Source organism: Quercus robur, chromosome 2, assembly GCF_932294415.1.
Source record: "Quercus robur chromosome 2, dhQueRobu3.1, whole genome shotgun sequence".
Classification (NCBI taxonomy): domain Eukaryota; kingdom Viridiplantae; phylum Streptophyta; class Magnoliopsida; order Fagales; family Fagaceae; genus Quercus; species Quercus robur.
This window is the reverse complement of record NC_065535.1, coordinates 36,887,566-37,031,744: the sequence shown is the minus strand read 5'-3', so window position 1 is coordinate 37,031,744 and position 144,179 is coordinate 36,887,566. Positions and strand designations below refer to the sequence as shown.

General features: G+C 35.2%; 6 protein-coding genes and 1 pseudogene across 9 annotated transcripts; 5 read left to right on the top strand and 2 right to left on the bottom strand.

The window, feature by feature from the left end:
• Positions 1-8,899: 8,899 nt before the first annotated feature.
• On the top strand, positions 8,900-12,892 carry LOC126713558 (NAC domain-containing protein 17-like). The gene is made up of 5 exons (XM_050413315.1): positions 8,900-9,345; positions 10,188-10,465; positions 10,558-10,851; positions 11,408-11,984; positions 12,300-12,892. Exons 1-5 carry the CDS (start codon positions 9,165-9,167, stop codon positions 12,725-12,727), a joined length of 1,758 nt encoding a protein of 585 aa, XP_050269272.1. The 5' UTR covers positions 8,900-9,164; the 3' UTR covers positions 12,728-12,892.
• A 13,077-nt stretch (positions 12,893-25,969) lies between these two features.
• LOC126698479 (uncharacterized mitochondrial protein AtMg00810-like) lies at positions 25,970-26,872 on the top strand. The gene is made up of 2 exons (XM_050395740.1): positions 25,970-26,123; positions 26,280-26,872. Exons 1-2 carry the CDS (start codon positions 25,970-25,972, stop codon positions 26,870-26,872), a joined length of 747 nt encoding a protein of 248 aa, XP_050251697.1.
• Positions 26,873-32,526: 5,654 nt separating this feature from the next.
• On the top strand, positions 32,527-36,639 carry LOC126713557 (cucurbitadienol 11-hydroxylase-like; annotated as a pseudogene).
• Positions 36,640-43,703: 7,064 nt separating this feature from the next.
• Positions 43,704-55,447, top strand: LOC126713556 (cleavage stimulating factor 64). The gene is made up of 10 exons (XM_050413314.1): positions 43,704-44,152; positions 44,331-44,409; positions 45,953-46,127; positions 46,394-46,427; positions 46,515-46,759; positions 46,858-46,935; positions 48,188-48,223; positions 48,317-48,838; positions 49,343-49,657; positions 55,007-55,447. The coding sequence occupies exons 1-10, from the start codon at positions 44,122-44,124 to the stop codon at positions 55,154-55,156; spliced, it is 1,665 nt and encodes a 554-aa protein (XP_050269271.1). The 5' UTR covers positions 43,704-44,121; the 3' UTR covers positions 55,157-55,447.
• Positions 55,448-65,486: 10,039 nt separating this feature from the next.
• On the top strand, positions 65,487-71,477 carry LOC126713554 (shikimate kinase 3, chloroplastic-like). Of its 2 annotated transcripts, none has more exons than XM_050413312.1 (11): positions 65,487-65,591; positions 65,913-66,189; positions 66,949-67,007; positions 67,133-67,187; positions 67,290-67,362; positions 67,685-67,769; positions 68,567-68,649; positions 68,767-68,896; positions 69,001-69,079; positions 71,004-71,068; positions 71,154-71,477. In XM_050413312.1, the coding sequence occupies exons 2-11, from the start codon at positions 65,988-65,990 to the stop codon at positions 71,220-71,222; spliced, it is 900 nt and encodes a 299-aa protein (XP_050269269.1). In that variant the 5' UTR covers positions 65,487-65,591; positions 65,913-65,987; the 3' UTR covers positions 71,223-71,477. The 2 variants fall into 2 exon arrangements, with proteins under 2 accessions (XP_050269269.1, XP_050269270.1); XM_050413313.1 differs by having other exon boundaries at positions 65,902-66,189.
• Positions 71,478-88,009: 16,532 nt separating this feature from the next.
• LOC126713553 (uncharacterized aarF domain-containing protein kinase At1g71810, chloroplastic) lies at positions 88,010-117,523 on the bottom strand. 3 transcript variants are annotated; one of them, XM_050413309.1, is made up of 21 exons: positions 116,995-117,522; positions 116,847-116,891; positions 112,820-112,858; positions 104,637-104,807; positions 104,355-104,507; positions 104,024-104,059; positions 103,364-103,407; positions 101,278-101,368; positions 98,858-98,899; positions 98,633-98,741; positions 95,643-95,757; positions 95,508-95,557; positions 95,299-95,377; positions 93,160-93,210; positions 92,830-92,971; positions 92,621-92,665; positions 91,836-91,940; positions 91,677-91,718; positions 90,092-90,250; positions 88,568-88,687; positions 88,010-88,383 (listed from the first exon to the last, which is right to left on the bottom strand). In XM_050413309.1, the coding sequence occupies exons 1-21, from the start codon at positions 117,319-117,321 to the stop codon at positions 88,279-88,281; spliced, it is 2,070 nt and encodes a 689-aa protein (XP_050269266.1). In that variant the 5' UTR covers positions 117,322-117,522; the 3' UTR covers positions 88,010-88,278. The 3 variants fall into 3 exon arrangements, with proteins under 3 accessions (XP_050269266.1, XP_050269268.1, XP_050269267.1); XM_050413311.1 differs by lacking the exon at positions 112,820-112,858 and having other exon boundaries at positions 116,995-117,523; XM_050413310.1 differs by lacking the exon at positions 103,364-103,407 and having other exon boundaries at positions 101,278-101,394.
• Positions 117,524-119,369: 1,846 nt separating this feature from the next.
• Positions 119,370-126,633, bottom strand: LOC126713552 (2-oxoglutarate-dependent dioxygenase DAO-like). Its single transcript, XM_050413308.1, has 3 exons — positions 126,183-126,633; positions 120,710-121,025; positions 119,370-119,812 (listed from the first exon to the last, which is right to left on the bottom strand). The coding sequence occupies exons 1-3, from the start codon at positions 126,554-126,556 to the stop codon at positions 119,564-119,566; spliced, it is 939 nt and encodes a 312-aa protein (XP_050269265.1). The 5' UTR covers positions 126,557-126,633; the 3' UTR covers positions 119,370-119,563.
• Between the last annotated feature and the right edge of the window lie 17,546 nt (positions 126,634-144,179).

Below are 144,179 nucleotides of genomic sequence, written 5' to 3'. Positions count from 1 at the left end.
CATACTCCCCCTACACGGCCATTGTTGCCAGACCCTGGCTTCACACTTTGGGTGTCGTTTCTTCAACTCTACATCAGAAGGTTAAGTATCTGTCCGGAGGCCAAGTTGAGGAACTAGTAGGGAACCAAGCTATGGCTAGGCAGTGCCTCGTGTCTGCAATTTTGCATCAGCCAGCAGTTGAGTCCTCGGCCATAGTCAAAGAAGGTTTATAGCAGTTAATGTTTCCGGAATTACCAATGAGGGGGCCTGTTGAGGATGCCAAATGTGAGGATTTGGATAAATTCCCCATTGGTGACGATCCAGACAAGTTTTTTCAGGTTGGGGCTCAGCTTCCATCTCGGGAGAAGGAAGAGTTGGTAGTTTTTCTTAAGAACAACATTGATGTATTTGCTTGGGATGCTTATGAGGCTCCGAGAGTGGATCCAAGCTTCATCTGCCATCATCTAAATGTCAATCCATTTATTATCCCCAGGAAACAACCACCTCGGCGTTCATCCAAGGAGCATTCAGATGCTGTAAAGGACAAAGTGATGAAACTTAAGTGAGTTGGGACTATTAAGAGGTTTTTTACCCCAAATGGCTGGCTAACACTGTAGTGGTTAAGAAGAAGACGGGAAAGTGGCATGTATGCGTAGATTTTACAGACTTGAACAAAACCTACCCAAAGGACCCTTTCCCTATGCCTTGGATTGATCAGTTAGTGGACGCCACTGTGGGCCATCCTCGAATGAGCTTTTTGGATGCCTTTCAAGGGTATCATCAAATACCTCTAGCCCTGGACGACTAAGAGAGGACAGCTTTTGTTACTCCTGTGGGAAACTATCATTACAAAGTGATGCCCTTTGGTTTGAAGAATACAGGGGCTACCTACTAAAGGATGATGACCAGGATGTTTGAACTACAGTTGGGAAAAACCATTGAGATTTATATCGATGATATGGTAGTAAAAAGTAAGGCAGAGTCTGAGCATGTTAGTGATCTCGGGAATATTTTTGATATCTTGAGGAAGCACAAACTACGACTTAACGCTTCCAAGTGTTCTTTTGGTGTCGGGTCTGGCAAGTTTTTGGGCTACATGCTCACACACCACGGAATTGAAGTCAATCCCGACCAGATTAAGACGATCAACAACCTGCAACCACCTCGGAATCCGAAAGAGGTTCAGAAGCTTACGGGAATGACCGCTGCCCTGAACTGGTTCATTCTCGATCAGCTAACAGGTGTAGACCTTTCTTTAAATTGTTAAATAAGTGGAAAATGTTTGAATGGACCGATGGATGTGCCCAAGCTTTCTAGCAGTTAAAAGAATACCTTTCTTGGCCACCAATTATGTTAAGGCCTGAGATGGATGAGGTTCTGTTCACTTACCTTGCCGTGGCCACTCATGCGGTAAGTCTAGTTTTGATTCGTGTCAACTGTGGCGTGCAGAAACCAGTCTATTACATAAGCAAGTCATTACATGAAGCTGAAGTCCGGTACTTATCACTTGAAAATGCTATTTTGGCGGTAATGCATGGCACACATAAGCTCCCCCTCTATTTCCAATCACACATGGTTGTTGTTTTGACTCAACTCCCGCTCAAATCCCTACTTCGAAGTGCCGATTACACAAGGAGAATTGCGAAGTAGGGCACGATCCTAGGGGCTTTTGATATCAAGTATATGCCTCGCACTTCGGTCAAAGGTCAAGTCCTCACTGATTTGGTAGTTGAGTTTGCTGAGACCCTATCAGAAGATAAATTAGAGGAGCAAAACATGGATGAAAAATCAGTTGGCATAATCTCCTTGCAAGAACCTTTGTTGTGGAAGGTTTACGTTGATGGTGTAGCTAACTATAGAGGATCTGGAGTGGGGCTAGTCCTAGTATCCCCAGAAAGGATCACAATCGAGAAGTCCTTGAGATTGGGATTCTTGGCTACAAACAATGAGGCCGAGTACGAAACTCTCTTAGTAGGGATGACCATGGTTCAGAAAATGGGTGGAAAGGCAGTGGAGATGATCTCTGATTCAAGATTGGTGGTAGGCCAAGTCTAAGGGGAGTTGGAGGCAAGGGATCCCAAAATGTAGTAGTATTTGAGCCAGGTTAGACACTTGCAATCTAGATTTGAGTCTTTTACTTTATTACAAGTTCTTAGGAGTAGGAATTCACATGCGGATTCTCTTGCCACACTGGCAACCTCCTCGACACAGGACTTACCTCGGGTAATTCTTGTGGAAGACTTACACAAACCTTTCGAAGAGGTAAGGAATATGATTCAAGTTCATCAGGTCAGGGTGGGGCCTAGCTGGATGGACCCTATTGCGCTATTCCTTAAAGAAAATGTTTTGCCCGAGAATAAATCTGAGGCTGACATGGTGCGAAGAAAAGCACCTCAGTTTTGGTTGTCCGAAGACCAAAAATTGTATAAAATATCTTTTTCTGGCCCGTATCTGTTGTGCGTGCACCTTGAAGCAGTGGAGCTGCTCTTAAAAGAATTACACGAAGGAATTTGTGGAAGCCACATGGGAGGTAGATCTCTGTCTCATAGGGCCCTCATACAAGGCTACTGGTGGCCAAACATGCAAAGGGAAGCTCAAGACTATGTAAAGAAGTGTGATTAATGCCAAAGATTTGCACCAAACATCCACTAACCTGAAGGAGTCCTTAATCCCTTGACCAGCCCTTGGCCTTTCGCTTAGTGAGGCTTAGAGATTGTGGGGCATTTCCCTAAGGCAGTAGGGAATAAGTGATATTTGTTAATCGACACAGATTATTTCACTAAATGGGTCAAAGCTGAACCCCTATTAAACATCAGGGACGTGGACGCCAAAAAATTTGTTTGGAAGAATATTGTCACACAGTTTGGGATTCCACACACTCTCATCTCGGATAACGGGCTTTAATTTGATAGTAAAACCTTTAGGAGGTACTGCTGCGATCTTGGAATAAAGAATAGGTATTCCACTCTGGCCTATCCACAAGGAAATGGGTAGGCCAAGGCTGTCAACAAAGTTATAGTGAGTGGACTCAAAAAAAGACTAGACGACGCAAAAGGGAAATGGGTAGAAGAATTGTCACACGTTCTTTGGACTTACCGGATTACACCTCGTAGATCTACTGGAGAGACACATTTCTCAATGACCTATGGTGCCGAAGCTGTCATCCCTTTGGAGACTGGTTTCCCCACACTTAGAATAAGTTCTTTCACTCCAGGCGGCAACAATGGGTTGTTGGAAAAAAGCCTAGATTTAATTGAAGAACGGAGAGAAAATGCCAGGGTCCAATTAGCTTATTATCAACACAAGCTCAAACAAAAATACGATGCTAATGTGAAGCTAAGGCCACTGGCACCTAGAGATTTGGTTCTAAGAAAAGTTATGGGGACTGCCAAGAACCCAACATGGGGGAAGTTGGGACCTAACTGGGAAGGGCTCTATCGTATTACATCAATGGCCGGGATCGGTGCTTATTATCTAGAAGATCTAGAAGAAAGGGTTGTACCACGCCCTTAGAATGTATATAATCTAAAGAGATATTATTAGTAATGGAGATTCTCTTCACTTTAGTTTGGGTTTGTTATATTGCTTGTCATGTGTTCTAGACGTATATCTAAGTATCAAACTAAACATTGGCCATGCCTGGCTCCTCGGACCACATGCCTTGGGAAAATTGATAACTTTATTCATTATTCTAAGTATTAAACAGAACTTTAGCTATGCCTGGTTTCTCGGACCATCTACTTTGGGAAAATTAATACTCATTGGCATCTATCTAAATAACAAACTGAACCTTGGCCATGCTTGGCCCCTCGGACCACATGCCTTGGGAAAATTGATAACTTTATTCATTATTCTAAGTATTAAATAGAACCTTAGCTAAGCATGGTTACTCGGACCTCTGCCTTAAGAAAGTAAACACAACTTGACCATTACCTAAGTGACTAAGCATGACATACTCTGGGTATAGTTACAATGGTCTCAAATAGATGTTCATGAGCATCACTTAAAGTATTTGCAGGCATACCCATGTTTGTATGAAAGTGGTCTACCACTCAGCTCCTATAAAGTTATTTTTAAGTAAGGCAAGTTGCAACTTTAAAACCTATGCTCACGTCAAAATGTTGAGTAAGTTTTTCAAAAAAAAAAAAAATTAGGCAGAGCTGAGGTGTATAACTTAGCAGATTCAAGTTGTTTTAATATTGATCATATTTTTGCATAAGGTATGTGTTGTTACTTAGACGGATTGGTCACTCAAGATATATTCCATCAGAATAAGCAAAATCATAAAAAGAAAATCTGCAACTTCCATTAAAGTTTAGGCCTCTAACAAAGGCAGTTAAATAACAAGGAAAAGATACAATTATTTTTTCATCTTTATTACAAGTTTTTTCTTCACATCTTTGGGAGGTTGTGTATCTGCTGCTGTGGGGGGTACTTGAGCCTTATCCTTAGGGTCCACTTTTGGAGGTATGGCAAGGGTTGCCAATACCAGCTCCATGCCTTGGGTAGTTTCTTTTTCTTTGAGGAAATCCCCTTGAACAGTTGGAGCTAAGTCAGCGCCTTGGATTGCACCTTGGTTGGCATCCCCAGCTTTTGTAGTGTCCTCGGCCTGCTCCCCACCCTCAGAAGAAATGTTAGCTGTAGGAGGGGCTCTAGGTGGACTTCCTTGGGCTTCAGCTGCTTCCGAGGGCATCGAGTCGGCTTTAGAATTTGAAAAGCTCACAAGGCGTATGGCCGGCGGGTAGTAGACACTATCTGCCCTCCTGAGCATGGAAGAGGCCTCAACCCTAGCTTGGTTGAGGGCTTCTTCCCATGTCTGGGTGCAGTAAGTTCTGCAAACGGCAGGGACCTTGGCCCTAAGGGTGTCTTCAGTCTCAGCCACGCCTACGTCATAGCCATGCTGCTTTGCTTCATCTTTGGCTTTCTCTGCCTCCTCTCGAGCTTTCTCGGCGATACCTCTAGCCTTCTCGACCTCTTCCAGTTTCTTTTTTAATGCAGCAATCTGAGTTTTGGAAGAGGCCAGGTTGTCCTCAGCAGTACGCAGTAGCAACCTCTAACTTTCAGCACTTTCCAGGGATGCCACCGCGTACTTCCTCTCCTTTTCCTCCTCCTGCAGCTTCTTCTTAAGCTCCTGGATACTCTTCTCGGCCACATGAAAGGCATCCATAGCAGTGTTACGCTTCCCTTCTTCCTCCTTCATCTGTCGATGGTAGGAGTTGGCTATTTCTTTAGCCTGGAAAGATGCTTGAACAACCTGCCAAAGAAAGAAAAAAGAATCAGAAGAGGAAAGTGAAGAGAATAAGTTAGAAAGAAAGGAAAGGAACGTACCATAGCTAGATATCTTTTGAGATTGAGAAAAACCTCATGTCTCCTCATGTCTCGTAACTGGCCGTCCGAATTTACAAATACCTCGGCCTTAAGGATTTTGTCTAGGCTATCCTTGTTGATCAGGTTGAAATTTGGTTCAGCAGCGCATTTGTTTGCAAATCCATTAGTGAAATAGAATTTTGTCAGATATAAAAATACAGTAAATCAAAGAAAGGACTTGTAAATGAGTACCCTAGGCTAAGTACCCCACTTGGTTCTCCTTCTCTCGTCGGGCAAGGGAGACCATCACTCCACTCCCCTGACAAGATTAAGAAGTTTTTATTCAGCCCCTTGTTGGATTCGGGGAGGCATTGAATGAGCCTAACCTCGGGATACCTTGATTTCAAGTAGTATCCCTGTCCCTTTAGGCGGTGAAGGTTATAGACCTAATTGACATCATGGTGGGTTAGACCTAAACCCATCTTTTTGTTGAGGGCATCCATGGAGCCTAGGATCCTAAACATATTAGGGGCACACTGAGTGGGAGCCAACCTATGAGCTCTAAGGTAGTCTTTAGTGACTCCACCCATGGGGATTTTCATCCCTCCTTCTATGAATGCAATAATCGGGATCACTACCTCCTCGACTTGCCTATCCTCATGCCATTGACTCTCATCACAGTATCTAATTCCTACTCCTTAAGGGATATTATAACGAGCCCTAAAGCTTTCTATCCCCTCCTCAGAATCTACTAAATTCTTAAATCTACCCATTTCTAGAAGAGGCTGGGAAAACTAAAGAGATTGAAAAAGAAATAACGTGAAGAAAATAGGAGGATGTAGAAAATTAAAAAGCAAAAGTTTAAGCAGACTTACGGGGAGAGTAAAGGTGTCCTTGGGCGGGTCCTTGGTATTTGTAAGGGCTCAGGAAGGTTGAAAAGGTGTGCAGGTTCAAGGTATGAGTGCTAGAACGAAATGAATGCTAAAGTGAGGGAAAAAGTTAATTTAATAGGTATTTATACCAAGGAGAGAGCAAAGAGCGGGAAAATTCCCGCTTAATTCCCAATGACACTCTCAACCTTACGATTCACATCACGCTGTAGAACGTAGGGGACAAAGAGCCGCCAGAATTTAATAAGGACATGCCTCGAATGCTGCAGCGCTAGGAGCGCGTTTTGGGCTGACAAAAAGGCGTCTTCATAAGCAGAGGAAGAGCGAAATAGGCACGGAGCTAATTTAGAGATATAGAAATCCTCCTTTCTTCCCGAGGAGCCAGAAAGGGGAATCTCGAGGGGCTATTGTAGGGTCCTTAGGCCTAGAAGTGCATTATTTATTCATATATTGGGCCTGTGGCCTAAGCCGAAAACAAAGATCCGCTCGAGGATGAGATGTCTTCGTCAGAGGAGATTGCGTTGATGAATAAAAGGTGGGGTTTGGTCCTAAAGGCTCCAAAAAGTGTGCCGAGGATGAAAACTTCCTCGGCCAAACTTGACCGAGGTCCTGGAAAATGGATTGACAGCAAAGATGACAATCCCTAAAATTCATTTGGAGCGGACAAGCACTGTAGAGATATAAGATAAGGATGAGCCCTAAAATATTTGGGGAGAAAACTGCTGCCTCCGCATTAAATGCACTATAGCTAATCCCTTGGCCGCATTAATGTAGAAGTGATACATGAACAATGTATTTCAGCCTTACATCTACTACTTGAGAACTTATGAGAAGGGCTAATGAGACAAGTATCAGCCCTAACCATCTAGCATACAGGTGGACGGTGGAGGTGAAAAGGGAAGGGAGTATAAAAGAAGACAAAAAAGAACAAGAAGGGGGGATCAAAAATTTAAGAGAAGAAATACTGTAACGATCAACAATCAAATTTGTAACACTTTCTAAGAACATTATATTAGAACTATTGTCCTCGGATTTCGCCGAGGATGTGCTTTCTTCATTTCATAATAGTCTATTTTTATCCTTTTGTCATCAAGTCTATCTATATCGTTGTTTGATCAACTAAAACCCAGTTTTCCAACCCATTCCTCTACAAATTCATTGTTTTGGGCCTTTTGGGCCAAAGTCCGTCCACGTGCTGGGTTAGGAACTCAAGTCGGGTCCTTACAGAAAGTATGTTAATTTTTTGGGCAAAAAACTTATATATGATATATTAAAAGGATGTTATATTAAGAGGAAATATGACTTTCATTATTTCAACGTGGACTCTTGCTTAACATTTTTTAGTATGGGCCATATGCTAATAAGGTTCGTTTAAATTTTAGACCCGTTAAAATTTAAAACTTATTATTTTATGAGTTCATGTACTTTTTTCTTTTTATTATATTTCTCTTTTGAATAGTCATATTTTTTGAATTGTTTCAATAATTTATTCTTTAATTATATATATTTTTTGGTATTTTGGAAGTTTTAACATCTGAATTTGTATATATATTGTAGGGGTGAAATTCCCAAAACCAACAGTGGGCCTGGGGACCCACACGAAGCCTAACCATGACCCAACGGGGAATAGGGACCCAAATGACCTCTGGCCCAACCCTGTTAAGCCTGGTTCGTTCTAGAAGACGTCCGAGGAGGAATGCCTCCTCGGACACGCAAATACGGGCCCAATGTGCGTCCCCTCCACAGTGAAGAACCCATCTAAGCGAACGTGGGTAGGAGGGTAAGCCTCACGCAGCAGGAAAGAGGAAAATGTAAGACATCAGGGAGAAGCCACAACTGCCGCATTAAATGCAAGAAAGCTACCTTTTCAGCCGCATTAATGTGGAGAAGACAGGCGAACAGTATTACATTGGCCAGTGCAACTCACAGAAGGATAAGGGAGATGTCCGATGGGACAGACACTCAAGTGAAGGTCCAGATGGCTAACAAGTGTAAGGTCCTTATCAATTCAAGGAGACTATATAAGAGAAGGAGATCCCCATGTAGAAGGGATCAGAGAATTAAGAAAAAGAGAGAGAGAGAGAAAGGTGAAAGAACTCTGTAGTCTGTAAAACAGAGCAAGAGGTGTACTTATACGTCTCTTCGGACCGATATCCCATTAAACGTAAATGGAATATTCTCACGTTCAACATGTTGCATGGCGTACATCTAACTGACGTTCACTTCGTCTAGTCCTTGCTCTGTAATCCATTCTTTATAAATTCATTGTCTGGGGACTTTTGGCCCAGAACCACTTACTTGCTGGGCCTGGGCCCTAAAAACCGCCCCTACATATATATATATATATATATATAATTTGTAGGCTCTGAATCTTTTGATTCCTTTCAATAGTTATAGTCATGAATATATTTTTGATTCTTTGTATATATTGTTTTGTTTTGTTTAGTCGTCTAATTCTTTAATATTTTTTGGTCTTTCAGAAGTTTTAAAATTTGATTTTTTGAGCTATTTTTTTGCAGTTAAATTTTTTTGTAAACTATTACACATTCAAGTAATAACTTATTCATGCAATAGTGTAATTTTTTAATCAATTTAAAATTTTGTAAAATTATTTTAGTTTAGCTCACAAATAAGTAGGTTTTTGTGCCTACCATGAGTTAACAAGTAATATATAATATTAAAAAAATACAATTTTCCAATTCCTTCTCGTTCAAGGAAACTTCCCAGAGTCACATAAAAATACGCCTCTCCCAGTCGTTTGTTTGACTACGCCACCACTCCGCAAGCCCAATCACTCTTCTTCTGTCTGTGTCTCTCACTCTCAACCCTTGCTAGGGTTTGAACTTTCAATCTTCACCAAACCACACAACCCTCTCAATCCTATCATGTAGATTTACTTTTCTTTCTCTCTTTCTCTCTCTTTCCTGAGATCCCAAATTTTCAACCCCCTTTTGATTTTTGATCAGAAAACAGAGAATAGAGAAATCGATGACTGTGCAATCAGAGTCTTGTATGGGTGACGATGGATGGCCACCTGGGTTTCGGTTCCACCCGACAGACGAGGAGCTTGTTCTGTACTATCTGAAGAGGAGGATTTGTCGGAGGAAGCTCAAGCTTGATATCATCGCTGAGGTCGATGTGTACAAATGGGACCCTGAAGAATTGCCTGGTAATAAAAGCCTTTTCTTTTCTCCTTTTTGGGTTTTTGGGGAACGTTGACTTGGTTTGTTTGGTTGTTTGATTGTTGGGTTTGAAGTCAAGCCTTTGTTTGGTTGTTGATTATGGTTGGAACTAATCTGGGTTTGATTAAAAAAATTGGATCTTTGTTAATAATTCTTGTAAATTTTGTTTGATTGCTTAGGATTTTATATGGGTTTCGGTTGAAGTATGGATTTTTGTTGAATTTGATTCGAACTGTATTTATATAAATATAATAATTTTAATAATTAGAATAACCAAGGTACTGAAAATTAGTTTTTAGTTTATGGGTTTTCTTTTAACATGAGGTATGATATTTGGTTGTCTGGAATTGTTAGAAGATCTTTTTATTTGTTTTTGTTATGTGTAGAATTGCTTTAAATGCAAGGCTTATCGTTTCATTGATGGGATTATTTTAGCGGAAAATTAGTTAGGGTTTATAGACATTAGTATTGTTGTATCGTTTTCTAGTTAAATGTCAAAAATCTAATTTGGTTGTTCGGATTAGCAGTAAAGGGATTTATTTATATGATATTGTTTAGGGTAAATGGGTAATGCTATAGTTTAGTTTAACATCACAGACATATCTGTTCTTTGGCATACCAAACTATTTTTCGGTTCTGGTTTTGATGGGTGGGATCAGTTGCCCAGTTGCTTGTGGTTTTACTGGCTAGAGGCGAGTCTAAAGGGCTCTTCTTTAGAAAGGATCCCTAAGTTAATTAAAAAAAAGAGCTTTGTTGGTTTTAAGTTTTAACCACTCTCTATGCTTGTTTCGAATTTTGGTTTTCCTAACAAAGTGAACATGAAATGCAGGGCAATCTATTCTAAAATCTGGAGATAGGCAATGGTTCTATTTCACTCCTAGAGATAGGAAGTATCCTAATGGAGGAAGGTCAAACAGGGCTACCAGACATGGGTATTGGAAAGCAACAGGAAAGGACCGTAACATTATGTGCAATTCTAGGACAGTTGGAGTGAAAAAGACCCTGGTTTTTTATAGAGGGCGTGCACCTCATGGGGAACGCACTGACTGGGTCATGCATGAGTATACATTGGACGAGGAGGAGCTTAAGAGATGCCAGAATGTTCAGGTATTGCCTTGAGTAACATAGTGTTGATCACTTGATTGCTTTCTACTGTTTTAGCTGTTGTGTGCTGAAATTTGCTGCTTTTTATGTCTCAGGATTATTATGCACTCTACAAGCTTTACAAAAAAAGTGGACCTGGTCCTAAAAATGGTGAGCAATATGGGGCACCATTTAAAGAAGAAGAGTGGGATGATGTTGAATGCCCAGATTTTAACAACTCTGTTGATAGGGATATTTCGGTGAAGCAACTCAATGAGGTTACGTCTGTCACTAATGTGAGAGCCAATGGTCAAGTATTTGATGGATTTGAGGAGTTCATGAGGCAAATTGCTGATGATCCTGTGCTGGAACACCCACAACTCGGCGATTGTGCTCTCACTCTATCTCAGGTTGGTGATCTATCCTAATTTTCTCTTTCTACAATCTCTCTGCTGTAGTATTTTTTTCTCCCCTATACTTTCCCCCCTCCCCTCCAAAAATAAAAAACCACAAGATGGCATAACTACTTGATAGTGATATCAATGCTTGATTTCATATGCTGACATGGAAACTTTTCACACAGTGAGTTGCAGCTGATTTTTATGAAATAAGGTCCAAGTGGTAAATGTATCTATTTGGCCTACATAGTAAAAATGCTAGAATTTGTTCTATAATGCAGAATGTGTCAGAGCTCAACTTTTTCCACTGGTATTATTTATTGTCTCATATATGAAGAAACTTGTCTAGAATATTTTTTGAACGAGAAGCAATTTCATATTTCCTTGTTGTATGTTTGTATTCTGTGGCCAATGGTCTCTGGACCAATGGCATCTTGTTGCACTATGAACAAGGGGGTGGAGGGTTATGTCATGGGTTCAATGCTTTGAGTTATAATACTAATTCTGTATTGTGTCAGATTAAATATTAGGGAACACAGATATTGATTATTATAATTTTATCATATAGGTTGTTGGTGAGGAAGAAACACAGAGTACCATGGTGGATCCAGCCTCTACTGAAGTTATGAATGCCGTACCTGTTGGAGTGCTGCACCCAAGTGGTCAGCTGTATGATGTGCAGCCCAGCTTTGGCCTTACACAGTCAGCTACTTCGCAATTGCAATTGTATGAGTCACCTGAGGTCTTGTCTGCTCCCAATCTTCATGGACATGAACCTTTCATAATACATGAGGAGGACTTCCTGGAAATCGATGATCTCATTGGTCCTGAGCCTAGTTTTTCAAATGACAGAGCTGTGGAGAACTTGCAGTTCGAGAACAGGAATGGTGATGGATTAAGTGAGTTTGAAGTGTTCCATGATGCTGCCTTCTTTCTTCATGACATGGGGCCAATTGATCAGGCAACAGTGGCAGATCCATATATAAATACCCTTGAGAATAATACGGTAACCCAGTTTGATTATCAGTTGCAACCCAATCTTGATGGTGCAGGTCAGAATAACGATCAGCTTTGGGCACTTGATGAAAGAAGAAACTTATATACTTCAGCAGAATCAGATCTGGGTTATTTTCCTACACCCTCAGGTAAATAAATTTTCACAGATTCAGTGTTCATTTGGCCATCCAGGCTGAGCTTCTGTTCAAATGGATGGTTTTGGTTGACATGCCATAGTCGTCATGAATCGATGTGAAAATTGGAAAGCTAGCTTCAAGGGCTCTTAACTTTATTGAATTAGTGTTTGCAATGTATAATCTTCTGATTAATTTTTCCTGTTCACTTTTGCAACAAAAAAAGGCAAAAAAAAGAAAGAAAAAAGAAAAAGAAAAAAAAACTCAAGTTTGAGCGTCAATGTTCTGTGGTAGACATTTGTTAAATTGGTGGTTTTTGTTCATGCGTAGGTGTCGGGTATGAATCTACAAATTATCATACCCAAGCAAATCAGAATGAAAATGGCAATGAGGATGTTGGTGCATACACAAATTATCCCATCCACGCAAATCAGAATGAAAATGGCAATGAGGATGTTGGTGCTGCAAGTCGGTTCTCTTCTGCATTATGGTCATTTGTGGAATCAATACCCACTACCCCTGCATCTGCTTCAGAGAATGCATTGGTGAATCGGGCTTTTGAGCGAATGTCTAGCTTTAGTAGGGTAAGAATGAATGTCAAAAATACAAATGTTTCTGTTGGAAATGGTGCTGAATCTAATAAGAGGGCAGGCAGAAGCAAGGGATTATTTTTTATTTCAGTTATTGGAGTGCTCTGTGCTATGTTGTGGGTGCTGATTGGAAATGTGAGACTATGGGGAAGATGCATGTCTTCATGAATATGTAAATGGGAGATTTTTCTGCCTATTTTCCTCGTCACTGCTAGAAGTAGTAATATATTGCTCTACACATTGTGAAAACAAGGATTTCAATCTTCTCTTAATTTTGATGTAAAGGGTGACCTGTTTCTTAAAATGGAAAATATCTAGAATTTTTGTTGATAATGACAAAGTAAATATATCTAGAAATGAGCTGAGCCTACTCTGCAAAATAATAGAAATTAATTTATAACTCACCCACCCACTCACTCACATTCTAATCTTTGGTACAAGCATAGTCTTGTTTGTTTTTGTTTTTGTTTTTTGGCTTTAAAAGATATTTAGGATAAATTACAATTTTTTCTTATTATATACACTATATTTTGATTTGATTTTTAACTTTTTAATTGGATCAATTCAGTCCTTAATCTTTCAGTATTATCTTAATTTAGTCATTGCCGTTATCTTTTGGATGAAAATTGATGACGTGTTTAATGGCCAAAATAAAAAATTAGCTTCTATTGATGTAAAAATAAACTAAAATTTCATTTTGGTCGTTTATCATGTTAGCAATTTTTATTCAAGAAATAATGGTAGGGATTAAATTGACATAATACTGAAAGGTTAGAGACTAAATTGATATAATTAAAAGGTTAAGGACTAAATTGAAATATGATGAAAAAGATAAGGAATTAATATGTAGTTTATCCAAATATTTAAAAGGTAACAAGAGTCGGTCTAAATAGCAGATTGAAGTCCAGGGTTAAAGAGGGCAGAGCAAACATAACTAAAATACAAAGGCCTTAATGCCCCCGTTGAGCCAGCTCATGGGCTGCACGATTAGCACACCTATTCACTCTAACAAAAAGACAAGAACTAATCTTATGCAATGTTTGTTTGTTTCAATGGAACATCTTATGCGAAAATAGATTTTTGCATTTTCATATGTTTTGTAGAATAAAAAAAAAAAATGGATCAAATGAAGACTACATCCATGGTAAAAAAAAAAACCCTATGAAAAGTATGGCTTATTTTTTAGAGGTATATAGAGTGTTTTGTAGGGGTATTTAAATAATAATTTTCAGTGTTTAAACACCACAATATCTATTTCTACAATACTTTTTAACTTACATGTATTTTTGCAATACTTAAATAACGATATTAGAAATCTCTAACCAAACGGGTCATATTTTTCTTTATAGCCGAGCTATGGGTAGTGAGGGATGGCTTATCTTTGTGCTTGCAGAGAAATTATCATACTGTAGATTTGGAATTGGATGCTAAAGCCATCCTTGATGTGCTCACTAACCCGAGCCAATCTAACATTGTCATTTCTGCCATTCCTGATGATTGCAGGCTACTGACTACCCAGCTTTCCTAGGTTCGATTTAGCCATTACTACAAGGAAACAAATATATGCGTGGATGGATTTAGTGAGGATGGGAAGACAACAAGCTTTAGAATTTCTTTTGTATGAAACTCCTCCCGAAGATTAGATATTTTCTTCATTTTGATATTTTTTGGTTTGTCTGTTAACAGGCTTTGTCCTGAACCTCTTGTTTTTTCTTAGTTTGAAATGAATTCTCCTTTTTACCCCCCAAAAAAAAAAAAAAAAAAAAACTAGCATCCCCTTCTAATACCAGATTTCTCCAAGGTAAAAGTATCTTGAAAAAAAAAGGGAGGATTTTAAAAAGCTATGCATAACTAAAATGAAAAGGCTAATCTTTTTTATTTGTTTGGCAATGCTTTTTTGTCAACTTATTTTGTTTATAAATTATTATTTGGTCTCCAAATATTTAAGCTCACTTTTCAAATGTGTTAGTCTCTATTTTCCAACCTTTTTGATATGGAACCGACTAATAAAAAATACTGACGTGACTAATGCACTAAAATAAAAATGGATGACACGGAAAAAAAAAAAAAAATACAGAATACAATGCAAGGATTTGTTTGATAATTCATGGAGCCAGTGGCAAGAAAACATTTTCCCTTCGAGAGTGTTCAAATACAGACGGTCTGTTGTTGCTGTGCTCGCATTGGGATTACCAATTTGGGAGAGATATGCTGAAGCCGATCCCAAGAGGAACCACAAGATGAAGCAGAGATTGGTTCGAGTCTCAGAGGAGACCACCACTAGAAAAAGAGGCTCTCTCTGGTTCCCTACTATCAAATATCAATGTATTGTTAATGACTTCGTTCCAACTTCTCTTTTTGACTGTCTCTATGCTTGTGGATCTCTGTTATTTTCGTTCAGATTTGGGTGTCTTTCTCCTATTTTGTTTCGAATCTGTTGGCTCTTTATTATAAATTAATCATTTTGATTTCTGTTAATCTAATGAATCTTTTGGGTTTTGCGTTGGATTTGTTGGCTTTCTTTCACTTTGTTAAGTTTAAGCTATTACTGGCATATTATGGCAATTTGTATAACTGAGCTCCATGCATACAACTTCTGAGCTCATGAACGTGAAAACAAGAGAAATTGAAAATGATAATGGCTTCTCGGGTCTTGATTTGAATTAAAAAATAAATAAAATTAAGTCAATGTAGAACTAGAAACCTAATGGTATAAAAAAAAAAGGGTAAATTACATATTTAGTCCTTATCCTTTACACTATATTTCAATTTGATCCTTAACTTTTCAATTGTGTCAATTTGGTCCCTAACCTTTCAATAATGTGTCAAATTAGTCCCTACTGTTATATCTTGAATGAATATTATTGACATGACAAACGGTCAAATAAAATTTTAGTTTATTGTCACATCAATGGAAGCTAATTTTTTATTTTGGCTATTAGACATATCATCAATTTTCATCCAAAAGATAACGGTAGGGACTAAATTGACAGAGTACTAGAAGGTTAGAGACCAAATTGATAAAATTGAAAGGTTAGAGACCAAATTGAAATATGATGTATAAGATAGGGACCAAAAACGTAGTTTATCCATTATTTTATTATAATGAATATATTATTTAATTGTAGTAGATATCTTATTTTATTGTGATATTTATATTATTTTATTGGGTTAAAAGCTAAAATAGATCCATTGCTGCAGTATGTGTGTAGGTAAAATAGATAAAGTAACTTTTGGTGGAGCTAAATAGCTAAACTTTTAGCTCCACTGCTGTGGATGCTCTGATCTACTTAGATAAAACCCTATCCCATTCATGAATGTACATGTCTATATAGACATTAATACTTAAAGTTATTCATTTTTCGTTGCCAAAAGTTATTCTTTTTTATAATTGGTGATAGAACTTAGATTTCGTCGCTATATGTTAGCTTTTGGTGACGAGAAAATTTCTTCACTAAATTTCGTCTTTGAAAATACATTTTGTTGTAGTGTCATTTTACAACTCACCCAACATTCCAGTTTTTATTTTTACATACAACCCAATAAAATAATATAAATTAGGAGAGAGAGGAGATTTTTTATTTTTTTTAATTTACTTGGGAAGAGAGAATAAAATATTATATAATAAGTATACGAACTCATGAACAATAGGTTGCATATTTACCAATTGACTGTTCATTGTTGCTAAAAATTTTTAGCAATAGCAACCCGGATGAAGTTAGTTTTTGGGGTATTCAAATGTAAAATAGCAATTGGGGGGTTTCTACACCCCCAATGCTAATGGTCGTAGAAGGAAATTGTAAAATTATATGTATTTGTGTGTTTTTTTTTTTTTTTTTGTTATGTCAATCTATAAGTTATTTTTTTTTTATTAGATTTAGTATAATTCCTACAACTGCCGGTACTTGTTGGTTTTTCGTAATGTGGATTTAAAGAGAGCATACATTTATTTTGGACAGTTTTCCCAAATTGTGAACGTGAGTGTCTGAGAATATCAAAATCAGATTTGCTCGGCACTTCAAAGCTGGCCCTCTTCAAATTTGGACATTGGCGTTCACATTTTTTAATACTTGTCCACAATATGTCCACACTCAATAATCACCATTCACTCTCTTCCTTCATCATCAAGATACGTGAAGAAAGAATAAATAACAAAATGCAAAATGAATAGTGTTAGTGTAAATTTACACAGATACTATAGCAAACTTGTATATTTATTCAATTATATACAAAATTGTAAGTCATTTTTGCAAAATTTTTCTATTATACATGGACTGATGTGAATGTTCTCCCGATACTATCTCTCAAATATTGACAATAACATCTACACTTTTTTAACAAACGTCCACAATAAAGGCATGCTTTCTTAAAATCTGGATATTAACACCTTGTTTGGTTTAAAAAAATGGTCACTCATTATTCAGTTTTCATCACTCATCACTCATCACTTATCACTTATCACTCAGTTTTCATCACTCATCACTCATCATTTAAAACACCCCACCTCGTTTGGCACCATCACTCAATATTTTTCAACTATTTGTAGGCCCCATACCTGTACCTTGTGCAGCTTTTACTTTTTTTTTTTTTTTTTTCCTTCAACCCCCAGTACCCAAACTCACTGAACCTAGTGAAAAAAAAAAAAAAAAAAAAAAACCAGAAACCCAAACTCATCTAACCTAGTGAAAAAAAAAAAAGAAAAAAAAAAAAAAGAAGAAGAAACCCCAAAAACCCGAAGATAGTGAAAGAAGAAGGGGAAAAAAAGAAGAAGGAAGAATTGAAGACCGAACCAGTGAAAAAAAAAAAAAAAAGGAAGAACTGAAGACCGAACTAGTGAAAAAAAATGGAAGAAGAAGAAGAAGAAGAAGACTGAACCCAGGAGAAGAAAGGAATAAAAAAAAATAGTCAAAGGTCAAAAGGTGCGGCTGTGGGTCCTTCTATGTGTGTTTAATTACAAAAATACCATTGAGTTATGAGTTATGGAAACTGAAAACAGCTAAAATGTGTTTTCAGTTGCCATAACTCATAACTCAAAAATCAGATAATTGAGTGATGGAAACTGAATCACGGATCATGAGTCATGGAGTCTAAACAAGTGTTCTTCCGTGAGCCCCACCAGTTTTGGATCATGAGTTATGAAAACAGGATGATATCACTCAAAACTCTCTTCATCCAAACATCACCTAATGTTCACATTTTCTAATATATATACACATATTGTGGATATGTACTTCAAAATGTGGACATTAATGTCCAAATCTGCCACTCATCTTTTTGGGCAATTTGGTCCACTTCAAATCTGGACACCAGTGTCCATTTTTTCTAATCCGGACAAGGTATGTCCACAATCATGATAGCCTCTCTCAAATCAAGATATTAACATCCACATTTTTAAGGGATGTCCACAACAAGGGTATGCATTCTTAAAATCTGAAAATTAGCGTCCATATTTTCTAATACATGTCCACATATGGTGGATATTTTTTTCAAACTATGGACATACATGTCTACATATAGCCGAGCAGAGCAATTCCAGTTCTGCTCAGTAGTCTAAACTTGGCAAATCTGGACATTTTGTCCAAATTTTCTAATAATTGTCCACAAGATGTGGACAGAAATGTCCATAACTTGGGAATATTGTACACAACCAGGATAGCCTCTCTTTAAATTTAGATATTAACGTCCATGTTTTCTAAGACCTGCCCACTTATGGTGGACATGACTGCACAATTTGGGAATATTGTCCACAATCATGATAGCCTCTCTCAAATCTGGACATCAGCAGCCACATTTTATAAGGGATGTTAACTATATGTGGGCATGAATTAGAAAATGTAGAGATGAATGATGAATGTCCAAATTTGCCACTCATCTTGTTGAGGCAATGCTAGCCAAGTAGAGCAAAACCAGACGTATTGGATGCTCTATACGATAATTAGTCTTACTATTTTGTGCATTTTTCTCTATCAAGGCACTTTATCACTCCCATCTCTTAACAAAGTTTGAAACATGGTTTAGATGTAGCTGTTTGATCTTGCCTAGAAAATCCAGAGATGCTTAGGAACAATATGATATGAACAATTTAACACTACTAAATCTTGCGAATTAAAAGATAGACAATAGAGCAAAAACCCATTGGGACTATTCCTCAAATTCTAACATACGTTTTGAAAGTTCAATTAGTGTCTAAAACACTAACGAATATTTAGACCCCCAATTTCAAATATAACCAATATAAGCTTATACCCAAACAATAGATGTGCAGAATAATAGGTACAAACAAAAACCCAAACAGATAAACAACTCTACACCATAATTAACCACAACACAGCAGCAATTAAAAGGCAAGAGTAAGGGTTAGAGAGATGCAAATACAAAGGTAACATCGGCACGTGTTATCGAAGAGGAAACTGAAGAACTCGACGAAAAACCTCTCCACCACCTTCCAAGTGGTAAAATGATCCACTAAAAAATAAAGTTGGGATACACGAATAGCAATAGACCCTCTAAGCCTAATTTACCCAATGCACCTAAGCCCTCCAAGCTTCTTACTCCAACAGGGTTAAGCCTAACTGTGTCTTCTTTAGATTCCAAGATCCCGTAATAAGCTCATTGCATCAACCAAGTGAATTGGTCATCTCCGAACTGCTTCCCAAACACCAAAATACCTCTTCACTAATATGGGTGTGGTGAGATAAGGATTTGCAAATGTACCTCTCAAGGATATGTCAATGGAGAATTTGGAGAATCAAATGTCTAATATTGTGGATGAGTTAATCTTGGTTTTCTCTAGGGTTTTTCTCTCAAAATTCACTCTAGAAGCTCTCTACATTTCATGGGTATAAGGGTATTTATAGTAGTGTACGTGAGGAATGTGATAGGTCATTTTTCTGCATAACAGGATATTCTGGCGACTTAGTCTCGCGAGTGGGATGAATCATGAGATAATTGCCAGGCCAGACTGTACTTTTTGTCCTGTAGTGCTCCAGCTGTCATGACCCTTTAGTTTCCTGCATGCTTCACACGTGTGGCATTTTGGCGAGTTGCCAGTCGCGAGTCACTCGCGAGATCCAGTCGTGAGAATCCTCTAATGCACACACACTTGAGTTTCTTCATATTCTCTCACACATAACCTTTACATAATTCCCACCTAAATACAAGGTATCTAATTGCTAAATTAAAGTAAATTTGACACGAAATAAAACCAACATATGATCGAATGAATTCAACCTTACACATTCAATAGCTTGTTAAATTGCAAGTCATGTTTTGCTTTCCAACTGTTGATACCCAAAAAATTAGAAGAGCTAGTTCACCACAAAAATATAAAGGACCCATGGGAACAAGCTTATGAAAGAGGCTGAAGAACCGCGAAGAATAGGCAAAAGCCCAATAGTAAAAGGAGAAAAGAGGAAACCTTGGATAAGGTGCAAATGACCCAAGAAAGGGGTCCAAGGAAAAGGGTGCTCGAATGATACCCATAAGAAAGCCTAGCAAAAAAATGGGGCAAGCCCAATGGGTTTACCGAGGAAACGGCCACAAAGGGCCAAGTTCCCTTGGTAGGAAAGCTTGAAATGGACGAATGATCCCATAAGACCTTGGAATCTGATGGTGAAAACCAACTAATCCATGAGAGAAAGGTTCAAGGAACCTCGGCCAGAAGAAAAATAGTGAAAAAAGAAAGATGTCCAGCAAGTTTACGACTTTCAGGAAAAAAAGGGCCCAGTGCGTGAAGTCACCATCAAGACAAGAGAACCTTCAAAGTGTCTCTCTCCTAGCCCTGAGAAGGAACCTGTTCTCGTTGACCTCAGCTGATGCCTGGATTGTTTGCGAAAAACATCTTCTATGAAAGGGAAACGGTTGAAATACTTTCAAGGATGAGTTCCCAAGAAAACAAAACAAGAATAAGAAGAGGAAAGAAACATGCAGTGCCTTAATTCATGGGTAAACGGCAAAATCAAGACAGAAGGAGAGGACAGTAATTTTAGGTCCTCCAAAACTAGTATAAAAGGAGGAGAAATTAACCATGGAGGACAGAGCAACACATAGAGAAGATAGCAAAATAGAAAAACTAGTAAGAGCATTTTACTTGAAAAAATATTGGAATTTAGGTCGAGGTCCCTGAATCTTATTCGTAGTAACATCTGGGGTCTCCACATCGACCCAAGGATCCATGCCTTACAAGTCTTGGGAATTATGAGCTTTTTGTTCTTTCCCTTATAGGATTTGTACTTGGGTTCCATGCCTAATCAATAAGAGTTCACTGAAGAATTTATACTTATTAGTATTACCTCGCTTCCTTAGTTCTTGTAAAAATATATGTATATGTATGTTTTTGTGTCTTGGGTTTGTTTGTGCACAAATTGGTCTAGTAGAACGACCTAGCCTGGTCGTGGTGGGATCGAGCCTAGTTCCCTTAATCAGCATCTCATACTTTCTTCAGCCTTTCAATAGACCCATTGCTTCATATTGGGCTTGGACCTAAAGAACCATTCAAAAAAGGGCCTCACACCAACCAAAGATAATATAATTACAAAGCAAAGAACATGGATAAAGTTCATCACACCCTACATATATTTGGGCTTCTACTTCAGCGAGCTTGAAGGAAGAAGAGAAAAAGCTACCTAGGCTCTATTTGAGTCAACTCACAATTATACTAGATCAATTCTAAGAATGTCTTTAACATCTTTATAGGGTAGGTTACATGAGGAAGGACAAAAAACCACAAATACTAGAGCCCAAGCATATTGTATTACATAATTACCAACAGTTGCTCATGGCTGTAAAAGTTGAAAATAACTTAGTTTTTTTATTTCCCAAATATTTATATGATAGGAATGATTATGGAAATCTTGAAACAAAACAATATTAAAAAGAAAGAAAGTAGAAGAAAAAAAAGTCATGAAAATACATTGCAACCAATAAGACAATAGAGCAACTACTGTGAAGTTGATAATTGCTCAAAAAATTTCTTCATCATCTAAATCCCCAGTGAAAACAAATACATTTTCAAAACTATTCTATGTCAATTATGATATTAAATCCAATAAACACTTTCTAGTCAATAACAATGAAATGTTGTTATACAAATTTGAATAGAAAACAATTTTGGACTATATCGAATATGGCTGAGAGACAACATTCATCAATTTCACCAAATAAAACTCCCTAGAAACAAGACACCACATTTTACAAATAATCTTGAGTTTATTCAAATGACATTGATGAGGATAAGATTTTCACCCCTTGAAACCAACTACCCGACGCTTTACAATAGACTTGTCTGACATGACCCCCAATTTGAGCTTCCATCGACATCAACCAAAGCCAGTCATCCAACCCCATGAACAACTTGGCAACGAAAAAGGAGCCACTCCAAATTGACAACACCACCTCATGAGAGTCATCCAACCCCATGGACATTTAGGTGCCACATACGAAGCTCTAAATCACTAGCTCTGCCCAAAGTGAGTCATCCACCCTATGGACGACCGCGGTGCCCTTCATTTGAGAAAGGAGACTTTCCTAAATGGCCTTGTCCAACAAGTGTCAATTCTCCTCCTAAAAAGACTAACAGGGATAACCCCTCTACTTAACGACTAAGACTCTTCTGACAAGCAACCTTCTCGTCTGACACAAATAAGAGTTGTTTGACAAGAATACTTGACATTGGGACCTTAATCCTATCAGAATCTAAGTAAGGATGAAGTTACCAAGACTAGTGGCAAGAGCAGAGAAGCATCCAGCAACACAAAAGATCAAAGACTCACTCACAGAGCTGGTGATTCTATAACAGAGCATAAACGGCAAGGCTGCATAAGTGAAGGTTGATGTATACACGACTTGTAGTTTAGTCTGTTCAAGTATTCACTTAAGTGTTAGCACGTGGGAAGTTAGTTAAGGCCTGTAGCTTGCACGTGTAATAGTTTGTTAGTTCTGTTAGTTAGTTAGTTTTGTGTTCACACCTATATAAACCAGTATATATATGTATTGCTTGTATTCCAGAATCAATGAATGAAATATACAGTTTTCAATTTCTGAATTTGTGATATGGTATCAGAGCAAAATTCCTAAATTCCTATAGGATTTTTTTTTTTTGCATTTCTCTTTCTTGTCTTTCTCAATTTTCCGAGAAAATTTCTCTCTGTTCTTGAGAAAATTTTGTCTTCTGGAAATTCAGATTGATTCTTCAATCGCCAATTGTCATCTATGACTTCTGCTACAAATACAAATGATTCTACAGATGCTTCCACATCTGTGAATCCATCTTCTTCTCCAATGGACAACCCTATGGATAACCCTCTGTTTTTACATCATGCAGAGAATCCAAGTCTAGTCCTCGTTACACAGCCATTGTTAGGTGGTGAAAATTATGCAGCTTGGGCTCGTGCAGTTAGAAAAGCTTTACTCACCAAGAACAAACTAGGGTTTATTGATGGAACCTTGACTCTTTCATCACCATTGGTATCAACTCCTTCGAATGTGCAAGCATGGATAAGATGTGATAATATGGTTGGGACATGGCTAACCAATTCAGTCTCACCGAAGCTCCAATCAAGCATCATTTATGAAGATACTGTCCTAGAAATTTGGAATGACTTGAAGAATCGTTTTGCTCAAACGAATGGACCTAGAGTTTTCAATCTTCAAAAGGACATAGTTGAGCTTCATCAAGGTGAATTGTCTATCACTGACTTCTTTACTCAACTAAAGGTGTTTTGGGATCAATTACAGAGCCTTAGTCCGTTTCCTACTTGCACATGTGGTAAATGCATTTGCAATGTCAATAAGAAACTCACTGATTTACAAATGAGAGAATCTGTCATGAAATTTCTCATGGGATTGAATGATTCTTTCTCCCAAGTTCGATCTCAGGTTCTGCTTATGGATCCAATTCCATCTCTTAGTAAGGTGTACTCCTTGCTAATTCAAGAAGAGACACAAAGATCAGTACCTAATTCAGCTTTTGTCAAGGTTGATTCTACTGCTTTAGCTGCTAAATTGACCAATGAACATCTTGGTTCATTTCTTGGTGGTGCTGTTGGGAAAGGAAAGGAAAGACCAACTTGCACACATTGTGGCAAGACTGATCATACAGTGGACAAATGCTATAGAAAGCATGGTTTTCCACCAGGTTTCAAGTTCAAGAACAAGCCGTTTATGGCTCATCAAGTGTCTTCAGATATGCTAGTTGCTCCTGCTCCAATTGCTTCACCAATACATCATCAGTCTGTTTTCACTCCTGAACAGTATTAGCAACTTCATGCTTTATTTGGGGCTTCCACTTCATCCACTCCACCTTCTGCTCTAGTCAGGGATGCTTCAATGGCAAATGTAGCATCATCTTCTACACCTATCACTGCTCCAATGTCAGGTATTGACCTATCTCATAGTGTCTTCTCTGCACAAGTAGTGAATAGAAGAATCTATGATCAATGGACATGGGTGTTAGATACTGGGGCTACTGACCATTTTGTTTGCTCAGTTGATCTATTGACTTCAATCACTACTACTATACAATCCTTGGTCCACTTGCCTAATGGGGAATCAGCTCAAGTCACTCATATTGGCACTGTTATTCTTTCCCCTCCACTTACACTTACTAATGTTCTTTGTGTTCCCTCATTTAGTTTCAATCTATTATCTGTTAGTACACTCACATTATCTCAGCCTTATTGCCTTGTTTTCCTCTCCAATTACTGTTTTATTTAGGACCTTTTACCTTGGAAAATGATTGGGATGGGCAAGGCTGTTGATGGCTTGTATTTGTTACAGTGTGACAGTCTCCAACACATTCCTCCTTCTTCCCTTGCTGATTACTTCAGCAGTCATAAGTCCACTGCCTCTTTTCCTCCTTTTTCTGCAGCAACTTCTGCAGGTTCTGCATCATCCTCTCTTTGGCATGCCAGATTAGGACATCCTTTAGATATGAAGCTTAAAGCTTCAGGTCCTAGTCTTCCTTCTTTACAATTTCTTTGTAATAAGACTTGTCATATTTGTCCTATGGCCAAGCTTAAACGATTACCATTTCCTTTCAATAATAAAATCTGTGCATGTGCTTTTGATTTAGTTCATATGGATGTTTGGGGACCTTATTCAGTTCCTACTTTGGATGGCCACAAATATTTCTTGACCATTGTGGATGATGCAACCCGAGCCACTTGGCTTTTTCTTATGAAATCCAAATCTGATGTCAGACCTTTATTTCAATCCTTTTATGCTATGATTGTTACACAATTTAGTCAACATATTAAAGCCATTAGGACTGACAATGCCAAAGAGTTTGCCATGACTGATTTCCTTAGTTCACATGGCATTATCCATCAAACTAGTTGTGTCTATACCCCACAACAAAACTCTGTTGTAGAGAGAAAACACCAGCATCTACTCTCCATTGCTAGGGCTTTACAGATTCAATCCCAAGTTCCCTTGTCTTTTTGGGGTGATTGTGTTTTGACTGCTGCATACCTCATCAATAGGCTTCCTTCTCCCTTGCTACATGATAAAACACCTTTTGAGCTCTTATTTCATAAGCCCCCTGAGTACAATCATCTCAAAGTCTTTGGCTGCCTGTGTTTTGCCTCTACCATTGTTCATACCAGAAACAAATTTTCACCAAGGGCAAGAAAATGTGTTTTCCTTGGCTACCCGTGTAATGTCAAAGGTTATAAGCTTTATGACCTTGATTCTCATGTTGTCTTTGTATCCAGGGATGTTATCTTTCATGAATCTGTATTCCCTTTTGTGTCTTCTTCCAATAGTTCCATTCCTCTCAATTCCTTGCCCTTGCCATGTGCTTCACCTATTCCTCCCTTACATGATGAGGCTTTTCTGTTTCAACCTGCCACTTCTGCCTTTTCTCCTCATTCTATCACTCAAGTTCATCATAATATTGATAATGACTTACTTGATGATGTCCCAGAAGCTCCCCTTGATCCTATTGCAGATCCTATTCCCATTAGAAAGTCTACTAGATCCATTAAAAGACCTTCATACTTATAGGAGTTCCACTGCAATAATGTCACTTCTGTCCAGCCCTTGCCTTCTTCCCAGTCAGGTACATCTCACCCTCTTTCTTCTCATGTGTCATATCAGCATCTTTCTCCTTCCTATAAGACCTTCTGTTGTGCCATTTCTTCACTTGTTGAACCTCAGTTTTACTATCAAGCTGTCTCTGATCCCCAATGGCAAGCTGCCATGGCAGCTGAAATAGCAGCACTTGAGGCTAACCATACTTGGACCTTGACACCCTTACCTCCTGGTAAGAGGTCCATTGGCTGCAAATGGGTGTACAAAATCAAGTATAAGGCTGATGGAACCATTGAGAGATACAAAGCTAGGTTGGTGGCTAAGGGCTTCACCTAAAAGAAAGGCATTGATTACTTTGAAACCTTCTCTCTAGTAGCTAAAATGGTGTCTGTCAAGGTTCTTCTTGTTGTTGCTGCCATTAAGGGTTGGTCTCTTAGTCAATTAGATGTCAATAATGCTTTTCTTCATGGAGATTTGGATGAAGAGGTGTATATGGCTCTTCCACAGGGGTTTCACAGCCAGGGGGAGGTTGTTTGTAAGCTCAACAAATCCATTTATGGTCTCAAGCAAGCTTCTAGGCAATGGTTTGCAAAGTTTTCAAACACTCTAATTTAGCTTGGTTTCATTCAATCCAAGGCTGACTACTCTTTGTTTACTAGAAGACATGACAACATTTTCATGATTCTCTTAGTCTATGTAGATGATGTTTTGATAGCTTGCAATGACAAGGCTGAAGTGGACAAGTTTAAAATCATGCTGGATGATAAGTTCAAGCTTAAGGATTTGGGTAATTTGAAATATTTCCTTGGTTTGGAAGTTGCAAGATCAGACAAAGGAATTGCCCTTTGTCAACGGAAATACACCCTTGAGCTGCTCAATGATGCTGGTCTATTGGGCTATAAGTGTGCTAAGACCCCTATGGAGCACAACTTAAGACTTAGCAAGTTTGAAGGAGAAGAACTTAAAGTTCCCAGTCATTACAGAAGGCTTGTGGGCAGGCTCTTGTACTTAACAATTACAAGACCTGACATCACATTTGCTGTCCATAAACTCAGTCAGTTTATGTCCAAGCCAAGGAGACCCCATTTGGATGCAGCACATAGAGTGTTGCAGTATTTGAAAGGTGAACCGGGCAAAGGACTTATGTTTTCTTCCAACACAGACTTGCATTTGAAAGGATTTGCAGATGCAGATTGGGCTGCATGTCCTGACACTAGGAGATCCGTGACTGGCTATAGCATCTTCATTGGTGATTCTTTAGTATCTTGGAAATCCAAGAAGTAGTCCACAGTGTCAAGATCATCAGTTGAGGCTGAATACAAGTCCATGGCAGTGGCAACATGTGAGATAGTGTGGATTTTGTATTTTCTCAAAGATATTGGTGTGAATCATGACAAGGAGGCCTTATTGTTCTGTGACAGCCAAGCTGCATTGCACATTGGTTCCAATCCAGTCTTCCATGAGAGGACAAAACATATAGAAATAGACTGTCATGTGGTTAGGAATAAGGTGTTGGAAAAGGTGATTAAGTTGAATCATGTTAGATCAAATTGTCAGTTGGCCGATCTGCTCACTAAAGCTCTGAATTATAATCAATTTTCCATTCTTAGTTGTAAAATGGGGATGATTAATATACATGCACCTGCTGCTCTTGAGGGGGAGTATCAGAATCTAAGTAAGGATGAAGTTACCAAGACTAGTGGCAAGAGTAGAGAAGCATCCAGCAACACAAAAGATCAAAGACTCACTTACAGAGCTGGTGATTCTATAACAGAGCATAAACGGCAAGGCTGCATAAGTGAAGGTTGATGTATACACGACTTGTAGTTTAGTCTGTTCAAGTATTCACTTAAGTGTTAGCACGTGGGAAGTTAGTTAAGGCCTGTAGCTTGCACGTGTAATAGTTTGTTAGTCTGTTAGTTTTGTGTTCACACCTATATAAACCAGTATATATATGTATTGCTTGTATTCCAAAATCAATGAATGAAATATACAGTTTTCAATTTCTGAATTTGTGATAAATCCTCTAGATAGCTTGTCCAATAGGTGCCTTGAGCCACCCAACACATATCATAGGTGACCCACAATACGAGTCACACAGCTTCTCTGATCTTCCAGATGACCATAGCTCAGATGAAAGCACACTACTGGGAACCAGCATATATTGGCAATGCTAGTTGTCTGACTTAAGATACTAATTATCTAGGCCTCAGGATGATCACTCCTTGGTGCCAAAATATTTATGGAAAGTCTTGGGAATCACACCTAGAGAACTTCCCACTAATTCACCTTCTCTAGTTATAGGAACAAATCTCGAGAATCTCACCACAATTACTCCCATGCCTTCTGATAGGAACTCGGTGGATCCTAATTAGAATGGATAGGAATTATAGGAGAATTGATGAGAATTGTAGGGAAATTGACTTAATTCGAAGTAGTCACCCTCCATAGAAAAAGAGAGATTAAGAGAGAAAGATGCACTAATGCACTTAAGCAATGAGTTGGTTTATTCTTCAATGATGGAAATATGATTACAAGTAGGTATTTATAGAACCATAAAACTATTCTATTGACCCACATGACCTTATTCTAATGGTCATATTATTCCCTATGTGCATTAATAATTTAAACATGTGTTAATGTGATTAACATGCTTGTAATTGTAACTAACTAACCAACTAACTAACTAAATCCAATATTACAACAATTATTATCTATATATTTATAGGGGTTCCTAACATTTCCCTTCCCTTCAAAACACCTTGACCATAAGGTAGTGTTATGAAATGGCACCTTCATTAGGGGAAACTAGCCACTGACCCAATACACCAAAGCATCTTGACCGTTAATTACACGAATAGCTCCAAAGCAATGAATCACAGCCCATGACATAGGAGCATAACCCAAAGCAGTCGTATTGAACTTAACCTTCAACAATATAGATGAATGAAGGTGCAATATTACAAGCTTAACATTGGTACCAGCATAGAGAATCTTCTCACTAATTTTCCATAGACCATAATTAACAACTCCAATAATTGATAGCCTTGACTCCATGTACGTTGGAGATGCTAGTAATTTCCTTTTCATATCCCTATCCACATCAACCTTAATATTGAAAGGTCTTGCACACTTCAAAAGATCAGCAACACCGTATCTCTTCCCTGTACAATCAAAAGTAGAACTACCAATCTTGCTTCCCACCAAGTAATCTTGCTTCCTAGTATGTAAAGCCCTTGAATTAAGACTCGATTTCTTATAAAAGTTATGATAATCTTGGCTAAGAACCTGGCAAGTAATGCATTGCTGCTACCAAGAACACATTCTTGTGTATTTAGGACACCATAAGTTGATGTAGAATTCAATTTCTCATAATATTGTGATAATCTCGACTATGGAATCTATCATTTATCCCATCGCTATCACCAAGAAAAGAAGCATCTAATTCCTTGGCTTTGTGACAGTCACTAAGTAACGAGATTTGGCCCCCTAATGTAGATGTGTGGTAAGTCTATGTCTTCATTCTTGATTACATGAATAGACTCATTTGGTGAAACATGAGTTTGGCTAATGCCAATGAGCATTGGATCACTCACAAGAACAGGTGGTTCTTGAATAGTAGCCTTCAATGGATTGTCATAAGCAGTAGATTCAAATCTTACTTGTAGTGCTTGAACAAAGGCATCCCAACTAACAAATAACCTAATATCTTTAGCATCTTCAAACCACACTAATGCTTCCCCATCCATGTGAAAATAGGCCATTGGAAGCTTTTCATGATCTGGGGTCTTGTAATAGTTGAAGTATTTGTTTGCTTTATAAACCCAAGCAGCATGTTCTTCACCCCTGAACCTAGGAAAATCAACCTTGATTGATTTTGGAAAAGTTATGGCTAGAGCAATGCTTGATATATGATTCTCATTGGACCGAAGTGTTTGGGGTTGTTGTCTTCTTGTTTCTACATTAGATAATTTCTTCAAAATGATACTAAGTTGTTTCCGAACTTCTTGAAAGTTGGAAATAGCTTCGTCTAGAAGTATTGTAGATTGAGTTTCAACCACGACTTTAGGATGAACGACTCTGATACCACTTATTAGGAACCCGGTGGTTCCTAATGGGGATGGATATGAATTATAGGGGAATTGATGAGAATTTTAGGGAAATTAACTTAATTCGAGGTAGTTACCTTCCATAGAGAAAGAAAGAGATTAAGAGAGAGAGAGATGCACTAATGCACTTAAGCAATGAGTTGGTTTATTCTTCAATGATGGAAATGTGATTACAAGTAGGTATTTATAGAATCATAAAACTATTCTATTGGCCTACATGGCCTTATCCTAATGGTCCAATTATTTCCCATGTGCATTAATAATTCTAACATGTGTTAAATGTGATTAACATGCTTGAAATTGTAACTAACTAATCAACTAACTAACGAAATGCAATATTACAACAATTATTATCTATATACCTATAGGGGTTCCTAACACCTTCCATCGTGCATTAGTTACAAAAAGATGAGGAAATCATGGGTGTTGGGTTATAGATTGACCTCGGTTAATTAATTCAATTACCCAAGTTGATTAATTAGGTCAAATTACATGCAAACCGTAGAGGCACAAACAAATCACTAAATATAATAATATGCAGTGGAAATTAAATGACACGGTGATTTGTTAACAAATGGGGAAAACCTCTTGCAAGGCAAAAACCCTATCGAGTGAATTTCAGGTCACCACTCCTACGAATTCACTAATCAACAATCAAGCGGTTACAAGTATGAGGAATCTTACCACTACCCTGGCCTATCCCAAAATACCAACCTATAGTTGGACCTTCATTCCAATACTCAATTGGACTCGATCTTGTAGAAGACTTCTTCTTTTGCATAAATCCTAGTACGTGACTAACTCCAACAATTTAATTGATTGTTGTTGGTTGCAAAGTTCTTCACTTCAAAGACATTAAAGATTAGGAAGCACTTAGTTACAAAACCCTAAGGCGCACAATAGTAGTAACTTCTCACAGAGTATATAAGTTCTGAGTCTCTATTTCCGTACTTGATGACTTTTAAAATAAGCGTTTTATATGACTAGGATTGTAGAGAGAGAAACCCTATTCATCAAAGTCATCACGGGCCGAAATTCAGATTTAAGAATTCTGAATTTGCAAGTCTCGATAGATTGAGCTTGTGTCAAGCTCTCTCATTAAACCTCGATAGTAGCTAGTGTCGAGCCTATTGTTGAGTTTTAACGAAACAACTTTTCTTCACTTCTTTCTTGAATCAATTTTCATGTCTTTAATGAAACCACTTGTAAAGTAAACTTCACACACTTGATGATACATTAAACCCAACTTAGATCTACCCAATTACAAGTAAAGTGCATTTTGTTAAAGGATTAGCCAATAGATAGAAAATATGACCCTAACAATGAGGATATATTCAACTATGACTCCTACAATCCAAGGTATGAGTCACAAACTCTAAAACTACAACCATTTAAACTTATTTGGGTTAATGTGAAACTCTAACTTAAGCATCGGAGAAACTTAGGCCGGCACCCCACCGATGCCTTTCAATAGCATTCTTCCTTCTTGCACGTCTTTTAGTGCTCCCAATTGGACAATTGATTCACTGATTTTCTATGTTTCATTAAAAACCATCCACAGTCACAAATAGTTTTGAAAATATAAGAGCAAAAGAAAATAAAAGAAGCTAGCAAAAATGATTTTCTCAACAAGAGTTGTTAGTGTTTAAAATTAATGCTTTAAGAGAGAACACGATGCATCTTTAAAATTAAAATTTTAATTGAACTAAAAAAAGGGTAATTACTTGTATACACAACTAATTACAGCAGTTTTGGTTTGCATCCAAAGGCATAGATTATAACTATGTTGACTGTCCATTTCATATTTATGGTAAAGGATTTCAAAATCCAAACCTATATACTAAATGGAACAAGTCTTGCAACTTTCAATAGGTTCAACGTTGAAATGGCTCCTTTCGCAGAGTAACCAACCAAATCTATGTACTAGTTTAACTGCTTAAAAAGGGCCTCATACAAAACCATCAACCAAATAGTAGCACGGGTCAAGATAAGAAGTAACCAAAATGACCAAACTTAAAGTGGGAAAAAGAAATATATACAAAACTGCATTTATGAATGAGTAGAAAGTAAATAGTACCGTGAGACCCATTTTTAATATTTTTTAATACGTGAACAATGTATGCACAGTGCGTGAACAGTGCATACACTGTTCATAATAGTAAATATTGTCTCCCAAAGTCAACAAATGCGGGCAAAAAAAAAAAAGGAAAACGTAAAACTTGGAAACGTGGACGCAGGATTCAGTTGAATCCAAACGCACACTAAGTACTAAAGGGATGAAATTACAAGAATTGTTATGATATTAAAATATTATAACAAATATGAGATTTCTAACAATTTTACTGGGTCTATTACATTAGTGGTTAAATTAAACAACAACTAAATTTTCTTAGATACAAGTACAAGTTCATTGGCCTACTGACCTGAGCAGCAAAGTTAGTCCGTGTTTAATAATATTATATTTATATATGCTTATCCCTATAGAAGAAAAATGAAAAACATAAAATGATATGATTTTTTTTTTTGTTGTTGAGAGAAACATAAATGATATGATAAGAAAGGTTTTTCAAATGATTTGACTATAGGTTTGTATAATATCATGGAAATAAAATTTCAATGAATGCCGAAATGGAAGTTTTTGGGTCACGCCGCTTAATATTATTATTTATTTGAACCAAATGGGAACAAGGAATCGTCACTCCTACTAAATTTCTTTTGTTGGATAAAGAAAGACTAGTACGTGCCAGTTGCCAGTTGGCACCCACATCTTTTATTTTTGGGAAACTGATCTCATTCTTTGCCTATATAAAGAACCTCACTCTCTCCTTAAGGAATCAACCTTAAGTTCCACCAATACTCTTTAGTAGTGGTCCTCTATTCCTCCCCAGCAATTCTAATAGCAAATTTAAGATGTGGTCTATTTGGCTTTCTGTTATTAGCTTGCTTATTGTGATTTCCACGCATTGGGTTTATAGGTGGAGGAATCCTAAATGTAATGGAAAATTACCTCCTGGTTCTATGGGCATCCCACTTATTGGGGAGACCCTTGATTTTCTAGTGTCAAACAACTCACTGGACATCCCACCTTTTATCAAGAAAAGGATGATGAAGTAAGCCCCCGACAATGTGTATGCAACCTTTTTTTCTTTTTTTTTTCAAGAGTCTTGTGTCTTAACTGATTGACACATGTTGATATTTCCAATAGAGACATATATCTTTGATTGTATTATTTATGCTTGTTTGAAATGGGTTCCTCATTTGACTAACTAATCATCTTCTCTCTTTTCCTAACTCGTTTTCTTTAGTAATTTTTTTTTTCACTGTTATAAATATGGGCCATTATTAGCTCAAAAGGTCTACTACCACAACAATTTTTATAACTTTTGCCGTAGTTTACCACATGGGTAAGTTGTGGCAAAAATTGTAGCACACTTATTGTTTTTAGCTATATGCAATCTTTTGCATTTTGGTTATGTTTAACCTATGAACATCAATATAAATATATATATATATATATATATCATCTTGTTCTAAATAATCTGTAATTTATTTATTTAATTTATGTTGGTAATGTTTTTTAGATTTGGGCCAATATTTCGGACAAGTTTGGCAGGACGGCCAATGGTGGTATCATCTGATCCTGAATTCAATTATTATGTTTTTCAACAAGAAGGAAAATTGGTTGAACAGTGGTATATGGACTCCTTTGACAAGCTTATTGGCCAAGATGTAATGACAAGAGTTAGTAGTCATAGAAATATTCATAAGTACCTTCGGAACTCAATCTTGAGTCATGTTGGTCCTGAGGCTCTCAAGAACAAGTTGTTACCTCACTTAGAGGATGCGATAAGTCAAAAATTGCAAGGTTGGTCTAAGCTACCCAGTTTGGAAGTGAGGAAAAGCCTTGCAATTGTAAGTTCTTATATTAATCCAGGGATCTTATAATGCTTGTAAATTTGCATGATAGTTACAAAATAACAAAGTTTTCCTTCAAATAGAGCCGGAGGAATCTCCTCCAACTCATGAAGTTGCAGTTCAGAAGACTATCCTTGTTTATTAAGTCACATAGCCACATGATTATTAAGTCATGTAACTAAAAACATACGTGAATAGTATTAAGTTGTCAAGTACTGAATTGGAGGAACATTTTTACAAAATGGTTTGGAGGAAAGATTCTATTTGTTATAAAAACTTTTTGCATTTGAAAATAAAAGAATAAATCTAAGTAAATAATGGCATGGATAAATTTACAATAACAGTGAATTTAGGTTTATTATTATTATTATTACTATTTAATTTGTTTTGGTTTTTTGATCACTTGAAATTGAAATAGCTACTACAAAAGATACTTATCACCTTTCTTTTTATGCAGATGATTTTTAAACTTACAGCAAAACTATTGATGAGTTATGACGCAGAGAAATCCGGAGATAATATTGATGATTTTTTTAGTAACTTCATGGAAGGATTTATGAAATTACCTATAAACATTCCTGGTACTGCTTATCATAAATGTCTACAGGTATAATTCCTTCAAAACACCTAACACTTTTCAATTGCAAAACATATGATATCTCTTTTTTTCACTCTAAAATTTATTTAAATTTAATCTAATATAGTGGCACAATTGTCATACAGAATCGACAGAAGCTGGTAAACTTGATGACTAAAATATATGAGGAGAGAGCGTAATCCCGAAATTGGCAAAGGAGATTTTCTTGATCAAATTTTGATGGACATGAAAACTGAAACATTCTTGACAGATAAATTCATAATCTATGTGATGTTTGGGATTCTCCTTGCCAGCTTTGAGACTATGTCCTCAACTCTTACATTAGCTATTAAGTTACTTAGCGACAAGCCAAAAATGGTGAAAGAATTTACGGTTAGTGACACAAAGAGGAGCCAAATTTTCTTGAATTAGATTTAGAAAATGCCCCTTTTGTGTTTAATACTACTAAAAAGAACAATTTTTTTTTTTTTTTTTGGAATTAGGAGGAGCATGAAGCAATTCTTAAAAGTAGAGAGGATGCCAATTCTGGACTCACATGGAAGGAATACAAATCTATGACATTTACTCATAACGTGAGTAGATAATTTCACTTTTTTTTTTTTTTGGGCATATTTTAAGTTTCTTATTTAATTTCCTAAATAAAGGGGCTCTAGCTATTGACAACATTTCTTACCGTCCATTGAATCGGAAAAATAGGTTGTCAATGAATCACTTAGGCTGGCTAGTGTTCTTCCGGGGATTTTGAGAAAAACAATCCAAGACATTGAAGTAAATGGTAAGCTCAAAATCAAATTGGTCTGGTCTGATGTCAACATCAATATCGACATCTTTGATCCATAATGATTCTTTTTTTTTTTTTCCCTCTTATCTTTGATATATGAAAAGAATACTTGATATTATACATTAAGATAAATAAATAAAAAAACACTTTCATTTTAGGATATACAATTCCAAAAGGCTGGTGTCTTATGGTGGTTCCTTCTGCCATTCAACTGAACCCAAACATTTATGAGGACCCTCTTAGCTTCGATCCATGGAGATGGCAGGTGTGTTGAAAAAAACCCTTGATACTCATTACTCACCACTCACCGCTCACCATGCATGATCACCCAATCTAACATGGACTGAATTTTGGTGGGGTTACCTAAAACTATCTTCTTAGTTTTTGCTGAATTTCATTCACTTTGATCTAAAAGGGTATCTCAGCGAACGTCACAGCAAAGAACTTCATACCTTTTGGAGCAGGCATGAGGACATGTGCAGGAGCAGATTTCAGCAAGGTTTTTATGGGTGTCTTCCTACATGTGTTAGTCACCAAATACAGGTGCTTCCAAGCTCTTAGTCTTAATTAACTGCATGCATATATATCACTCTAGAACTGGCTTTTCAATTGTATTAGTAGTATCAGTATGCATGTACGATCCAGGGTTTAATAAAAAAATCATACATAAAATAATGATATAATTGAAATTAAATGATAATATAGAAAGTAAAAATAAAGGAACAAAATTACTAAATGTAAAGTGGTGAAAGCACATTATGTGAAATTGAATTTTTTTTTTTTAAAAACTAAAAAAGTCGTGATAGATTATTAAAATAATCTAAAATGAATAATAAACTTGTCTTAAATTTGTCAAAACTTTTGGCCATAAAGTTTTATTTTGGAATAATAGTTTAAATTTTGTGAAACTTTGATAATAGATTTTTACTTAAAACAAACTATATTAATTATTTTAATTATACTTATAGTTCAACACGTGGAAAAAAAAACATGTATAACACTTCCATTTAGTCACATAATGGACGCAGGATATGTAAGATCAAAATTCAATTATTAAAACAAAAAATTATGGTGGATAATTAAATAATTAAAAAGGAATAGTGAAATTTCATTTGAATTTTTTTGATATTTGGTAATTATTTTTTAATTATAGTAATTATTTAAATTTCTTGAAACTTAGGGCAAGCCACTTGGTGCAGCAATAGTTTCTAGGTCCCATATTAGGTAATTCAAGTAATAACTCTTTAATAAAGAAGTATACTTGAAAAAAAAAAAAAGTAATCACCTGACATAGTTTTAACTTTTATGACCCAACTTTTATTATATAGTACACGAAGTAAATGATTTGAATCATGTGTAGGTGGACTATAATAAAGGGTGGAGAGGTGATGCGGACTCTTGCTTTAGGATTTGGAGATGGTATTCACATTCAGGTCTTAACAAAGCATGCATGATAGCTGTATTTCATCATGAAGATCGCGGAGCAAGACAACCATAATATTATATGTTAATTAAGTTGTTTGTATTTTTGTAATATATAATACATGTTTATTCCCTAAGGTATGTTTGGAACGGAGGAAATGGAACAAATAATAGGGGGCAATGCCATTAGGATATATTGTAATTTAGTAAATTCTGGTTAGCTTCCCATCTCTTCTCTCCTCGTATCCTCCCATCTCTCTCAATCCAAACATAGAGTAAAATTTCAATTATTATTGTATTGTCCACATTATTTAAAAAAGAAAAAAGAAAAAAGTAAGGGTTTTTAAATAAAAGGAATTGTCTTTCCTCTTATAAGAATCTCTCTCCCTTTGAGAGAGAGAGAGAGAGATTTTTAACTTGAGGAACAAATACAACTTCGAGCGAATTAAATGGGTTCAATAATGCCTTAGTTAAGAGGATTTTTTTTTTTTTTTTTAATTTTTTTTTAAGTCTAGGAGCTAATCACGAAATACAAGATAACAATAATGGAAGTATGGAACTGATGCAAATAGAATTAACAACTAAGACATTGAAGAAAACTTACTTGCAGTAATCGAAAAACTTGATACAAGTATCAAAGAACTAAATTACAGTACTACTTGTTAGGACATATGTGTTTCACTTATTAGGAACATATGTAATTCTTTTATGTAATTGACTTATCCTTTGACAAAACACACTTTACTTGTATTTGGGTAGATTTAGGATGTCTTTAATTAAATACTTCAAAAAACCTTGTTTCAAGATCAAGTATTGAAGCCTTCAAGTCTGTTCAAGAAAACAAGTTCATTGTGCAAAATCATTAAATCTCGACAGCTGCATCTATCGAGCTTAAGGAAGATGTTCTACATTCGGTGTGCTCGACAGCTGCTCGACACCTTCTATTTGTCGAGATTTAAGATTTTCAGAATTCCAATATGATTTTCTTGGGATCCGTGAATTTGTCTTTGAGCTTTCTTTTCTCCTAACCCTAGACATATAAAAGGATCAGTTTAAGGGCCGTCAAACAGTTCACAAGTTGCATAAGCTTTGAGCAAACTCTGTTTAAGCAAATTGTGATCGGAGACGAAGTTCTTGCCTTAGTTCATCTCTTTCTCTTGAAAAAGTTGCTGTGTATGTGCACCGTAGGGTTTTGTGACCAAGCATCTTCTTGATCTTCATCGTGTGGATGAACTGAAGAACTTTGCAACCAACAGCCTTCTTAGTTGGTGATTGAAATCGTGTATTGGGATCCGCGCAATTGGTTAGTCATGTACTTGGGAGTCGTGCATCGAAAGGAGAACTGTCACTACAGAACAAGTCCAATTGGGTATTGGGGTAAGAGTTCAACTGTAGGTTGGTAAGGTACTTGGATTCCTTTACTTGTAACCGCTTGTTGTGATAATAGTGGAGTTTCGGGAGTGGTGACCTGAAAATCACCCGGTGGGGTTTTTGCCGTTAGATTTTCCCCATTCGTAAACAAATTACCGTGTTATTTATTTTCCGTTGCATATTTAGTTTATTGGTGATTTGTTTGTGCTACCACGCGTTTGCATGATAAATCGATTAATTAATAACTTGGCTAATTAATTAATTAATTTCTATCACAAGGGGTCATTCAGTTTGTGGCCTATCACTACTTGTATCAAAGTAGATGACAACAAATAAATGTCGAGGTATTGATGTTGGATGATGGTGTCATTTCCCTTCTTTAGTAGCCTCATTTTATAAGCAAAATGGGTAGTTATTTCACCAATAATAACTTTATAAGTCAGGGGAGTAGTGTCTTATCTTCTTAATAACCATCTTTCTTTATCTTCTTGTCTTCCACCTTCTTCTCTAAAAGTAAAAATAAAAAACTCTTCCACTTGAGTCATGTATGGCTAGTACTCTGACAAACAATATCATACTCCCAAAAAAAAAAAAAAAAAGTGACAAACAACATTTATTGCCACATGTAAATATGTAATTTGATTGTGTTATTTCCTAATTCAACCTAATCAAATTTAGCTTATCAAAAGCAATGTTTTGAAATCCCTATCATTAGAATGACCAAACTTTTCCATTCTAATACATAAATTTCCCCAAAAGCTAGGACGTTGTACCTCCCAACTTGTGATGTACAAACGCCACATTGGTCCAAACGGTATAGTTTGTCTTTTACAAAAACGCAAGAATGATCAATCGAGTCTTAGGTGAAGGGGTGGTAGGTTCACCACTATGTACACGAATCCAGAGGACCGCGATCCATGGCTACAATTACCATGGTCTCCGGGCAACATACACAATTTATATATCACAATTCCAATCATGCAAATGATGTTATGGCAAGCAAATACAACATATTATTAAAAGCAATAAACAAACAAATGACATGGTTGACCACCATAATTTAAATTGGAGTCTAGCCTTCAACATCCCTAGTGGAGTCGCCACTGTGAATGACCACGACCCCGGCCCACCAATTTTTTCTCAAACTAGGCCTAACCTGCGCGAATGGGAGGGATCGTGATGCTCAAAATGTCGAATTCATTGTAAAATGTACTCACCCCTAGTTCAAGGGTTTTACATGGAGTCGCCACTTATTTAATTTAAATGGAAAAATAAGAAAACCTTCTCTATAAAAAATGCTTCTGTTGTATTATTATATATGACAATTTACACCAATTTTGTAACAAAAATTTACTATGCTTTTTTGGTCCTAGATACAATTTAAGAAAGTAAATTACATTACTTTGTTTTCTAGTTACATTCTAAAAAATGTAAAATTGCATATATAAGAGCCTAGTCTAAAACTTTTGATCTTGGTTCGAAGGCTAATTTACGAGATGAGAAAGGATTAAGCACTCATCTCACTCAGTAAAACCAATCTCCTAGGTTAAGATGGCCAATATCATGTCATGTCAAACAAATGCAAATAATATATCACATAAACATGTTAATTTGCAAGAATTGTAAACAAACATGTGTTGGGGAATTTAATGTAAAGAGAAACGAAAAGTGAAATTCGTTTGATAACAATGTAAATGTAAAGAAATCAAGAAAGTAATGGCATGTTCATCCAAGAAGTTAATGTAAAACAAAGAATTCCTAACTTAGACATGTTTATCCAAGCATGTTTAATAGATCATAAAATTAGATATGATCATCCAATCATGTTATAAAAGGTAAATAATAACTTAGAAGTGTTCATCCAAGCATGTGAAGGAAAACAAAGAATTGTCATGTTATTTGTTATCCACACAATAGCAAAGAGAAAAACAAAACATTTAAGCATATTTGATCATCCAAGTAATTATGAGAAAAAAAAAAAAGTAAAGAAAAATCCCTTAGACATGTTCATCCAGAGAAAATCAAAATATTTAGACGTGTTCGTTTAAGAATTTTAAAAAAAGAGTAATACTAACTTAATACTAAACCCAATACAATAAAATCCCACAAAATACAAGGAACAAAATTAAAGCAATTACAACACTTTTTGTCATGGAATAAAGCTAGTATAAGACATAGTTGTAAATCACAACTTTACAACTTGAATGTATTGTAATAAGAATTTGTACAACAATCCCTTTCAAATATGATATTTCACAAATGAATCTCCTAGGTTGTTAGAATTTGTACAAAGGTCCTTTTTAGAGTTGACTTTCACAGATGAAACCCCCTAGGTTGTTAGAAATTTTACAAAGGTCCATTTTCAAAGTTGGATTTTACAAATTTGTCATCAAAAAGAATTTAAAGAATATCTCCAATGGAACAATACCATGACCCTTGGTTCAGAGATGAGAGCCACCAAAAATAGATAGAAACAAAGGCAAGATCCACAAAAATTAAATTGAGATAGAGGCGAAAGCCACTAGCACGACTTCCTTAGGGACGTCACCCTTAATCTCTCAATAAGCACCCTAACTTTGATATGATTATGTGAAGGTGGTGGAGAGGGTTCTCCCCAACATTTGCTTGAATGCCTTGTTTGTTTTGTTTTGTTTTTGTATGACTTAAGATAGTGAGTCACCCACTACTTGTGTTTGTAGTGGCACCCTAGTTCAAGATAGTGACCCTTTTGATACCCAAAGGAGCAAGTAGCACCCTGTAGGATCCAGTATTTGAATCCCACTCAACTTATAGAGTTGCACTTGCCCATGAATGCGTGTTGTTTGCTGCATCCGTGGGTTGCGGTTGAGCCATACATCAAAACAAAATAATTTTATTTCTTTAAAGATTTTGATTCATTTAGCAATACTAATGAATTCAAAAGAGAAGCAACTGTTGACACCCCACTTTGCACCCTTTATGACTTAAACCTTAGTTCCATAGTGAATGGCATTACCAACAACACTATTTGACTAGAAGGAGCTTTTAATGCATTAAAGCCTACATGGAACCCTAATCTTGTTTACGCAAGAACAATATTTTGGGTACGCAGCCTTAAGGTTGGATACGTAGGTAGTAGGTACATGAGCCTGCATACGCAGGTTAAAGCTAACAGAGCTTGGTAAAAGAAGGTTTTTAACAAAAATTTGTGTAAAGTTAATCCCATATTGCTTGGGAGTGGCCTTGAACCCCCTCTTAAGCAGTGTAAAAAACCTCCTAAGCATATTTTCCAAAAGACACCAAAATCACTAAAAAAAAATTATGATCAAGAGGAAGTTTTTCTTTAAAACACCTTTTAGTCAAAATATTTTCTTTGCTAGGACCATTTTTGGTATAAGTATATAGTTAAATGTTTACCAACCAACTGTGATATATGTGGGTTAGTTTTGATAGATTAACTAAAATGAGTGGTCAAAGTCAAGTCTTTAACTTTTGTTTTTAGGTTTTTTTTTTTCTTCTTTTTTAATTCAATCGCTTTAATTCTATTTTTAGTTTTATTTTAGTTGTTTATTGCTTTCCTAGGTTAGTAACATATTTAGGAGTAGTGTAATGTAGTTATAGAGTAGTTCTAGGTTTTGGGTTTTGGGTTGGGCTAGGTTGCATATGCAAGCATCCCATATTACTTTGTTCTTCTGTTTCCTTTTCTTTGTTTGTTTTTCAGGAACATGTTTATGTTTTTGTGAATGCTTAGAAACATTTATTAGGTTTTGTGGATGCTTAGAAATGTGCTTAAGATGTCTATAACAGATGAATGAACATGAACATGCATATGAATACAATCATGCATTTGAACATATGGTGTTTTGGTGATGCAATAAGTAAAAACATGTTAACATGATCACACATGTTAAGATAATGAATGCAATGAATGAGATGTGAAATGAAATGAATGAATGTGATGAATATGATGCATGTGACGAATGTAATGAATGAGATATGTGAATACTTGCTGTGAATGTGATGCAATGTATGTTGTGAATATGTTGTTATGGGATGAGATGAGTATGTATGGATGCAACACATGTTATAAGTAGGATGAGAATATGCAATGTGATGCATGCAACTAATATGTGACGTGGTATGACTATGATAACATGTTGTATACAATAGGGTGCCAGTGTGAGTGTGTTTGTTTGCTTGTTTAGGATAGCTCATTAGGGGATTTATTGATAAAACTAGGTTATGGAATATATTGAGTGGAGGCCAATCTACATACCAGGCGGAGTTCGATGTCTAATACCTTCTCATCATGGTTCACTAACTCCAGACTTAAAAGTATGGTGCGTAGACTTCTACAAGGGGTCCAAGTTGGTTCTAAACCTAAACCAAATGAAGACTCCCTCCCAATCCTCTACCTCAATAGTCTATTCAACCTAGGCGTACTTTTCAAGGAAGAGTAAAAAATAAGAAAGCGAGCCATGAGGTACCTGCATGTGCGCAGGGTGGTGCATCATACCTAACAACATTAGTAGAGGTTGACCCATGGGTTGGGTAGAGACTCCTAACCCTCCGCTTTAATGGTCCATTTGGCTGATCTGTACTCCTCGATAAAGAGTAAAAAATAAGAAAGCGAGCCATGTGCTTCTTGCGTTCGCACAAGGCAGTACGCTCACACCTAACAACATTAGTAGAGGTCAAATCATAAGTTGGGCGGGCTTAGGTGCCAAACATCTTTGTTAGAGACTAAAAATGATCGTTTTAAATTTCAGGGACTATAACCAACATTGAATTTTTGTCGTTTCTCCAAAAAAAAAAAAAAAAAAAGGAGAAATTTTTTTTTCCTTCCTTATCCTTGAAACCAACTAATTTCCTCTGCTATATTTGGAAAATGAGCAAATAAGGTTAATCTGTTACTTTCTTAATTAAATTCAAGGAAATTTTTTGTAGAAATTATTAGTTGCGCACCACAAGAGAAAAAGTTGAGGATTACATTGTTGTTTTTTTGAATTGCATTTGTAATCATTGTGATTTTGTTGGATTTAATTGAAAAAGTAATGGATTATGGTATTTGCTAATTTCCAAATATAGAAGAGAAAGTTGGTTGGTTTCAAAGATAATGGAAAAATTGTGAACAATTCCAAACATAGAGAGAGGGAAAATACTTTTTCCACAAAAAAAAAAAAAAAAAAGAGAGTATGTAGGTCATAATTTTTTCTTTGAGAAGTATTTTGTTCTTCAATTAAAACAAATTTGTAAACTTTTTTTTTAATAAGAAAAATGTCTTAACTAGAATAATATTTTTAAAGCAAAAATGTAAAGTGCACCTTTTAAGTTTAACCAAAATTTATTTCACTCCTCTAACTTTATTTTTGTTGAATTGAGTTCTTTAAGTTTTAATTTTATTCAATTAAGGTCTTTTTGTCAATTTGTGTTAAATTTTTCTTCTAAAAAAAAACCCTATCGTTAAATTTTATTTATTTATTAATGAAAATCCAGAAAATAATTTTCAATTATTAATTGAATTTTTTTAATTAAAAAAATTTGAAGAAAAAAGTAAAAATTTGGATACTTAATAGCATCATCTATCGAAATTTGATGGAGAGACTTTAATTAAATGAACTTGAAACTTAGATGAATCAATTAAATAAAAGTAAAATTAAAGGATTGAAATAAATTTTTGGTCAAATTTAAAAGATTTTAATTTACATTTTTGCCGATTTTTAATTAATAAGATCTAGAAAATGTTACAAAATGAAAGACACGGTAACGTTGCACATAATAGTCAAATTCAATGTAATCAAATCAAACGCAGTAAATTTTATTAAAAAAAAAAAAAAAAACGCAGTAAAGGTATCAAAAATAATCCCCCCCCCACCCAAAAAAAAAAAAAAAAAAATCATCAAGCAGTATCATGGCATTTGATTTGGGTTTCACCCTTGCACTTGTACTTGCACATATCAAAAGCCTTGATATCTCTCTCTCTCTCTCTCACATTCTTTCTCTCTGTGGCTATCTGGGTACGTAATAGAGCGAGCCCCGCTGTATTTCTTTGTAGCTTTCTCAAACAAACCAAAAATTATCAGACTTCTAAATTACTCATAAAAAAAAAAAACCAGAGACAATAGAGAAACCTCACAAATCAAATCACAAAGTCACAAGACTCACAACAACAACAATAACAGAAGCACCGACTTCAAACTTCGATACATACTTGTTTTTTTTTTTGTTTTTTTTTTTGCGTATATTGCTCAGTCTCAGCCACACACACCACTAGAAGAAGAAGAAGAGCAAAAGAGGAATGCTAAGGAAGAAGAAGATGAAGCAGCGCTTCACCTTCTTCTCCTTTTGCTGATGATTCATGGCCTCTTCTCAGCATCGCTGCGTTTTTGGTACTCTCTCTCTCTCTCTCTCCCCTCTTCTATTTATCTGTTTGATTGTCGAGAAATCTTGCAATCTTAAAACATCGATCCAATTCAAAAGATTTTCTTTTTATAAGGTTTCGATGGGCAATCAAATGGGAAATTTGTGAAATTTTTTTAATTGGTGTGGAATTTGATGTGGTTACAGTTGGGAACATACCATATGATGCCACTGAGGAACAGCTTATAGAAATCTGCCAGGAGGTTGGTCCTGTTGTGTCTTTCAGGTCAGTTTTTTTATTTACTTATTTTTTATTTTACAAAACCCTAAGAAGTGATTTAATTTAAAATTTGTAGATCTCTTTTTTTTTTTTTTTAATCGCGGATGGAATTGGATTGAATCGTTGAAGAAACTTAGGTACAGTACAATAGATTTCCCAATTGAATTCAAACACTTAATTGTATTGACCAATAAGACATAAATAGTGTTATCCTTTTCAAGGAGAATCAAAATTCAAAACAACTAAGTGTTTGAATTCAATTGGAGAATCTAATTTACTGCACCTAAAGTACTGTTGTACCTGAGTATTATCCTTAGTTTAGTATGCTTAAATTGAACATGAATTACATTGATCTGGAGCTGGAAACTAATTAAACTTTATGGGTGGGTTGAAAGAAAAGGTTTGGCTGAAGTGCTATGTCGTTAAAGTTATGACCACAAGATTTCATGCTAGTTTAGTCTGGAACTTACATGTTGCGTCAAGTGTCAAGTTTGGAACCCATATGTACTTGTGAAATATTAGATGGGGTAGATGTTACTTAGAATGAAACATTAATGGATTCTTTCAAGTGATTGTATGCCTAGAACAGGGTATTTGTATGTAAGCACTAGGCAGAGTTTAATTGAGTTGCTTGATTTAGGGTGTGGTATGAGTTACATCATAAAAGGCTGGGAATGAGAATTTGTTCTACTGTTAAAACATACACAAATACACACATATTCCTCTCTTGTGTCAAATTATCATTTTCAACCCCTATGGCTACAACACATACTAACCTTAAAAACATCACCATCTTGTGTGCACACCTTGCTTGTCTCTTGCTTTCTAATAGTGGTTATGGATAAGGATACAGAGGGTGTCTAGATGCATTCCTTGGTTAAGGAAACAACTACACTATAATGTAGGATGTTGCTTGAAAATGAGGTTTAGATTCTTTTAGAATATCGGATGATAGATACAGTGAGCGTAATCTGAAATGATGCCTTTTTTGCCCTTGTAAATACAAGGTGAAAGGTGTGGTGGTGGGTTATCCACCCCATGCACGTTTTTTGTAGCATAAAAGCTGCTGGATGATCATGTCAAAATACTATTTGCAAGTTAGGGCAGCAGTCTTTGATGCTTTTATAGATGAGTATATTCAGTATCATGTATTTCATACCTTATCCTATATTTATTAGTGTTGTCATGCATCCATCTTAACATCCTCATCTGTGCCATACATTGTATAGACATGGTTGGTCTGTTAAAATTTGTTTTTATCTCAATCTTGTGGTAATGTATCGTAGTCATGATATTGAACCCCAAACCAAAAGCTTTGTACCAAGTATGTTTCTTTCATTTGATCTCAAATTAGCATGATAAATTTGAATTTGTGACATATTTTGCCATAAATCATTTGGCTTATACAGAAGGGGTAAATTAGTCCTTAACTATAATCTGCTTTAGTGTACTGTTCCCCCCCCCCCCCCCCCCCCTCCCCTCTTTTTTTTTTTTTTTTTTTTGCATAGTACAAATCAGTATATCTAAAGGGTTTTTGTCTCCTTTTCAGGTTAGTAATTGATAGAGAAACTGGGAAACCAAAAGGTTATGGATTCTGTGAATATAAGGATGAAGAGACAGCTCTAAGTGCTCGTCGTAATCTTCAGGGTTATGAGATCAATGGCCGGCAATTACGGGTTGATTTTGCTGAAAATGACAAAGGTGCCGACCGAAATCGAGAACAGGTGAAATATTGAATGTAAATATATTATTATTATTATTATTATATTACTGCAAAGAAAGATGTCGATTAATCTGTTCATGTCATCATATTGTTGCCATATGATCTTATGATGTTGACTTGAACAAATGGAATGTTTGCCCTATATGCCTCATTCTTTGTTTTTTTCAACTTAACAATTTCATATTATAAACTCATTATTCAGATGGTTTAACATTACCATCATCTCTTTATCGTTAAATGATAAAATTGCCTTTCCTTCTCTTGCAGGGTCGTGGGGGACCTGGGCTTGCTTCTAATGTTGGTTAGTTCTCTCAACTTTTTGCTTTATTGTAGCTTTTACGTGAATGAAACCTGAAACCATGTTCATTTTTTTTTGGACACATTAAAGAACCTCAAAAACAGTTAGCTGGCCCAGCAATCCATGGGGAATCTGTTCACCATCAGCCAATTGGTCTCCAGATAGCTATAACTGCCGCAGCTGTCATGGCAGGAACTCTAGGTGGTGCTCAGGCAGGCATGCAGTCAAATCCAAATGGTTTGCACAGTCAGTCAGCATTGGCCAATGATCCTTTAACTCTTCATCTGGCTAAAATGTCTAGGAGTCAACTCAATGAAATAATGTTTGAGCTGAAGGTAAGTAATTCAGTGAAGTTTATTTAACTTTGCTGGATAGCTCTCAACTCTCGAATTTTAATTTTAATTTTTTTAAGTTGTGCTTGTTCTAATGATAGGCAATGGCTACACAAAATAAGGAACTAGCTCGCCAGCTATTGGTTGCAAGACCACAGTTGCCTAAAGCTCTTTTTCAGGTACTAATCCATTTTTTCACTTTTCTTTTGAATGTACATCTTTCTTACTTATAAAAAAAAGGGGTTGGGGAGCGATTATGTAATTGCAGAGTTATTATAACACATTACTGTTCTTGTTAATACTATTCGTTTGTCATACACACGCACACACACACAGTAGCTTTTTTGTCTGCTATATGCACTATATGCGTGTTTCACTATGCATATGTGTGTTCAGGTAAGATAGGTTTCTTGTACAGCTCATCCTAAACTTCCTGCAACAGAATAGAGATGATAAATTATTTTTTGTTTTCTGGTATTAACAGGTCCTATCTATTTTCCTATCTTCTTTGTTCCTACACTCTCTTCATGCTTCTGTAGCCTCTCCATCATTGTGTTTGTGCATGTAATGGAAGCCGAAACTTTCCTTTCTTTTATTCCTGTTCTCTATGAAAAAGTTTTCCATCCAGGTTTATATTTCTTGTCTCTGTGGGGACCAGTTCCAAGTGTTTGTTTGGATGAGCTTATTTTGTTTATTGTATAAAAAGTAAAGCTGCACCTAGAAAAGGGAAGGCTTTAAGAAGTTGTATGTAAGAAATAAACAAACTAAGCTCTTGCTGCAATAAATATTGTTGTAGTACTAAATGAGAGATGTGTATTGGAACAACTGGACTAAACTATCATTAGGAATTACCCAACTTATCCCTGAAGCTTCTAAAAGAGACATAAATTCTTTAAAGGAAATCTGCATTAGTGGATGACTGATTTTGCCTCTTGCATTCCAAAACCTTTGTATCATTTTGAGCTTCTCTTTTAAGTCTCCAGTCATCTCTGTGAAACCTCGCAGGACAGCAAGAAATGCCCCAAACACAGCCCTCTTTGATAGTTTGACTCGTTGTTAAACATACAATATTTCATTTCATGAAGTGATACTTTTGATAAGTTTCAATTCCTTAGCAGACTATATCATTTTCCTTGTTCATTGATTTTCAAGGCTAGAGAAAAAAAATCATTTCATGCATTGTGTATGTATTCTGATCTTTACAATGTGACAATGGTAGGAAAATTGTCCCCTTCTATTTCAAATTTCCTGTATCAAGTAGATGAATGCTATTTTGCCTGATCCACCTTTGGGATCCCATGCTTTCCCTTTGTTGGGAGCCCTAAAGTTTAATGTACTTTAACCTTTTGTGCTTGTGTTCTGATATGTTATTCATTGTTTTTACGGTTTAGAATCTATTTGAAGAGTTTTGTTCTTCAAACTCTTTTGCAGGCACAGATAATGCTAGGAATGGTGACACCCCAAATGGTTGGTTTTGTTACTTTTAACTTTTGTGTTAGTATGTGCTCAGCACTTTTAGTAGTGTTATGAAAAGTCTTATCTTTTATTGAAACTTTGCAGTTGCAGATGCCAAATATTCGGCAGGCTTCAGGTCAACTCACGCAGCCTCCATTGCATGATAGGCAGCAGGGTCAGCAATCAGCAGCTCAAACTCTTCCTGGGCTACCCCCTCTTGCCCAGAACAAGATGCTGTCTGGGTTGATGCCTAAAGTTCAAGAAAGTCAAGTTTCTGCAGTGCCTCAAAATCCTTTGGTTCACAACCAATTTTCTTCAGCACCACAACCTCGAGTTCAACTTCCACAACATGCAAACAATCATATTGTACAACAGGCCACATTTCCTGGACATTCTGCAATTTCAACACTTCCTCCTATACCCTCTTCTTTGGGAAGTTTGTCCTCTAGACCACAGATACAGATGGCAAAATCCTCTTCTCTTAACCATCAAACACAGCCCTCTTTGCCACAACACTCTGGGCAGGTTGGGGCTGCCAATTTAGGGCATAGCATTCAGATGGTTAATCCAAATGCAATAAAACCTTCTCTCTTACCTCGTCCTCCCTTATTAGATGCTGGCTTTCAGGTGCGCTAGTCCTTTTTCCTCTCTCTCTCTCTCTCTCTCCTTTTTATCTATTTTTAAATTCAATAGGGACAGAGATGTATCATGGTAAAACGGTTGCTTTGTCCTTAGACTAGAAGTACCAAGTGCTAGATTAGCTCCGATCTTTTCTATGAAGATTAGTCCTACGTCCCTCACCTGGATTTCTACCTTGGATTGAGGAATAGGAGTGGGGGAAAATAGGAACAAAGTGACCAAGCACATAGGTGGCTAAAATATCTAGTATTAGCTAAAGGGAAGTCATATTTCATTTGCTGGATCTATTATATTCGTTAATACATGTATGAAAAGCTCTTATTCTTTTATAATTGGTGAAGAGAAATGGTTATGTTGTGTAAATTACTAGCACTTAGTGGCTAGAAACTGCTTACCCTGCCTCCCCCCAAAATTCTTTTTCCCCTAAGATGGTTGTAATTTTTCTTGTTAATATATTTGTGTTCATGTATCTAACTTCCTTTATTATAACAGCCTGGCCCCCCGATATCATCAGGTATATCACAGGCAATTAACAAGGGGTCTGATAATGGAAATTGGGTCCACAGAAGTAATGCATATGTAAATGCACCTTCTGGGAGCATGGTTTATGATTCTTTAGAACCAATTGATCGCCCTACAAAGCTAATGAAATTGGATGATGGGAGGAGCAATGCTTTCTCAGTGGGGAGTTCAAATGCATCCAACACCAATGGTTCTGGACTGCCCCAAGTTTTTGGAGCTGGCTCATTGCCTGTAAATCAAGTTCTGAAAGCAGAAGGGCAAAATTCAGAGAAACAACTTTCCCAGGTAAGATTTCCTGTTAGCATATGTCAATTGTCATATTGATATATCTTTGAGTGATTAGCTTACATTCATGCATCCACTGGTTTGTGCTATCAACTGGACACCTTTGTGTCATAAGCTTTTTTATTCTTCAGAGTGGGGATTGAATTTGATGGATTTTATGATAAGAATATGAAAAGAGCTACTGCTGTCACATCTTTATATTGCATAAAGATTTACGTATTGCATTCCTGTCTAATAATGGTTTATGATTTTGGTTGAAATACACAACGTTAGCAATATAGTGATGACATGAAATTTTAAAAGCTTTTGGTAGGTTGGTGGTCTTTTGGTTGAGGTTGGCTGGTATTTACTGATGGTTCATCTTGTTAGTTAGAATGTATTGTTCTGGCGGAGGTAGTTGCTCTGGACTGATTATTTCACACACTAAAACAAATGGTCAAACTTTTAAACATTGACTCATTAATTTTAAGTGAGTAAATTACAAGAGATCGATTTCTCAAAATTATTATATTGGTATAGTTCTACCAGAAAATAATTTATATGGCTATGACCATTTTTCTGGAAACAATGCACATGACTATATTTGTGAATCTTGTGAAAATTGTTGCTCGATGTAAAAATTCAAGCTTTATGTAAAAATTCAAGCTTTATTTGTTATATAATATGATTTCTAGTGAATTATTTAGGGGGTGAAATTGTGATTGTTTGAACCCCAAGGGCTAACTCAATCGGCTGAAGACCAAGCTTCATAAAATTGTGATTGTAATCATTGACTTTTCAAATTGGAAAGTTTTTTGGCATGATGGTCAACAAATTAACAGATGATTTTGCTCTATGAAGTTCTGTTTTATGAAGATGGATTGCAATAGTACGCTCCATGTACTTGGGCTAAGGCTGAGTTAAGTTGATTGTGAATTAGATGGATTGGTGAGTTATTGGGATTTTGTAAATTGTTGAGGGTGATGTGACGGTTGAGAAAAAGATGCTTACATTGGAGGTTGTTTCCAAAGATTTAAAAAAATATATATTTTATTGAGATAAAATAAAGTTTGAAAAGGAAAACTTCCTTAAAGAATTACAAATGGACATTCATATGGTTTTAAAAAATCAACTTTAGAGTTACATGACACCTGCCAACCATTGTGCTTTATTTGAATGATAATCTCAGAGAACTAGTCTTAATATCAAGCATTGCTTTCTCTTCATCTTCAAACGTCCTTTGGTTTCTCTCTTGTGGTCTTGCCACATGGTTCAAATGATACAATGACAAGTTGCCTGCCAAACAAGGTTTCTCTCTTGTGGCCTTGCCACATGGTTCACATGATACAATGACAAGTTGCCTGCCAAAAAACCCAATTTCAATGACGTCCAAACAGTCCTCAACATGAAAATAACAAATCTATCACCTGCTTGGGCATTAGCCATTACACTCCAAAGGTTATAAAAGCAAAAGACCACAACTCTTGAGCATAGGACCACCGAAGTAGCAAGTGCTATACTGTTTTGCAACTACACTTACTGACATAGGACAAGGGGAAACCAAAAAAAAAAAACTGATTTAGAACTCTTGGGGCAGATCTGATATGGCTTCATTTTTGAGGAATTAGGGTCAGGTTTTGGTGGGAAATAGGCTAGAAAATGATAGAGATTATAGGGTTTTAAAAGGGGAAAGGGAATGGAAGGGTTTGGGGATGAAACAAGGTGAAAATCAAGATTTGGGTCGCTGTGAACAGTAACTGTGAATGGTAAAATTAAAGAAGAGATAAATTCTAGGCATCACACTTAGACTTCCTAAGCATCACACCTAGGGTTCCTTGGCATCACACTTCTAAGAAAGTTGCATCACACAAACCATAAAGAAAGCTTCATAGCTATTAAATTCTGAAAATATTCATCATCTCAATAGAAAGTATTACAACTCTTTAAATAGAAGCCTAATACCTATTCCTAGTTGAACTAGGATTTCTTATAACCCTAATAAGATTGGACTTGGACTTCTTAGGGTTTTACTACTAAGCCCAACTAAATTACCAAACTTAAATAAAACCCAAAAGAAGATCTAATGGATTGTTAGCACAGCCCATTCCATAATATTATGAAATTACAAAATTTCCCTTGATACATAAAATCAAATAAAATATAATAAATCTGTTTTCCCATTGCCTCTTGCATCATTCTCCCTTGGTTGGAGAAAACTCGACCTCGAGTTTTGAAGTGTTGAAGTAAAAAAAATCTTGGTTTCTTGAAGTGCATCCTTGACATTGAATAAACACTTCGAATCTGAATTTCCTTTGCTTTCTTCACCTGAGATAGCAATGATGATAATGATATAACCACCAATCCAGTTGAATCATTAAATTCTTCAGGTATGACAAAATCAATATCTTGAAAAGGTGTGGGGCTGTAGTCAATAGAATCTTTCTTTGATATGCAACATCAACCTTGAAATAAGTCACTTTGTCCTTCATGTATTTTGCTTCAGCCTCATATTTATTGCACAGTACTTGTTCAATTTCAACGTTATCAACAATTGCCATCTCTTTAAAGCCTTGTTGCATTACTTCAAGCTTCCCTTGTTCACTTGCATGTATCTTCAACTCAGCATCTCCTATGTTGCTCACTAGACAACTTGTACCTTTAACAAAGTCAGTAGAGTACTCATGCATAGGACATAAGGGCTTCAATAAATCTTTCGAAGAAAAATCAGTGCAATCTTTGGACAAATCCGCTGGAATTTGAGGCACTATACGCTGGTCAGGTTTTGTTTCGGTAGCTTCTGTTGCTACACCAGAATTTTTAGCTTCTAGATCTTTTCCTTCAATAACTTTTGTCTTCAATACCTTAAATTTATCCATCTCAGCAAAGGTCATAGGTTTCAAAACAACCTCCTTCTTTCCAACCATTAGAACGTAGGTGTTTGGAGACCATCTTGGCTAAGGTCATAGGTCTCAGACACTCATAAAAGGAGTGTACACTAAACTGCCCCTTCCATTTGGAGACCAAAATAGGCGATCCTCAGTTCCTTCTGAAAGCTGTGTGGAGTAAAGTATATCCATCAATTGGTTCACCCTTCTAATTCCCAATCAAGAAAATCTCTAAAGAATCCTATATTCCAATGCAAACTTCCGAGTATCCCAATATACCCTTCTAAAGTAACTAGTTACTAGTGAATTAACTAAAGCATCTTTGTCCGAGGCAATAAAAAATAACTCCAGATACAGTTCCTTATCTGAGGTTGTATCCAGTGATAATTTGGTTATCTATCTGTTTCTTTTTTACCTTCACTTGTTTGCAGAATTGATGCAAGACAAACCAAAATGATTCAACATGAAAATTTAAGAACACCAAAAATAAAAGATAGATATCCTAAGAGTTAGCACCATGTGAAATAAAACCTCTAGGAGTGAGCCCCTAGGGTTGGCTGGAGTCAGCAATAGACCATTGGGATAATTTCAATTGAAATTTTATTGATCCAAAAATTTTTCTCAATTGGAGTCAAATGCTTGGGGAAATTACACTTACCACCCTAAACTATACTTCATATTACACTTTGCACCCTAAATTTTTTGAATGCACGTTTTGCACCAAAAACTATGGCTCTTGTTACACTTTACACCCCAACATTAAGTTTGCTATTAACTTAGATGAAGATTCAGAGTTTTGGGTGCAAAGTGTAATTAGGAATATAGTTTAGGGTAATAAAGTGTAATTTATCTTTTGTTTTTAAAGGATTGAGAAGAAGGGCAATTAGGTCTTTTCACATAATGCCATATTTTTCCATCCAAGTTAATAGAAAACTTGATGTCGGGGTGTAAAGTATAACAAAGATCATAGTTTAGGGTGCAAAATGTAATTGGGGTATAGTTAGGGTGTAGTTTAAGGTGGTAAAGTATAATTTCTCCCAAATACTTTTCTTATATAGACTACTAAACCCTAATCCTATTTGACATAGGGAACCTTAAATTCTAATTAACTTGGAAAATCACAATTAGTGAATGACAAAAATACTTTTGACTTAATAAAATAAATACTAATAACCTAATCAACTACTAGGAGTCTAGGACCAAAAATAAAATACAATTTACCAAAAATTACAATTGCCTCGAAAATTAAATAAGATTAAAAATAAATAAATATTTCCTTGTGCTTCCTGCATCAAGAATGTTGATTAGCTTTTGTGCCTTCTGTTTTCTAATTATAGCTTATCTTTAGAATTTGCATTTGAGATATCTTTCACGTGTGGGGGGTGATGGGTTGTAGGATGGTAAAAATTGATTTTCAGTGGGTTGGGAGCTAGAGTAACTAAAATGGTCTTAGATAACTAGGATGAGATTTTTAGCATATGCTTCTTGTTCCTAGAACTAATATTTCTTATCCTAGTGACTGTTTATCTATATTCATATACATAGGAGGGTCTTTTTATATTAATTGGGGAAAATAATGAGACACTATTAACCTTGGTAAATTGCACTTATCCCTTTGCTGTGTATACTATAGGTCCTTATGTTGACATTTAATGAAATTGAGCATAACTTAGTTGCGTAACCATTTAGTAAGCATTTGGACATTGTTATCCAGCCTTTGTGAACTCTGTGACACTGACCACATGACAAACAAACAAAAAAAAATAAATAAATAAGTGTTTTTGGTTCACCATATAATGCTCATAATAATTCTGAAGCATGTGCTTACAGTGTACCAAAATTTCCGGGCTGCAATTTTCCCTGCTATAGGCTCATACTTCTGCTATTTGATTTTTGTTGTTTTTTGGATGCCTGTTATAAGATTCCTTGTTATCTTCATGAGCCTATGTTTAGTAGACTTCTGCTTCCAGCACAACAGCTCAAGCAAAATCATTGTGATAAGAGAATTTTCGGTTTAGATTCTCTTGTGTGTTGGACTGTGTAGTGGATGTTCTCCCCACCCCTACATGCACTGTTCAGAGCTAGTCATGAATTAAAAAATAAATAAAAAATTCCCTTGGTTTGATGGCCTGTTATGTCATATTGTGGGATCCAGCTCTTTTTAATTTAGGAACTGTGAAAATTATACAATAGGCCTTTCTAGTAAATTATGCCACATCACAGTACAGACCATCTATCAAACTACAAATAATCACGGCAGTGCCTCTGATTTGCACAGAATGATTATTGTGGATTTGTATGTACATACTACCATAATATATTGTTTGTTCTGTTATAGATTTTTATATATAAAGAACTGCTAATTTCATTTGTAATGGCCAAATATTTCATAGTTTCTGTCAATTCTGACGCATTTGTCCCAATGGAGTTTGATTCTGTATCATGTTGGACTAATATATCACATTTGTTGGTTTCGACACCTCAGTCACAGCTTCCACCTGAGGTGGAGTCTGCCTTACTGCAACAAGTGTTAAACCTAACACCAGAGCAATTAAGTTCATTGCCTCCAGAGCAGCAACAACAAGTCATTCAGCTCCAACAGGTTCTTCGGCGAGATCAAATTCAGCCATCTTAGCAAATGAAGAGTGACACATGAAAATTTCATCAATGCAGCAAGCTTGTCTTGGCACTTGGCAGTGCAGGCTCAATTCGTTTGGTTGCATGAAGAACAAGAGCTTGCTATTGGTTCAATCAATTCTGGTTGTTTGTAAAATTATTAATCTCAGGGGATCCAACGTAGGATCCAAAATGTGAGGTTACATTCATGTAACGTTTAGGAGCTTGTGATTAACATGCCTGAAAAAAATAGTTAGAAGAAAGAAAAAATTTTGTCTAATCCTTTTGTTATAGATTTGAAATTTTTGTACCATGCTTGCAATTACTTTTGATTCACTTTTTACAGTGCTTCATGTGATCCTCCTTTGAGACCAATTAAATTTCTGCGCAATACCATTACAGGGTCAAAAAAAGAAAAAATAATCCTAAGTTTGCTTGTTGGGTATCCTTAGAAGTTGCTCAATACCTCATCTCTCTCCTCCCATACTCCAATTTTCCTTGCGTATGATTTAGAGAATTGATGCTCGGCTAAAATAAATGATAATGTTTATTGTAATCCTTCCGAGATCAGCTCTTCATTACTTGATGATGAGTCTATTACCAAGGTTTTGAAACCTGGATCGGACCGGGCGGTCCGACCGGGAATTGGATTGAAATCCGGTTTTTTAAGCCTAGAGAACCGGATATCAGTGAGTTGTGAGAGAACTAGACGAATTGGGGTTCAATTGGAAAAACTGTAAGTCGGTTCAACCGGTCATGGAATAAGGAAAAATTAAGAAAAATGTAGTTGCCAAGATCCGAACCTAAGCTCTCACACCTTGTAAGCAAGACTAAAGCCATGATCAACGAACCAAGTGCTCTTCTTGGGAGCTAATATGCAATATTATTAAATTTATATTAAATTTACATGATTTATAGTTTCTAAACTTTTATGTCATCTTTCTCAACATATTAAATATTACTAAATTAACTTTTTATTTAAGAATAATACCTATGCAATTTATGAATTTATTTTAAAAGTCATTTTTAGTTAATTGAAATGATTTCTCTTAAAGGATTATTATAAAATTTTCTTTTTATGCTTATTTATGTTGTACTATTTTTTATTAACCTTATAATGTACTATTTTATGTATTTTGTTTCAATTTTTAAGATATTTTTAGTAAAGTTTTCTAATATTTACAAATTTAATATATTTATTTATATTTAAATAATTATTAAATTAATTATGACGTCATCATGGTTCGACTTCAATTCAACCTCGATTTGACCTCCAAAAACCTTGAACCTCTCCCTTTTACGGTTCAATGAACAGTTCGGGTCTGAAAACCTTGTCTATTACTGCTCTTCAACTTACTAGGTCTGTCATAGATGGGTTAAGGGTCTGTTGGTTTCAATTTATCTTCTTTTCTTACTTTTTTTAATAATTAAAAAAAAATCTTATATAGTTTTTTTTTTTAGGTACAATAATTTCAAGTTTAATTTTTTAATGTAAAACTTTATTTTTGCATAGGAAATTTTTAAAACACGATATGCCAATGAAAATAATATGCATGGGGTTATAAGCCAATTATATTTTGAAAATAGAAGTTCTTTACTTATAAGATTACTTGTAAGACTATAGACAAAGAGGCAAGGGAAAAGAAAGAAGAAGGGGGGGGGGGGGGGGGGGGGGTGTGGTTGGCAAGGCGGGGGACTTGTCCCCCTTGACTTTTCAAAAAACCTCCCCTCTCTTATATTTTTGGTAAAGAAAATATAAAATTTTAGATATAAATTTAAATAATAGACCCCCTTAGATTTTTACTAAAAACATTTAATGCATCTATATATATATAATAATAGGTGAAATTGAGAGAAATTTAAATTAGAATTCCAAATTAGAGTTCCAATTTTGCGCCATATGTCTTAAATTATTTATTCTTAAAGAATTTTATTTCTTAATTTTAGAATAAAATGTGGGACCACATCATAAATATTCATCAAAGTGAGTTATTAAGTACAAAAACTAAAGAGTCTAAAAAAAAAGTGCTTCACAATTGTGGGGTACAGAAATTTAATCATGCCACATGTCATACCTAAAGCCGAGGAGGCCAATACAATTCTGAGGAGTCCATACACTTAAATGATAAGGTCGAAGAGGCAGGCCATGGCCACATCAATGGCACATTACAGGAGGGGGTCATACTGTAGAGGAAAAGCTTTAGAGAGGGAGTTAATCTTGACGTGATTGGAGAGATGGTAGCTGCCACCACATTTAATGCACCTCACCAAACACCCTAGCCGCATTTATGTGGAGAAGACTCCTAAACAGTGCTGTCTTAGTTGCCGCAACTCACAGAAGACTTGGGACTATATAATGGGACAAGCACTCGAGTAGCATAATCAACAAATGGAGGGCCAGGATCAGCGAAAGTGGACTATATAATGTGAGAGATCCTCCAGGGACGGGGGGTTCATTTGAAAAATCTGAAAAACACTATAACACAAAGAACTGAAATTATAATCAAGTTTAAGAAGAATATACCCCAAAACTACTTTCCTTAGACTTTGCCGAGGAAGGATTTCTTCGCATAAAACCTATTTCCCTTTGTTTTATTTCAATCTTAAATCCATTGTGAGTGTTGTCCAATTCATTGAAGCTTAGTTTTTAACCCACTCTCTACAAATTCATTGTTTTAGGTTCTTTGGGCCTTCATCCATTTACCTTTTGGGCTCAGGATCCAAACCCTGCCCCTTACAACAATAATTATAAAAAAAATGGACAATTTACATTTTATAACTAATAATATCCTTACAAAATTTTTTAAAGAGTTAACAAAATATAAAAATGACTATCAATAATATTTAAATTTTATATATAGGAATTATATTATGCATCTTATTGTATATCTTTAAGTGAATCCATGCATATGCATAGGGTTACAAGCTAGTATATATAGATGACTAATGTATCATTTTTGTTTTCTATAATTACTCTTATTACCATCTCATTAAACAAAGGAATATTTAGGAGATATGTTCTAGGAAATAGATAAGTAAATCTTCTTTCAAGTAAAGATCTTTTTTTTTTTTTTTAAATTGAAAAAAAAAAAAAACTTTTCACATAAAAAATTATAGATATGCCCCCCCCCCCCCTCTCTTTGTCTTTTAGAACAAATGAAAAATGTGAATTTCATGGTTAGGAGTTGATTTTTTTTTAATTAATGATATATTTTTATTAAATTGACTTTGTATATTTTAGACGTATAAAGACTTACTTTTTATATAAATATTTTTGTTATATATAAGTGTAGTGGGGTAAATGTTGGGCCTTATTATAATGGGATAAATGTTGGGCCCATTTCAAGCATTGACCTAAATATAGGAAACAAATCCAACATAGGAAACAAATCCAACATAGACTGGCCCATTCTAATAATAGATACAAAACCTCGGACTATTGATTAGGCCTAATCCCCTTTCTGGTCTAGTTCTGAGGTCATGTTTGAACTACCGAGGTAAGTCCCAAAGAAGATCAACTTCATTGAGGAAGCTATTTGAGATTTCCAAATGATTCCACAACAACTCCTGCATTAATGAAGGTCACTTGCCTGGCATCACCACATTTAATGTAGAGGGACAAGCCTGAATGGTAAAGAAGACCCTAGAAGTCTTCATTCATGATGAATAATCAGAAAGAAGAGCTCGATAAGATCAAAAGTTATCTAAGTGGACGCCTGAACAGTAAGAAGAAGCCCTAGAAAGCTCCATTCATGATGAAAAACTAAAAAAGAAGAGCCCGATAAGATCAGAAGTTATCCAAGTGGACAAGGACAAATTGTGAAAAAGAAGGAGATGACTCATATAAAAGGGAAGAAAGAAGAAAGAGAAAGTGGACACAAAATACAAAGAAAGAAATACATAGAGTGAGAATTATAACAAAGAAAGATCATATGAATAAAAACTTTTTTACATACTTTTACAAGAGTGAAACAATTTTTGGTTTCTTGTTCAAATTTCCCTTTGCGGATTGATTTTAGCCCATAATCTAAATTAATTGTGTTCTTAAGCAAGTAATTAAGCACAGGTTAATTTCTTGCTTCCACAATAAAAAATATCGTTTGTTTAAATCAAAATTATAAACATAATTTATACTTTATGTATAAGCAATTCTTTGGATTTATATATGTGGGTGTGTGTGTGTAAACTCTTTTGGCCACCTGATAAAAGACACTATGTCCATTGTAAACTCTTTTCAAAGTTGGTTTTTTGCTCGTACTTATAGGCAAGGCAATGGATAGCTCATGTTTTAGTAAGGAGAGCTAAGTTTTATTTTCCTCTTTTAGTATGGATGAGGTCTGTTCCTCCTAATATCAGTAATGTTATAATAGCTGATTTTCCAGCTCTCTTTTAATAAGATAAATGACATGTTTTTCAAAAAAAAAAAAAAAATATATATATATATATATATCTTGAATTTTTTCTAACTCTGCCACTGACCCTAGATTTGTGTAAAGTTGGATATGACATTTAAGATAATTTGAAATATTTAAGACTTTTTAGACTTCTATTTTAAAATATTATTATATTATTATTAAAGTAAATAAAGTTCTATATTATCAAGAATAGTGTTATAAGTGCTTGTGAAGTGTGGAGGTAAAAGCTGGGGTTTAAGTTTCTAGAAGAAAGTTTCACACGCATTTATACTTGTATTAGATTATAGTAAAATTTTTATCTTGTAAAAAAAAAAAAAAAAAAAGGAAGAGACAAATATTGAAGAACCCAAACCCCATGCAAAAAAAAATTGTCCATACTCCCCAAACCCTAGCGTGAGAGTGTGTAGTTGACGCAGCGATGGTGGTTGGTGACATGCTTTTGCATTAATATTTCCTCTAATTACTCTTATTACCATCTCATTAAACAAAAGAATATTTAGGAGATATGTTCTAGGAAATAGATAAGTAAATCTTCTTTCTAGTAAAGACCTTTGTTTTTTCAATTTAAAAAAAAAAAAATTTCCCATAAAAAAATTATAGATATGGCCCTTTTTTTTGTCTTTTAGAACAAATGAAAAATGTTAATTTCATGGTTAGGAGTTAATTTTTTTTTTTAGTTTTTATTAATGATATATTTTTATTAAATTGACTTTGTATATTTTAGACATATAAAGACTTACTTTTTATATAAATATTTTTGTTATATATAAGTGTAGTGGGGTAAACATTGGGCCTTATTATAATGGGATAAATGTTGGGCCCATTTCAAGCATTGTCCTAAACGCAGGAAACAAATCCAACATAGACTGGCCCATTCTAATAATAGGTACAAAACCTCGGACTATTGATTAGGCTCAATCCCCTTTCTGGCCTCGTTCTGAGGTCATGTCTAAACTACCGAGGTAAGTCCCAGAGAAGATCCACTTCATTGAGGAAGCTATCTGAGATTTCCAGATGATTCCACAACAACCCCCGCATTAATGAAGGTCACCTGCTTGGCATCATTGCATTTAATGCAGAGGGACAAGCCTGAATATTAAAAAAGACCCTAGAAGTCTTCATTCATGGTGAATAACCAGAAAAGAAAAGCTCGATAAGATTAGAAGTTATCCAGGTGGACATTTGAAAAGTAAAAAGAAGCCCTAGAAAGCTCCATTCATGATGAAAAACTAAGAAAGAAGAGTTCGATAAGATCAAAAGTTATCTAGGTGGACAAGGATAAAACGTGAAAAAGAAAAAGATGACTCATATAAAAGGCAAGAAAGAAGAAAGAGAAAGGGGACACAAAATACAAAGAGAAAAATACATAGAGTGAGAATTGTTACAAATATTGAAGAACTCTTTTTAGAGTTGGTTTTTTGCTCATACTTATAAGCAAGGCAATGGGGTAGCTCATGTCTTAGCAAGGAGAGCTAAGTTTTATCCTCTTTTAGTATGGATGGAGGTTGTTTCTCCTGTTATCAGTAATGTTATAATAATAGCTGATTTTCCAACTCTCTTTTTTAATAAGATAAATGACATGTTTTTCAAAAAAAAAAAAAAAAAAAAAAAAATTATCTAGAATTTTTTCTAACTGGGCCACTGACCATAGATTTGTGTAAAGTTGGATATGACATTTAACATAATTTGAAATATTCAAGAAATTTTAGACTTCTATTTTAAAATATTATTATTTTATTTATAAAGTAAATAAAGTTTTATGTTATCAAGAATAGTGTTATAAGTGCTTATGGAGTGTGATGGTAAAGACCGAGATATAAGTCTTTAGGAGGGAATTTCGCACATATACACTTACATTAGATTATAGTAGAATTTCTATCTTGTATAAAAAATAAATAAAAGAATAGTGTTATTAAAAAAAGAAAAAAAGAAAAAAATAAAGGAAGGGACAAATATTGAAGAACCCAAACCCCATGCAAAAAAAATTGTCCATACCCACCAACCCCTAGCGTGACAGTGTGTAGTTGACGCAGCGAAGGTGGTTGGTGACATGTTTTTGGGTTGGTATGGGCAGCTCCCTGCTCGCTTCTTCCGTTCCACTTTCTCGCCGTAGTTGTATGTCTTTTTCATATTAGTCATAATCTCACCAAACACCGCCATTCTTTTTTTTTTTTTTTTACCATAATTATAGTTTGAGGGAAGGAAGATCACACTTAAATATGTATTTATTCTTTAATACGTGTGTAATTTATATAGTCAGATTTAGTACAATTATTGCTGAAAATTTCATCAATACTAATTGTCTAAATGAAAATCTTGTCTATTGTAATGATAATAGTCATAATATTTTACACCAAAACACATGAAGCTATAATTAATCTTATCTATTGTAATGATGATGTAACACAGTCAATATATCTATTAGGCTAATTGCGATGAGTAGAACTTCTTTGACTGCTTCTCAAAAAAAAAAAAAAAACTTTTTTGACAAAGTTTTTTTTTTTTTTTTTTTTTTTTTTTCATAATATTGAGCTTTGACTTTGAAAATCAAATACATATTTTTTTTTTGAGTAAACAGTAATATTGATTAGAACACACACGAAAATAGTAATATTAGTGTTTTAAATTGAGTTTATAATACATTATTTTACCAGAGTACAACTACAAAAAGGAGCCATGATACATCATTATTATCAAATACATATTTGATAATGATGATATGTCGACAGAGAGCTATCCTTTTTATTTTTTGAAATCGACAGAGAGCATTCTATACTTTGCTAATCTTTTTTCTTCCTTAAATCAAGGGAAATCCACCAAATGGTTGTTCATATATATATATTTTTTTAAATAACAAAATCAAATATAATACAACTATCGTAGATTGAAACGTAATTCCAAAACCATCACTACTAACTAGTAACTACTAGTTAATTAACAAGTTGGATATGTTAAAAATAGAAAAAGAAAGTTGGCACTGAGCACTTATCAAAAAATAGAAACGTATAGTGTTGAAGACAATCCACTATGTATAATATAATCAACTCGAATTAGGTCGCAAAGGTGATTTTTTAAACCAAAAATCTATATATATATATATATATATATTTAAAGTCAAAATTGAGAGAAAATTTAATTAAATATCAAATTAGATTGTAATTGTGAGCTAATTTTGTGCCATATGTCCATTAAAGTTTTTAAATTTTTGTGACAAATGAGTTATTGAATACAAAATACTAAAGAGTCCAATATTAATGAAATAAAAAAAAAATAAAAAACCAATAATATATCTACTCAACAAAAATCATCACAATTTCTATCTTATTAAAAAATTATAATAAAAATGATTTTAATAGTATTAAATTTAGATAGAAATTTTTTTCTGTATCTAATTACGTTTATTGTTTCTGATAATTCAATCGATTATGTATATTATTATTATTATGATTCAATCGATTATTTGATATAAACTTTTATATTTCTTGACATGACATAAAGTTCGCGTTTAAGATTGTGGGCTTGTTCAACAAAAACACTAGTGATATTAATATATTTGAAATGACTAAATTGTAATAAGAAAATGTTTTTTGTTAGAGCAAAATCTTCAAAAAACCCAAATAATTATGTTGTTAAATTTGGGAAATTAATGGTACCAAATTATTTGTAGCAACAATTGTTCTTTCAAATCTCTAAAGAAAATTGCATTTTGGAAAATCTACTATAGCATTATTCTTAGAGCATTAGCATTGGAGAATGCTAATGCCATATCTAAGGAAAATTTAGAATTTTAAGCTCCAAAACCATCTGCATTGGTGAATGCTAAACAGCAGTATTGCAAATTTTTTTGCAATACTGCTACAGTGCAATTCTAAACATAGAATTGCACTGTAGCAAGTATTGTAAAAAAATAATAATATTTTATCTCACTCTCTCTCCTCTGTCTCTCATCTCTCATCTCTGTCTTTCCAATCTCCATCATCACCGAACCTCATCTCTGTCTCTCCAATCTCCATCGCCGAACCCAGATGGACAAGAGCTTCAAATCCCAATCTTTCTCAATACTTGGAAACTTCCGCAAAAACTTGGAGTAAGTCTCAGAACTCCCCGTTGCACCCATCAACCACAACCTCTCACCATGAAGCTCCACCAACTGGCTCAACCTCGACACCACAAAACTCACACCACCACCCTCACTCGAATCATCATTGTCTTCGACCAAAGCCTTCAAATCCCCAAGCCTTCAACTCCGAAGCGCGTCCATCGCACAAACCCCAAGCAACAACAGGTTCCTCTTCCCGCTCTTTCCCACCAAAACCTCCGCAATTCTTCTCGAATTCTCGTCTTCCATACCCGGAAACCCGAAACTGCTACGTCGTTGTGTCAAATCCAGGTCGGTCAAGTTACAGAGAAAAACCGGCGGGCATCGGGTTCGGGCGAAGCGCGAAATCGGCGGGTGAATAATCGCGAGCTTAATATCGGTGCTCCGAAAACCCGCTTCGCCGAATACCCGGCTGACAATCGGGTCATCGAGAATCGCCAAAATGAAGTGCTTGAGCTCGACTTTCAAGAGCGACGTCGTTTGCTACTGCTGCTGCTGCTAAGTTTGGCTCTGAATTTATTGAGAAAAGAAAAAATTTTGATATATATTATTTTATTTTGTAAATATATTATTTTAATAAGTAAAAGAGAGAAATAGAAGTTTGGGATGTGAAGGTATTGTAAAATAAGATGGTATAATGATAAAGTTAGTTTTTAGAATGGTAAAATAGAATAGCATTAGCATTTTCCAATGCTAATGCTCTATCCTACAATAGAATTATTTCAAATAATTTAAATCCTTAAATTCAAGGACAACCTAAGATCACTAAAAAAAAATGACAACCCAAGAAAATAGCAGTATTCTTCTCTCTCTCTTTGACTTTGTCTTGTTTTGTTTATTCGTTTATATTTTTATAATAAGAGTAGAATCTCAAATGTAGCTACCTACCTCCAGTCAACATATTTACATTGAGGTAAAAACTCATGGAATATGTATGAATTTCTATTATTCAGCCAAAAAAAAAAAAAAGTATGAATTTCTATTAATCAATACATTTTTTTTTTTTTTCACCAGACACAGCGGACTGGCTAGAAGAGAAATTCATTGTGACATTGACATTATTGTACGGTAAAGTCGGTACTTCTGTAATTTGGCCTTCGAAAAAGAGAAATTTGCCCCGCCATAAATTTCGAAACAGGAAATGTCATATCAATGCTCAACAATTGCTCACTTCCAACTGTTGCACTCCAAATCGGTACGTGTCAGAATATCCCACAAATGAGAAACCAAAAAAACCTTCGTTTACGGAGTTGTGCTAGTACCATACAAAATGGCACAATTTTATGCATTTTCAGTGGATCCAACATTTTTCTTGTTTATATGGCAGATTGATAGCAGTGAGTTAAAATTAAAAATTAGTAAAAGTTTGTCAATTCATTCCGTTAGTGTAAAAAAAAAAAAAATTATCAATTGACTCTTTGATTAACTTTTGTGTTTGTATGGACAAAATTTTATAATGTAATCCAATGAGTTTTCTTAATATTGTTATGTGTTGTTTTTTAGTCTAAGAGTCTGTTTGTTATCGTTGTTTAAATAACAGTTTTTAGTATTTATTCAACATTACATATATTTTCATATATTTTTTTATCTACATATATTTTCAAAAAATACAAAAAAAACGTTATTAAAATAACATTACCAAACGGATCTTAAATATAACTGAAGCTCTAAAGATTGTTGGAATATGCTTTCATTTTGGTCTTTATATATAAATGTCAAAGTTAATAGATGCCTTAAAATTATTAATATAAGTTGTATCTTTAAAAATAAAATTATAGAAAAAAAAAATCAATTATATGTATATAAATATAAAAGGCCAAAAAAAAACGTTATTTCCCTCTCTTCAGTCTTCACCTCCAGTGTCTTTCTTTCTCTCTCAGTTGCTATGCTGTCATGAGCATACCTTCCTCCACAGTCCACTGCGCCGCCCCGATATTCTGGTACGCCATTTCATAAATAAATATCCATATCTCATTTCTCTTTTATTTATTTATTTATTTATTTATTTTTATTTTCAAAACTTTGAGGCTTTGTTTGTTTCACCGGAAAATATATCTTTCCCGGAAAACAAAATAGTCATATAGTCGCCTAACCAGTAAATTTTCTCGGGAATCGAGGATTAATGCTAATAATATAATAGTATTACTACTTTTCTCTGATGGCTTGAATTTTATGAACTAAACAGCAAAAAATTGAATATGATTTGTGACTCATTCTGGTTTTGAGAAAATTTTGATCTCGATTTTGAAGAATTTGTGCAGTTAGCGTTGGTATGAGCGGTTAGAAGTGAATATTTGAATATTGAAACTCGGAGGAGACGCGAATAGCGACGAGACATGGAAGCAATAACTACGCCTCAATTCTCTGCTCTAACAATCGGTTCGAAGAGTGTTGGGAGGAATGAGAATATAGCAATGGTGGCTTTGAATTTTAATCGGAGAGGCAGGAAAGACTGTGTTATAACAATTTCTCGCAAGCCAAACATACAGAGTCGCAGCTTCCATTTGGGACTTCCACACTCTTGTAATCATTCACAAGGTGCATTTTACATTTAATTTAATTTTTCTTTCGTTTCTTTTTTTTTTTAGGTGTTGACGACTTAATTTTTGTAGTTGGGATCATGATTGAGTCTCACTTCGCTTACTTTGTTAAACACTTAACACATTTTGATGTTTTGAAAACTTTGAAATTTTTTGAAATAAAAAATAAAAAATCAGTTTAAGGTAACAAATTGTTATAAATATATTATTATTATTGTTGTTGTTGTTTTTAATAATTTAATTGTTAAAAGTGGGGAACGAATCTTGATTCTGGGTAATAGGTGCATTTCACAATTTTTTTTTTCTTTTTTTTTCGAGGTGTTGAAGTTTTCGGAGTTGAGAGTTGAGACCATGATTGTCTCACTTTGTTGACTTTGTAAACACCTACTTAAAATTTTTGATGTTTTGGAAACTTTGAATTAAAAAAAAAAAAAAAATTCAGTTTAATTTTGTTTCCGGAGGGATGAGATATTGTTATAAATATATTATTATTTTGGTGGTTGTTGTTGTTTTGGATAATTTAATTGTTACAAGTGGGAAAACGGAAATTTGAATCTTGATTCTCCTTGTAAAAGAGACCAGGCAACGCCGAGGTTCTTGGCTATTACTATTGCAAAAATGAATTATGAGATGTATTTTGTAACAGCGATGTATTTTGTAACAGCGATAGCAAGGCTGAGCATTTTAAATATTTAGTTTTGGCTTTGCTAGCTAGTCCTTGATTGACTTTTATGATCATGCTATATTTGTTTTGTAGCTCCACTGCTGGAATCTGGAGATTGTTACACTTCTTTTGATGAGGACTGGTTGTTAAAGGTAAGTAACTTTTCATTATAAGGATTTTTGTGATTTATCTTGGGGAAATGCTAGGTTTTTGAAAGGCTGTGACATTAGTGTTTGGTTGATTTTACACTAGTGATTGGACTCTGATGTAATTGCAGAACAAAGCACAAGAGGTCGCTTCGTGCTTAAATGGCCGCTCTATATTTCTTGTTGGTTAGCGTTCATTTTGAACTCCATCTTTGAGATATTAAAAAAAAAAAAAAAAAAAAAAAAAAGCTATTCTTGAAATTGAATTCTGTGGAGTGTGTAATTCAGGAATGATGGGCTCTGGAAAAACGACAGTGGGCCGGATTTTGTCAGAAGCATTAGGTTATTGTTTTGTTGACAGGTTAGTGATTTTACTATCTCTGTATGTTTTTATTTAGGAAGATGGTTCCCAGGTCATCTGGTGGATCATGAAACAGCTCAAACAAGGCATTGCAATACATGTTATTGGGTAGGATTCACCATTTTAGGACATCAGATTTCCCATTTTCCATGAAAGAAATCTGCATTCTGTTTCATCAATCATATTGAATGGTCAGGAGAACTATGATTGGTGGTATTTGACTTTGTCACCAATACACTTCTGGATTTAGTAAAATATAATGATGTTATTGTGGGTTGCATACATTTCATCAATAAAAATTTATGTTGTTTCTGGGTACCAGTGACAGATATGTCGAACAGGCAATGGGAACTTCCGTGACTCAAATCTTTGAACTGCGTGGTGAGAGTTTCTTCAGAGATCATGAGGTATGTTGGAGCACATTGATCTTATGAACTGCTCAAAACTTCTCTGCTCCTCTCTCTTTCCCTATGATTTATTCTATTACCCTTCAGTTCACATACCATTGTCCACCAAAATACAAACTTTACTTGGTCTTTAGTAGCTCTGAATTTCAATTCACATTCCCCTTTCCTCTATCATTATACAGTATTTCTTTAATATCAGGATTTAATACCAGAATTTTCATTGATATTTTGTTTTAGGATCTTCACATATCAGTTGATATCTACATATTAATCATGGATTAAGAAGAAAGTTTTTAGTCTCAAAAAATAAAATAAAAAATAAAGCCCAGCTTTTTTACCAAGCTGCTATTACACTCTTTTTGACTTGGTTGGCACCAGTTGGATTTAGAATTGGCTTCTGAAATTTTAAAGTCTCAAATATAGTTCTATGCAGGAAAAGAAAAGGTCAAAACTTATTTCAAATTATGGGTTACGAGATCTGTAAAGGGGCATACTGGAAAATGTGAAATACCTTGGCTTTAGACTAGGAGTTTGAGAATGTTATAATATTTTAAAGCTACATATCATAGGAGGAGCCTGTGAAAGTTATACATTAAGAAACTCATTTTCCAGTATCCTATATGTTTATTGAAGGCTACTAAGCCACTACTACTAATCACTAATGTGAGTGGTCTATCATTATGTTTAGTCAATAACTTCGCTTACAAGTTTAATTGTAGTAGAATTTTCTTTTTTGTTTTACTCTTTCAATGTTTGCGGATGAGAAACTAATGGTTTCTCATTTTTTTTCTTTACAGAGTGAGGCATTGCAGAAATTGTCTTTTGCACCAAGGAAAGTTGTTGCCACAGGAGGTGGTGCAGTGGTTCGACCTGTCAACTGGTATTCTAGAGCCATTGATATTAACCATTTTCCATTGTCTCATATTCTGTATAACCTTTATATATTATATTTGTGTCAGTTGTATTAAAAAACTACATGATTGTTTTTTATTGTAAGGAAATATATGAGGCAGGGGATCACTGTCTTTTTAGACGTACCTCTTGATGCCTTGGCGAGGAGAATCGCTGCAGTGGGAACTGATTCTCGCCCTCTTTTGCATTTCGAATCAGGAGATGCTTACACCAAGGTGGCTATCAATTCCACCAATTCAAACACCCTTTCACGAGATTCAGATTTTATAGTTGATTTAGAAAAAAAATTGAATTTGTGACACCCTCAACTTCCCTGCAGGCTTTTGTGGGACTGTTTACTCTAACGAAAAAGCGATCTGAGGCATATGCCAATGCTGATGCTACGGTCTCCCTTCTACGTATGCCTTCTATTATCCACAACATGTTTAAATTTTATTTTATTTTTTTAAAATTTTAATTTTATTATTATAATAGTTGTCAAATCGTGAATCGTATCTTGAATCGATTTTTGATTTTTTTGTATCGTGTATCGTATCGAATCGTGTATCATAAGATACACAAACACCTAATAAAATTATAAAATAATTATAGATATACATATATAAAAAGTATATTCATTATAAATTCAAAATATATTCAACTAATGATCAATTTAATCATTACTTATATAATAAAATTTAACAAAACTAACTAAATAAATTAAATTAACTTATGTTTGTAACATGCACATTCAAATTGATTAAATTCAAAAGTAATACATGATATATGAACCAAAATAATAATAACTTTTCATCATCTTGGCTAATCAACTCCATCTAAGAGTTTGTTTGGATATCGTTTATTGCTGAAAACTGAAAACACTATAACAAAATAATTTTTAAATGTGTAAATAGTGTCGTGGGACCTAGTCTTAAAGAAAAAGTTGTTGAATATGGTACTTGTGGGCCTATGAATAGTGCACGAGATTCACAAGAAAACACGCTTCCATTGGGAAACGCGCCTCCCAAACGGAAGCTGAGTCAATGTTGTCATCATGTTCAGCATCTTGCAAAATTATTTTTTCATAAATATTTTCTTTATTATTATCAACATTTACTTCTTCTTTTTTTTGGTTTTTTTATTCTAATAATTTTTTCTTAGCATTCTAGCTTTTTAGACTCAAATTAATAATAACAAAATAAAAAATAATTATATTTTCATTTAATACATTATTAATAGTATAGAAAATAAATTTGCATATATGAAAGTGAATGCTATGAGTATAGTCTAAATTTTGTAGGAGAAAGAGAAGGGAGGAAAAAAACTCATGGACTAGCTATTTCATTAGGTTCAATTAAGTTTTCCAATAATTTTGTGTTAATAAAGTCTAACAACTTATTTAAATCAAATAAAATCACAAATTTTAACAAAAAAACTTATTTTAAACCCACATGTCTATGTATCGTACGATACGTATGATTCACTGATATGAAACGATACGATTCATATGATACACACCTATGCATTGGACGATTCATAAGCACTTACGATACGCTCTTATAATACGAAATTTTTTGTACCCGATACGTATCGCGTATCGTACGATATTGACAACTATGATTATTATTATTATTTATAATTTTTTTATTTTTTATTTTTATATTTAGGATCTGTTTGGATATCATTTATTTTACTGAAACTGAAAACTTATTGCTGAAAATACTATAGATAAAGATAAAAGTTAGTTAAAATAGTATAATGGGACTCATGAATAGTACTAAAAAGTGCAATGGGACCCATAAATACTAGCAAAAATAAACTGAATAGTAAAATAATTTTAACTTTTCATTTCAATCCAAACGCATGCTTAGGGTCTGTTTGAGATCAGTTTATTTTGTTGAAATTGAAAATTTTTTGCTGAAATTACGGTAGATAAAGGTAAAAGTTAACTAAAATAATATAGTTGGATCTATGAATAGTACTAAAAAATGCAATAGGACCCATGAATAATAGTAAAAATAAGCTGAATAGTAAAATAAATTGGCAAAATTAATCATGCCAAACGGGCACTTGATTAAACATTAGAATACATGGACATGGTTGCATCTATCACTTCCAGGGAAATTGGTCCTTGCAGTATCTTATAATGCAGATTGAGATAATTTTGGCATATAAATTAGCGAAGGGTCATAGTCCACCTGTGTCCTCCCCTGTACTTCTCTTAGAAATTATGTGGCTGCAGTGTTCTTTGGCACCGCATCTTCTAAAGCATAAAACAAAATTTTATCTTTATTACATCTTGTTTCTGTGCAATTGTGTTCAATTGATTCTTTTACTTCACAGATCTTGCAACCAACCTGCGTCTTGAAGATGTGTCTGATATCACACCAACTGTCATAGCAATTGAGGTCTCTCTTCATCCTGTTCTGTCCAGATTATTTTTGCTGTTATCCCACTGGTGTATTTACTTAACTTGTTCTTGAATCTTGTCAGGTACTGGCTCAAATTGAGAAATTTCTACGGGGTAACAATGGCAAGTCCCTACGAATGTATCCTTACTAAGCCAATATCTTGGATTTTGTTTCTCACTTTCTCTATATTTTATATGTATTAGGGACAGCTCTTTTGGTAGGGATGTTGCAGTAAGAGAGAAAAAAAAAAAGATTATTATTTTTCAGTTTATAAAGGTGTCATTCCATATACTCCCCCCCGTAAGATACAAAATTTACAAATCGGTTCTATCGGTAGGGCTGTCTTATCCAATGTACAAATGAAATAAAGGTTTTGTATTAAAAAGTTTCTTTTAATTTCTCTGAATTTTAGAATCTGTTATAATTTGTGCAAGTAAAAGCGCATTCTGATGAACAAGAAACTAAAAAATCTACACAATACAACAAAATTTGACATGTTTCAATCAACTCCATAGCCATATCTATAAGTAACTTTAACTAAAATTCACTACAAACGGTATAAATTATAAGCATAAACACATTTTTATACAAGCATAAACGCACCCAAATTCCCATTACACTAACACTGTGTTTGGTTGGGGTGAATTTAGGGAGGATGGAAAACATAGGAAGGAGAATGTTGAGGAAAATAGTGTTTTCCATTGTTTGGCAAGCTGAAGAAAATAGGATGGAAAACCCGAGAGATTATTTTCTCTCCCGGGTCCTCCCAAATCGGGAGGAAAAGCCTGGAGAGAAAATTCTCTTACAGCACTTTTACCATAATGCCCTCACCCACCTACCCTCATTCATGACCTTCTCACCTACCCCACCTGATGACTCTTACCCACAAATCCTTATCACTTTTTTTCCTCTTCTCATCTTGACTTCACAGCATACCAACATCTAGTGGTCCAGGTTCTCTTCTTTTTCTTTTTTTTTTCAACATGATCTATTGTTTCTTGTCCTCGTTATATGTACACTATTGTAATTTTTACTTTATAATAATAAAAATAATAATATAAATTTATATATATGATGTGGTAAATTTTATATTATTTAATGAATATAAATAAATTTATTTCTTACATATTATGTAACAAGGGTATAATAGTCAATTTCTATAAATTACATTTTCCATCATTCCCTTTTTCTCTCCAACCAAACAAAAGAGTTTTCCACCCTCCCACTTTTCTACCCCTCCAACCAAACACACAAGAGGGAAAACAAAATATTTTCCATCCTTCCACTTTTTCATTCTCCCACAATTTTCCATCCTCCTACTTTTCCACTCCTCCAACCAATCGGACCCTAAAAACAAACTCTCAATGCCAACTGACAAATGAGTCACTCTCATGTACCAAAAACCCCAATACGTCCAAAGGTACTCATGCTAATATAGTAAACAAACTCTCAACTACACTTAACAGACCCGACCCGAAATGCCCTCACCCACCTACCCTCATTCATGACCTTCTCACCTACCCCACCTGATGACTCTTACCCACAAATCCTTATCACTTTTTTTCCTCTTCTCATCTTGACTTCACAGCATACCAACATCTAGTGGTCCAGGTTCTCTTCTTTTTCTTTTTTTTTTCAACATGATCTATTGTTTCTTGTCCTCGTTATATGTACACTATTGTAATTTTTACTTTATAATAATAAAAATAATAATATAAATTTATATATATGATGTGGTAAATTTTATATTATTTAATGAATATAAATAAATTTATTTCTTACATATTATGTAACAAGGGTATAATAGTCAATTTCTATAAATTACATTTTCCATCATTCCCTTTTTCTCTCCAACCAAACAAAAGAGTTTTCCACCCTCCCACTTTTCTACCCCTCCAACCAAACACACAAGAGGGAAAACAAAATATTTTCCATCCTTCCACTTTTCCATTCTCCCACAATTTTCCATCCTCCTACTTTTCCACTCCTCCAACCAATCGGACCCTAAAAACAAACTCTCAATGCCAACTGACAAATGAGTCACTCTCATGTACCAAAAACCCCAATACGTCCAAAGGTACTCATGCTAATATAGTAAACAAACTCTTAACTACACTTAACAGACCCGACCCAAAAATTGACCTAATTTATGAGTTAGGGTTACTGGTTGAACCACATGGTCAAATAATTTTTTTTAAATAAATATATAAAAATAAGTTTAAAAATCATGAGAAAAATATGTAAATTAAAAAATAGGCATATGCCTAAATTAAACTAACAATAATAAGTCAAAATAAATGTTTCACTGTAACAAAGTAGTCTTTTGATAAGACGGGAGTCTTGGAGGTAAGTAGACAAATAAATAAATGCATTTATTTATTTAGCTTTTCTCTTTAAATTACCATATTATGACACATTAATCAATAAAAAAAGTCAATAAAGTGGACCTATAAATGTAATTTTATAAATTTCACAAACCCAATTAGGTTCTGTAAACCCATCCGAGTTACCCAAGTGTTACAAACCCGCCGAGTTTAACTGGATTATCAATACTACCTTGTTTCCCTTTCCCCAATATTTGAAATATATTTTTTTTTCTACTTTTTAAATGAATTTTGATATAAAACATAGATAATCCACCAAGAAAAATATAAAAAAAAATGTGGATTCCAGTTAGCTCAATGTTGAGGGTCATTTGTGGAAGCCCAGGCAGACAGAAAAGCCCAATAATAAGGGCCACAAAGAATTGGCAAGATAAATAGCAAAAAACTCATTAGGCCCAAGCTGCAGGAATAATGGATCACAGGCCTAACAAATAAATAAATGGGTCTTGAAGAGGCAAGCGGGCTCAAGGAAGCCAGGAAAGAAAGAAATAGCATCCCATGGGCAGAGTATGAGGTAGAAAAGTGAGAAAGGACTGCCGTAGGCCCAAGACAATTGTAAACTAAGAGAGTAAGGGGTTTATGGCAGACCCATGAACTCCAAAGATAAGGATAATGTTATTGGGTCGGGGAAGCCCAATGAAGTTAGTAAAAAAGCCCATGGGAGTGTGGAATTAGCAAACGGGCTGTGGAAGCCCAAAGAAAGCAATTGGGCCATGGATGCCCAAAGGAAAAGCCCAAAGGGACATAGGAACCCATGAGTAAAAGCAAAACAGTGCCCATGACAGGCCATTGAGAAAAGGGATAAACGGCTGGCCCAAAAAGAGGTCCCGCAGGATTAAGTTATTACGGCAGGAATAACAATTCAACGTGGCAGGCAATAAAGAAAATCAAAAGTGGGCCAAAGAAATGTAAAGCCCATCATCATACGAGGCCCAGCTCCTGAATGGAGCGAAAAACCAAAGGAAAACCCATATGAAAGGCCAAGAAACGCAGATGGAGAGTCTCCAGGTTGCGGCAGACGCATGAGCAGCAGGCAGACTCTTGGACAAATTTGAAAGGGAAGCACGCGCAAAGCCCAGACACCACCAGCCTGTACCCACCCAATATAGGACATGGTGGGGCCATGGGCCAGAGGTAAGAGGTAAAGGGGGTATGGTTTGGTGGTGGGGAAAGGGGAAAAAATCTATTTGCAGCTCCTGCCCAAGCCTCTTTTGGGAGGTATGTCCTGCTGGGATGATAGACCACCCAAAAGAGGCAAGTTTGAGGGGGAACCGTTGGGTGCATGCTTTGAGAGTAGAGAGAGAAAGCATTAATACCGTGGTAGGAAGAAATGTTGCGGTATACAGAGGAACAAAACAAACCCGCCTCTGTCTGGCGAGGGTGGATGTCGCACAGTCCTGGTGGTCGGCAAGTACATCCAGACCAGACAAATGTGGTTAAGGGGCAAGACGGTAAAACACTAGCCACAGCAGGCGCTATAAAAAGGCCCTTGCCGTGTCCTGTAGCAAGGATCGAAAAACAGAGTATATTTTCGGAGTGAAATGAAAAAACAGAGCAAAAAGAAGAGAAAAAAGATAAGAAAGAAAACAGAAAAGAAAAGAAAGGAAAACTAAGAAAAAGGAAAGTTAGTTCAATAGGGCATGCACCCATAGATCGTTTTCTCTCTCTCCCCCTCCAAATCTTACCTTCTTCCAAAACGCAAACAATGACTCTTTCTTTTGAGCAACAACCATTCAAGTCCAACTCCCTCAAAGCCATTAATCCCCACGGCAGGATCCTTTTCCTGGGGGGGTTATTTGCATTGAGAAGAGGCGTTCTCTCCTCTTTGGTTTTGCTGCAGTAGACTAAGCTTAAAACTTAATTTATGCCCATTTAAATTAGCCAGTATTATTTTATTCATTTCTCTCTGTGATTGATATCATTGTGACTGTAATCATGCTTTATTAGCAGGGAATACATAGCTGTTTATTTAAATAAGTCAAAGTACTCTGTTTTAGTTATTATTATATCTGTCTACCGTAACTCGTCTGCAACAGTTCTGCTTGCCGTAAACTTGCTCCTGGCAAACAAGGCATAAGTTTGTGCACAGACCGGCCCAAGTTGAGTTACAATTGGACCGGCCACAGCTCCCTTACTCAGAAACACTAGGGCCCATCACCGCAGGAGGCAGCCCAACCCATTACCGCAAGAGGTAGCCCAACATATCATATAATACAAAAAAGGCCCTTACACTCAACTGGTAAAGTTTTTTATGGTTGTATAAGAGATTTGGAGTTCAATCCTATCAGGAGTAGACGCCATAAATTGAAACTCTCTAAAATATATATAAAAAATGAAATCAAAAGAATAAGGTTGATTTTTGTGGAGTTGTAGGGGTGTTTTGTGTAATTCCTCCCACCCCAACCTTCTTAGCTCCACCCTTGCACAAAGCTAAGTTGAGAATATAAAATATGCCCATCTACACACAACACTGGCCATGCACTATAGATGGACTCCATCATTGCTAATCACTACCAACTACCAAAATCTACCATCCAAGACTCACTTTGGCCGCCAAAAGCATTGAAGTTCAACTGTCACTTCCTAGTATTTCTAACAAAGAAGTCCAAAGTATTGAAGCTCAACTGTCATTTCTTAGTATTTCCAACAAAGACGTCTAGGCATGAAACCATCAACCATCAAGCATGAGAGAGAGAGAGAAAGAGAGAGAAGAGCTCATGGAGAAGATATGAGATAAAGTAGAGAACTTGTCGCTGCTATTGAACACCATCATAAATGGAGGTTTCTGATGGTCCAATCGTGTTGGGCTTCTTAAGGGTCAAGGAATTTCGGTGGTGGGTCTATTGAGAATGCAGATGAAAATGTTGGTTGGGTTTTGTAAAACATCTCTTGATCCTCGAGAACTCTAAATGTGAAATTACATAAAATCATTCAAGATACCAACTTTGTGTTCGAATCCCGATTAATCAACATTATGATAGTTTGAAAGACAGCCACCTTCTTCAAGTATATCGTTTCTTTTTGAAAATAGTATTTTCGTCTCCCTAAGAAATATCTTGATTGAGAGGAATCACATGCACAACGTTGTACCACGATAAGCATGTAGGAAAATCAAAATTATTTGCAAGGTATCCAGCTTCCCCGATGCCAATAATTGACACAAAATTGGTGTTGAAAAGATAATTGCATAAAATTATTAATGACACCAAATTGCACAAAATGGAGATTCAGAAGACCCAAAATGAGTTGCCTAAAGTCTTGAGCAAAATTGGAAACTATAGAAGTGTCAAGAATATATATATATATATATATATATAGCGTTGAGTTTAAGTTACATCTGATGTCTTTAAGCAATATTACTCCACTCAATCAATCAATCAATATATATATAAAAGCAGAGACCTCATGTGAGAGCGCATGAGGTCTTGCCATGTGACACTCTAACGTTACATTTAGCATTTTTTACCTTTTTTCATTAAGTTTTTTTTACTGTTACCCAATAGATTATAGTAACTTATTTTTATATTATATAAATTTAGCATTTTTTACATTTTTTTATTAAGTATTTTTTACTGTTACCTAATAGATCATAGTAACTTCTTTTTACTATTATATCAAATATAATGTTCACTGCAAAATGGACTACCTTTTAAAAGTAGACCAAACCTTATGAAAAACTCGAGCCCAATTATTACCTTACATATTATAACCAAAGTTTGACTCTTCCCACGTGTAAATCAAAGCAAAAACTATGACCCTCTTACAAACTCTCTTCTTCCTCCCCCATGTATAGACGACACTTCTAGAAAATCTCATTCTCATGAAATCATGTCTCCATTTTTCCTCAATTTCAATTCAATATACTTTTATCTATTATTAATGTTCTATGCAATTTATGTAGACAAATTCTCTATCATCGACTAGTGCAACAAAAATATATATAAATCTTGAGATCCTTGAGGTTGTTGAAATAATTGACAAGTGCATATTTCTAAAATTTATAATAACAAAAAGTCTAATAAATAGCATATACTATCTCACAAAATGTCATCAACTTAATATTTTGGCAAAAATGCAAGACTGGCCTTCTAACTTTCACTCTTTTTCATTTCAGTCCTCTAACTTTCAGTTTTGTCAATTCAATCCTCTAACTTTCAATTTTTGTCAATACAGGATTCCGTTAAACCCTAATTATGGGCTGCCGTTAACTTTTTTTTTTTTTTTAATTTCCAAATTAAAAGAAAGAAAGAAAAATTTGAAGGAAAAAAAAAAAAAAAAAACATATAACGAGATTGAGACCCAAATCCCTAACATAGTAAGAGCTTGGGGTTTTCGAAGGAGATCTTGAGGGTGCAATTGGAGAAGGAGTCTTGAATTTGGACGGGCTTGATGCTGTTGAAGAGGATCGAGAGACCCGCGTCCGCCATGTAATCAAACGACTTGATTTGGTGGCGGAACAACTCCCACAGCTGCTCGAGGTCCTCCGGAGCTGGCATTGGCCTCAGCTTCACGTTCCGTTTCAGTTGCTGTATTTCGAAATACTGGGGAACAAAAGGCGGCTCCTGTCTTCTTGGTTTTCTTGTGACATCTTTGCTTTTAGTACGATAGGATTTGGGTCTCAGTGTTTCTTTGTGATTTCAGGGGAAGGGGAACAACATTAAATGTTGTCTTTTTCTTCTTCTTTTTTAAACAAAATTTTCTTTTTTTTTCTTTTAATTCCGAAATTAAAAAAAAAAAAAAAAAAAAGTTAACAGTAGCCCATAACTGGGGTTTAACGAAATCCTGCGTTGACAAAAATTGAAAGTTAGAGGACTGAAATGAAAAAGAGTGAAAGTTAAAGGGTCGGTTTTGCATTTTTGTCTAATATTTTCTTTAAAAAATTTCAATGATAGGAATGGTAAAAAATATGTCCTATACAAGAAATATAAAAAATACATGCAAAACAATTTTCATAGGAGGATTTATCTTTAAATAATATGAAGACAATAGTAAAGATAAAATGCATTGAATGAGATCCTATGAAATAAGTTTGTTAATCATTTCAAAGGATACTCATCATTTATGGAAAAATAATAATAATAATACATTATATTATTTATATTAAAAAATAATATATATATATATATATATTAATTTCAAAGTTCATTGCAAGATGTGAACTACTGGGGTATTGCAACAATAAGTAACCTTGATACAACAAAGGGTTGGTATTACATTTTGTGCATACTTTATGAAAGGAATGTCAAACCACTAGCAGGATCATTTTGGTGTGCAAAATGTGAAACAAAAACAAATCTTTCTATCCCAAAGTTAGAGGCACTTACATTAACTACATACTCTCCAAATATTTATAATATATTTATCTCACTATAACTACTATATATATATATATATATATATATATATACCCAATTGCAAACTACTTTAGATACATGATTCAAATTGAAATTTTTGATGCAACTGACAAAACAAATTTTGTGATATTTGATCAAAATGCTGAGAAAATCCTAAATAAATCTACAAGAGATCTTGCTGAAAAATAAACTAAGGTACAACTTATTTAAATTATTGTAAAACTATTGATATTTGAGAAGGAATCCCACGTGATTTGGAAAAAAAAAAATTAGGAAAAAAATGGATTTTCCTACTTCATTTGAATGAATTCAATCTAAAGGATGGTTTTGAAAATTACATAGTTGTTAAGATTTTTGATGCACCTTCAAATGACAAAAAGGTATGGAAGAAAAAATATATATACACAATCCAATTGCTATATTAATTCTTTTTGCTGCACTATTCCAAAATTAACAAAAAAAAAAAGTAAATAAAAACATTTACAAAAAATTGTTACATCATTGAAATTTAATATAAATGCAAATACCTTCGAAAAATCTTAGCGACAAAGTCCAAACTTTGTAAGATCTAATCAAGAATCTCCCGGTGCCAATTCATTAATGATTAACACAAATTATACAACAAAAGGAAAAAGTGATGAAAGCTCAAAAATTGAACAAATATGGACAGACTAAACTTCAAACGTAGAAGATGGAGAAACTGATGATGATAACCAGCGTCACCATACCGCAATAACAAAGCATTGAAGAAGAAAAAAAAGATTTCGTAATGAAGTTTTTTATTACATAATATGATAAAAATAAATAATATAAAATGAATTAATATGCTTTTATCAACTTTTATTATGCAATATTACTCCAAATTTGTGTTAATTATTGCTCATTATTTGAACAAAATAATTATAATAGATATATGTGTGCAATTTATAATTGTTACTTTTTATGATGAACTCATTACTAACAAAGTTTTATAATAAATATGCCATAATATATGTATAATATTTTTCAAAAACAAATTTGCATAAAACATTACAACATTATTTGTGCATTGTACGAGTAACTTACTAGTATTTATTAATTAGATGTGAATTTTGATAAATACACCATTGGATTACATTATCTTTGTATATTCTCCATACTTACAAAATTTAAAAATGATCAATAACCATGTCATTAATCAATTGATTAAATTCAATTTTTTATAGATTAAAATCAATATATATATATATATATATATATAAAGCAGAGATCTCATGTGGGAGCGCATGAGGTTCTGTTATGGGCACTCTAATTTGGCATTTAGTTTTTTTTACCTCTTTTCATTAAGTTTTTTTACTGTTACCCAAAAAATCACATTAACTTATTTTTTTACTGTTATCTCATTAATCTTTCATTAATTTTTTGAGCTTACACCACAAATTTCTCTCTTATTAATGTCTTTTAGCATACCCATTCTTTTAGTATTAAAAATAAAAGCAAAAAAATAAATTAAGGACTAATATAACCAACCAATAAGGCGCTATGGAAAGATAGAGAGATACGAGAATATTGTGGATTGTTAAATGAAACACATTATTTCACTATTTCCAAATAAAATACTTGAGATTGATAAAGCATTTTTAAGAGAGAGAAATAAAAGAGTTTAAGGGGCCGTCACCATTGTCATGCTGACCTATCTCCACCATTAAGCCGCCAAAACCCCTATGGGTATATTTTTTTTTATTGCTTCTTACAATGAACTTATTACTAATAAAGTTTTATAACAATTATGCTATAATATATATATATATATATATACACAATTCTCTCAATATATATATATATATACAATATTCTCCAAAACCATCTTACATAAAATATTACAACATTATCCGTGCATCGCACGGGCAACTTGTAATGTATAAAAGATGAGTTTATGGATTGAATGGTAAATTATATCTAATTGGCATCAAAATTGGCAAGCATGTTAAGAACATATGGAACAAGTAATTCAATGGTTGGATTTTCAAAATATGAAATCAATAATAAGTTATTAGGTGGTGTAACATTACTTAGAGTTATACTAAGTGTAACTTGAACCCATATATATATATATATATGATTTGACTTACTTCTAGTACTTTTTTAGTTGGAGATTTGTTTTTGTTTTAAATACACAATAACAAGTGGTAGTGAATTTTAATCTCCACTTTTTATTTAGTTAGTGGGTTATGTAGTAGTTTCTCATTAAAACAAAAGAATATTCAAATTAAAAAAGTTTTGTAAGTAAGCAATGCCCTAATATAGGGTATGGCTTACTATAAATAGGACCCCCCCCCCCTCCCCCCCCATCATTTGGGATCACCAAAAAGCCTTCTGCGGCCATTTTCCCTTCATTTTTCCACCAAAAATCCCCTCTAGAGCTCTGTCTGAGCAAAAAAGTCAAAACCAGGTACTCTGTTTGTTACCCAACTCTTTTCACTTGGCACGATCTAGATGATGGACTCGTGCTCTTTGGGAGGCGGATTCTAACTATAAGCAAGTTTCTTGATGGTAAGGAAATTCCACACATGGCAAAAAGATGTTGTAGATGTGTGGGTGAACTTCATTGTCCATACCAAGTAAAAACCATTGATGCCATCCCACATGCATCAATCTTGACGCATGCACGATATCATGAACATGTGTCCTTAAAACTAAGTCAAGGGTTACCTTCATCTTGCATTTCACAATATTAGAAGGGATAATCAAAACTAAGTATAGTCATTTGACAAGCATCTTGGGGTGCTATTATGATTGGGTTTAATCTCTAATTGAATAGGTAGTTGTTTGGTCATATTCAAGATGACCGGTCTCCTAAATAAGAAAATATAGAGGGAAATTGGGATAATAATTCTCTGCCGCTTTATTCATTGCCTTCTACGTTAAATACAAGTCCTAGGAATTCAAATGACAAACAGATAACGATTGATAATCCTATGACTATTCAAATACTAACTAATAATCCTAAAGGGATTCAACTTCTTAGAAACTCAAATGCAAATACCAATTCAAATATAACTTTATCTAGATAACCATAATTCAAATACGAATGTAGCAGCAACTCCATAGTAATCCAAATACGAATTTCAAATGCAATACTATCCACCCACAACAATAGCTAATAGTGCACCCCTTTCTTCAAACATAACATTTCCCTCCCCTTGCAGATGAATCTTGTCCTCAAGATTCAAGTGAGAGAATCTTTGCTGTAATTCCTTGTATGGTTCCCAAGTAGCGTTATCTTCACTAACACCAGTCCAGTGAACTAAGGCCTCTTGTAAGACTTGTCGACCATGGCGAGTCCAACGAAAATCAACAGTCCGATCTGGCTCCAAAGTGATCAAACCCTTATCATCCACGTTGGGTAATTCACTGATTGCATGATCCGCTTGGCCAAGCTATTTCTTCAACTGAGACACATGAACAATTAGGTGCAAATGCGAATGAGATGGCAAGTCGAGACGATAAGCCACCTTTCCCACTTGTTCCAACACTTTGTAGGGACCATAGAAGCGTGGAGAAAGCTTCATATTGTCCCTGGTTCAAATAGATAGTTGTCGAAATGGCTGAAGCCGAAGGAAGATGAAATCACCTGGTTCAAATATCACTTCACGATGGTGACGATCAACATTAATCTTCATTCTATTCTGGGCTGTCTGCAAATTCTCCTTCAAAAGCCGCAACAAGTCATCTCTCTCGCATAAACTAGTCTCAACTTGGGCAACCGATGTGGAGCCAACTTCGTAACTGTGTACTGTCGGGGGTGGCCGGCCATAAACTGCTTCGAATGGCGTCATGTGTATGGTAGATTGATAAGAGGTGTTGTACCAATATTCAAACCAAGAAAGATAGCGACTCCACTGTTTCTGCCGAGAACTCGTATAGCAGCGTAAATATGTCTCCAAACTACGGTTAAGGACTTCGGTTTGTCTATCCGTTTGTGGGTGATATGAAAAGCTCATTCGCAGGTCAGACCCTTGAAGGCGAAAGTACTCGACCCAAAACTGACTAGTAAATATAGGATCGCAGTCTGAGACAATGGAACAAGGCATGCCGTGAAGTCGTGCGATTTCTTTGACAAATAATTCGGCAATGGTTTTGGCAGAATACAGATGCTTGACAGTAACAAAGTGGCCATATTTGGAAAGGCGATCTACGACCACCATGATCACTGAAAAACCACAGGAAGTCGGTAGTCCTTCAATGAAATCCATTAAAATGTCTTCCCATACACACTCTGGAAGTGGTAGTGGTTGTAGCAAACCCGTTGGAGTCATGGAGTCAGATTTATTTCGTTGACATATATCACATTATTGAATGAAATTTTGCACATCCTTCTTCATCCCCAACCAAAAGAAATTGGCAGCAAGCCGTTTAAAGGTGCGGAGTATCCCCGAGTGGCCACCTACGAGTGTGTCATGGAATTCCCGAATAATAGTTTCTTTGTACTGTGAACTAGAGGGAAGCACCAATCGACTTTTATGCCAAAGCAGCTCATCCATGATCTTGTAATCCATGTAGTGCATGTCTCCTTGAACAAGTGCCTTCTTAATGCATTCTAAGGTGGGATGAGTTCTAGCCTAGATGCGAACTGCTTCTAACCAAGTCGGAGCTAGACAAGAAATGACAGACACTTCTCCTTGCAGCCGTGAGAGGGCATCAGATACCTTGTTTTCTTTGTTGGGGTGGTATTCAATTTCATAGTGAAACCCCATGAGCTTAACCATCCACCGTTGTTGGTCCATGGTGGTGATTCGTTGCTCTAATATGTATTTGAGGCTGCGATGATTGGTTCGGATCCAAAACTTCCTTCCCAGCATATAATTACGCCATTTGTTGACAGCATGGACAATGGCCATTAATTCTTTCTTATCAGTGGATCGTCCCAATGCCCACCTAGAGAATGCTTGACTGTAGAAAGCCACAGGTTGTGACTTTTGCATAAGAACCACCCCCATTCCGCTACCAGAAGCATTAGCTTCGACGATGAACAACTTGGAGAAATTGGGTAGTGCCAAAATTAGTGGCTGTAACATGGCTTGCTTCAATTGTTGAAAGGCTTCCTCAGCATCCTTGGTCCAAACAAACGCGTCTTTTTGGAGAAGACGAGTTAATGGTGCTGCAATGGAGCCATAATGCAGAATAAATTTCCGATAATACCCGATCAAGCCTAAGAACCCACGTAATGCAATGACTGTGGTTGGTGTGGGCCAAGTTTTCATACACTTGATCTTTTCTGGATCTGCTGAGATGCCCAAGGGGTTGATTATATGGCCTAAGTACTCTACTTGTTGCTGCCCAATTAAACACTTAAACGATTCACATATAACTGATTAGTCAGTAGAGTGTGGAATACTATCTTGAGATGTTCCATATGTTCAGCCCATGTTTACTAAAGATCAAAATGTCATCAAAAAATACTAGGACATACCTTCGTAGTGCAAAGCGGAAAATATCGTTCATCAATGATTGAAACGTGGAAGGTGCATTGGTGAGTCCAAACGACATTGCCAAAAATTCGTAATGACCATCATGAGTGCGGAAAGCTATCTTGTGCACATCTCCAGGTTGTACCCGGATTTGGTGGTACCCGGATTTTAAATCCAATTTGGTGAAGTAAGAAGCTCCATGCAATTCGTCTAGCAACTCATCAATGATCGGAATTGGGTAGCGATCTTTAATGGTGACTTGATTCAAAGCACGGTAGTCCACACAAAACCTCCATGAACCATCTTTCTTCTTCACCAACAGCACCGAGGAAGAAAAGGGGCTGGTACTTGGTTGAATGATTCCGGTTGCAAGCATTTCTTTCACTGCCCTTTTGATCTCATTTTTTGAATGTGGGCATATTGGTAGGGACGCACATTGACAGGTCCGGTGTCGAGCTCCAAGTTGATTCCATGGTCATGGCTCCGAGGCAGTGATAAGGTGGTAGGAACTTGGAAAATTTGTTGATACTTCGTCATCAAGTGCTCTAACTCTTGAGTCTGCTCTCCAACAATTGCATTAAGGGGCAATGAATTTGTGACTTTCACCATCTGCATCATAAACATTGTCAACCCATTAGCCATTAATTTTTGTAGTGAGTGCACCACACCATGGAGAATGGTTTTGATAGCATCCCCACGAATAACGTGCTCCTTGCCATCCATAGTGAGATTTTTCCAATCATGAATGACTCTTCCTAAGCCTTGCAGCCATTGTACTCCCAAAACCACATCAAACCCTTGTAATTCCAAGGGGTACATACTAATGTGAAACTTATAGCCCTGAATTTCCATGGGAACAGATTTGTAAATCTCGTCACACTGCAACCGGTCTCCATTGGCCACCATGACTTGGAACGCTGGAGCTGCAACTTTGTCACATCCCATCTTCTTTGCAAAGTTAACATTGACGAAGTTATGAGTGCTCCAACTATCAATGAGAACATGTAGCTGTCGCCCGCGAACAGTGCCAACAACTCGCATTGTTTGCGGAGTCGATATGTCGGATAAAGCATGTAAAGAGATTTCGGGTATGGCCACACGTTCTTCTTCTTTGTCATTTGAAATTAACTCACAGCCATCCTCAAATTCCTCCACCACTTCAATCAAGAAAGCTTGCTACAGCTTGCATTTGTGGCCTAGTGCAAATTTTTCATCGCAATTGAAACATAGTCCCTTCTCTCGCCTAGCTTGTATCTCTGCCCATGTTAGCCTTTTGAATCCTGTTCCTGGAGTAGGCTTAGTGGTCGTGATTGGAGTTCTGGTTGGCTTTGGGGAAGGCGTTGGCAATAAACCCAGCTTTTGTACCCCGCGTCGCTGTCTTTGTAATTTCTCCTTATGTAACTTGGCAAGACTTGCGGAATGCAATAAGCTTGTGGGCCTAAACAGCTTCACCTTCAATTGAATTTCCTCCTTTAGTCCACCGATATAGCTCCCCACCAAGGCCTTCTCCGGTCAATCTTGCACTTGGGTTGCTAATCGTTCAAACTAAGTTTGGTATTCACGAACTGTACCAGTTTGTTGGAGCTTTGCTAATGCCTCATCAAAATCTTCATAATCCGTGGGACCAAAACATACACATAAGGCTTGTTTAAATTCTTCCCATGTGATGTTTGGCCGAGCTTTCTCAAACCACCGATACCATTGCAAAGCATCATCTTGTAAGTGGAATGATGCTAGGACAACTCTTTCATTTGTAGCTGTGTGTTGATACCGAAAGAGTTTTTTAACCTTATATATCCACCTTGTTGGATCTTCACCACTGAAATGTGGAAAATCAATCCGAGAAAAACGGGTTTGTACGCTTCCTCCTGCACCCGAACTTCTAGGTTGGCTTACTGAATTTCCCTCCGCATCATCAACACGCTTCTTCCCCACTTGAGCAATGGAATCAACCAGTGCCTCTATGTTGTTGCGTATTCCTACAAATTCCTCCTGATGAGAGTCCAATTGTCATTTGATGCCATGGTTGCTTACCTCCAAGGCAACCATCCGATCCTCAGCAGATGTGGAATGGGTGGATGTCATGGTGACTCTGATACCAAATGTTATGACTGGGTTTAATCTCTAATTGAATAGGTAGTTGTTTGGTCATATTCAAGATGACCGGTCTCCTAAATAAGAAAATAGAGAGGGAAATTGGGATAATAATTCTCTGGCGCTTTATTCATTGCCTTTTACGTTAAATACAAGTCCTAGGAATTCAAATGACAAACATATAACAATAGATAATCCTATGACTATTCAAATACTAATAGATAATCCTAAAGGGACTCAACTTCTTAGAAACTCAAATACAAATACCAATTCAAATATAACTTTATCTAGATAACCATAATTCAAATACGAATGCAGCAGCAACTCCATCCAAATACGAATTTCAAATGCAATACTATCCACCCACGGCAATAGCTAATAGTGCACCCCTTTCTTTAGACATAACAAGTGCCTAACATGTAACATCTTCCTCTTGCATAATCAAAATCCCAAATCCATGTTTCTAGTTTGAGATATGGTTTGACCTAAGGTTATAAGACCTTATAATCTTTAGATCTTGACCAATTAAACATAGGTGACCAATCACATGTTACAAAATCCAAATGATGGATAATGACTCGCTACAATTTGTTCACTACTCACACATGGTCATAACCTTGCAAGCATAAGTAGAGTAAGCGAATAAGGGTAGGCGCTCTTACACATGCGAAGATAGTTTGGATTGTCACCATCCACAAGTAGGATTGGTTAGGCCTAATATCAAAAATAAGTTTGAGAAATCATAACATAAATATGTAAATTAAAAAAATAGGCATATTCCTAAATTAAACTAGTAATTATAATTCAATATCATTGTTTCATAATAACATAATAGTCTTTTGATAGAATGAGAGTATTGGAGTTAGGTCGACAAACATAGAAGTGCATTTTTTTTTTATAAAAAAAAAATTCTTTTATGTTTTTTCCTCTTTAAATTACAATATTATGAAGAAGTCAATAAAGTGAACCTATAAATGTAATTTTACAAACTTCACAAACCCATTTGGGTTACCCGAGTTGCCACAAATCCATTGAGTTTGACTGGATTTGATCGGGTCTTATGCAAAAACGGTCCATTTAAATACTCAAAGCAATTTAGGTGTCAGGTCACCCGATTTCCCATCTGACCAACCGGATCGATCTAAGTTTAATAACAATGCACCAAGGAGAGACAGAGCAAGAAGAAAGAGTGATTCAGATTCTTAGAAAATAAGAAAATTAAAAGAAATATTTTTTTATTTATTGAAAATTAAATAAAAATGAATTAATATAAAAATTGGGCAATAAAGCAAACTTGGCATCGTTTTAAATGACTTTAACAAAAACATTTTAATGGAATGGACAAAAGGATTCACTTGGTAACAGATGTAAACTTACCAGATCAAAGTGAAACTTAAGGACCAAATTGAAAATTGCTCAGACTTCAAGCGTGCAATTTATATTTTTTCCAAATAAATAAAAATAAATAAAAGACATATTAGGTTATGTCTGTTTAGGTATCTCATAGTTTCTAGTAGCTTATTTGCATAATATTTATTAAAAAAAATATAGTTTTTGGTAGCATTTATGTTAAATGTGTGACAAAAACTAAAAGCTAGTTTATTTTCAAAAAAGCTTTTGATAAATTGACTCATAATGAGCTTGCAAGAATAGTAATTGCTCAAGAAATTGAGAATATATTTTCTTTAAAGCGTTTACAAGGAGAATTTTCAATTGCTATAAACCAATTTACAATATTTAAATCTAGCACAATCTAGTCAATGCAATCAGCTGAAAATTTCTGATTGGTATGAAGGATACTTAAAACAAAGAGAACTTAACTACTTCAGTGAGGAAGAGGAAAAAGAATCTATGTTGACTGAAGAAAATCTCCCAATATTTTCAAACGAATTATAGGTTTAATTCATATCCAAAACATAAATGTTTCATAAAAACATCCTTCGGATTGTCCTTGCAGTGACACGGGAAATCAACCGTCCGGCCAAATCAGCAGGTAGACTAAATAACTGCTGTTGGGATTCTGGTGGGAGCTGCAAAGATATAAATATATCTAAATATGATTTTGCCAAATACAAAGAATAGCCCCCACATCCAGAAAGCACATTACAAGGGGAAGAAGGAAATGCTTAAATGTGGTCTATGTATGTGTGCAACATATATGTGCACACCCGAGATGTTTGTATATTTTAAAGCATGCACATGCTTGATTCTTACCTCAGAAATAACAGATAGGATGGGTAGAATTTCTTGAACAGAAGCAAGTTGATTAAAAACTAATGATGCTTCCTCTTGGTACACGTTTTGACTCTTGTATGGACTAACACCTCCAAGTCCCTACAAAATAGAAACAAATACATTAATTGTGACAACGGATTGAATAGAATCTTCATTCCATTATCCTAATTATCAATTGGTCAAATTTCTGGGTAAATGGACAAGAATAAATTAAATGGTACGTTTACTTTTCAATGTGCTAGGATTGCAATCTATCTATTTAAGACAGCTCATTTACTGTATGCTCAAAAAAACCTGCTTTTGAATGATGAAATGCAATATACATGCCACTTTTGATTTCCAGCAAAATCAAATTATTTCCCATTTATATACCCAGCCTATGACTCTCTCTCTCTATTCTTATTTATTTTTAATTTTTACAGATTCATGGTTCTCACCACCTTTCTAGCAAGACAGCACCTCACTTGGATTCTAAGGTTGTTCATGTCTCAGATATCATGAATACTTTTGTTGTATGAATTATTTTAATATGTTATGCCATGCTAATTATAGATTTTGTGTGTTTTTTGTTCTTTGGATTTGTGAGTTACAAAAACACGTGTGTGTGTGTGTGTGTGAGATATGCAGGACAGGACAACCTTACAATCAAAGTCAGTCAGGGGCTGTCTTGCTGAAGGGTGGTGAGAATCAAGTAGAGAGAATTTAGAAAGAGAAATAGAAGCATAAGCTGGAAGTATAAAAGGGAATTTATGAGAGAAATATGGCATGAGAAAGCTGAGAATTTTCACAAGACGGTAGGAGAACAGAAAGAGAAGATCACATAGAAAAGGAGAAAAATGGAAGGGGAGGGAAGACATCAAGTCAAAAAGTGCACCTTTCAACTCTTCATCCTGCAAAAGACTATAGGTCACATCCTTTTATAGCGGAAATTACCTGCTAAGGTGCTAATCACACATTTAAATGAAAACCAACTAGGACAACTGAGTACTAGGATACTTCAATGGACAGCAGCTACCAGCTAAGAGCAGCCATTTTTCTTCCCTTCTAAGCAATGTCATAGTGAAAGATTTTCATCCCTAATAACTAGCTTATAATTTATGTAAATCAAGGAAACTATCATTACAAAAAAAATAAAATTCTTAGATGATACTTAGACTTAAAAAATCCTCAAAACAAGTACAACTCTAAATTTGATATAAAGTTTTCAACATAGGCTGCAGGAAACAACTTAAACAGATTTTGGTTTTTTCTTTATTTCCTTGTGTAATTAGTGGCCCTTGTACATAGCAAGCTTTGTCCAACCATGTATTGGCTGCTGCATCAATGTATGTGTGCATGTGCATGCCTGTATTGAACAATTTCCAACACTAGCAACAAAACTATGCATGATTTGGTTCAATGAAATTTATACATATTTGAGATAAATCTAGTCTTGATTCTCTCTCTCTCTCTCTTAATAATGATATAACTGCATTGCGATGTAGAAGATGCAAAAGTTCTTACTGTGTCGGTATTTTCAGTTGATTGATGTCCTGACACCAACAGCATAAGGCGGCGCAAGGTTCTCAAGTTAACTTTGTCTTCATCAGTCATTGATGAGAATGAAAAGAAAGAGATGAAAGGTATAGAATCCAGTGTTGCTATCCCAAGTGCATCCAAACCCTGTATTAATTGCAGAGACCATTTTAAAACACCAAAAAAAAAAAAAAAACCCACAATTAAGAGATGGCACTGTAATTAAGAAGATATATGCTCAAAGTGACTGTAGTTAAGTACATGGTTAGCAGATGACTAATCAGTTCATGTGAGATACAAAGCGACCACAGAACATGTAAGATGCATAACAGAAACCTTAATGGGCTCTGATATCAATTTTAATGCAGGATCTTAAGGAATTCAACACTAAATCAGGGTTCTTGAAGAGGTTTTGATACAAACAAAGTTTGGCAACAAATTTGGTTATAGTTTAAGGCTACAACTCACTCAAAATATCTTTTTATTGGATGTGAATTTTGATAAATTCACCATTGAATTACTTTTTCTTCTTATATCCTTCATGCTTGCAAAATTTCTAGAAGCTCAAAGATCAATAGCTATGTGATCTATCAAATGTTTAAATTTCAAGTTTTTGTAGTCTAAAATTATACATGAAAAATAAGTTTATGGATCAAATAGTAAATAACTTCTGATTGACACGAAATTTGACACGTGTTAAGAACATAAAGAACATGCAGTCCAATAATCCAACTGTTAGATTTTCAAAATATGTAGTCATGTTAATTTTATTAGTAGGAGTTGTAGCCTTTGGTTATAACCAAGTTTGTAACCAAACTTTGTCCTTTTGATACTTAAGGGTTTAGGTAGGTTAAAAATAGTGAATGGAATGAAAAACAAAGAAAGATACACCATAGGCAATCACACCTAGGTTTTCTTAAGCAATCACACTTAGGTAGGATAAGGCAATCACACCCTCAAAGCTTAAAACAAGCAGCTGGAATTTTATTAATATTATCTCACTATCTGTCCTTTATTGAATACATAGAGACTTTTTTGTAGGCTATTGCCAATACTCATCCTTTAAGGTTTATGACTCATCCTATAAAGACTAGAATTCCTAATAATAAAGAGAAGCAATTACGAACTTCTAAACCAAAGAGAAAAAATGACTCAAAACATTAAACAAGACTCTTGGACTTCCATAACAGCCCATTCCAAAAATTTGGGAAATTATCAAACTACCCCTATTTTTAGCAAAACAGAAACTTTATTAAAACCGAACCAATGACTTTTTAACCTAAAAGAAACTTGATACTAAGACTCAATAATAAACAAAGTAGCCTATAAAATGTGCGAAGAAGGCCCCACATCAAAACTAGACCACAATTTTTTGAATCTTCTAGAATTTAATCATGTTTTTCTCAAATGTTTTATTATTTGCATCAATTTGCTAATATATATATATAAAAAGCAGGAACTCATGTGCAAGAGCATGAAGTTCTACCATGTGGTCATTCTTTGAGAATTAGAATTTGCTACAATTAGTAATTACTATAGATAGAAATAACATGTATGAGTCCAAAGATCCTACCTTAGCAATTTCTTGAAGAAGTATATCCCTCACAAACGCACCCTGAGAAATGTTCATCACTATTAGAAAAAAGAAAAAGAAAAAGATTGCAGTATTCGGATGATTTCAGCTCAGCTCAGATCAAAAGATTATTTCAAGAGTACAAGAAATTTGAAATACCTTCTCAGTTAAAGTAAAAGAAAGGACTTGCTTAACAACCACCCTGGAATTAGTTTCCTCTGCTGGTTTTCTGACCAATGCCTTCTCTGTTCTGGCACGGAGGGACTGCCACAAGAATTATTTGAGGCACTAACATAAATTAAGCCTAAAATATCAAAGTTGGAAAAGAATAATAAAAATTTTAGAATGTTTTGCCCCTGTGTGGGCAGCACTGGTTAATGACCTGTTAGATTCATTAGGATATTAATTATCAAAACATGCAACACCACTAGTATAGATGGGATGCATCTAGCTCAGGCTGAATTTCATACCAATAATCTGTTCAACATTTTAAATCCTAGACCAAACCAGCTGATTGGACTGGTTGAAAAGAGCCACTACATTATATAATTGATCTGTTTGCAGACCAAGCAGAAAACATTTTTAGCTCTGTGGGAACAATATTTTTTAGGTGATATGACTAGAAAATCTATATTATCAATGCATATCCTAAGAAAGTACACATTTGTTCACTAAAATGGATGCAAGCATCAGTTACCAAGACTGGTTCAGCACTGATAAAGAAAAAGTTCACTTTTACTCACTTATCTTCTAGTTTAGAATATTGAGAACAGTCAAGTGTGTAGGCATAGCTACAAAGTCGGTGGAAATATAACTCAAATGCATCTAGAACTTCATCATATCACAGTATTTGCAATAAAAGTACCACATATAATCATAAGACCAGAATGCGATTTGAGTGAAGAAAGTAATTGTTATTTAGTAAAAAGAAGAGAAAATCTAACCTCCATTAGCAGAGACTCTAGACGATCAATTCTGAAAACACCCTCCTAAGAAGAAGCAATTTAGGGATCAAGACTATGGTTGACTATGTATGTATAGTGTCTTTTTGCTGGGAGATTAAGTGCACATACTACAGCATCAATAGCTTCAATGTAATGGGTACCACAATTGAATGAATACATGACAAATAGGAAAAAAGGTCAGTTTTTACCTCATAAAGAAGATTTTGCAAAGAAGACTTCAGCTGTGGTGAGCTATCAGTTAGTACTTTTCTAGCAATCCACGGGTATGTACTACCCAAAACTTTGTAATCTGGGTTAGAGCTAATTGCAATTCCCTCCAATACGGCAAGACTGACAGACAGAAATAGAAATAAAAGACTTCAAGTAGAATAATGACAGTAATCTCAACAACATTGATCCAACCAATTTTACTCAACAACTCCAATACGAGATCCATATAAAATAACACAAACAGTATCAAGTATGACACAGAAGTTAAAAAGAGGTCTATTGATCTCTTCCACAGAGAAGATGACTACCTTCGAATTACAAGAGAAAAATATGAGGGTATTTGGAATTTGAACTTATACCTGCAAAAGAGATTAAAAAGACAAAATGGAAAAGATCATTTGACTAATTTCACGAAGAGAGAGATAACAACATAGCTTGAGAATGAACCAACTAAGATTCAATTTGGCAATTGATCCTTCCAATCTTCATGGGTATAACCAATACAATGCATTTGCATAATTCCCATTCTTTTGTACATGATTGAGTTGTTACATCCTGGCAGCAAGGCAACATGTGCTGCCAAAAGAATCTTCTCTATAACCTGTCTTAAAGGTAAGAACCATTCATTTTTTACAGAGTAGTCATCCATTTGAGAGTTGGTGTGAGAGAGAATAAAATTTAATGACAACAAAGGCAGTCCGTTATATATCTGCTCGTCCATGCTGAAATATGATTGTCATACTGTGGTTATTGTGACATGAGAAAATTATAGTATATAATTTGTAGTAAATAACGGCTTCACAAGCATTATGGCACTAAGTCCTTCATATCCACAGACTGCACTGTCAAGGTGGCAGACCAGGGGCTATAGAATCCACACAGATGACTGAATTTCAGCTTACTAAAGTGAACATGAGTAGAGACAAGGTTTTACAATTGAGCTTCAACTAGGGCTGTAAATGAACAGAGCTGTTTATAAATGGCTCGGACTCCATTTGGAAAAAAAAAAACATTTTAGTGTTTGTTTATGTAGCAAAAAGTTCTAGCCCAGGTTTAGGCACAAGTATTAAACAAGTTAAGCTCAAACATAATAATATGTTCATGAACAAGTTTATGAGTATGACACTTGACTTGAGTATATATAATATTATATATTTACATGTATATATGTACAAAATATACTTATATAGACTTGAGATTGGATTGAGTAACTTGGTAAATAAGTTTATAAGATATCAAATTATTATTTGTAACATATTGATATTATAAATAGTTCATTTAATGGTAAATATATATATATATATACACACACATAATTTTTAACAATATAAAATTAATGAATTTAATTTTTTTAAGTTCATAAACAAAAATCATTATATCTAATTAAATCAAATAATATGTTTTCAACTATAACTTAGCTATTAATTATTAGCATAGATTGTCAAGAGGTCAACAGTTTTAGTTGTGATGATTACTATATATAGGGGAAAAAAAGAGTTAATCAAGTAGCTCTTGAAGAAGTTCGAGCTTGTTCAACAAGAAAATGAATCAAGTTTGAACATGTAATATAGCTTGGCGATGAGTTCAGAGTTTGATTTGTGTTCGAAATAAAATTAAATGCACAAAACCCTCAACTCGACTCAGCTCATTTACAACCCTAGCTCTCATCTATTCCCTATATCAAAAAATATAAAAATTATATCAGTGATATAACATTATATATTCATCCAAGATTTTGATTGAAGCCCATTACATGGATATATGTGTCCATGTTGAATTATGCTTTCCCGTGATTAGTACTGTTATTTTTATTTTATTTTTTTATAAAAGTAAACAGTACTGTCATTTACAACGCTCATGTGAAGCACATGCTCTCATGTTCCAAAGATAAAACCTTGGTATCATGTTCTTGTGTATACGTGTGGACTTTTCATATCTCTTAGTATATTCAATATATGTATCGAACATACTTTCTGAGTCCTGGTTTAAACTAACTGGCCCAGATGAAACACTGTTAATATGAAAGCTTTTGGATATTACTTTCTTAGTATAGAAGTTATTTGTACTAGTGCCTTTATTTTCTTCTTTCTTCTGTTGCTTTTCATTTCTTTCTGTCTTTTCAAGTTTTTTTTTTTTTTTTTTTTGGTGGAAAGTGAAAGATTGAAATTTTTTATGGTAATTAGTAAGAAGATTTTGATCAGGAAAGAAAGAAAGTTTTCCCTTCCTTTTTATGGTAATTTATACTTTTTTTCACTTAATATTTTCATTTTTCTATAAAAATAGAAAGAAAATTGTTGAACGTATCAAACAGGAGAAAAAAAAACTCCAGATCATTAAACATTCAGCACTATTCATATTGACAAGAAAGATTAGCAATGTCACATTAAATTTTTGTAAAGTTGATGTATATCTTGCAGAGAGATGAAAGTAATTAGACAGAACCTTACATGGTTGTTCCCAAATTTCCAAGAAGATCTCCAAAGCTAATATTTCGTACTCCTTTAGCAACAGCATCCTGGAATACACCTACATATAAAAAATGCAGGTGACACCAGAACTAATTAGTATGATCCTCCAGAGGAAGAAGTCAAATACCAGAAATTCCTAAAATGCAGCTACAGGGACAGCTAAATTCATGTACACAAATAGAGAAAACCTGTTAAAGCCTTTGTAACAGCTTCCTTGTCTGCAGTTGGCGGAAGAAGCCTGTAGAGTTTGAGAGTAAACCAGCCTTCTAAATACCAATATCAATGAGAATAATCTCCAATAGAAAGAGAGATAATCATGATACCCAAGAGTGACAAAGTCTTTAGCCAACGCATCAAAATCACGGTTCACAAGGTGGAGACAGGCTTCAATAAATCCATCTCGAAGTTCTTGTTTAAATTCACCCATCATACCAAAATCTGGTGGGAAATATATCACAAGTTAACCCTTTTTTTTGGTACAAATGGTAAAAGTTAATTCTGCATATTATATGTCATCTATCAACACATACCCAGATTAAGTATAAACTTGACATATTGCAGGCAGAAATATATGGTTACATAGACAGACACATCCAATGAATATTCAGCGAAGAGGCCAAAAAGAGATGCAATATGGATAGGCTATAACCATCATCACCAATGAGTGAATTCAAACTCAATAATTCTCATAGATTGCACTTCATTGACCTAGAATTTGTGTCAACTTTATAATTAAAGATTTTGCAAGGCTTTTAGAGACAAACAGTTGTTCTGAATATAAATTGATTCTGTTTGCCTCTTCCTTGGAGAAAGAAGATCAAACAATTCCCAATCATGGGCCTTGTGGATCTCTATTTGATACAGGTAGGAGAAGAACCCAACATGGTATTCTTAAAAAATTAAGAGAAATCATAACCTATGAAGCACATGTCGTTTCCGGATTCGGGTGTGGGTGCAGGACTCGGCAATTTTTGAAAAAGTAGGGTGCAGGTGCGGTGGGGTGCAACGATTAAAAACTTATTAAAAGTATTTTTATATAGTGAATTTAATGTTTTTTATATTAAAAAAAAAATTCAAATAAAGGGGTAGAGTCTATTATTAAAAAACAATTATTTATGATTTGTTTTTAATAAAATCAATATTTTTGGTAATTGTAAACAAAAAACCACCTTTCAAGAAGGTTCCTTTACTCATTTTCCAATTCCCAAGCCTACCCACTTGAATTAATGACTTTCTCACCTACTTAATTTATATTCTTTAGTTATATACCTTTATTCTTCTTCTTCACTTCTTCTAAGTTCTAACCATTTCTTTGTGTCTTCTCATCTTCTTCTTCCTTCTCTTTTTTTTTTTTTTTTTTCCTCACAAAATCACATGAAGCAGAAGAATGGCAGCCAGCGGCCGTTTCGGCCGGAATCAGAGCAAATTGGCCGGTTTCGGCCCGAATCAGTGCGAATCGAAAAAAAAAAAAAAGAAAGAGGAGAATCGGCACGTTGGACCCCAGACGCCGCGTCGGGATGAGTCCGATGCGGGTGCGGCGGCTCTGGAGTCACACCCGTGCTTTCTTGATCATAACCAAGTCAAGGTGACATAGATGAACCCCAATTCTTGTGCCAAAGATCTTGCTGAAAGAAAATTTTGTGAACTTTGTATCAGCTAAGTTCACAAATTGGAGATAAGTGGACTTGAACCCTTAACATTGACCACACGGTAAACCACTGCCTCTCAGGCCCCCAACTAATTTGCAATCAGTTTTGAAGTTTTAGCCATATACATGGTTACATAGACATATACATCCAATGAATATTCAGCCAAGAAGCCAGAAAGAGACATCCATTAGATTAGAGACCCTACAAATTGGGAGTTCAACCTCTCAATATATAACTCAAGCCCTTCAAAAGTCCATTCCTTTCCCTCCAAATGTACCACATCAAGCATAATGGAACTATATTTCAGACCCAAATAGTAAAAGTAGTAGGACTAGGACAACATCACTAACTTGAAGAACCCCTCTCATTGCATTTGGCATCACCAACTTAACAGCGAAAACCATATGATTTCTCCCTCACAACAATGCAACATCAAGTGATCAACTTGCTCCTCATATTGCTTGTACATCACACACTGATTAACTGTAAACATCTCTCTTTTCATGAGGTTGTAATGCCACCTTTGGAGAAGCCTTATCCCTCAATACTCATTTCCCAGGGAAGGTGGAATTAAAATTCATCTTAATGCATCATGATAAGAGCGAACACTGAAACACCTGTTTTTGCTAACATGCCATTTTTTGGCGAGGTATCCGTTCCAAACACTTGTTGCACATGGGGGGTACCACCCCAACACTCCTGCCTGAATGTTAGATATGTATCCAGAAAGAAATAATTATATGGTCTGGACGCATCCTGAACACAGCAGAGCAAAAAAAAAGATTGTATCACACCTGGCAAGCACACCACCATCAATCTTAAGTCAATACCATCTACAAAAAAATCTGTCTCTCTCTCTTACTCTCACTCTCTTTCTCACTCTCTCTCATGGTTTAACTCAAGGCCATCAATTGTCGAAGCACCACAGCCAAAGATCGGCAACCAGTGAGTTGCATTGCCCCATCCAGCTGTTGACTGTTGAAAAATCACGCCGGTAATTCTCTCACCCACACTCTATGGATTTCACTCACACTTTCAAGTTACTCATGAGTCATGACTTGTGACCCTGACCGGTGAGCTGGTAGCTAGCCTCACACTCAAACTAGAGAGGCAAAGACTCAAGAGAGTGGAAATAGTAGAGACTAGAGAGAGGTTGAAGCCGGATAGTAGATACTAGTGAGAGAAAAACCATTTTTAGGATGATTATGCAATAATTGCTAAATGATGTACATAGCATAGTCTTTAAAATGCAAAACAGCAGGGAAGGAGGAACATGCCCATACAAATGGTCCAACCATTCGCCTAAAAATCAGATCATGTAACAAACAAATCAAAATTGCTAGCAAGAAAATTAAGCCAACAGCTCAATTGACACATAGATACAACAAGAACCCCTCAAATTATCTTCAAATTCATGTCTATTGTCTATGCCCACATTATCCCAAATGCATAAAGCAACATACAAAAATATTATGGTTGTAACTTGATTACGACAAGCTAGTTTCAATTTGGAATTAAAGGATATAAAAAGTGTCAAATGGATCAAATGTTAAGTAGAAAAGACACTTGGTGTAAAGGAAATAGAAAGCGAGTCAGTAATTAATTATGCTATAAATATATTGCCTAATATTATTGGCTAATGTATTCAAGGTTGCAACACATACCCAAATATGCTAGTTTACCATCATATGTGCGGAGAAGGTTTCCAGGGTGTGGATCAGCATGATAGAACCCATATTCCAGAAGTTGATTGAATGAGCAATAGACTCCAACCTATTCAGCACCAAGAAAAAGACATCTCATTTGCCTACAAAAACTAAATTAAAATAAAGGCTACATAGATTGATTTTTTTAATAACCACATCATTGCAATTAATTTTAAAAATGACCTCAACCAAGTAAAGATCCTTCACTTCTGACAACTTTTCCCCCTACAATAGCCATGAAAAGAGAAGACATTAGCAAAGAATTTGTGAGTAGATAAATAAGGGTTCAATAGGAGCACATTTAAGAAAGAATGGCTTCTACCACCCCATGAATGATATTTGAAGGAACAATTGGGGCATAGGTCGCCATAATATTTCTATTGGAAACCTTGAAATTATCACTCAAGGATACCATGTTACTTTATCACTGTTTATTTTTTCTGATGAAATACAAGGGTAACCTTGGGTACAGTAAAATGTTGATTTATATTTGCACAAGCTAGGGGTGACCAGCTTCAAACGATCTCTAATTTTTTTTTTTTTTTTTTCCTTTTTAGAATACAAGGTAGGATCATATAAAAAAATGGCCTTCAGGTGATACTTCTCTTGCAAAATCTAGGCATACAGCATTTAAGATATTAGATGTTTGACTTATTTTGGAACAGATGTGCTTATGTAATAAAAAGCCCATGAGGATGTTTTATGATAACCAAGCATGAATGTATAAAGTAAGTAACCCAGTATTCCATGAGCAAATCAAACACATTGAGGTTTGATTGTCATATTGGGCACGATGTGGTTATCAGGAAACAAATCTGCTGCACAATATGCTATGTTGTGAGGTCAGTTGGGAGATATTTTTATTAAGGCCTCAAGAGGAATGTTGGAGAGATAACACCTTGGGGAGCCACCAACTGAGTAGTTAATATAACATATAGAAACACCACTTGACCCAAAAGACTTAAGCCTATGAGTTTGGGCCCAACTATGTTATATTAACCACTCACACGTGTATTCCCATAAAGGAATCATTTTCAATTCTGTATAATAACCTGGGCATGATGAACATCTATGTTCCAGCTTATCTGGGAGTGTCCAAAGAGATGTATTAAGGAGAACAATTTTGTACAAGTTGATATATGCAGAGGGAAGCCACCCACTCTAACACGATCTTTACTTACTGTGAAATTCCATAATGACTAGAAACCAAAACTAAGAGCACTCACATTAGTGGGTGTATAATAGAAAAAATGTGTAAAATTTACACATTTTTGGCTAAAAATGATCCACATCAATGAGTATATTTGTATAATTTACAAGTTTGCTACAATATTCTTTCTTTTACGTATCTCAAGGATGAAGGAAGTGAGTGGATGATGGTTGTTGTGTGTGAAGAAAGAAAAACAATTACAAAAATCGAGAAAATTTAATATTTTAATGAAATGTAGTGTAAAATAGATAATCTGATATGGAGTGTTTTGAAAAATGAGTATGCAAAGTAGAAAAAGTAAGTTTTTATGCTAAAATAGACAGGAATTTTGTACGAGCTAATGCAAATGCTCTAAGGGTGTATCTTTGTCCACTTAAGACTAGGGAAACTTGAAAACTCCACATGAGAAGGTTAGCAAATCCCTTATATATGTATGTATATTCCAAGGATCCAAGTGGTATGGGTTCAGATTGTTTCAGGTGGACGACAAAAAGTAATGGTAAGTTTGTGGTCCGTGCTCTTTATGAATTTTTAAGAGGTGCTAATGTCAGGAAATTTCCACGGAAGATTATTTGCTGCTCTAAAATTCCAAGGAAAGTCGCTTTCTTTGGGTGGACAGAAACTATGGCAAAGATTTTGATGGAGCATAATCTCATTACAAGGGGTATCCCTTTGGTTGACTAGTGTTGTATGTGCAAATGTTACTGTTAGGGTGGATCATTTGTTATTTCATTGTAAAGTCACCTACAAGCTGTGGACTTTTGTTTCTTTCTAGATTTATAGTTCATTGGTTGATACCTAAGAGGGTTATTAATCTTATCAAAACTCATAATATATATATAAAGGGAGTTATTGATCTATTCTTTGGTTGGAGATGTTGGTTTGACAAATATAGTTCTTTTGTTTAAAATGTAGCCCTCTTTGCTTGATGTGGACTATTTGGAGGGAGAGGAATAGCTGTACTTTCAATGGTGTGGACCACTCTGTAATTGAGCTTAAGTCGGTATATTGGACATCAATGTTTGAGTGATCCACATCTTTGGTACAACAAAAGTGAATTCGCTAGTATATTTTGTTGATGTCCTCTGTTTCCGTTTGTAATATATGTAATTTTGTAGGAGATTCTCGCTATCCTGTTGTACATGAGATATCTCCTCTATTGTAAAGCTGTTTTATTACATGTGTACAAGCATGCGCACACACACACACACACACACTTATATCTGAAGAAGGTGGTATTTAATTAGTTTCAAGGTAAATGATATGGCCTCGTGATCACCACATGAATACAATAATTAACTTTACAGGAAACTGGCAGTTAGGATTATTCCAAGAATTAGGTACATATAAATTTTTAGTGAGTAACAAATGACAAAGATGAAATTAACCATACCTCCACCCATTCCATAACAAGGACCTTACGAGTTGAGTGCTCCACAAACATTTTTGGGACCAGCACATCTGGTAGCCCGCCATACAACTGTCTGTTCAAGCATATATCACCATGAACCTAGCCAAAAGAATGTATACACACACACACACATATATATATACACACTTAGGTGACTTAGCATATAATTACAATCAAAACATATAATATTAGGTAACGAATGAGAGTACAAGCAGAAAACAACTATCTAAACTGTAAATCGTATTATTGTGCTCTCTAGAGTTTGAAGAATTTTATCAGGCAACATTAATTAATCAGGTGGAATATCATCCTGACAAGTGAAGTACCTAAACATTTTTTTTTTTTTTTGATAAGTCATAAGATAATTGATAAAAAAGGAACACCCTAGTTCACTGGGAGTGAACAAGGGAAAGGAAATCAAATACAAAAATTGAAAGAGTCTAGGAAAACAATAAAAGAAGGGAAAGATTTATTTTGCAAAGCAAACAACCAATCCCTTAAAGTTCTAAAAGAAGCTTGAGGTTCGGAATAGATCTCTCAGTATCTTCAAAACATCTACTATTCCTCTCCCTCCAAAGGCACCACAATAAGCAATGAGGAATGATAGACCAAATATAACCATTTCGATGACGACCAAAGCTGCCTTGCCAACACCGTATCAGCCCCAAAACAGTGTGTGGCATAACCCAAGTTACTCCAAAAAGACCCAAAACCATAGACCATAGATCCGTAGCAAAAGGACAATGAAGGAATAGATGGTCAACCGATTCACCATTTTTCTTACACATGTAGCACCAATCCAAAATCCACACCTTCCTTTTACGTAAATTATCAATTGTCAAGCCTTTCCCTAAAACAGCAGTCCAAACAAAGAAAGCTACTCTAGAGGGAATCTTCTGCTTCCAAATACTTTTCCAAGGAAACCCATAGAAAGCAGAGCCAACTAAATTCTATAATAATCACTAACCAAGAAACTCTTAACTTTGCTAGGAATCCAATACATTTTATCCTCACCTAGCCCCCTTATAGGAAGTGAAGTACCTAAACATAGTCTAGGATACAAGTCTAGTACCAAAAAAATCCCCTAATGAAATAAGGTGCAATTTTTGTAACAAAATTTCTAACAATCTAGATGAATGATTAAATTTTCAAATTGATAGATCAACATGGCTGGAATCAGAAAGGAGGCCAACAGGCAAGACAGAAAGGAAAAAAAAAAAAAAAAAAAAAAAAAAAAAAAAACACACAAAAACAAAAATAACCAGATAAAAAAAATAAAAATTAGGCTTAATTACAAATTACATCCTCTAAGTTTGACCTGTTTTCAATTTCTTACCTAAAGTTTCATTTATTTCAATTGAGTCCTTCAACTCTATATTGTTTTTAAATTAGTCCTGTTTAGTTCTGTCCACATTGTGCCATTAAGTCCCATAAAACGAGTTTTTCTGATTTCAAATCTAAAAATAAATGAAGTCTGATCTCTCTCTCTCCCCCCCCCCCCCCCCTCTGCGCCAATTCTTTGTCACCATTACCATCTTGACCCAGCTCAACTCAAAAGCCCATCAGATTGACCAATCATGAACCGGCACAACTCTAGATCGACTCATACTGTGACTAGTGGTACTTCATCACAGCAACCTCAAGGCACCAAATGAAACCTACCAAACCCAACAGATCACTGAAAACGTTACTTCAGTTAGTTATCTAGACATTGTCGTTTGGCATTCTTCGCAACCCAACATGATAGATTTGTGTGAGGGATTACCTACAACACAATTGAATTAGCCCTAGATAAAATTAACCATATCATGAAATTCAAGAAAACAGTGTGGCCAAGCACTATCAAGGTTGGAAGCTTGATCCTACCATCACTATTCACTAATTGAAATAGTTGTTGGATACCTCTGTAAAATGAAATTCCTAATCTATATGAAATGTTAAATATGCCACCAAACTTACTTTTAAGAGATTGAATCCAAAATTAGATTGTAGACAGCAAAAAAATTAGATATGGAAACTTTTTATCATGAAATTTCAGTCATAAGTAATACTCAGATCATGCTCCTACCTGAACCTGAGACCATTGTTTGCTTCTTTTATGTAATCCATCTCCTGCATTCAATGTGATTTACCTGTATTCAATTTGAAGCTCTAAGAATATTGCTCATGCAACCAAAATGTTTTAAGAAATAAGTTCCGATGTGCTTTACCAGCAGTGGGAAATTTACGACAGTGTCAACCACTTATTTCCCAGTTTCTTCTTTCTTTCTTTCTTTCTTTTTCCCCTTTTTTGCTTTTAAAAGTAACAAATGATATAACAATTATAGAATAAGTGAATGAAGTTAAATGGCCTCTAGAAAAGTAAGCATCTGATGACACTTAAGGTGTTCCCTACGCAGTATATTTTCAGATGCTAAGATGCAAGCAAATGTATCAAAACTCTCTTCAACCAAATGTATGACAAAATATTATTTTTGCATGAGTATCTAAGTCGAATAGTACTTGTGAGTATTCTAAGGGAAGCAGCATGGTTTCTTGATATTAAGATTTTAAGCTTCCTGTATTACAAGGCACTTTTTAACTATGGTATAGTAGTAGACTTAGTTAAACTCTAAGCAATAAAGGTAGCATTTAGTTGAAGGACTAGCCTTATTACTCAACATTCCACCAAGTCATAACATCTACTGGCTTAATAAGGAAAATGTCATAATGAAAGATCAATACGTACCCGAAAAAGACTTGACGCCCATTCATCAACAACAGCCTGCAAATTAAAGGTCAAGTTGCTTAGTTCCAATATGACAAGGAAACATAAAACATTTATATGTACAAAATGCTCTTTGAATCACGCTCTCCAAAATTGGGATAAGGCTGCCAACCTATGACCTTTTTTATGTACAAAATGCTCTCATATATAATTGGAAATGTTCAAACCCTCAAAAAGACCCATTCAGTAGTCAGCAACATCACACAATGCATTGGATATAATACTGGTATTCCTCATCTACAGGCCAATAAAAATAAAAGGTATTTTACCCAAGCTACATGTTACAGAATACCTGAAGATCGGTGTTCAATTTGCCTGCTCTCCTTAGTAACCCTGCTAGAAAACGCAAGATTAGCATGTCTAAGGATATGGCAGCTTGAATTCCAGGCCTTTGAACTTTAACAGCAACAACCTCTCCACTATGACGAAGCCTAGCTTGATAAACCTAATTATTTAAGAGAAGAGAGGGACTGAAGCAAGTTTAAATTCTGTGGCTAGATAAGAAAGCAAAGCTTAATTACATGAAAGATATCACAAAAAATGTCCCAGATCATGAGCATAAACAAATATAAACCTGCCCAAGTGATGCTGCCGCTATAGGCTCTGGTGAAATCTCAGAAAAAATTTCATCTATTGGTAACCCAAGTTCTTGTTCTATTGTGTTGAAAGCAACTTCAGTGGAAAACGGACTTATTCGATCTTGCAACAGTGAGAGTTCATCCAAATATGAAGGTGGTATCAAATCCTGCAAGAAGATATCTTGAAATAGGATCATCTTAAAGACAATCATGAAATAAGAGATTTAAAAACAAAAAAGAGAATCACATCATTGGTGCGATAGAAAGTATAGCACTTACAATTTTTTTATATGTAAGTCAATTTACATTTGAAAGAAAGAAATATACAGTATACAAAGGGAGGGACAGTGGGTATATTAGCTATTTACCCAACCACTCCTTTAGCAATCAAGGGTACAACAAATCAGGGAAATCATACAACGTTGGAGGTCTACTAATATCTCCTAACAGCCAAAAGAAGAGAGACCCAACAAAGTGTGTTTTCATCCTCTCAATTGATAGTCCCTACCCTTCAAAGGTCCCCTCAAGGAAGCACAGGTGCACCATTTTGGTCGGCGCACCCATGTCGAACTCAGCAGGACGCACCGAGTGGCCTGGGCGCGGGGCTGCATGTGCATCCCTTGACGAATTTTTTTTTTTTTCCTGACACGGCCCAATACGGTTCGATTTAGTTTGATTCAGTCCAAAATACGCCCCGATATGGGCTGAAATACTTATTAAAAAAAAACGTTAATTTCAAACTTATCTTTTATTGAGTTTTAGTTTCAAACTTTCGATATTGTATTCTAATTTATGAACATTATGCAAATGGTTATGTATTCACTTTATTATCTATATACTATTGCTCTTAAATTGATATATGTTTACCATTTTATGAAAAAAGTGTTTAGCAATATATAGAAAATAAAAATAAAAATATATTTAATAATTAATTAATAAACATATCCCGCCGCACCCGTGTCCTACTTTTTCAAAAATTGTCATGTTGCAGCACTGAACCCACACCCGCACCCGAACCCGAACCCAAATCCGCACCCATGCTTCCTAGGGTCCCCTTATTCCTCGACAACTAAACAAGCCACACCAAGCATGAAAAGACCATATTCCACACTCCATTGCAAAAAGCGCTTGGTCTTCATCTCCAACTACATAGCCATCATCTCACTATTTTGGGCATCACCCATTTGACTCCAAAATTACGTACAAAATTCCACAATTCCCTAGTAATAGAACAATGCAAAGGCAGATGATCAACACATATTATCCATTTATTTTATACATACAACACCAAGGAAAATATTCCAATACATTCATAAAAAGAAAGCTACCTTCCTAGGTACCTTCACCCTTCAAAACAACTTCCAAGGAAAGTCTGATACCATTGTTCCTCTTATTGCCTCGTAATAAGATCAAACACTAAAAATTCATTTTTATTTAGTTTCCAATACATTTTGTCTTCCATTCCCACATGAATTTTGATTGAATATAGCAGCTTGAAAAAAATTCAAAAACTATTCCGACTCCCAAAGATTGGGTTCCAATGAACCCCACCATCAGTAACCACCATATATTCTGACACCATAGCCTCCTTGTTTATAGTTAAGTGAAAAAGGTCAAGAAATAAGAATGCTAAGGCTCTCTTAACACCCCATTCATCGTGCAAATATCTCACTTGAAGATCTTCACCAACACTAAAAGCAACATATCGAGAAAATGAGCCCCGTCATGGTCTGATTGCTTTCCAAACCCCCACCCCATGCATTATGCAAAGTGGATGTGAAGTCCAACACTCCTCTTCAACCCCAGATTTTACTGCTATTATTCATTCCAAATTTGACTGCTCTCATGAGCAAATCTTCATAGCCACTTTCCCACAAACACGTTATTAAATGTGCTCAATTTTCCAATCCCCAATCCTCCTAAATATAAAGATGTACAAGTTGTTTGCCAATCCACAAGGTGTATCTTTTTCTCCTCTGTCATTCCACTCCACTGAAACTCTCTCTATATCTTCTCCGGTCTTTTAGATACAAAGATTGGCATTGTAAACACAAAGATTGGCATTGTAAACACAGGCATAGAGTAAATAGGTAGTAGATTCAATAGTGTGCTCTTTAAGGATTGCACCCAATTTTTTTGCCTTGTGATGGCACTAAGTTCGCCCTACTTAGTCTCAACTTTAAGGATCACATGCAGCAATAACTGTTATGGTAACTGCCCCAACACTCACTGTCACAATCTGAGAACTGCCACTAGGGCACAATTGCTTGTTGTCTTGGAGCCTTTCAATGCTTCCAGCATACCAACAAAGGTTTTCTGAACATGCAATTGCTTGGTAATTGCCATACCATGCCATGCTGCTGCCACCTATTTTACACATGCCCATTGCTTGTGCACGTGCTCCTGCACACCACAAGCTATGCAAAAACGCTTGGCAACCCAAGCAAATACCTAGCAACTCAGCCTTGGTCCATACACCACCATGTGGAGGGCTTGGCCCATGCCAATGCCACCTCCAAGTCTAGTCAACACAATCTACAAAACCTACACAACATTATCGCCACCCATATGCGGATATGCCATCTAACTACAATTGGCCAAGCAAGCCAAAGCCCAAACTCGTATTTCCTACAATACCCAGCATGCCAACATGCTCAAGCAACCCAACCTTTCCTTGCACATATACAACCTACCCACTGCTCATGAATTTGCCCATGGTCAAGCCACTCAAGTTGCCATGGCTCACCCACTACAAATGTTGCCTACAACACACAAATGGCCTGCAACCAGCCAAGCCATGACCATGAGTGTATGGCATTTGCAAAGCCACTGTCATGCTGCCAACACAGCATACTCATGCATTCATGCACCACCAAGAGGGGCAGCACAACCTACTATTGCCCACAACCTTGCTTAACCCATAGGATATTGTGGATGGCATGGGTGCAACATGCAACCACTCCATCCCGAGGACCAAGGGTCTAACATTGGCGGAGGTCTAGATTCAATAGTGTGCACTTTATGAGTGCAAATATACCTCCTTTGGAAAGATACAATACCTTCCATCCAGCTAACTTCTTCTCCATCTCTCTATCTTGTCATTCCAAACTAACTTACCTTAAATGAATCACCAAAAGGAATTCCCAAATAGTTCATTGGTAAGGAGCCTGCCTTGCAAACATAGTTATTAAATCCGAACCGGACGTTGACCCGATCTATGAGTTGAGTCACTAGTTCAACCAGTAGATCAATGGTCGAACCGCACGGTTAAATAAAAAGATGTCAAAAATTATATATATATATATATATATATATATGAGTAAATTTGAGAAATCATAACATGAATATGTAAATAAAAAAAAAGGCATATGCCTAAATTAAACTTGTCGTTATTATTCAAAATCAAAGTTTCACAAGCAATAGCATTAGAAATTCTATAAAATTCACAAGCAAAATAAACAAATGTCATAAGATTGCAACAAAGTTTTTGCAAAAATAAAATCTTGTTACGTGTTTTAAAATTCAGTATATTAAATAAATAAATAAGGAAATCTCAAACTACATAAACAAAAGAAGAGAAAAAAATTTAAAGACTTAACTTAAAGCAATAAACAAATAAAGTGCAAGAAATGTAAACAAAAGAAGAGAAAAGAAGGTTTAAGTAATATATAATATCACATATACTGATATACTCCTACTTACATGCTAACTGGCTACGTGAAACTGAAAAGTGCATTTTTTTTTTATTTCTTTAAGTTTTCTTTTATTTAAATTATCATATTATCACACATTAAACAGTAAAGAAGTCAATGAAATTGACCTATTAATGTAATTTTACACAATTCACAAAATTCAGCTGGATTATTAAAACCCGGTCGAGTCACATGGTTTGCTTAGAACCCGCTGGGTTTTACCGGTTTTGACTGGCTCTTGTGCACATCCGATCCAATTGACAACCCTGACCAATCTATGTGCCAAGTCACTAGGCTACCGGTCTGACCAGCAAGATCGGGCCAGGTTCAAAATTGCTACTAACCTTTGGCACACTCCCCAATAGCACCATCTCAAATCATAACAAGATACACCTCAAAGCTCGATCACACTCTGTGTGCACCACAGTAAATAATAATATATCTTCAAGCAACAAATTGTATATGTGCGAGGCGTCTCCATTCCTTCCCACCACCTCTTTGTACCGGAAATTACCTTATCAATCATCATGTTAGGAACTTCCATTATCAAAATGAACAAAAGTGGTACCAATGGGTCACATTGCCTCAAACTTCTAATGTTGGGAAATAACTAGATGGACTTCCACTGATGAGTATTGAGAATCTAATAATGGAAACCTAGAAATGCACAACCTAATCTAACATATACGGTAAACTATTGCAATAAACATAATCATATGCCTTTTCAATATCAAGCTTGAAAATTGTTACTTGTAGAAGTGAAATTGTAATATATTTATAAATTAATCTCAAATAAATAATATGTTTTTGTATTACAGTAACTTTTTTTTTATAAATAACTTTATTAATAAATGAAGGTAGCCCGAGTATACTGTGGGTGCAACACAATCAAGTTCTCAAAGTACAACGTTCAATCATATCTAAGACAAAATTAAAGGAGAATCAACTCAATCAAATAAAGATTTAACAAAACTTAAGATCAAGAATAGTCTGTTCACAACCCTCAAAACTTCTAACATTCCATTCTCACCAATCACATCAAAAAATGAGGGAAAGCATACCAAATTGCTATGTTCCGATGAAGACCAAACTGACCTTGCCAAGAAGCTAGCATATCCATAACACTCAGCGGCATAATCCATTGAACTCCAAACAAACCATATACCATAGACCACAACTATGTAGCTATAGGGCAATGAATAAGTAAGTGGTCCACAATCTCCTCACTACATTTACGCATACAACACCAATCTAACACAATAATACGTCTCTTCCACATCAGAATTTTTTCAAAGCAGCAGTCCACAAAAAAAAAAAAAAAAAGAAAGAAAGAAAAGCAACTCTAGCTGATACCTTTGAGCTCCACATGCTTTTCCAGGGAAAAGACATGGCATTAGTAGAAATTAAAGAATGATAGTACCAATAACGTAGGATAAATTGTGGACTTTATTAACATGTGCTTTTGGTGGGTTAAGAATTAGGAGGATTTGTGTAAATAGAATTTAGTCGTCGAAGAAAGGGTTATGGAGTTCTTTTAGGAATTAAAAGGTGGTCTAATGAGTTATTTGATGGCTATTTGGTAGAAGAAAGTATGTGGGGATTTAGGGTTTTAATAGGTAAAATAAAGGGCTTGATTCGGGGTTGTGAGGAAGAAGAAACAAGAGAGGTTTTTTATGGTGTTTGGGGGGTTGTATAAACAATACCTTAAGAAAGAGAAGAAGAAGAGAGATAAAAGAGAGAGAGAGAAAATACTACACAAAGGCCAACATGCCTCAATCCTCAAATCACTGAATAATTGTATTAATCAACTCTATCTCTTGTGTTCATCATTGTGAGCTCAAAGTTTATATTTTTCATTGATTAATAAAATTTCACTACTTACCTATTTAAAAAAATAAGTCAATCCTCACACCACAAGTCATCCCAAAACTTTACTCTAGTTCCATCACCCACCTTATACTGAAGATACCATGAAAAAGTCGACCAATCATGTCTTATGGATTTACAAAGGCTAACCGTAAAAACCTGACATCACTTTGGTGCACCAACTTCCCCCACCACCCCCCCCCCCCCCCCCCCCAAAGGCACTTCCCATACTTCACCTCTATCACCGTCCTCCAGAGTAGCTTTCTTTTAGTACCAAACCTCCACAACCACTTCTATAATAAAGTTAGATTTAATCTTCTCAAATTCCAAATGGCCTAACTCCTAATCTAAAGAAATGCACAAATTTGTGTCCAGTTTACCGAATGGAACTTGGACTCTGCACCTAAACCACTCCATAAGAACTCTCACAATAACTTTGCAATATGGTTAGCCAACTCATCCAAAATAGAAAAGATAGAAAGAAAATAAGTAGACAAGTTCGAAAGAGTACTTTTAATTAGCGTAACTTTACCTTCCTTAGATAAATAAAGCCGCTTCCACCTTGCCAACCTCTTTTCCATCTTTTCAAGAATTGGATCCCAAATCTTCTTCTCTTTGAATTTAGCCCCCAAAGGTTGACCATTTACATCCCAAAATAGCCACCAACTCCTCCAAGTTAGAGAATTTACATTAGTTTGCACAAAACTTTGACTCTATTTTAAAATAAGAGCCTACTTTTTCTATTTTAGCTAACAATTTCTCAAAACACTTTCATCCAATTTTCTATTTCTTTCTCTATTCTATTAAAATATTATTTCCTACTATTGAATTTTAATTTTCATATTTCACCCCTCTCTTCCTCAATCATCATGTCGCACGCGCCTTCCTCTTTGTAGAAATCTATGGAGCAAGGCTTCTCTGACAAGTACATGGTGGTGGCTTTTTGTTTTATGGGAGATAGGTGTTTTTGTTAATGTTTCAAAGAGTGATTTAGAGGGAGATGAGGTTGATTGAGGTGAGGAGTTTAGTATGTACTATGTGGGAGTGGGAGTGGGAGTGAGAGTAAGGGTTCATTTTGTAGGGATTGAATGTGGTTAATTTTTTAGATTTGATTTCACTTTATGCAAATTATAATTTAGGGGTTTTCATTTTTCAGATCTCTTTCTTACGTTCAATTGTTCAGGTCTTATCCAAAAATTGTACGATTTGTGAGAGAGGAGACGTCGGTCACTAAGAGAGAAGAGAAAAAACAAAGACTGGGAGAGAGAGAGACAATGTGCCTCGGTAGTGAGAAAGAAGAAATGAATAAAAATAAAAAATGAAATGCATAATCTACAATGCCTCCTAAATTGAACAAGCACTGTCAGCTAATTTGAATGCTCTTAGGTACATCCCAACTAGGACCAAATCTGACTTGCTCAAGTTAACCTTCAATCCGGACATGATTCAAATCATGATAAAGAAAAACATAGATGTACAATAAAACACTTAATTAATTGTCATGGTATCAAAGCAATAGAAAACAATTGCTAACAATGCTAGGATTCCCCACCAACTCCAACATTACCCATCCCCATTGACCATACTAATCATTCTATTCAACTTTAGCAGCCACAACCATATGAAAAAATTTGAGACTAAGCATTGGCAACATCAACAAGGACAAACCCAGCTGCCATTGCAACCACCGACTAGGTCACCTGACCAAAGTGACAGAGTTCTCAATAAGCACTCCACAGTCCACAGTTGAGCCTTACCGTGACTACTCTTCCTCCAAGACAATCAACAATTGAGTTTAACCCCATCTAAGCTAGCCAAGATCTCACTCTAGAGTGCTGATTTACACTGCTACTACTTAATTAATACTCTTGAGCCAATCCCCTTAGTGTTGAATGTCATTTCCCTTCCGGTCAATAACAATCCACCTCCAGTCAGTGTTGATTCCCTCTCCAATTGTGTTTTGCAGCATGTAATGCTGCTTTGATTGAGTAATTGATTCCAGTATGTGTCAATCCACCTTATTATTCCATGAGACAAGGTGCTCTATGGTATGTTTGGTGTCCTACTTAATACTCCCTCCATCCCACATGTTGGTCCTCTATTGCATTTTGATATGTCCCAAATATGGTTTTGTTTGAAAGGTCAATGAACACAATATTGATTACTTTCTTAAGTTAACCTTTATTTAAAATGTCAATACCCCACTTCCACAAGATTTTAAATTAAGAAGGGTGGATTTGGAATGTTATTTGAAAGATAATGCATTAAATGATGTTTCCTTTAAAAGTTGAACAACAATATGGGATGGAGGGAGTAGTTGATTGATTCCTTGCAAGCCAATGATGTGTGTTGGTGATCTTTTAGGTAAACAGTTCCAGATAACCTATACTCAAAAATACATATTGGGTTTTAGCATAGATTTGCTAGTAAGTTGCCACCCTTTTTATGCTTTATCATATCACAATAGAAAAGCCTTTGGACTTGAACCTCGAGTGATAGCAACTAATAATACAAGAAACCAATGCCAATTGAAACAGAACTCTTATAAAAATAGAGAGTATGGAAATCAGAGCTTCATATGGATAGTAGAAAGTTCTTGCATGAAGCATATGCCAACTTACAGGTCTAGAAGAGATAGCCTGAGCAATTTTGATATATGCCTACAAGACAGAAATATTCAAAATAAATTATTAGAGAACCATAAGAAGCAATTATAGATCAACCTCAATCGCTTGATAATTTAGATCTTAGTAGATGGGTAACGATGAGTTTTATTCTTGTAAAAGTATAGAAAATAAAAACCCAAAAAGGGTTAATATTTATATACAAAGTTTATTATCAGTACTCTATCAAATTACATCTGTATTGAAACATTTTCTAGGAAGAGAACAAAAGTTGCAACATGCCTCCTCCCCATGATTGTGAGAATAATTTTTGCCCTCTCTTTTTTCTTTCTTTTTCCCACATTTTTGTCAACATTCAACAATGTATAGATAAGATGCTGCATCATTTATCTCCCTAAAACTTTATACACCTTGTTTACTTTGAGATAAATTCCATGGTAAATGATTTAACACTATCGTAATGAAGATCACACATTAACTAAGGCACACGTTTCTAGGGGTGTTTTAAGATCACTGGACTTGATGAATTGCTCAAACAACAAATTACAACCAGGAGGAAAAAAAAAAATCAATATTTTCCTTGTGTGTGTGTATATATATATTCCAGTAAATGAATTTAGTAAAATTGCAGATAGAAACATGATTCGTAACTGAAAGGCCTGTGACACCAGATGTTGGGTCCCTTAATGAAGAATTCTCCTGATTACTAGAAAATCCAATAGTTATGGGAACTAATAATGCTTCTACAGAAAATCAACTTGGAGTCAGAAAAGATCTTCAGCATGAATATCTAGGCCTTCTAAAGAACTAGGGAATTTTAAATCATGCATAGAGTAAGGATATAAAGGCAGAAACATCTTCCCAGAAATCTCTGGCTACAATACAAATTCAAGGACTAAGTTCTAAAATTTTTTATTAGTAGAAGTTCTGCAATACTTTTAAATTATTTTCACAAGAACACGAAAGGAAGAACTGAGGTACACAGGCTCTGTACTAAAATATACCCTTAAATTACAATCAACAATGCAGGAAATCCAAAAAATCCAACAAATAAGATGGACAATGGCCATCCATAGACATCCAAACAAATAATGACCTCAGACACACATGCTTAAGTCTATAAACAGTGAGTTCAATCCATTCAAAGACCTGACCATCTCTCCCCCCAGAAAACCATTAACTGCCAATGAAATCTGACAATAGAAACACAAAACCGATTCCATTTCTCATCAAAGCCAAACCTCCCAATCATACATTAAGCATTCACATTTCACATGATCATAATCATTTTCAATATCCAGTTTACAAATCACCTTAGGGTTCCACTCCAAGTTTTACCATCCAATATTCATTTGCAATGAGAACTAAATCCAAATTTGGCTTCCTTTTTTTTCAAATGCATTCTCTAACAACATGCTTCCCAAACACCCTCCTTGAAAAATTTTCCAAGACTTTGCTAGAAATTGTACACACTCCAAAACTTTAAAACTCATATCCATGGTTCTTTTTTTTCTTTTTTTTTCCTCCGACCGGAGGAGAATGACGTAGCATAGCAAAATAAATCGCAATTTCATCCATTCAAGATTCATTTTATGTGGTCAAATTGTGAGGCCAATGAAAACATGAGTCATTTGACTTTAAAGGTTCTAGGCTTAAAATAGTTTTTGATAAGTAATAAGTTTATTGATGTCAAAAAAGGGGAACACCCTAGCACACAGGGAGTGTACAAGGGGTCAAACAATCAAGAACAAAAATTACAAGAATCTAAGAAATCAAGAAAAGATGAAAATGATTGGTTCTGCAAAGCAGCCAACCAATCCATTAAAGTTCTAAAGAAAAATAGCTTCAAGTCCGATATGGATCTCTCCTTATCTTCAAAGCACCGATTATTTCTCTCCCTCCAAAGGCACAACAATAAGCAATGTGGAACCATAAACCACATATACCAATTTCGATGATGGCCAAATTTGCCTTGCCAACATGCTAGAAGCCCCACTACAAATTGCAGCATAACCCAACTCACTCCAAACGACCGAACACCATAGCCCACAGATCCATTGCAACCGGACATTGAAGAAAAAGATAATCAATAGATTCACCATTACACTTGCACATGTAGCACCAATCCAATATCCAAACCTTCCTTTTTCGTAAATTATCAATTGTTAAGCATTTTCCTAAAGCAGCAATCCAAATAAAGAAAGCTACTTGAAAATAAATCTTCTGTTTCTAAATGCTTTTCCAAGGAAAGCAATAGTCATTAGAGCCCACTAAGAGACTATAATAATCCTTAACCATGAACCCTTCTCTCTATCAGATATCCTCACCAAACCCTCTTACCAAAGCACCATATATGGTATCCATGAAATTGGCCAGTGCCTCTAATTCCAGAGCATGCACACCCCTAAAGAAACTTACATCCCAAAACAGGATTCAATTATCAAACTTCATAATCTCAGCCACACTAACCTCCTGATCTCAGCAAAATCTAAACAATTCAAGATAGTTGACTGCAAGAGATGTTTCACCACACCAACGGTCTTACCAAAATTTCACCCTAGACCCATACCCAATATCATATAGAATGTGGTGGGAAAAAGAAGACCATCCTCAACTAATATTTTTCCACAAGCCAAAACCATATGGACCATTAATAGGCCTAGTACACCAGCCACCCCATCCACAGCCATATTTCACCGCTATCACTTGCCTCCAAAGGGCAGCCCTCTCCATTCCAGATCTCCATAGCCACTTCCCAAGCAAATCTTCATTAAAAAGTCTTACCTTCTGTTTACAAGTGTTGGAAATTTTTGTAATCAGCAGCAAATCTTTACTTTCTGCAATTCCTGTGCATTAAGGGTGGGTTGAGTCTAAAATTTTTTAATAGATTTTTTTAAGTGTCTTGTGCTTATTTTCTATGCATTAAGGGTGGGTTGAGTCTAAAATTTTCTAATAGATTTTTTTAAGTGTCTTGTGCTTATTTTCTATATGCCTTTTATAATTATTATTGAGATTTAACTTTACTAGTAAAATCCAAAGTCCTAATGCCACCAGTACAGTAGTGCTGTACAAGAGTCCGCGTATAATATTTGCTCGATGTCTTCAAAGGTTGGGAGTCGATTCATAAAAAACTAATAGCCTGTTTGGTTGAAGAGGGGAAGGAGAGAGAGTGGAGGGGATTAGAGTAGAGTTGACTAAAAATAAGTTAATTTTGTACTAAATCTACTTTACTCTACTCCCTTTTTCTCCCTCAATCCAAACGGACCATAAGTGTAGATGTCTAGAGTTCTTTTTGGTCTTCTTACTCTTTCATGAGTACCATTCATGATATAGGATATTGTTCACAATCCTTACACAATAACAAAATCCTCTCTTTTCTTCTTTCTTTGCAACCCAAACCAAACATTTTCGGGTAAATTACATATTTGGTCCATAAACTTGACAATGTTTGTCAATTTGGTCTCTAACCTTTTGGTATTGTGTCAGTTTGGTCCTTGATGGATGAAAAATGCTCACAATTATTATTAAGGGGAAGGATCATTTTGACACAATACCAAAAGGTAAGGGACCAAAGTGACACATTTGAAAGGTCAATGGCCAAATTGACACAAAACGTAAAAGCTAGGGACCAAACACGTAATTTACCCAACATTTTCCCACCCCTAATTAATCCTACATACTTTATTACCAAACGTCAAAAAATTTCAAACTCTAATTCATTCTACAAGCCCTAACCCTTTCTTCTAAAATCCTAAATCCACAAATTCTCCTAACCTTAAGCCCACCCCCAAGAATACAGACCAGTTTTCCCTAAATCTATCCTACATTGTTGTGCCATCTTAGACAAATTCAATATTCCATGAATATCATATTGTTGGCCAAACCAAAAAGGAAAAAAGAAACTAATAATATTGAACAAAGAAGTAAAAGTTCAGTGATTGTTCCACATGAAATTTTAATTTAAAAATAAATAATTAAAAAAAAAAAAAAAAAAAAACCTTCAATATTGAGAAACAAGACGTACCGGACCAAGTTCGACCAATATTTTCCGAAGCTCTGCGGCTCTAATCTGCATCAGAACCATCAAGAACAGTGTAAAGCAAACAAGAAAAGAAGCAGAAAATCAAAGAATTGAAACGAAATGAGCGAAAAAAAAAAATAAAATAAAAAACCTGGAACATGAGGTCAGAGAGATCATAAACCCGGTCGAGGTAGCGGAGGGCGAACCATTTTCCAAAAGTGGTACCGATCTGATAAAGGCGGCGAAATAGGATGAGCGGTTTTCTCCTATAGACGGCGGCGATCTTCGAGACGCCATATTCGGTCAAGGAATCGGCCTCGGAGGCGGTGAGGTCGAAGAGGTAGCCGGAGCGCTCGGTGAAGGAGTCGAAGTCGGCAGCCTTGCGTCGGAGGAGGAGGAGACGGCGGTGAGGGAGACAGAGAGGTTTGGAGGGAGTGAAATTGGCGGGAAAGGAGGGTGTGGGAAAGAGTAATAGCATTGCTTTCCTTTGCTTTGCTTTGCTTTGACGTGTGTGTTTTGTTGATGAATCTCAGTTAGAACAGAAGTCACAAGCTGGTAATAACGGAAATGATTGATTTATGAATGAAACTACTACCACTGTAGTTCTGTGCAGTCACAAGCTTTGTTTGATTTTTTGAGAGAGTTGAACAGTACTGCCGTGCAGGCTAACGTCTCCTATGTGCTCCTTGCATTTGTTATCCTTTCTTTTTCTTTTTTTTTCCTCCGAATAATATTTTCTTAATAATAATATTATTCAAGAATTTATTTTATTAGTTACAATTATTTTAAAAGTATTTGGTGACTGTGAAGGGAAAATAGTGTAAGGGAGGAAGTTACGATTTGGTAACGGTGTTTAAACAATAAAAACTGTTGTTTAAACATCACAACACGTATTTTTATATATATTTTTTTTGCCTACATATATTTCTACAAAATTTAGACAATATTATTAGAAATTTCTTACCAAATAAGTCCCTAAAGATTGCCTTTTTTGCTAGAAAAACAAAGAAAACCCCTAAAACCAAATTAGGAAAAAGAAAGCCTACACTATATCCTTACTTGACTAATGGGGTTATGATAGATAATCCAATGGTAAAGTTAGAACAATGGAGTGTAAATTTGAGCAAACTAATGGTAAGTTTGTTTATTTTTGGATAAACTACGTATTTAGTCTCTATCCTTTATACTATATTTCAATTTAATTTTTAATCTTTCAATCATGTCAATTTTTGACACGTCAAACTTTTCCATCCAAGAGATAACGACATGACACTGAAAGGTTAGAGACCAAATTGACACAATTGAAAGGTTGGGGACTAAATTGAAATATAGTGTAAAGGATAAAGACCAAATACATAATTTACACTTTATTTTTTCATACCTTTGTTTGGACTTTGGAGAATCTCTCTCTATTTATAGAGATTCCCATAAGGGTATTTTGGTCTTTCTCCCTTTGTTATCTCTATCAATTTTGCCTAGACACCATACCCTTGTCATCTCCTCTAGGCAGATTCATAAGAAAAAGAGAACCATCCCCAAATTCAACATTGAGAGGAACTATTGAAGTAGCAATATGACTACCCATAATCTCAATCCTATGAATCTCACAAGCATCCTTGTTCATGCTCGGCGGTTCAAGGGCAAGTTGTAAAGATGTTAAGTGCAAAGATGCTGAAGACCAGAAGAAGAAGGGAAAGAAGCCAGTGTAGTGAAGTGTGTGGAGAATGCAGTGGTTGCTGCTTATAGATAGTTAATTTTATGTTCACACGTATTTGTTACACTTGCAATAACTGACTTCCTTATAATGTGGAAGTTAGTTTCTTCCTCTGTAGCTATAAAGTGATGCTTTGTACAGTTTTTGATTCGTTGAGTAAAAATAGAGAATTAATCCAGAAGCTTCTCTCTCTGTTTTTCTCTCTAGCTTTCAAGCTCCTCTTTTCTCAGTTTTCCAAATCTTACACAAGTTCTAATAGGTCCTGCTAAACAAGTCTCCAAATAGATGCTTGACATTTTTATCACTTAATCAGGTCGACTAATACTCTAGTGATCGACGAGGCTTTTTTTTTTTATATGTAGTGATCGACAAGGCTTACTTTGTCATACTTGCGTAAAAGCATTTTTCAGCCATCATAACTACACTTTCCTGTTCAACAAAAAATATTTTTGGGTTGACCAAGATTTTATGCCACGCCAAACACTTAAAAACATTGAAAATGTTTTCTGAATAACATTTTACGACGAATCAACGACAACATTAGTACATAATTAATCATAAACAATTTTTACGATTTATGGATATATGATTAAGATTTACCAAAAATAACTCGTGAAGAATAGGCCTTGTTTGAGTCCTACAAAAAATAGAAATGAAAATAGAATGCACTCAGTTTTCAAAGGAACCAAACATGACTGGAGCATGCCAACTTTTCCGGTTGACCTCAAACCTTAGCCTAAGATCAAGCTTTTATTTTAAATTTTTAGTTTAAATAATTAGTGAATCTTAATACAACAATACTACAATACCATTTAGTGCGAGATCATTTTTGTATAGAATGGCAACACCATTAACAAAACTTTTATTATGCACCAATCACAATTAATAATTATGAAAAAAAAAAAAAAATTTGTGAAATTTGTTTTATATCTAGACTTATAGATCATCTCAATTGGGTGAGGAGGATACGTATAAAGGCTGTGGATATACACGGCATGCCAGTAGATCATGAATGGGAGCGTACAAATTGGAGGGCTTCACCAGCATGCAAATTGATGGAAAGTCTGAGATTTCTATAATCTTCATAGGAAAAAGGGACAAACTGGCGTGGGTTTTCAGAATCCACAAGTTCTGGTGGGGCTTCAACTGCTGCTTCCTTGGGTCCCAAGAAAAATGAAGCAATTGACACTCGTATACTTGCTTCCTTGCACTGTACTCGATGCTTCACATTACAAAACCTTCCATTGCTCCATACCTTCAACATATCAACAAAAATTATAACAAATTTTAACTCAAAATTAATTAAAGGGCAGATAAATGAAAGGAAAGTTTCCCTCCAAACATGTTTGGAGCTATTTTTTAATTCACTACGCAGTGAATTATAAGATTATTTTTGTGTATTATTTTAAAAAATAATCATATGATGTAGAATCTGTTTGGATACCGCTTATTTTGTTGAAAACTGAAAATAATAAAATAATTTAAAAAAATACTGTTCACAAAATTTTTACTGTTCACATGCCTAAATTCACTGTTCATGGACAATGAACAGTGCAAGAGGCACTAAGCTGAAAAAAAAAAATAAAATAAAAAAATGCAGCAAACACAAACGCTCACTTATCCAAACGCCACCTTAGTAAAAAAGTCATGTAACTAAAATTAAACATTTTTTTAAGGACAAAGTTTAGCTACAAAATTAGTTGTAGCCTTAGGTTACAATCTTATTCAATATCTTTTTATTGGAAGTGAATTTTAACAAATCCATCATTAGATTACATTTTCTTCTTATATCTTCTATACTTATAAAATTTCTAGAAAATTAATCAATACTATGTCATCAATAAATTGTTTAAATTACAAATTTTTGTAATTTAAAATTATGCATAAAATATAAGCTTATAGATCATATAATAAATAATATCTAATTGACACAAAATTTGACATGTGTATTAAGAGTATAAAGAATATGAAATTCCATGGTTAGATTTTCAAAATATGTAATAATATTCATTTTATTGAGTAAGGTTGTAGGTAAAGGCTATAACCAATTTTGTAGCTAAACTTTATCTTTTTTTTTAACCACTACATTATGAATTAGAGCATGATATTTCCAACAAATAAATGAAAGACATACATGGCAACCTTTGCCTACCTTAGCAATGTCCCCAAGATTGACAAGGAGGGTACCTGGCCAGGGATCAATGGATACAAAGGCACCAGACTTGTCCACAAGTTCAAGACCGCTAACATTTTCATCATCTTGAAGTATGGTTAGGAATCCAGAATCTGTGTGCATTCGTAGAGCAGTGGATCCTACAGTTTGAGGGCTGAAGTTGTATTTGTTAATTCTAAGATGACAAGACCATCCCTTGAACAATTCGCTCGCCAACCCCACACTTTTGGCCAACATTCGCCCTAAATCAATGGCCAGATCATGTATTGCTTGAGTATACATCAGTATTATCTCTCTGGCAATAAGAGCAGCTCAATTAGAATCAATTAATGTGATTAAACTCTAGTTGTTTCTCTCTCTTTGTTTCTAAATGATATTTAATAAAGAAGAAAACTATATGAAAATAGTTTTGAAAAGGAAAACAAGTTCAAACATATGCATAAAAACTATGCACCAGAACTGGAGGTAGTTGCTCTAGGAAGATTTAAAATTAAAATCAATTTTACTACAAAAAAATTTACAAATTAATAACCAATGTAATTGGTGTCACATTAACAATAATATCCATTACATCACCCATTGCTCTAAAATTCAAATCTACAACCACCTTGCCAAATGTTTATGAAAGAATGTATCATTCCCTAAAATTATAGAATAAAGTGTTGCCTTCAATGATTTCTCTCTCGTAAGAGTAAAGAGTATGCTTTCTTCTCCTCACTATTGCGTTACAAATTTGAAGCTTACAAATGGACATGAATGATTTATGCCACTTCAACAACATAATAAATAAATATTTGAATTACTTTTTTGTAAATGGTGACTAATCAATTTGTAAGATTTATATAGAAAAATTTGTAGTACTCCAATCATTACTCGTCCCTCAGATAATATTAGATTGCCAAAACAAAGATATTGTTTTCTTTTATTTATTTAAAAAAATTACATCAAGTTAAATTCATAGATAATAAATTTCATTAAAATTACACCACACAATAATTAAAAATTAAAATAAGATTTCCAGCTTTCCTATTGGATTATGTCATCTTCAGACTTAATATAACCATATACATAAAATTTAATGTTAATAGGAAGTTACATAATATCCAACCCATAAATTCTTTTTTTTTTAATAAATAATTTTAAAAGGATAAAGTCTTTTTTTTTTTAGAACTAATTTAGAGTTATCTTTTCCAACTTGTACAATTTATTGAACTATCAAGGTATATTATTTAAACAAGTTAGTTGATTCATTAAAAAAGTCACATGACTAAAACTATACATGTAAAACCTCTTTAATCGCCAAGTCTTGGATTGAAATACAAAAATCAAAATTTGAATATTTTACAAATATGACAGTAATTAATATTAATATTAATATTTTACATTAAAAAAACAAGGCTATTTTTACTTAATAATATTATTTTTACAATTAATTTGATAATTAAGACTATTTTAAAAGTATTTATGGATATTGCATTTTCTAAAGTTCCAACATAGAAGAGATGAGTTCTATTGAAAACATGTAACTCGTCTCTTGGATGCTAAAAACACTCATCTCTCGTAAGGATGATATTCAAAATAGACTATTTCTCAAAAGAGTAGTGTTTATTACACATTTCGTTGCACACACATAAAATTTAAAAAAAAAAAAAAAACCACAATTGAGCTCGTAACTTGAAGTCAAGATTTTTAACATAGAAATTGTGACTACAATTGACTTTTCGCATGTATAAATGTGTGAGCACTAGAGTGTGTAACAATTTTTTCCCCAACTTTCAAACATTACTATAATCATGGACGAAGCTATTTATGGACTATGCTATTTATGGACTATGCCCCCCCCCCCCCCCCCCCCTAATTTTTTTTTTAAATATTATTATATTAATAGATACTAATTTTAACAATTTTGTTTTATAAAATTACATTTTACCTCCCTTAACAATGCCATCAATTCTTTTAAGAGTGATGTTATAGCCACAAACTTTTTTGCAACATTTTTACAAACTATTAAGGTAGCAAATTCTTGTTGGTTCATACACTTGCATCACTTTTTACTTATCAATAACCACTCACAATATTAGCAATTTGTAAAAATTTTATAGTTTTAGCATTTCCATCTTTTAAAGGCCATAAAAAATTGATAGATTAAATATAAAACAAAATATACAAGCCTAAAAAAATTAGCCCAACAAAAAAAATTACCAATAATAAAGCTAAAAAGAATTAATCTCAATCAATCTATTTTACCAAAAACAAACAATTTGGCCCTTTAAAAAGTTTTAAACAAAAATCTTTACTAGTAAAGCAATAGAGTCAAAGGCCGGAGCCACCGCACACAACAAGCCGCAGAGCCACTTCCTAATTCCAAGTCCTGACTCTGTCCCTAAGTATAATTACCATTTTTTTTAAAGTATTATTTAGCACAAATGGCATCCCAAACAAGAGGGCATACTATGAGATTACTTTCTCAAAACATGTGAGACTCACACAAATGGTATCAAAACATGTAAAGGATGTATCTAAAGATATTTTTGGGATGTATCTAAATGTGAGGGATGTATCTAAAGATATTTTTTTTCTTGTTAAATGTGTCTAAACAAAATTCAAGTTCCTACGTCTCAAAAAAAAAAAAAAAAAAAAAAAAAATCAATTTCCCCACCCCTGTCCCCGCGGCGAATCTGGGTAACTAATTTCGTTTTCCCAACTATCTAGTTAGTAGTTAAGGTTTCAAAACTATATTTTTTATTTGAATCTCGAGTCTAAAAAACTCGATATAGGGCCTATAAATCGAGTTTTTGGGACTCGATTGTCATGGATTGATCACGTCTGATGTGGTATTTTTTCCACGTGGCGTCTACCTGGAAATCGAGTCTCTAAGACTCGATTTCTAACCCAAAAAAATTTAAAAAAATTTTAAGTCTCATGTACAAGCCGAAATACCCAAAAACAAATTTAAGAAATCCCAAACACATCAATCCTAATCCTAAAGACTCAGATCAGAGGGAGAGAAAGAGCTCACCTCTGGGGCTCGTGCGGCCTGGGTCTACCTAGGTCGCGCACAGTGGTCTGAAGCCGATCTGAAGCCACCCACTCCGATCTCGATCTTCTCTCTCTCTTTTTTTTTTTTTTTTTTTTTTTTTTTTTTTTTTTTTTTCTCTGATGTTCTGGTGGTTCCTCTCTGATTTGTTCTTATTTATAAGGGTTATAAATCGAGTCATAGAAACTCGATTTCCATGTAGTCGCCATGTGGAAAAATATGCCACATCGAACGTAATTAGAGCATAAAAATCGAGTCTTTTATGCTCGATTTATAGGCCAAAATTGAGTCTTATAGACTCGAGATGCTAGTAAATAATATAGTTTGAGAACCAGAACTACTAACTATATAGTTGAAAAATTATGGTTAAATTCTCATTTTCGCCTGTCCCCGCCGTATAACTTCAACCCAAACTTCCTTCAAACAACAACAGCAGTAACAACAAAAAATTAAAAAAAAAAAATTAAAAACTTGAAACTTCAGCCCAATTTTTTTTTTTTTTTTTTTTGGTTTGTTTGACTTCTAAAGTCTTGGTTTTGTAGATTTCATTGTGAACAGAGTGGGCAAGCAAATTGTTTGAGTTTTGTGCCTCCGAGTGGTCGCATTATTCGCATCTCTTTTGACAAATTTGTATACTACAATTCTGTATTTTATTGGCAAAAAAAAAAAAAAAAAACAAAAAGGAAGTAGAACTACAACACAATTTTAGGGGCCATTTGATAATGCTATTCTAGTAATGTTGTTTGTATTTTTTGGAAATACATGTGGGTAAAAAAGTATGAAAATGCGTATAATGTTGTTTAAAAATAAAAAACATATATTCAAACTCCTATACCAAACGGCTCCTAAAGCTTTCTTCTTTATTTTGCTATAGCAAAATGGGTAAATTAGAAAGTTGATTTTTATCTTTTATATCATATTTTAATTTAGTTCCTAACTTTTCAATTATATTAATTTGGTCTCTAACATTTTCAATCCTATATTAATCTAGTTACTATCGTAATGTCGTTATCTCTTGAATGAAAAAAAGCTTATGTGTCAAGCGATGCTATTTAAATATCAATATTTATGCCAAGTAGGATGCCACATATGTTGCCACGTTAGATTAATTAAAAAAATTAAAATAAAATAAAAACTCAAACAATAAAGAAATTTAAGAAATTTATACCCACCCATGTTTTGGGTTTTTTACTGTGAACCCACTGTAGAATTGGCCAACGACAAAATTAGATCTATATTTTCAATCTAGCAAACAAAACACTGACAACAATTTGCACAGGCGCTCATAACGTGGTCACAAACCATTGATTGGTTTTCACTGCTATATACAAAAGAATATGGACATATATGATAAAACCCATCAAGAAGAAGATCTAACACTACTGAAACCCTTTGGTTCTTTCTTACCTTACCACCGACATTGAAAGAGAAAAATTTCTCAGAATAAAATGGAAAAGAAAACAAAGATTAGAGAGAGCGAAAGTGGGAGCTTTACGGAAAGAAAGAAAGATCTGTGATCCGTTTGGAGTGAGTGGAAGGGAGAAGAGTAGAGTGGAATTGACTCAAAATTAGCCTATTTTTATCTAAATCTCTACTCCTCTCCACTCTTCCTCCCTCCCCTCAATCCAAACATGCCCGTTATCTCTTTGTTGAAGGGTTCTCTTCCTAGTACATTTCAGTCCCATTTCTCCATTCTTATCAAGAACCCCATTTGGTTTTAGAGAGTGTGAGAGATGGGAGAGTCTAGGAGTTTTTGTTCGTTGATGTTGGTGTTCTTGCTAGTGGTCTGTAGTCTCTGCAAGTGATGAAGACCCTTACAGGTTCTTTAATCGGAATGTGAAATAACCCAATTTCTCATTTATTAGTTGGCATAAATATTAATATTTTAATATCACTATTTGAAACATCTTGTTTAGGTAAGGACAAAATTGAGATAACATTAAAATAAAAAATTAGAGCCTAAAGTGATACAATTAAAAAATTACGGACTAAATTAAAATATGGTATAAAAATTTAAGAATCAATTTTTTAATTTATCCTAACAGTATCAACTATTACTCCATGTTATAAGAGAGTAAAGTGTGTATTTAGAAAGAAATTAATTTTTCAATTTATCTCTATTTTCAATTTAGTTATATTATTATTTATGAATTTTATTATATTTTTTGATATTATTAATAAGTCCACGTACCATTCAGCTGATTTTTTAAGTTTTTTTCCTGCACTTTTAATAAACAAATTTCAATTTAAGATATTCCACCTACTAAACAAATAACGCTTTCTCCTCTATTTAGCCATAGTAGTATTAACAACTATTGTTCATCAAAAAGCAGTATTAATAACTATTAAGAGAAAGTAAATAAATAAAGGGGAAAAAAACTGAAATCTAAGAAAGCTGAGCAAAGAAAAAAAAACCTTTGGCGTGGAGGGATATCCAGTTGAGAACAAAAGACATCGACAGAGTGAGGAGAGCCAAAATCGTAGATACCCAAGCCCTCAAAAAAACGACTGAACTCGGTGGGAGCAACATAGCCGCTGTTGGGTATCACTTCAGTGTTGCGTTTTTTGACATCTATGGGAAGGTCAAGCAGTTCTCTCACCACTTTCTTCATCTCTGACATCAGAGTCAACGAGATTTTGTGGTTCATGATCCTGAAACAACCCCATTCCTCTGATGCTTCTCTCAATTTCTTATACTGCTGTTGCTGCTGCTCTCCATCATTGTTATCTTCCAATTTCTGCATATCAATCACAGGGATACACATAAACTTGATATCACCAACCTCCATCTTTGATGCTTTCTTTGCTCCACTAATCTGCTGTTATTATTGTATTGATGGACAAAATTACAAAATAACCCCTCTGACTTGGAAGAGTTTCCAGGTAGTACTCTCACTTTATTATTATTGTTATTATTATTTGTTTTTATTTAAATTTTCAGTCCTTTTAACTACCATTTGTTGCAAATTCAGTCATTTACTTAAATTTTGGATTTAAGTGATAGTTTAGTGTAGGGCTGTCCACAGGTCAGTCCGGGTCAGGTTTGTGCCCAACCCGGAACCGACCCGTCGGAATCGGGTGACAAAGAAATGCACCCGCCGCCGACCGCCGGAGTAATCAGATCGGGCGGATCAGACCATCAACAGGCGGCAGGCGGGTCGGTCAGGGTCAAAAATCCAGAAAACGGCGAAAACCGGTGTGAAAACGGTGAAAATAAACACATGAAAACGGCCAAAATCCGACCAAATCTTCGAGGTTTCTCCAGATCCGACCTAATCTAGGCCATTTTCGACAAGATCTTGGCTAGATCCGATGAAATCTCGCCAAGATCTTGAATAAAATGGTCTAAATCTCACTGGATCTACCAAATAGCGTCGGAAATCTTGTGGGTCGGTCGGGTCGGTTTGATCGGATTCTAGAGAGGGAAAACCGATCTCCGACCCGCCAAACTCGGGTTTTGGAGAAACAAACCCGTCGCCGACTGCCGGAGAAGTCGGATCGGTCAGCGGCGGGTTGGGTTCGGTCGGCAGTGACGGGTGGGTCGGGTTGGCTGGGTCTCTGGACAGCCCTAGTTTAGTGGTAATAATATTCTTTTTTTATAAAAAAAGTCTTTAACTTCTATTTGTTGGATGAAGAATTTATAAAATACACAAAATTTTAGAAATAATGGGATTTACATCCCATCATTTATAAATTTTCTTGTTTAACTATAATCTTTATAAAAAATTAAAATTTAATCTTTATAGTAGCTCGTAGGGTGGCGGTGTTGTTGCCGAACATGGATGGATATCCCCTGTGCTTCTTTATCATAGGGGATCTTTCAATGGATTAGTACCTTAGTGGCCTCTTGATCTCTATGTTCATGCACTTCTCATTGACAAATTACCCTATATACATGAAGGTTCTTTTTTTATAAGCTTTCAAATAACTTTGCTTAAATTTTTGAGACTTTGAAGATGTGTTGATAATTTAGGTTATGATTCAAATTTGATATGAGATCAATTTGGGATATGATCTGATATTTCAGATCTGCAAATATGATTTTCTTTCTCTCCGATGAACTGCCTCAAATTGTCGCCAAAAATCTACCTTGCCATAGGTCGAAAAATCAACCTTAGGTGGTCTTGATTGGTGCCAATCAATGGAAAACATTCACCAACAGTTTGGTGATAAAATTGCCCAAAAATCACTCTAATTACCAATGAACAACCATACCCATTCATGCATCAAGGGTTGGTGTTCGAAATCAATCTTGTAGGCTATATATGAAATCCACCCAATTTGTGCATAGTCTAGATGCCTTCACTTTAACACTTCTCCTTCCATATAATAAGATGTGGTGGAGTGTTGTCAAGATTAATGAATTTGTAGTACTTGAGAAGAGGCAATAGAAACCAACTCTAACACCTCTACTCTTTTTGACGACTTGGCTCGCAATCGCAGCAAATAACATCTGTTACCAACACTTTTGGAAAGTGGTGGACCAGGAGGTAATTCTTTCAATCCTATCTTGGCTAAATTTAGGTAGATTACCATACCCTGTGAATCATACCTTTATAACCCTTATCCCTAAGGTTAAAAGCCCTAAATATGTTCATCAATTTCGCCCCATTAGTCTGTGCAACGTTCTATATAAGATTTTCTCTAAAGTCGTAGCAAACAGATTAAAGAAATTTTTGCCATCTCTTATCTCTGAACACCAATCAGCTTTTGCAAAAGACCGACTTATTACTAATAACATTATGATTGCTTTTGAAACTCTCCATTGTATGAAAAATCACAAGGTAGGTACCAATGGTTTTATGGTAATCAAGCTAGACATGAGCAAGGCTTATGATCGTGTAGAGTGAGACTTCTTGGAGAACTTAATGAGAAAAATGGGTTTTTGCATGAGATTGAGTAATTTGATGATGGAGTGTGTGAAAATAGTTTCCTATTCTATATTGGTGAATGGGGAACTTAAGAGCTTGATCCCACCATCTAGAGAAATATGTCAGGGAGACCCACTATCTCCATTCCTCTTCCTCTTATGCACTAAAGGTCTACATGGGCTCATAAAAAAAGTGGCTAGAACAAGTGATATTAGGGGTTTCAACTAACTCATTTGTTTTTTGCAAATGATGGTCTACATTTTTGTAGGGCAATCAAGGAGGAGTGTAACAAGGTCCTAAAAATTCTCTCTAATTATGAAGCATCATCTGGTCAGAAAATTAATAAAGAAAAAATAGCATTTTTTTTTTCAGCAAGTCAACCCTAGATACAACCAAAAATACCATTAAAGGAATGTTCAGAGTACAAGAAATCAAGTTCTATGAGAAATACCTTGGCCTCCCTTCTCTTGTAGGGATAGGAAAGAAGGCCAACTTTAATTACATAAAAGAATGCATTTGGAGGAAATTACAAGGGTGGGAAGGTAAACTCTTATCTCAAGCCAGAAGAGAAGTTCTTATCAAAGCTATGATTCAAGCCATGGAGATTACTGCATGACAAAGATTCCCTCTTCTATCAAGTCTTTAAAGCCAAGTTCTTTTCACATTGCTCCACTATGGAAGCAAAAGACTTAACCACTAGTTCATATGCTTTGCGAAGCATTTTACAAGGGAGAGATGTCATACAAAAAGGATCTCGCTAGCAGGTTGGTAATGGAAAATCTATTAGGTTTGGGAGCACCATTGACTCCCAATTAAAAACCCAACTGTTATTGAATCTCTAATGCTAGAATCAACGGAGGAGGCAATAGTTGATTCTTTGATAATTGTTGAAATCAGAAGCTGGAATACATGTTGGGAGCACGTGACACCCTTTGGATTCCAGCACACATTTGTCAAAGCTTATTTATGAGGTTGTTCCAAAAGTCTTCAAGGCTAGCTCTTTCATTTATTGAGAAATGACCAAAGCATGGGAGTGGTTTGACTTCTCTTGATGAGAAGTGATGCAAGGCGTGTGGGACACACTAAAGGAAAAGAAAAGAAGAAGAAAAAAGGCTAAGGCCATTCAGCCTTATGGAGAGCTAAAGCAAATAGAGAGCCATTTGGCCATTTTGGTGTGAGTTCCAGAGAGAGCAAGAAACAAAGAAAAGAGAGAGTTTCAACTTGAGAGGTGCAATCCGAAAAGATAGAGAGAAACACAATGAGAGTGTGAGAGAGTGAAAAAGAAAAAGGAAACATTTTTTCTTTGCTTAAGTTACACACAAGGAAGATAAATTGGTGGAGTTCTCATGGAATTTTTAAGTGTTACAACCATGGAGAGTTGGAGTATTCAAAGGAAGATTTTGCTACTGGCTTTGTGGTGAGATTGTATTTACTCCTTGAGATTTATTTGTTGTATATCCAATTTATTATGGACTCAAGTTTAGCATAAACCTGATAGTTGTAATCTCTATTTCATAGTGGATATTTTTCGGAGCTACCCCGTGGTTTTCCCTCTACACCGGAGGGTTTTCCACGTAAGATTTGGTGTTCTTGTGTGTTTGTGTTTATGTGGTGCTTGCTGAAATTTTTTTGTTTCCATAATATTGCTATTGCTTGGTAGTTATATATTTCAATTCACACATAGAAATTGAAGGGATTAGGATTTTTCTCCAACAAGTGGTATCAGAGCTTTTGGTTGCTTGGGTTTGATTGTCTTGTGTTGGATTAAATGGAGAATATGACTATGAATACTATGGTTAAACTCTCGGCATCCAATTATTTGATATGGAAGCCGATGATGGTGGATGTCCTTTATTGCAAGGATTTACATGACCCTATTGAGTGTGATAGTGTCAAGCCTAGTGATATGTTAGATAGAGACTGGGAGAAATTAAATAGAAAAACTATCGAGTGTATTAGACAATGCATCGATGTCAATGTTTTTCACCATGTGTCTTAGGAAACAAATGCAGAGGCTCTTTAGGAAAAATTAAGGAGTCTTTATGAAAGAAAGACAGTTCAAAATAAAACTTTTATTGCTAGAAAGCTTGTGAATTTGAAGCTCAAGGAGGGTAAGTCCATTACTAAGCACCTTAGTGAGTTCCAAGACTTGGTTAATTAGATGGTTACAATGAAACTAGTAATAGATGATGAGTTGCAAGCTTTATTGTTTCTGAGTTCCTTACCTGACAGTTGGGAGACTTTGGTAGTATCACTTAGTGATGAGAATGCAAATTGTCATATTTTTCTCCCTTAATATTTAGTCTTTTATATTTATTTGGCGCCTAAATGTACTCATTTTTCTTATATTTTGATTTAGGATGCAAATGGAGGCATTAAGTGCAAAACGTAGCTAATTGGGTGATTCTGGACAGCTTTGATATCGCTTCGTAATCTGGGAATAACTCTCTCATCCAAGTTCCAATTGAGATGATTCAAGATGCTATGGAACGCCAAGACAAAGCTCTACAACTTTCATATTTTGAGTTTTGAGAGATACGGGATGCATCAAGGTCGAAATCGGGCTTGAAGTTGCTGCACCTGCACTACTGATGTTCTGGAATGTTCCTTTGCCTGCAATTCTAATACGCAAATCTGATGGAGTTTATTTTCAGAAGCTTCCAGATCCGGTGCACGAAATTTCCAGCTGAAAAACACCACTTTCCTAGTTATATTAGGACTTTGTTTTATTTTTAATATTTTTTCTTAATTAGTTAGATTTGAATATTATTATTGAGAATATTTTTAGGAGATTTTGTAAGCTTGGGAAAAGAGGAATTAACGTGTAAAAGGAGGAGGAGAAATTAGAATTGAACACACACGCCTTTCTCTCCCCTCTTCTCTGATTTTTTTTCCTTTGAGTTTTCATCATGGCCTTACTTGGCTAAACTTTTATACTTGGTCGAAGGAAACTAAAGCCTTGGAATCAATAAAACTGTGAGATCTAATTTGTTTTTATTGTTCAATTTATGCTTTGAATATCAGATGTTCTTCTGTGTCTATTTTCATGATTGCCTCGTTTAATTACTAGGAGGCCTACTAGTTTATTGTTCGTTGCAATCTACTATTAGGTTAGATATCAAATCCGTAATTGTTTGATCTCTCTAACTTGTGAAACAACCAAGATTTAATGATTTGTTGCATCAGAAATTATTAGATCTTAGGAAAAATGCTCGACTAAATTAAATGCAACCGCTTATGTTTGTGTTGTTTAGTTTCATCGATCTCTCTAATTCTTAAGGCTACTACTAGATTAAACCTTTAGCGCTTGTCTTGGGTTGTTTAGTAGTTAGGGTTTATTAAATCACTTGTTTTCTAATTAACTACGACTAAGGAGAGATAGGAAAATTGTTCCGATGGTGAATATTCAAAGTGTGAATTGATATATACTTGCATCGATGATCAGTTGTAAAATTTCGATGGTGGATGTTGACTTAGACCAAGGTTTGTTCTTTTGATCAATTTCGATACTTTAATTTGAATTGTTCCTTAGTTGTTGTTGTTGTTGTTTTTTTTTTTTTTTTTTTTTCATTATACTCCACCGCCCCCCCTTGTTCACGTAGAATAAAACTAGGTTAGATACTCTTCGTGGGAATGATCCTTACTCGCACTACTACATATATTTTTAGGAGTATAAGTTTTATTTTTGGTTGCCTGCAACAGCACACCACTTAGTAATTCTGCTCCGAATGGTGTGTTACAACTTGCCATGGTTAAAGATAGTTTGCTTAATAAAGAAACTAGAAGAAAGGATATGGGCAAGGATATTACACATGCTCTTGTCATAGAGAACAAGGGGAGAAGTAAGAGTAGAAGTTCTAAAGGGCGAGGTAAATCCAGAAGTCAGTCAGAATCAAAAGGAACATTCAAGTGCTTTTACTGTGATAAAGAAGGTCACATAGAAATGAACTACAAGGCTTGGAAGAACAAACAGAAAGTGGATAAAAATCAGAAAATGGTTGATGATGAGAACACTACTGCTGTTATAGTGTTGGAAGATGAAGTCCTAGCCATAGGACAAGATGATTGTTGTACAATTTCAGATCCTTATGTTGAATGGGTGATTGATTCAGCTACTTCCTGCCATGTCACTCCTAGAAATGAGTTATTCACTTTATACAAAGCGGGAAACTTTGGGAGAGTGAAGATGGGCAATGATAGTTATGCGGACATTGTGGGAATTGGTGATATTTGTGTTAGGGTTAACATTAGATGCACCTTGATTTTGAAGGATGTGAGACATGTTCCGGATATTCACTTAAATTTGATTTCCACTCATGTTCTTGATAAAGAAGGTTATGGCAATTATTTTCTGTGATGGAAAATGGAGGCTTAGCAAAGGATCATTGGTGTTTGCTAGAGGGAAGATTTGTTGTACACTTTACAGGATACAAGTAAAGTTGTACAAAGATGTTATTAGTGCAGCTCAGGAGGATTCTTCGCCTAACTTGTGGCATAGGCGATTGGCTCATATGAGTGAAAAAAGGTTGCAGATTTTGGCAAAGAAGTCTCTCATTCCCTTTGCCAAAGGTACGTCACTAAATCCTTGTGACTTTTGTTTATTTGATAAACAACATAGAGTTTCATTTAATATACCCTCTACTAGAAAACTCAATGTATTAGATCTTGTTTATTCTGATATATGTGGTCCCATTGATGTTGAGACTTTAGGTGGCAAGAAATATTTTGTTACATTTATTGATGATGCTTCACGAAAGGTGTAGGTTTATGTTTTTAAAACAAAAGACCAAGTATTTGAGCACTTTAAGAAATTCCATGCCATGGTGGAATGAGAGAAAGGGAAGCCTTTGAACTGTCTCCTTAGTGATAACGGAGGTGAATACACATCTGTTGAATTCAAGAGTTACTGCTCCGAGAAAGACATTAGACATGAGAAGATAGTTCTTGGTACCCCATAGCAAAATGGTGTGACAGAAAGGATGAATCGCATTATTGTTGAGAAGATCAGATGTATGTTGAGAATGGCTAATCTGCCTAAGTCATTCTAGGGTGAAGCCGTTATGACTGCATGCTATCTAATTAATAGATCTCCATTAGTTCCTTTGGATTTTGATATTCCAAAAAGAGTATGGACAGGGAAAGATGTTTCTTACTTTCACTTGAAGGTATTCGGGTGCAAGGCATTTGTTCATGTGCCTAAGGAACAAAAATCAAAGCTTGATAGCAAATCCACTCCTTGTATATTTGTTGGATATGGAGATGCAGAATTTGGCTACAAGCTATAGGATCCAAAAGCAAAGAAGATGATCAGAAGTCGAGATGTAGTTTTTCATGAGAATGAAAACTTGGCAGACTTTAAGAAAACTGAGAAGCCTAAAGCTACAGTTGAAGGTGTTCCTAATCTTACACCTACCTCTTCTTCTTTAGATAATGCCATAAATAGGGAAGAGGTACAAGATAAGAATTATGGTGATGAACCAACTGAATTTGATGTTGATGAACAAGCAGGTGTTGATGGTGATAATGTGATAGATACAGATGGTGTTGAGCAGGGGGAGCAGCCTCCTCCACTAGAGATGGTAGAACCTTAGGTGAGAAGGTCTACTAGAGAGCGTCATCCATCGACTATATACTCCACTTTTGAGTATACAATGATTACTAAAGAGGGGGAGCCAGAAAGTTTTTAGGAAGTACAGTTTCATAAGGATAAGCAAAGCTGGTTGAAGGCTATGCATGAAGAAATGAATTCTTTGAACAAGAATAAGACTTATGACTTGGTGGAACTTCCTAAAGGCAAGAAGGTATTGAAAAGCAAATGGGTGTTCAAGCTAAAGAAAGACGGTGACAAGTTAGTGAAGTATAAAGCTCGACTGGTGGTTAAGGGTTTTAGTCAGAAACAAGGGATTGACTTTGATGAGATATTTTCTCCAGTAGTCAAGATGATTTCCATTTGAGTAGTTTTAGGATTAGTAGCTAGCTTGGATCTTGAGCTTGAGCAACTTGATGTGAAGATAACTTTTCTTAATAGTGATTTGAAAGAAGAAATCTACATGGATTAGCTAGAGGGATTTAAAGTGAAAGGGAAAGAACACATGGTTTGCAAGTTAAAGAAGAGTTTGTATGGCTTGAAGCAAGCTCCAAGATAGTGGTACAAGAAGTTTGACTCATTCATGGTGGGTCACGGGTACACAGGGACAAATGTAAATCATTGTGTGTATGTTAGAAAATTTCTCAATGGTAAATTTGTTATTCTTCTACTATATGTAGATGATATGTTGATAGTAAGACAAGATGTAGGTGTGATTGGAAATTTGAAGAAGGACTTGTTCAAGTCATTTGATATGAAAGACTTGGGTTTAATAAGACAAATTTTAGGTATGCAGATTCTACGTGACAAAAAAGCTAAGAAGCTATGGTTATAATAAAAGAAATATATTGAGCGGGTTCTTGAAAGGTTCAATATGAAGCATGCCAAGCCAGTTAGCACACCTCTTGGTTCTCATTTCAAGTTGAGAAAGAGATCTTGTTCTTCATCAAAGAAAGAGAAGGGAGATATAGTATCAACCATTTATTCCTCAGCAGTTGGGAGTTTGATGTATACTATGGTTTGCACACGACCAGACATTGCTTATGCAGTTGGTGTTGTCAGCAGGTTCATGGTTAATCCTGGTAAAGATCATTGGGAAGCAATGAAGTGGATCTTCAGGTACTTGAGAGGTAGCTCTAAATTGTGCTTGACTTTTGGTGATTTTAAACCAATTTTGGAGGGTTTTGTAGATGCAGATTGGGCAGGTGACCTTAATGGTAGGAAATCTACATCGAAGTATTTATTCACTTTTGCAGGGGGAGCTGTATCATGGCAGTCAAGATTGTAGAAGTGTGATGCCTTATCTACAACTAAAGCTGAGTATATTGCAGCTAATGAAGCAGGTAAAGAGATGCTTTGGTTGAAATGGTTTCTCCAAGAATTGGGTTTGAAGCAAGATGGGTATGTAGTTAATTGTGATAGTCAGAGTGCTATAGACTTGAGCAAGAATTCTATGTACCATTCATGCTCGAAGCACATTGAGGTGAGATACCATTGGTTGAGACTAGTTGTTGAACTACGGTCATTTGAATTAGAGAAGATTCACACAGATAAAAATCCAGCTAACATGTTGATCAAGGTTGTGTCTAGAGAGAAGCTAAAGCTTTGTGTTAGGTTGGCCGGCATGAATTCTGATTGAAGACTTGGGTTGAAGATCTCCTTCCTTAGTGTGCTGGAGGGGGAGATTGTTGGGTGCACGTGACACCCTTTGGATTCCAACACACATTTGTCAAAGCTCATTTATGAACTTGTTCCAAAAGTCTTCAAGGCTAGCTCTTTCATTTATTGAGAAATGACAAAGGCATCAGAGTGGTCTGACTTCTCTTGATGAGAAGTGATGCAAGGCGTGTGGGACACACTAAAGGAAAAGAAAAGAAGAAGAAAAAAAAAGGCTAAGGCCATTTGGCCTTGTGGAGAGCTAAAGCAAACAGAAAGCTATTCAGCCATTTTGGTGTGAGTTCTAGAGAGAGCAAGAAACACAGAAAAGAGAGAGTTTCAACTTAAGAGTTGCAGTCCGAAAAGATAGAGAGAAACACAGTAAAAGTGTGAGAGAGTGAAAAAGAAAAATGAGACATTTTTCTTTGCTCAAGTTACACACAAGGAAGATAAATTGGTGGAGTTCTCTGAAGTTTTTGAATGCTACAACCATGGAGAGCTGGAGTATTTAGAGGAAGATTTATCTACCGGTTTTGTGGTGAAATTGTATTTACTCCTTGAGATTTATTTGTTATATATCTAATTTATTGTGGACTCAAGTTTAACATAAACTTGATAGTTGTAATCTCTATTTCATAGTGAATATTTTTTGGAGTTGCCCCGTGGTTTTTCCCTCTACGCCGAAGGGTTTTCCACGTAAGATTTGGTGTTCTTATGTGTTTGTGTTTATGTGGTGCTTGCTGAATTTTTTTTTCCATAATATTGCTATTGCTTGGTAGTTATATCACACATAGACATTGAGGGGATTAGGATTTTTCCCCATCAATACAAACATGATTGATGGCATATTCACTCCACAGGAGACTTCATCCATCAAAAAAATTCCTTTGGGCCGTAGGGAATTAGAGGACAAGATTGTTTGGGCAATGACAGGGGATGGGAGATACACTTGCAAGTCAGGATACAGATTTTTGAAGGGAGAAATAGAACTGTAAAGACATGAGAGTAACCAAGACAATGTAAAAGACTTGTGGAAAGGGGTTTGGTCTTTGCGAACTCCAAACAAGATCATAAATTTCATTTGGAGAGCCTATAAAAACACGGTAGCTTCAAAGAAAAATCTGGTTCGACGTACCATCATCACAGACCCCACATGTGATCGCTACTCCATGGCTTTGGAGGATCCCCTACATGCATTATGAAATTGCACCGAATTGGATACTGTCTGGGTTGATGACGAGCTTTGGGATTTTAGGAGCACAACCTAGTTCCTTGATTTCAAGCAACTCACGACTTGGGTGTTGATGCATGACAGGAATCCAAAAATGTTCACCACAACTGCTTGGACCATCTGGAATCAACGAAGCCAGATCTGTCTTCACCAAAACTTTTGCACCACGGACCAGCTTTCACAAGTTTCCAACAATCACATTGAGGAATTTATAGCCATTTCCCTAGCACGTATACCTCATACACAGCAGACCCGAGTCACCTAGAAACCACCTCCATTGAATTCTTTCAAAATAAATTATGATGGAGCCAGTTTTGCCGAGGATAATAAATCTGGGATTGGAGTTATCATCCGTGATAATCGTGGGATGGTAATTACTGCATTTACCCAACTACCACAAGCTTACCAAGTGGAAGACATTGAAGCAATGGCAGCAATACGAGCTCTAGAGTTCGGGACAAAAGTGGGTGTTGGCAGTGTTATTGTGGAGGGTGATTCCGAGGTAGTGGTGAAGGCGCTACAACATGATAATCCAGGTTTGGCTTCCATGAGTTGCTGCTAAAGGATGCTTGTTTTTAACTGGTTTTTACTTTAAACTGTTATACTCTCATACAAAGAGAGAGGATTTTTTTGAAAATAACTATAAAAGCCAAACTATTTTATTAGATAGCCAATGTTTGAAACTATTTTGGTATCTAACAACTTGAGTGTAAGAAACTCGATTTTGGATTGCTAAATCGAGTACAATAAACTCGATTTCAACATCATGCTGCAGCTGACGTGGAAATTTGTCCACGTAGACATAAAACTCGAGTCAAACAGACTCGAGTTCAAACATCTAGAAATCGAGTCCACAGGACTCGATTTAGTTTTGCTTTAGCAATTGAGTGACTTTCTTGTTCTTCCTTTCCTTTTTTTACTTTCTCCAAATGTCGTCCCACTCTCCACTTCCAAGCCCCAAAAACCCATGAAAAAATCAAATCCAAAACAAATCAAACCCACTCTCCACTCCAACGTGTTCTTCTCCTCCACTGGAGCAGCCGCGAGAAATCACACGTTCGATTCGATTTCCATTGCTTGAAGCTTTCGCCGCTTGGGTTTGGCCAGAATCGACGCTTGGGTTGCTGGGTTTTTACATAGTTGCCTCTTTCTTCCACTGGAGTGGCGGCGAGAAGCCACACATCCGATCTGATTTCCATCGCCTAAAGCTTTTGCCGCCTGGGTTTGGTCAGAATCGGCACCTGGGTTGCTGGGTTTTACATTGTTGCTTCTTTCTTCTTCGTTGTTCATCTCTACATTTTGATCGCTAGTTGTTGATCTTTGGATTTCTACATGACATAATCGATTTCCATGAACGAAAACTGAGTCCAGTAGACTTGATTTCCAGGAACGAAAACCGAGTCTTGTAGACTCGATTTCTATGAACAAAAATTGAGTCTATTAGACTTGATTTCCAAGCCTACGTGGACAGATCCTCCAGCTCAGCTGCTGGGGCAATTGGGAAATCAAGTATCATGTACTGATTTATAACCCAAAATCGATAGTAAAACACTCGATTTGTTAGATTCCAAAATAGTTTCAAATCTTGACTAACTAATAAAATAGTTTGGCTTTTATAGTTATTTACAAAAAAAAATCCCCATGACAACAAAGTTTCACATAGTTTGGCTAAAATGGCTTTCAATTTTCCAGGCTGTGTTGTGTGGATGGATGATGTTCCACCACCTTTTTTTTTTTGTATTTCAAGCCAATATGGTTTTTCAATTTCAATAAAATGAATTTCTTCTTTCTCAAAAAAAAAAAAAAAAAAAAATATATATATATATATATATATTTCTCTTCTCTATCATCATTTCAAACTCTCTCACTTTATTACTCTCATCTTAGCATTCTCAGTTTTTTACTTTATCTCTCATCATACCCTTTTTGCCTTTTCATTTGTTTAATTAGTAAATGATAGGCCAAAAACGAATTAATCCCTTATGATAAATTAACCAATTAATTTAGCTAAGTGAATTAATTAAGTTAATTAACATGCAAATGCGTGGTGGCACAAACAAATCACCAATAAACTAATTATATAGCGGAAAATAAATAACACGGTGATTTGTTTATGAATGGGGAAAACCTAATGGTAAAAACTCCACCAGGTGATTTTCAGGTCACCACTCCCGAAACTTCACTATTATCATAACAAGCAGTTACAAGTAAAGTAATCCCAAGTACCTTACCAACCTACAGTTGAACCCTTACCCCAATACCCAATTGAACTTGTTCTATAGTGACAGTTTCCCCTTTTGATGCACGACTCCCAAGTACGAGACTAACCAATTGCACGGATCTCAGTACACGACTTCAATCACCAACTAAGAAGGTTGTTGGCTGCAAAGTTCTTCAATTCATCCATATGATGAAGATCAAGAAGATGCTTGGTTACAAAACCCTACGGTGCACATACACAACAACTTCTTCAAGAGAAAGAGATGAACTAGGGCAAGAACTTCGTCGCCGATCAAAATTTGCCTGAACAGAATTTGCTTAATGCTTGTGTAACTGTGAACTGTTTGATGGTCCTTAAAAAAAATCCTTTTATATGTCTAGGGTTAGGAGAAAAGAAGGCCCAAAGACACATTCATGGATCCCAAGAAAAACATATCAGAAATTCTGTTTTTGTAAACCTCGACAGATAGAAGTTGTCGAGCATCTGTCGAGCTAGCTGTCGAGCCACAGGGCTGAAACAGCTTCTTAAACCTTGACACATGTTAACTGTCGAGCTAACTGTCGAGTTTTAGTAACTCTGCACTTTCAGCTTGTTTTCTTGGACAGACTTGAATTTTCTACACTTGATCTTGAAACATGGTTTCTTGAAATATTTAAACACATCCTAAATCTATCCAATTATAAGTAAAATGTGTTTTGTCAAAGGATAAGCCAATTACATAAAATAGTGACATATGTTCCTAACAAGTGAATCACATATGTTCTAACAAGTAAATCATATATGTCCTAATAGTAAAAGTAAATTATAAAACTTCATATATTCATTTTTTTTCTTCAGATGTTGATATATTCAAGTTCCCTTTTTATTAGATTTTGAATAATTTAAGACTCTCATCTGAGCATTTTCAATTTTCACTTTATTTCTTATAAATTTATTTTTGCCTTTTTATTCTATTAGTAAAAGTAAATTATAAAACTTCATATATTCGTTTTTTTTTTTTTTTGGGTGTGTGTGAGAGTTTCAATCTATGATGTTCACTCCTGATGATAACTTTTTATCATCAGACCAAGACACCAATCAGTTTTTGGTGTAGGCGGGGATTAAATCTCAGATCTTTTATTCAACTATTAAATACTTTACCGGTTGATCTATTCAAGTTTTCTTTTTATAAGATTTTCTATAATTTAAGTTTTTTAATGACTATCTTAAAAAAAATTTCGGCCACCACCTCACGCTAGCGTGAGAGGGAAAATTCAAACAACAAGAAAAGATGGCAATTCATGTAATGAAGTAGGTGACTCATGCTTCATGCCTAAGTAATTAAGTTGGGCGTGTTTCATGCTTTTCAATAAAATTACCCATGAACTCCTACTAATTCTCATAAATTTTTGTAAGACCAACAAACACTCTTGAAATAAGACATCATGTTTTCTTATTTTTCAAAAATTTCCAAAATGACATAAATGCCTTTCTTAAAATTAAAGTTGTCTAAGTTTCCCTTTTCCTATATACAAGCTGGACGTGACCAATAAGAAAGAAAATTGTAGACAATATAATGCATGTCATAGTTTTTTCTTTTATATAATCCATGTCATAGTTCCTTATTAGAGTTTTAGGAACGTAGAATTTTTATACTAAAATTGACAGTAGTTCTAGCATTTTCCATATCAGCTTCATGATATTTAGGCTGGATATATGTCAGATAGGAGGCAGAAAACACAACCTAATCTGGTAATAGAGAACTAACATATGTTACAATATTATTAGCAAGCTTAGTCTATAACCATGCATCCTAGTAGTATTAGACGGGGTATTTGGTGATATGCCATAAGATTGAGATACACAGGTTAACGTTCATAGTTCACTACACCACATCAATGTATCTGACATTCTTAGGAGTCTGCTCGGTCTCTTCTTGGGCACAGTCACAGTTAAGACTCCATGCTCAAGTGTGCATTTGATCTCATCCAGGTTAGCATTCTCTGGGAGTTGGAACCGCCTAACAAAGTTGCCACACTGCCTCTCAACAGGATGCCACTTGTCATTTTTGTCCTCCTGCTCCTTGATCTGCTCCCCGCTAATCTGCAGTATGTTGCCATCTTCCACTTGCACCTTCACCTCCTCTTTTCTCACTCCTGCCATTGCACACGCCATGTAATGTAGAAATATAAACTTCTAGGTATGTTGCCCTGGTGACAGTACAATAGCACATAAACCTATTACACAACCTATATGATTGTGCTTCCTTTTACTTCATTTGATGCTCATATCAATTCTTTTTATTTTTTTAATATCAATAGTTGGAGGAGAAGAATTTGAACCTCAACATTTCTATTTGAAATGCAAAGAGATTTCAGCTGAGCTACAAGGCTATTAAAGATGATGTTATCAATTCAATCACTAAAAAAGGAAGTAAAAATATTCCTCTATTTTTTAATGTAGTAATTTTAGTAATACATAGAAAGCTACAATTATCCTAAGTAGCAGTCTGTGCTACTTGTTACTTTTAAATGGACCCTCCAGGTTTTTCCCCATCATTCACCATCTACCATGTACGGTAATTGTAGCTTTTTATGTAGTTATGACAAAAGTTAGCTATAGGTCTCAAAGAAACACTCCTGAGCTTACCATGTGTCTGCTCATGTGGGGGTGTCATTGTCTTTGATGAGCACGTTTGAGAGGTTAGGTACACAATTTTTTATATGGTGCCACGTCCATTTTCATAACATAAACAAGGTAACTTAGGAATGACTAACATCGAGTGTAGGGGTATCAATTTGTGTTAGCACGTCGGGTTCATATATATGTTATGTTGAGGTAAGGATATTCGGGTAATTAAATAGCTTAACTCGAACACAAACCATTTAATAATCATGTCATGACTCTTCAATCCTAACACGGCTTGTTAATGAAGTTGGTTGACACGACATGCTCCACTTGACACACTTAATAAACGGGCAGTGTTGGATTGACACGAATGCAACACAATTCATTTCATCTCGTTTAAAATTAAATAGGTTGGATTATACACTCCATTAATTTAACTTGCTTCAAAAAAGTAATTCATTTCAACATGTTTGACTTGATTAATATCATTTTAAATATAATAAACAAAAAATTTAATATAAGCTCGTAACATCAAAATACCAATTAAACATATAATTTGAAAGTTAATAATTACATCAAATACTTAAAACATATAGTCCAAAAGATCATGGTGAAGGGTTTAGAGATTTAAGGTAACAATTATATCCTTTATAAGTATTTGTAATTACTAACTTTTCTTTTTAAGTTAACAATATAAGTTGTATATAAAAGGTATTTGAAAAATCTAAAATAAAATGAATATTTATTTGTTATACAGATTAAACGAGTCATTTCGTAATGATATGAATAAATAATAGTGTTAAACGTGTCAATTGCGAGTTAAGTGAGTCAACCCGCTTGTGACACACTTTTTATCATGTTCCTTTTAGGTGGACTTGATTATGACCCGAACTCATAAAAACATATGTCGTGTCAACATTGACACCCCTAATTGAGTGTGGTGAGAGGGATGAACCTACCTCCATGGGTATCTACCTCATTCTCCCCTTATGGGGTGGGTTTTACCTTACTCGCAAGATATATGAAGCGGAGATGGGGGTTAACTTTCCCCCCACACCCACCCCCATATATGTTTGTGTGTGTGTGTGTGGGCGCATGCGCGCCCCACACTTTAGCTTTCAAACTTTCAATTTATAATGTCTTTTGGTGTTTTGTTATAAGAAATTTATATTTTCATGTTTTAAATTGTATATATATTTTTAATTGTTGTATTGTTATACTTTGAGAAGATTTTGTAATGTTAGAACTTGTTTTTAGATGTTTTATAATCTTTTAATTTAATGAATGATAGGTTTTAAATCAAATTTCAATAAATTTTATATTAAAAAAAAATTTGAGTGTCATAGGAGACAAGTACTCGTAGGCACCTGTTAAGATGAGGTAGGGCAAAAAATAACCTGCCTTGAAGTAGGAGTGGGGCAGGAACAGAGAATAGAAAACCCGCCCCATACCTACCTTGAAGATAAAACATTTATTTATTATACGGTAAATTGACCATTCACTATCAAGTCAATTGCCCTTCAACATTTTTTTTTAATTGGAAAACTCTTTAGAGCCTTTATGATATTTATTAGAGCTATAAAAAGTGTTTTCAAAGCTTTGAAAATTGTTGTTTCTCTCCCTTCAAAGCAAAAATTCTGCATTAAGAACAAGCTGAAAATTTGAGCTTTTCACCTCATCAGGATTTTATTTTTGATTTAAAAGAAGCTTAAAATTTTGGTTTGGGAGATCCTCATGGGAATGTGTTGTGTGCATAAGTGTATGTGGAGTCTCCACTTATTCATTATTATGAAAAGAAAGAAAAAATCTTCTTGAATATACGTTATTATTGAACAATTGAAAGAATTACATCAATGAATAATATAAAAAATAAAAATTACATGTTTTTTGTTCTAGTTAAAAATCTATGAAAAAAAAAAAAATTACAAAGCATTGGGGAGAGTAATAAAGCAACCTAATGTCTTTTTATTGTAAAAATTCTTCAAATCTAAAGAGAATGTCTTAAATTTTGAAAAAAGAATTCCCTTAATTTGATGGAGGGATGGCTATTTATAGAGGTGAATGGATTAGAGGGTTTAAATCTCCCTTAATTTGTTTTTAATGAATTGATGCTACTCTTTTTATTTTTCTATGCCTTATAAAATAAATGCAAGATTAGGGATGGCAATGGGGCAGGGCGGGACCGAAGGATGAGATCTTCACCCTCGCCCCGCATGGATTTTTCTTGCCCCATCCCCGC

Bases quoted from the DNA above. Each gene is read 5' to 3' on its own strand.
- LOC126698479 (XM_050395740.1), top strand. From the start codon at position 25,970: ATGGTGTCTGTCAAGGTTCTTCTTGTTGTTGCTGCCATTAAGGGTTGG. The intron at 26,124-26,279 runs GTAAGCTCAACA...TGATTCTCTTAG, and splicing joins CAGCCAGGGGGAGGTTGTTT to TCTATGTAGATGATGTTTTG.
- LOC126713552 (XM_050413308.1), bottom strand. From the start codon at position 126,556: ATGGAGGTTGGTGATATCAAGTTTATGTGTATCCCTGTGATTGATATG. The intron at 121,026-126,182 runs GTTTTTTTTTCT...TCTTATTGCCAG, and splicing joins GATATCCCTCCACGCCAAAG to AGAGATAATACTGATGTATA. The intron at 119,813-120,709 runs GTAGGCAAAGGT...GATATGTTGAAG, and splicing joins ATCTTGGGGACATTGCTAAG to GTATGGAGCAATGGAAGGTT.
- LOC126713558 (XM_050413315.1), top strand. From the start codon at position 9,165: ATGACTGTGCAATCAGAGTCTTGTATGGGTGACGATGGATGGCCACCT. The intron at 9,346-10,187 runs GTAATAAAAGCC...CATGAAATGCAG, and splicing joins GGACCCTGAAGAATTGCCTG to GGCAATCTATTCTAAAATCT. The intron at 10,852-11,407 runs GTTGGTGATCTA...TTTATCATATAG, and splicing joins GTGCTCTCACTCTATCTCAG to GTTGTTGGTGAGGAAGAAAC.
- LOC126713553 (XM_050413309.1), bottom strand. From the start codon at position 117,321: ATGCTATTACTCTTTCCCACACCCTCCTTTCCCGCCAATTTCACTCCC. The intron at 104,808-112,819 runs GTAAGTTGGCAT...ATCTTCTTGCAG, and splicing joins AGGCTATCTCTTCTAGACCT to GATTTGATACCACCTTCATA. The intron at 103,408-104,023 runs GTACGTATTGAT...CATTGAATGCAG, and splicing joins GGGCGTCAAGTCTTTTTCGG to GAGATGGATTACATAAAAGA.
- LOC126713556 (XM_050413314.1), top strand. From the start codon at position 44,122: ATGGCCTCTTCTCAGCATCGCTGCGTTTTTG. The intron at 46,428-46,514 runs GTTAGTTCTCTC...GACACATTAAAG, and splicing joins TGGGCTTGCTTCTAATGTTG to AACCTCAAAAACAGTTAGCT. The intron at 46,936-48,187 runs GTACTAATCCAT...ACTCTTTTGCAG, and splicing joins TGCCTAAAGCTCTTTTTCAG to GCACAGATAATGCTAGGAAT.
- LOC126713554 (XM_050413312.1), top strand. From the start codon at position 65,988: ATGGAAGCAATAACTACGCCTCAATTCTCTGCTCTAACAATCGGTTCG. The intron at 67,363-67,684 runs GTTAGTGATTTT...TCTGGGTACCAG, and splicing joins GGTTATTGTTTTGTTGACAG to TGACAGATATGTCGAACAGG. The intron at 68,650-68,766 runs GTATTCTAGAGC...TTTTATTGTAAG, and splicing joins GTGGTTCGACCTGTCAACTG to GAAATATATGAGGCAGGGGA.